Raw genomic sequence first — 125432 nt, forward strand, 5'->3', positions numbered from 1 at the left:
TCATAATTTGATCACAGTGGATATTACTGAAAGATACCCAAGAGCGTGACCTTTAGTCTATTTACAGTATTGTTTGTTCCTCTCCACAGTTGCTATGTCTTGTTAAGATACCGCAGAAAAGTACACTACCTTTTGGATGAAATTATGTCAACACTTCAGGATGATCTTATAAACTTTACCAAAGCTTTCTACTTTTCAGGTGATCAGGTATTAGTTGCTGCCCACACTTCACAATAGACATGTGATTCTGAAGCGCAGCTCATTTATGCTTTGATGCTGTGGCAAAATTCACAAACAGTTGTAGTAGCAGACTAGTAGTTGTAAAGTAGCTCACAAAAGAGCAAGTGAGCTTTTGTCCTGGATTGGTAATTGGTTGGAAATTAGGAGAGTAGAGGTAATTGGAGTGTTCTCTGATTGGTGGGATGTGGCCAGTGGTTCCCCTTAGATCCTTACTGGGGCCTCAGTTTTTTGCCATGTATATCAGTTACTTAGACAACTCTTTTCTCGTCAAAGTTTGCAGATGACACTAAGTTAGGAGGCACAGTGAGCTGTGTAGATGGGAGCAAGAAGTTGCAAGGGACATTTAAGTGAGTGGGTAAAACTATGGCAGATGGAGTCCAATGTGGGCAAGTTTGAGATCATGCACTTTAAATCCAAAAAAGACAAATCAGAATAATTCTTTAATGGCAAGAGAATAGAAATTAGGAATAAGAGAAGTTGGGTGTCCATGTACATAATAGTGCACAGGTACAAAAAATAATCAAAAAAGCGAATGAAATGTTGCCCCTTTATCTCAAGAAGCTGGAAGTAATGCTTCAGTTCTACAGAACATTGGTTCGATCCCATCTGGAGTACTGTGATCACTTTTGCGAACTGCACCTCAGGAAGAATATATTGTCCTTGGAAGGGGGTACAGTCCCGATTCACCAGAATGATGCCAGGGCTTAAAGGTTTAAATTGAGAACAGGTTGCATAAACCTGGCTTGTATTCCCATGTATTTTGAAGGTTGATCTAATTGAGGTGTTAAAATGATAGGAGGTTGATGCAAAGAAACTATTTCCTCTGGTGTGAATCAAGGACAAAGGGGTGCAATCTGAAAATTGGAGTGAAGCCATTTAGGAGTGAAGTTGGAAGCACTTTTTCACACAAAGGGTAGTTAAATCTGGAACTCTTCCCCAAAAGGCTTTGCATTATTTGAAATTTTCAAGATATATAGATAGATTTTTGTCAGGTAAAGTTTTTCTTTTAGACATTCATTCTTGTTGGGTGTTGGTGGCCTGTCTGTAGTTGCTGTTTTTTGATACAACTGAGTGGCTTCCTAATCCACCCCAGAGGGCAGTTAAAAATCATCCATGTTGGTGTGAGACTAGAGTCACAAATAAGCCAGCATAGGTAAGTGTGACAGATTTCCTTCCCCAAAAATTAGTGAACCAGTTGGATTTTTACAACAAAAGAATTGACAGGGCCCTTGGGCTCTATTCAGCCACCAAAAAGCAAATGGTGACTGCATACTTTAATGAAGTTCCCGAGTACACTTGAAATCCACCAACAGCTAACTACTGGAGGTAGCATCACAACCTCCCTATGAATTGTTTGGCGTGACCAACGGTTTGGGTGGATGTTTATATGGAGGCTGAGATTGAGAGAGGATAGGAGAGCAGTGAAATCAGAGGAAAGGGGCTGGGGGAATTGAACTTGAGGTTGAAATCAAGGCTGCGGAGTCCCTAGGTACAAGCATTCAGGAAAGAGAAGAGAGGATATATCTAAGAAAGCTAGCATTGGATTTCGAAGGATAATAAACAGGATTTTAAATCAAGGGCTTGCAGAATGGAAAAGTGAGTTTTTAAAAGGAGAAAATGGTGCTGGGGAAATGTACGGTGTGACATGGAAATGAGGGCAGGGCAAATGGTGGAAACTATCCAGGCAGGTATTGTATGAGCAAAGTTCCATTCAATGTAAGGGTATCAATGGAGTCAACCACAATGAGATCACGAATGGCAAGGACATGCGGGAGGAAAATACGGAGAGGGGCAGGGATTGTTAATCCTGTGGCAAGATCAGGGAGTGGTAGCAGTGGAGGTGATGAGTGGAATAGAGAGGGTAATGGACGAATTAATATCCCCTACCCTGAGAAACATTGGGGGAGACAGTCCAAAAAGAAAAGCTGAGGATCCCAAACTTTTATCTGTAAACCGTATCATCTGACTCAGTTTCTCTGCTTCCCCCACATTCACCTCCAAGCTTATGGTTATTTTGTCTTGAGGATTGAAACTTTCTGCTTGGCTGCCTTAACCTCCTCTATCTCCCTGACCCCATCACTGCAGCTTGTGTCTCATTTCTCCTACCCCCAAAATCAGGTTCATCTTCTCCACAAGAACCACTTCTTGCATTTAAATGTCCTCCCGATTTTGCTCATTCAGATTTCACTACCTATCCTTGGATCAATGTTCACTGATATTATCAGTGGTTGCATTTGTGCTTCATCAGGCAAATTATTGTGGAGCTCACTTTGGGTTTGGAGAGATGATCTATGCTGACTCTTCCACAATGTGAATTTATTTCCTGGATTTCAAATTGATTTGAAGCCTGTTGATATGTTTTCCACAATGATATGATGCACACATGCTTACATGATGGTTGTAAACTTTACGGTCAATAAAAATGTTTAATGTTTTTTTCCCTTCAAGGGGCATTAAAATGGAAATTTGCAATTTTATTTGCTTCACTGGCAAAGTTTCAGATATCCCCTCTCACCCCTGCACACTGTGAACCCAGAATGCAAAGTCTGGGATCTGACAAAGGGCCGTAAGACCCCCATCTTCCTCTCTCCACTGATGTTGCCTGACATGCTGAGTGTTTCCAGCACTTTATATTTTTATTTCTGGGATCTGTAGTTTGAGTATTAAAGTGGGGGGGGGGGGGTAATTTCAGTATATGTAGTGTGGGTCCAGGTACCTCTCTCCCTGCCGGTGTAATAAACCGTTTTGATGTATGGACCGACTCTGAGTGATGAGTGATTCTTGGAAGGGTACATTCGCGCTAACAATGGCGTCACGAACAGGATATTGCAAAAGTCGATAGGACACCCTGGAGAGTCAGGGTGAGTATAAGTCCAAGCATAAATAAAACAGTGGGGTGCAGAAGGTTAATGCACAGGTTGATCGACACGGATGGATGGTCCAGTATCTCACACACCTAGCCTGAGCCTGAATTAAGAGGACTTAGTCCCACGTGACGGCCAGGATCAAGTAGGCGTAGAGAACCTCCCTGAGACCGTAGGATCATGAAACCAAGCAACACTTCCCGGACCCAGTAAAAAAAAGAGGGTGGGCAACAAATCCTGGGAGGAAGGGACCAGTTGGTGTCCGGAGGCTGATGCAATATCCAACCTGTAAGGAGAGAGGTACCTGGACCCACCAGTTGCTTCATCTCTCCACCGGCGTAATAAACCGTTTTGATGTATGGACCAACTCTGAGTGACGAGTGATTCTTGGAAGGGTACATTCGCGCTAACACTGCCATCATTTGGTTCCACTCCTATCCATTACCACAGACAAAATATCTTTTGCAATGGCTTCTCCTCCCATCCCTGCACAGTCACATCTGAAGTGTTCTAAGGCTCCATCTTTGCTACCCGACCTGTCTTAACCCTGCCCCTTAGTTGCATGATCTATAGGCATGGAGTCAGCTTCCATTGAGGATCCTGTCTCTACCACTCCAGAATTACCACCATTGCGCTATCTGACTGCTTGTCTGACATCAAATCATAGCAAGCAAGCTCTTTCTCTTACTTAACATTAGCAAGACTGACACTATCCTGTTCACTTCACACCAAAATGTCCCTACTTTCTAACTCCTTTCACCTCCTGGCTTCTTGGTCAGGCTGAGCCCAATTTTGCAGACCTTGATGCCTTGTTTAACCCTGAGAGAGCTTCAAACATTTAAGCCATCACCAAGACTACATATTTCCATCACTGCAACATCACCCACCTCTTCCCTTGCCTAACCCCCACTTGCAGTAATTGAAAGCCCACGAGCATCTGCTTCCGAGTGTACTGAAACAGAAGTGACCCAATAGCAGCCCCAGAAAGAGTAAGCGAGTGCCTGTGCATCCATCAATGACTGTTCCCTTCCATAGTGGACTGAAGGATGTAAAGCTATTCTACAAATATGCAAAACTATATCGTCAGTGTACCATCTGTAATTGCCATGTTAAAAAAAATGTACAAGTATGCCAATATATTAACCAATATTTTTCTTTTCAAAAATGTTTTAAGTGGCTCTTCTGTAGCATTGGTCATAGTTAGTCTAGGATCTGCAGCATGGTGTGCTGTTTAACTACTAACCAGGCCTGGCCCTTTAAGGCCCCTGCTTAAATGTGTCTTGCAATCCAGACAATTGTAGCTGCTTGCAAATTCCTACAGTCAGTAAATTGCTGAAGATTTTGCCACTAGAGTGGAGGGTGGAAATTTAAAGGAGGCAAAAGAGTTAGAAGAGCAGAGGGCATGCATTGACACGTAGGGTTAGAGAAGATTGCAGAGGGGAGGAGGGGCCAGAAGGTTGGAATTAAATGCATTGGGAGATGGGGAGCCAAAGGAAATTAGCAAGGACTGGAGTGATAAAATGGGATATAGTGCAGGATAAGAGGTAAATGGGAGAAGTTTGGATGAGTTACAGTTTATGTAAGACGGAACTCAGGAACCCAGAACGGGAGGTTGAAGAAATTGACCCTGGAGGTAATGAAAGCTATCTCTCCTTCACTGTGCACAGATTTGTGATGGGGTTGGTGGGAAATGGAGAGAGAACTATTTTCAGGAATGGGGTACAAATTACTTGGTTACTTCCTAGTTCTAGACAAAGGCCATATGTTGTCATGTTTGTAACCGTCACACAACAGTAACCTTTATGTAACAACACTGTACACTGTATACACCTGAGTAATGCACACCTTGACCACAGGGGGTGAACTTGTGGGACACACACATGCCTCATGTGACTCTATAGCAGGGTGCAAGGACATCACATTTGGCGACGAGAAACAGGAATCAACGACCCACGAGGATGGCCACCGGCAGCACAGAGGAACGGTACTGTCGGTGAGGACTGGGACGACTTCGTTGAGAGGCTCCAGTAGAGCTTTGTCACAAAGGACTGGCTGGGAGAGCAAGCGGCTGGCAAGTGGTGGGCGCATCTACTGACCAGCTGTGGATCCAAGACGAATGCGCTGATGAAAGATCTGCTCGCAGCCGGGAAGCTGGAGGACAAGTCCTTTGAAGAGCTCAACACTTTGATCGGTGAGCACCTCAAACCGGCGAGCAGTATACACATGGCCTGGCACCGGATCTATACACACCGGCGTCGGGAGGGACGAAGCATATCGGACTTCGTTGCGGACCTTCGGCGTTTGGCCAGCCTCTGTAAGTTCACAGACGCCTGCGGGGGGTGGGGGGAGATGTTACGGGATTTCTTCATTGAGGGCATTGGTCATGCCGGGATTTTCAGGAAGCTTATTGAGACTAAGGACTTGACTTTGGAAAGGGCAATGTTGATAGCCCAGACCTTCATGGCAGGGGAAGAGGAGACCAAGATAATTTACACGCGCATCCCTGGTTCCAACGTGTCGATGGACCAGGGACTCAAAACCCCGCAGGCAGGCAAGGGCAATTCGACACCGCCCAGTCAGCAACAGACTCTAAGGTGGGCCAGCAACAGAGACAATGGCAGGGGGATCGGCAATTCACGCCATCACAAGGGACAATGCGTCCCGGGATGGGACCATTGACACGCAGCAACAGAGTGCTCAGGAGTAATCAAAGAGACAATCAGAGCGGAATGCCTGCTAACAGTTCCTTTGTTCACAACAATCTCAGCTCATGCTGGAGGTGCGGTGGCAGACATACTGCGAAAACCTGTAAGTTTCAACAATTTATCTGTAGAAACTGTAACTTCAAGGGACATCTGGCAAGAATGTGCAGAAAGCCCGCAGCGAGGCTAGTTTACGAGGCAGAGGAACCAGACGAGGGATCTGCAAGGCAGGGTGATGCTTGGGGCCAAGCTATGGAAGCTGAAGTCCAGAGGGTTCATGTGGCAGATGTCCACAGCTCGTATACCAAAACGCCACCTATGATGATGAAAGTTCTATTAAATGGCATTCCGGTATGCATGGAGCTGGACACAGGAGCCAGCCAGTCAATTATGAGTGCCCAACAATTTGAAAAACTATGGCCACACAAAGCTAACAGGCCCAAATTGGAACGCATTGACACACAGTTACGGATGTACACCAGAGAGATCATCCCAATATTAGGCAGTGCAAACTTGGTGGTCACACATAATGGATCGGAGAACCGGCTGCCACTCTGGATTGTCCCGGGGAATGGTCCCGCGCTCTTGGGGAGGAGCTGGTTAGCCGAGATGAACTGGAAATGGGGGGATGTACACGCCATTTCATCTGTGGAGCGAAGTTCATGCTCACAGGTCCTACAGAAATTCAGGCCACTTTTTCAACCAGGTGTCAGGTCTTTTAAGGGCACCAAAGTAGTGATACGCATCACCCCGGACGCCAGACCAGTGCACCACAAAGCCAGAGCCATGCCGTATGTGATGCGTGAGAGAATTGAGAGTGAGTTGGACAGGCTACTAAGAGAGGGCATAATTTCGCCTATTGAATTCAGTGACTGGGCAAGCCCCATCGTTCCTGTCCTTAAAGCGATGGCTCGGTCAGGATTTGTGGCAACTACAAGGCCACCATCAACCGAGTGTCACTACAGGACCAATACCCGCTTCCGAGAGCGGAGGATCTTTTTGCCACGCTGGCAGATGGCAAGCTGTTCACCAAGTTGGACCTCACCTCAGCCTACATGACTCAGGAACTGGCTGATGAATCCAAGCTTCTGACCACCATCACTACGCACAAGGGGCTATTTGTTTACAACAGGTGTCCGTTTGGCATTCGTTCAGCGACTGCTATCTTCCAGAGGAACATGGAAAGCTTGCTCAAATCCATCCCTGGAACAATCGTATTCCAAGATGACGTCCTAATCATGGGTCAAGACACCGAGGAACACCTCCGCAACCTGGAGGAGGTGCTACGCCGACTGGTCCGGGTAAGCTTGCGATTAAAGAAGTCCAAGTGTGTGTTTTTGGCCCCAGAGGTCGAGTTTTTGAGCAGGAGGGTTGCTGCAGATGGGATGCAGCCTACCGAATCCAAAACAGAGGCGATCCGTCATGCGCCCAGGCCCTGCAACACATCAGAGTTACGTTAATTTCTGGGACTACTGAACTATTTCAGGAACTTTCTGCCGAACTTAAGTACATTGCTGGAGCTGCCACACGTGCTCCTGCATAAAGGTTGTGATTGGTTTTGGGGGGACTGCCAGGAATGGGCTTTCAATCGGGCGTGGAACCTGCTTTGTTCTAATAAGTTATTGACCCTGTACGACCCCTGTAAGAAATTGGTTTTGACATGCGATGCATTACCTATGGGGTTGGGTGCGTGTTGCAGCAGAGCAATGGTGAGGGCCAACTCCAACCTGTGGCTTATGCCTCCAGGTCGCTCTCCCAAGCAGAAAGGGGATACGGGATGGTCGAAAAGGAAGCACTCGCATGTGTCTATGGGGTGAAAAAGATGCACCAGTACCTTTTTGGCAGAAGGTTCGAGTTAGAAACGGACCACAAGCCGTTAACATTCCTTTTGTCCGACAGCAAGGCTGTCAATGCCAATGCGTCAGCTCGCATACAGCGATGGGCTCTCACGGTGGCTGCGTATGACTACACCATACGGCACCGGCCTGGCACTAAAAGTTGCGCTGACGCGCTCAGCAGGCTCCCACTGGTGACCACCGAGGGGGTGTCGGAGCAAAGCGCGGAGATGGTCATGGCCGTTGAGGCTTTCCTATCACAGCCCGCCAGATCAAAATCTGGACCAACTGAGACTCTCTCCTATCCCTGATAAAGAAATGTGTCCTGACTGGGGATTGGGTGCCCGCACACGGAGCATGCCCTGAGGAGGTCAGGCCGTTCCACAGACGGATGGATGAGCTCTCCATCCAAGCTGACTGCCTGCTATGGGGCAGCCGAGTAGTCATGCCCCAGAAGGGCAGGGAGGCATTCATCAGGGAACTCCACAGCAAGCACCCAGGCATTGTGCTGATGAAGGCAATTGACGGTCACATGTATGGTGGCCGGGAATTGACTCAGACCTGGAACACTGGGGTTCGCAGTGCACGACGTGTGCTCAGCAGAGTAATGCCCCCAGGGAGGCCCCACTCAGCCCGTGGCCTTGGCCCACCAGGCCATGGTCACGTATTCACGTAGACTACGTGGGCCCGTTCATGGGAAAAATGTTCCGATTGTTGTCGATGCATACTCGAAATGGATCGAGTGCATCATATTGAATTCGTGCACGACATCCACCACCGTGGAGAGTCTGCGTACGGTCTTTGCGACCCACGGCTTGCCGGACATCCTGGTTAGCTGTAACGACCCATGTTTCACTAGCTATGAATTCCAGGAATTTATGTCGGGTAACGGTATCAAACATGTCAGGACAGCACCGTTCAAGCCGGCTTCCAATGGGCAGGTGGAACGTGCAGTTCAAATCATAAAACAGGGCATGCTCCGGATTCAAGGACCTTCCCTTCAGTACCGCCTATCGTGTCTCCTGCTGGCCTATAAGTCCCGCCCGCATTCGCTCACGGGAGTCCCGCCCGCGGAACTACCCATGAAACGCACGCTTAAAATGCGGCTGTCCCTCATTCATCCAGCCCTGTCAGACATTGTTGAGGGCAGGTGCCAGTCCCAAACCGAGTGCCATGATCGCAACGCAGTGGGGAGATGCATAGAAATTGATGACCCTGAATTTGTTCTCAATCATGCTTTGGGACCCAAGTGGCTTGAGGGTACTGTAATTGGCAAAGAGGGGAATAGGGTCATAGTGGTCAGACTTAACAATGGGCAGATATGCCGCAAACATCTGGACCAAGTAAAGAAAAGGTTCAGCATGGTCACTGAGGAACCTGAGGAAGGTCACGAGATGCTACCCACAGCACTGCCAGAGAACAAGCAACAAGGACATTCACCAGCATGCACAGTCCCTGCGGCCAGGCCGGAATCACCTCAGGCGACAGAGATGCATGCCAAGGCCCAACCACCAGAACCCCAACTGTGGCACTCCAGAGAGAGCGTCGACCGCCTGAAAGACTCAATCTTTGACCCAAAGACGTTGGGGGAGGTGATGTCATGTTTGTAACCTTCACACAACTGTAACCTTTATGTAACAATACTGTACACTGTATACACCTGAGTAATGCACACCTTGACCACAGGGGGTGAACTTGTGGGACACACTCGTCACCTGGTCATCCAGGTATATAAAGGGAGGCCCCACGGAGGGTCATCACTTCTTGATCCTGGGAATAAAGGTTCAGGTCACACAGTGACCTTGTCTGCAGTACATACCTCGTGTGACTCTATAGCTGGGTGCAAGGACACCACATATGTCATGCGCTTCAAACTGGATTTGTTCCCGTAGATGCTTAATCCACGCGTTTGTGGCGGAGGGGGTGGGGAACACCTTCATCATAGTGGGGAAATGCATTTTTTTGCACTAGCAGTGTGAGTTGTGCGGCTAAATGCAACTCAGGTGGCCCTTGCACCACTTGGGACAGAGCCAGCAGACAGGGGAGTAGGTCTGCAGGGAGCTGATTGTTGAGCACAGTCTTTGCAGTATCTTGGATTGCTGCCCAGAGTGGTTGGGTCAGGGAGCATGATCAGAGGTTGTGTAGAATCATGCCACACTGATCATATCGTTTCCAGCATTCATTCAACAGGGAGAGATGAAATCTGTGAATCTTTTGTAAGGTGCTGTTCATCCAGTGTATAAGTTGGCTTTCATGCATTCTTCTGCAACTGGTTGTTGTGAGGGAAATTTTTTTGTAAAAAAACACTAGTATTTCATTATACCAAAAAGATATGGAGCAGTGGTTGTGGCTTTAATCCTGCATTTCCCAATGTGCTGGACCATCAGGAAGAAAGGCAGAAAATTCAAATTACCAAATTTGTATGATTTTTTTCATTTAAACTCTGATTAGGTTCATAAAAGGAATTCATAAGATGAATGGTCCTTAATTATGTCAACTACATTTTGCTGTTATCAGCAAACAGTATGAGACTCTTGTTGAAACTGGATGCTCCAATAATCACGTTTGCCATTGTATATCTGTGCAAACAATACACCATCACTTTCCCTCCGTTTTCATTTTTCTGTCTTCTAGTCTTTACTGGAAAAGATTTGATTCGGATGGTGGCAGCTGATAACATCATCCAAACTACTGTCTCGTAAGTATTACAATGTGATTCCGAGAAACTTCGTTCTGATCACAATATAGGACAGAAAGCTAAAACTTGTCTAATACTTGTTCTGATGAAAAGTTTCTCTCTCCACAGATGCTGCCTGCCCTGCTGAGTATTTTGCAGCATCTTCGGTTTTTATTTCAGATTTCCAGCATCCACAGTATTTTGCTTTTGTCCTAAACTTGTAAGTCTAGCTGAATCCACGCATATGTTAGTCTTGATATAAGCAAATTTCTAGCTGTGTCTTGACATGAAAGTGAGCAGGTCCCAGGTTTGCTCCTCAGACATTAAATAATAATGTAGTCAACTGTGTTATATACAAATCTGGTTATGAGTTTCCTTGTTCATCCCACTCTTTCAGTGTAACAGGATTCCACTGCAAGTAATGTTGAGCATAAAAAGGAATGTTGTTCCAGAGCTTTTTGGCACATTTGCCATTGTATGATATCCGCGAAAGAAAATACAAGGTCTGCTTTTGTTCTAAAAATATCTGCTAAACACTCCTTCTCCAGCTTTAACCTAACACAATCAACAAGGCTTATCTCTACAAAGACAAAGCCAACTTTTGCACTACATTCCTTCAGTCTTCAACAAAGCCAGATCAATCATGGAAGCTGTTTCGATTTTTGTGGTTTCTCACTTATTCATTTTACTAATTTGCGCGCTTCCTGTAGAACAGAACATCAGGAAGGAATATGAAAATGTGGAAGAATCAGCCATCAGCCAGCCAAATGATTTTCCTGATCGCAATTCTGCTGAAGCACGAGAAAACTGCTCTGCCGACAGTGAATCTGTGCATGACGGAAAATTACTTTCTGCACAAGGAACAGGAGCAAAACTGTTGCAACCATCAAATGAAGGTGATAAGATTGCCATGAGCATGTCCTTCCCGAAGGAGGCACAAGGAGAACCTCCAATTGCAAACAGAAGTCAAGAATTGGACACAATCTCTAATCAGAAAAATCCGCGTGCTTTTAAAGAACCGATCTGTAGGCTACAAGGTGATGAACAGAGCATGAATTATCTGGAGGTGATTGGTGCTATTACTGGATATGAACGCAGTTTCATTGAAAATGTGATTTTGTACAGTGACAGCCATATGGCCAAGTTTGGGATTTGTTCTGGTTCAAAAAAAAAACACAATGCATTGCTTTTTCTCAGAAACTTGGCACTTCATATAAAAGCTGGTGCCAAAATGGTAAAACTGATGGTGTTGCATCTTTCTGAAGGTAAGAAGAAAAGATAACTTTTTTATTAGTAGAAGATATGCGAACAAATGCTAGTTTAATTGGGCTTTATAATCAATACTAATATTAGTTAATGGACAAATATTCCCTTCAAAAAATTCTGAGTATAAAGGTCACAAAAGAAGATGTATGAATTTGATTTATAATTCAAGATCATTTGCATTTCATTAATACCAAATGTAAAAGAAAATTAGGTCAAAAGGTAAAAAAGGATGAGTTTAATGATTTATTCATTGTGAACTGATGCCAGTGCAGCTGGAAGCATCTCTCGTGTGAATTAGACTGTTGCATGATTTAATTTGAAGTGAGAACTTCCTGTTCAAATAAGTTTTTCTTTAAAAAAAACACCTTATAGATTCTATAATTAAAATCCATCTCTGAAAAATTGCTGGCGATGAGTTCTCATATATCGTATCACTTATTCCCAGCCATACCTCATTTGAATAACGTGATACACTGCAAGGTATTGGTACGTGGTTATGTTATCAGTGTGGGAGCATTGTCCCCTCCAGATTATATTTCCTTTCTTCTCAGAGTGCCATGAATTGGAATCGATAGCGCCTGTCTGTGTGCGTCTGTATATACATATAGGTGTGTGTAATATATATGTGTATATATAGGCAGGCAGTTAAAATCATCCGCGAGATTTACCCACTGACTTCCCGCCTAGTTGCCACTGTCTTCTATGTTAACTTGCTCTCCTGAGCAAGCAGCGAGGAGAAGCACCTGAAGCCGGCATGGTCTTTCTTTAAATATGTAGATTGGGATCTGATGATGTCCTTGGGCCCTGACTGCTACCTCAGCAGGTAGCCTGAGTAGGGAAAATAGGAGGAAGATGATCTGGGGCCAGAAGAGTCTCAAACAGGTAAGTTTTAAAAACAAATTCCTTGTGGGGCCCGGATTGCTCCACCGGGCCCCACACGGAAAGTTTGGGCTTCCCCTGTCCTGGGCTTCCCCTCACCCTACATCCTGAGTTCAAGAATCTCCTAAACCCCTCTTCCTGCAACTTATCTGAGTGCCGGAGACCGTTCCTATGGTTCTGGCCAACGACTTCCTGCCACCCAGCTGATGCCTGCTGGCCGTTTTCCGGTGGGCCATTGACTGAGGACCTGCAGCTGAGGCCTAGGAGGCTTCATGCTGCTGACTCCAGGGAGATTTGGCGATTGGCTTGCCCCTTCCTGCCTGATTCCCACTCTGGACTCAAATTGGGCCTTAGTTCTATTATTTTGTCAAATGATATGGTCAAAATTAGGATGCCTGTTAAAAATTAGACCATAACAAAGAATTACTATTAACAGCCATTTGTTTTGCTCTGTCCATTTTGTTGGGTTACATTAGCAGAAGGATAGTATAAATGGGTTCAAGAGACAATTAGTTGTGTTTGTGGAGTAGAAGGGAATAAGGGTTATAGGGAGAAATGGGTGGGTCAGTTGAGATCTATCAGAAGTATATGTTTACTGGACCTAATGACCCGTAACTTTTTCATACAGCTATAATTTTTTTTAGACATTCCTCTTTCAAATAATTATGAGCAAGAATGTCGGCATAAGTAAAAAGTCTGATACAGGTATTTACTTTTCAGCCTTGCTGAAGGTCACTAATGAAGAATTTGTGCAGCATTCCTTAACTGCATTTTAAAAGTGAAAAGAGAATATTTTATTCAAGTCCAGATCTTAATCTTGAAGTATCAGCACAACAGTGACAGAAGTAAATGGTAAAAATGAATTTTCTCTTCAAGCACATGGGTGTAGTAATATGTCCTTACTATACAGTACAAATACACACGCGGCCCATACTTGAGAGAAGGTCACTCTGTGACCAGTAACCTTTATTAGCCAGCACTGAGTGAAGAAGGTGGGTGGAGCTACCCCTTTTATACCTGAAAGTCCAGGTTAGGAGTGTCTCCCAGAAGTTCACCACCGAGTGGTCAGTGTTCTCACGGTGTACATTTTAGGTCAGTTTATACATGGGTTACAGTGACAGTTGAATACATGACATCACCTCCCCCCAAAGTCTTATTGGGATCACAGGTTAAGTCTCTCTGGTGGTTTACGCTCCCTTGTAGAGTGCCTGAGTTGGGGCTCCGGTTGTTAGGCACTGGCCTGAGTGTCTGCTGTTTGCAGTGCCTCAGGCCTGTCCCGACTGCTCACAGTGACTGGGCTCTCCTCCCTTTGGTTCCGGTGTTCAGTCACCTGTGGTGGAGTGAACTCTACATCATGTTCTTCCTCTGCTTCTTCTATGGGGTTGCTGGACCTCCTTTTTGTTTGAGCCACATGTTTGCGACAGATTTGTCCATTGGTAAGTTTAACTACCAGAATCCTATTCCCCTCTTTGGCAATCACAGTGCCTGTGAGCCATTTGGGCCCTGCAGCGTAGTTGAGGACAAAGACAGTGTCATTGACATCAATACATCGCGCCCTCGCATTCCCGTCATGGTAGTCACATTGTGACCGGCGCCTGCTCTCAACAATTTCTTTCATGGTGGAGTGTATAAGGGATAACCTGGTTTTGAACGTCCTTTTCATTAGCAGCTCTGCGGGTGGAACCCCTGTGAGTGAGTGTGGTCGGGATCTATTGGCCAACAGGAGGCATGATAAGCGGCTTTGTAGGGAACCCCCTTGGATTCTGAGCATCCCCTGTTTGATTATCTGCACTGCTCGTTCCGCCTGGCCGTTTGAGGCCGGCTTGAACAGTGCCGTTCTGACATGGTTGATACCATTTCCTGCCATGAAGTCCTGGAATTCAATGCTTGTAAAGCACGGGCCATTGTCGCTGACCAAGACGTCCGGTAGACTATGGGCGGCGAACATTGCCCGTAGACATTCTACGTGGCAGAGGATGTGCTTGAATTGAGAATGTCACATTCAATCCATTTGGAGTAGGCGTCTACTACAACCAAAAACATTTCTCCCATGAAAGGACATGCGTAGTCCACATGGATGCGTGACCATGGCTTGGTGGGCCAGGACCAGTGGCTCAGGGGGGCTCCCCTGGGCACACGTGTTTCACCTGCGAACGCAAAGTTCCAGGTCTGCATCTATCCCTGGCCACAAAACGTGTGACCTGGCAATTGCCTTCATCATGACAATGCCCGGGTGCTCATTGTGGAGTTCTCGGATGAACACCTCTCTGCCCATCTGGGGCATGACTACTCGGTTTCCCCATAGTAGGCAATCGGCCTGAATCGAGAGTTCATCCTTGCGCCTGTGAAATGGTTTAAATTCCTCAGGGCATGCCCCGTACGTGGCTGCCCAATCCTCATTCAGGACACATTTCTTGACTAAAGACAGTAGCGGGTCTCTATTTCTCCAGACTTTGATCTGACGGGCTGTCACGGGTGAGCCTTCGCTTTCGAAAGCCCTCTCGGTGGTGGCTAGTGGGAGCCTGCTGAGTGCATCGGCGCAGTTTTCAGTGCCCAGTCTGTGCGGAATTATGTAGTCATAGGCGGCTAACATGAGTGCCCACCTTTGTATGCGGGCCGACGCATTTGCATTTATGGCCTTGTTGTCGGCCAAAAGGGACGTTAGGGGTTTATGATCTGTCTCCAGCTCAAATTTCCTGCCAAACAGGTACTGCATATACACATGCAAGCACTTCCTTTTCTACCATCCCGTAGCCCCTTTCTGCCTGGGACAGACTTCTGGAAGCATAAGCTACCGGCTGTAACTGACCATTGGCATTCACATGCTGCAACACACACCCGACCCCATAGGACGACACATCGCATGTTAAACAAGTTTCTTACATGGGTCATATAGCATTAACAGATTGTTGGAGCATAACAAATTGCGTGCTCTATCAAAAGCCCTTTCCCCCCAGACCCATTTGCGACCTTTGCGCAGGAGCACGTGTAGCGGCTCTAACAGCGTGCTCAATTTGGGAAGAAGGTTACCAAAATAGTTCAGGAGCCCCAGGAACGAACGCAGCTCCATCGTGTTACGGGGTCTGGGTGCTCTCTGGATCACTTCTGTTTTGGACGCAGTAGGTCTGATTCCCGTCTGCTGCTACCCTCATCCCCAGGAATTCTACCTCTGGAGCTAGGAAGATGCACTTCGCCTTTTTCAGTCGCAGACCTACCCGGTCCAGACAGCGTAGCACCTCCTCCAGGTTGTGGAGGTGTTCTTCAGTGTCGCGACCCGTGATGAGGATGTCGTCTTGAAAAACCATCGTCCTTGGAATTGACTTGAGGAGACTTTCCATGTTTCGTTGAAAGATCGCGGCGGCTGAGCGAATCCCGAACGGACATCTGTTGTACTCAAACAACCCCTTGTGTGTTGTGATGGTGGTCAGCTTCTTTGACTCATTTGCCAGCTCTGGTCATGTAAGCTGAGATCAGGTCCAATTTTGAAAAAAGTTTGCCACCGGATAGCTTCGCAAAGAGATCCTCCGCTCTCGGTAGCGGGTACTGGTCTTGGAGTGACACCCGATTGATGGTGGCCTTGTAATCAACACATATCCTGACCGACCCATCCACCTTGAGCACCAGCACAATCGGGCTTGCCCAGTCACTGAATTCGACTGGCGAGATAATGCCTTCCTTCAGCAGGCGGTCCAATTCGCATTCTATCTTTTCCCGCATCACGTACGGCACCGCTCTGGCCTTGTGGTGTACTGGCCTGGCATCCGGGTTTATGTGAATCACTACCTTGGTCCCCATGAATGTGCCAATGCCGGGTTGAAATATTGAGTCAAATTTGTCCAGGATTTGTGAGCATGATATTCGCTCCACAGAAGAAATTGCATTTACATCGCCCCATTTCCAGTTCATGACAGCAAGCCAACTCCTCCCCAGCAATGCGGGACCGTCCCCCGGGACAATCCAGAATGGCAACCTGTTCTCCGAATCTTTGTGGTTCATGACTACCGTGGCCCTGCCTAGCACCGGAATGATCTCCTTTTATATGTCCGTAGCGGTGCATCAATCGGCAATAATTTTGGCCTCCTGGGCTTGGATGCCCACAACTTATCGAACTGTTTGATACTCATCAGGGACTGGCTGGCCCCATGTCTAGCTCCATCGATACTGGGATGCCATTGAGGAGCACTTTCATCATTATCGGTGGCGTTCTGGTGTATGAACTGTATATGTGCTCCACATGAACTCGCTGAACTTCAGCTTCCAGCGATTTCCCCCAGTGTCCATTTGGCCTCGTAGGGCTTACATCGGGCCCGTCCTCCTCGTACATCAACCTTGCTGCAGGCTTCCTGCACATATGCGCCAATGACCGCTGACGTTGCAGTTTCTGCAGGTATATTGCTGATACCTGAAAGCTCTGGCTGTGTGTTTGCCTCCACAGCTCCAACATGAGCCGTTGTTGGAAACAAAAGGTCCATTACCAGTCGATCATCTCTGACTGTCTCTGTAACTGTCCTTAAGCGCACCATTGACCGGTGTTGATGATCCCATTACTGGCCGCATTGTCCCTTGCGATGGCATGAATCGCCGTTCAGCTAGCCATTGTCTCTGTTGAATTCCCCTTTGGGTTCGACTACATGCTCGGGCATGTCCGCCTGGAGAACTATGTGCCGCGTTAACAATGTTGACTCCCTGTCCATTTACTGCATTTAAACCAAGATTTTTGTCAAACATCATTCTGGTCTCTTCCTCCCCTGAGATAAATGTCTGGGCCATCAAAGCCGCCATTTCCAGGGTCAAGTCTTTGGTCTCAATCAGTTTCCTGAAAACCCCAGTGTGCCCAATGCCCTCAATAAAAAAGTCTCGCAGCATCTCTGCTCTGCATTCATCTGTGAACTTACATAGGCTCGCCAGTCGCCGGAGGTCTGCCATGAAGTCTGGAATGCTTTGCCCTTCTCGCTGCCGGTGCATGCAAAACCGGTGTCTCGCCATGTGCATGCTGCTCGCCGGTTTAAGGTGTTCCCCGATCAACTTACAGAGCTCTTCAAAAGTCTTGTCCGCCGGCTTCTCTGGTGCTAGAAGGTCCTTCATCAGGGAGTACATTCTGGATCCACAAACCTTCAGGAGATGAGCCCTGTGTTTGTCGGCCGAATCCTGTCCCAGCCATTCCTTAGTGACGAAACGTTGCTGTAGTCTCTCAATAAAATCGTGCCAATCATCACCAACACAGTACCTCTCGTCTGTGCTGTTGGTGGCCATGCTCGCGTGGTTTAAATCCCAGTTTCTCGTCGCCAATAATATGTCCTTACTATACAATACAAATGCACACGAGGCCCATATTTAAGAGAAGGTCACTCTGTGACCAGCAACCTTTATTCCAGCACTGTAGTGAAGAAGGTGGGTGGAGCTACCCCTTTTATACCTGAAAGTCCAGGTTAGGAGTGTCTCCCACAAGTTCACCACCTAGTGGTCAGTGTTCTCACGGTGTACATCTTAGGTCAGTCATGGGTTACAGTGACAGTTGAATACATGACATGTAGTATGGCTACAGGTGGGTACATAACCGTGGAGGAGGAGGAAAGGGAGGATCAGGAGCACAGAGGGTGAGGAAGGCACATGACTTGCAATAGGTGCTACTTCAGAAGTGTATCACACCAGAGGCAACAACCTGGTCAAGATGGAGAAGCAACACGGGACGAGGGTCAGGCTGATCTGAGAGGCTGAAACTGAACTCGGGCATCTGTTTCGCAAAGGCTTGCAGGGATAGTCTGCCATTGGCCACGCCCTGCCAGTCATAGTGAAGGTCACCTCAATTTCTATCTCCAAAGATTGGTTGGGCATCCACGGGAATCACCCACTTTGTTTGGTGTTGAACACTGTGTTTTATTATCCTCTCCTTCTGATCCCCGGCCTGCTCTGATGGTGCTCGCAGGCTGGCGGCCGCACAGACTGCTGGGTCAGGCTGCCACGCTGTTCCTTCATTGAAACATCTGTGAACGTTTTGGCGTGGAAGCAAGTCATCCTCAACTCGAGGGACTGTCTATGATGATGATGATTTATTATCTGCACAATGAAAAGAATGAAAAGTAAATTAAATTTTTAGCTGTGCAGTAGTAGTAACTACACGCTTGAGGTGTTTCGCTGCTGTGTTTGCACCATGTATTTTGACCTCCGTGTGTATTATCTGTCGCCACACTACTAAATACACCTCTAATGAAAAGGAATAGTACTTATGGATGTCTGTATAGCCAAATGGCGAGTTGCAGAGAACATAGAAAGCCCTGGCTCCACCTTTTTCTGCACTGACCCTGACAGACCCATATCAGTTGTTGTGGACTTATTGCTTTCAAAGGCACCACCTCGCATCACTGTCACTGGGAAGAGTGCTAATCAGCTGCTGCTATACAACATGCTGAAAAGCATCTCCTCATGATACCCACATATCTTTGAGCTTAGCACAGTGGAAATCTATTAGGGTGTGGAATTCCTCCATGTTGATTGCTTGCACGCAATTTCTAAGTGAGTTGAAGATAGCCATGACAGCATCTTGAAATTTGGAGCCCAAAGTAGAAATGGAGCATTCTTGAGAGATGTTCTTACTAAACTTATAATCTGGAAAACTAAGGACTCCATGCAGATGCCATTGGGATTATTATGTGATCAGTTGAAGATTGCAGTACATATAGCCCATGCTCAATTTACATCAGTCATCTTGGAGATGGTAATGCATATCTGGATGGCCTACTCCCCCATACTACACAGGCCACTTTCTGAAACAGTGTACACGGAAGCAAGTGATTTCACAATATAATGCTGCTGCTATAATAGCCTTTGTTTGAGAGAAGGTCTATTAAAGTCTGTAGCCGCCACACAGCTTAGCTGGGGTACTCAATATACTGGACCGTTACCTAGTACTAGCTGGCCATCCATTAACCGCCACCATTGCTATCACTTGCTCACTAAAACTCAGTGCTTCATGCTGTGCTTTCTCATCAGCATCACTATGATTTGCTCTATTAACACATCCATCCTGTTGTCCGCTAAAGTAATAGTGACAGCGGTTGGCTTGCAGTTGTGTGACGCCCTTTGGGGCAGTTAATGGTCGACTGAGTAATTAATAGCGCCAGTATCCTTTTAATAATGTGATAATTGTTAATCACTGCCAATCAACCTCTCTGGCCCAGAAAGTGAACAACTAAAAGGTGCGGAGTCTCAATCATTCAGGTAGCGACTTGTTGCTGGAGATTTTTTTAAATGTCTTTCTTTGCATTTCTGTCTCTTTTTTTTCTCTCTCTCTCTTAATCCAATCTTTCTTTCCCTCTCTTTATTTTTCTTTGTGTACCTGATTTGACATTGAATTCACCCACTAATTAACCCTTCTTCTGAGTCTATTTAGCAATCTTCAAATCTCATTGGTTAAGGAGATACACTGTTGATCCCGTCGTTCACTAAGGACCCAATAGCCCTGTTGCCCTCACCACACCGTTATTAGCTCACACCTCCAGCAACCTACAGGGCAAAAATAATTTGAGCTGAAGGGTGCAGAAAAAATCTACCTAACTGATCATACTGTGAGATGGCCTGCTCCAGCCAATTCCGGCCCATTGTGCATTTCATGTTAGACTGCTCCTGCCTTTATAAAACAAGGTATCATCTGACTTAGTGAGCAATGCCACACTAAAACTGCTAGTATGATACATGTCCATAGTTCTGCACACTTTTACATTATCCACAATCACAATGCCCCCAAAACTCTCTCATCCACATATATCAATGAATGCTTTCTCATACTGAGTGATTTGCCAAGATGTCTGCTATCTGTTTCACACTGTGTCCTTCTGCTGTGTATGAGTCTTGCTTTTAAACTTAAGAGCAGTGAAGATTGGGACATGGTGATTTGATCCACAGACATTCCTTCCTATAATTGTAATGTCTTTTCCATCATGCCATGTATAATGTAATGTGCATAAACCTGCTATTTTCATTTACTCTTACACTCTTGCTGACAACTCTGTGTCAGCACACCATTCTTTTGCATTTACTATATCTTCCACAACTACTTATTTCCATATATGTCCTGTGCTGCTACTTGACACTAATATTCACGTGCCTGCGCTTTTTAAATCAAGTATCTTCTTCAGCTAGGTCCTCCAAGCAGCTGACACAAAGTTCATTCTGTCAAAGACATATTGCACCTATTTTGCATATCTGGGAGTTATATTCCCTCACCAAAAATGTACAGATGTTACCAAGATTGCAGGGGCCTTGTTGTTAAATCAGGATTTTCCTGCTTGTTGTCTGCCATTTGCACCTGAAGAAATGTGCACATCAACTCAATGACAGACACCCTTTGGTCTGCCTGAAATTTGCTGGTCTACCAGAGCAAGGAGCTGTCCAAGATCGAGTGTTGCAAACTGTTACATGCACTGGTCTAAGTCAATGTGTTGAGGGATCCACTGGAGCGTGTTGCAATTGTTGAGGGATCCACTGGAGCGTGTTGCAATTGTTGAGGGATCCACTGGAGCGTGTTGCGATTGCCGCAAAGCCCAAATGGGGAATGGCCCCAATCTAAGGCCGTCCCGTCATTGTTTTTCTCCCCTGTGCACTGAGAGGCTGAAACCTGCTTAACACCCTCTGAGTCCTTCTAATGTTTACAAAAGAACTGAATGTATTGAGGGAACACATACATTCCTGTGTACCTCAAATGTACGTGCTGTGGATGTAGTCGTAACAATACCAATGGAAACAGTACAACTCATTATAAATACAACTTTCTTTTTGAGTGTAATGAAACCAGTGGCAACCAATGTTCCCTGTAAGCTGCGCTTTGTTCTGCGTGGCCTGCTCCTTTTAAAGCAGACATTTGTCCTGTTTTTCATTCAAAGAGGAGCATAGTGACATGGTTGCCATTAAACCGTACAATGTACCATTAAATGTCTGCGCATGCGCAGTATTTACAGTGTAAAAGCTGGTGAGCTTACTGCACGGCTGCGCGTGGCACCTTAGCAGGAACATTAGTGGCAAAGCTAAAGGTATAACACAGTGTAAAATGGAAATGTAGCATCCTTTGAAGTGCAATAATCAAATGCAACAGTACCAACACTACCCGAATTGATGCCCTTGAAGTGTGTTTATGACCTGTAACGAATGTTCTCTTGCATTGCATTTATACATATTTTGCATGGATTAGGAATAATGTTTATTCAGGGGAAATAAAACTGCACCCTCTACAACTCAATTAATAATCATTTTGACATTTATTTATGTCAAATAATGGGACTCATTATTTGATTGGCTGCTAGTATTTTTTATATTAACAAAATCACATTCTCGGAAATCAGTTTTCAAAACAATGTGTTCATACATTTCAATCCAATTGTTAATTATGCTGAAAAGCAGACATTTGTCCTGTTTTTCATTCAAAGAGGAGCATAGTGACATGGTTGCCATTACCGTACAATGTACTGTGTGGTGTAATGTATTGTGCAGTATAAATATACGGTGAATATATCATTTTGCTGAAACACTAATACACATTTGGCTGATGTACTCAGAAATATGGTGGTAGGTTTTCCCAATAACACAGTGGTCGATCACTTAGAAAGAACGACCCACAAGGCATTAGTTATGCAATAAATGTTGTAGTTTGTTTTTGAAAACAAACCAATTCTGTTTGAGCTGTAAGAGTTATATATTGTGTCCAGTCTTTTTTTTAATTACTCCACCGTGATTATTGAGTTTTTCAGTGACAACACAGAAAAAGACACAATATAGTTTTCATTGTTTTGAATGACATAATGTATCAGTGGTCCTCTCTAAGCCTTTGTCACACCTGTTATATATTTCCTTTTCTAAACAGTGAACTGGAAAGCGTACAACCTGCAACTTCAATTTAAGATGGCATATGAAAGGGATTTGCATCAGCTGATGGAGGATTCCGAGATGTTTTTGCTGGTGTTTTATCTTGGACAGAGCCACAGCTATTTCTTTGAAAATGAAGGAAGATTCAGATTCAATGAACTTCAATTGGAGGAACATCAGGTGATCTTTTTAATTATTCAAATAATTAGTAGAAATGTAAGTAATAAAAACCACTAAAAGCTTACTTAACCCACAAATGATGAGTATTCATTTTATGGTGTAATTTCTTTATTTCTGTATAATGTGATTTACCGTACGTTCATATTGACCTAATTACATTATTTGGGAGAAGGAGTGACACCAATAAAAGCCTTAATGGAGTCTGTTACGGGCCTTCCATAAGCACAAGTGAAAATAGTCACTTTCAGCCAACCGTTACTGACCCCCTTTAAGTCTGGATCTTTTTAGCCTCTCACTTTTCTTTAAGATATTTATATCAATTGCTCCCGCTATCTTCTCCCCATCCACTGTAACATGAGGAAGCAGCTGCCTCAGATTTATTTTTAGCTCATATCTAGGTTACTAGGCAGCCTGCATTTGGAGTGCAGTTCTCCCTCATGATTTTATTTTTAAATCTCATTCAGTTCATTTGCACTTGATCCAAATTTAAATACCCTTTTGTTGCAGGGGTAATGAAGTCCCAAATCCTATGGGCTTTATCATACTAAGCTGTGAAGCTGAATCTTTGATCAGAAATAAACCATGTGTCTCAAATCTCTATTCATTTTCAACAGAGCGAGAAAGAGAGAGAGCGAGAGACCCACATTTTGTGCCATCCCAAATCATGTTGTCTCTCTTTTCTCTCAAGTTAACCTTTTTGAGGGCTACAGTGTAATTTCTCTACTACATAATGAAACTACAGTTCAATACAGAGAACACTATAAATGGTGTATGGCACAAATCAGCCCACTAATTGAATGAATAGTTGGTTCTGATTGAAAAAAAATATTTTGCAATCAAGCTTTCCCTTTGTTTCAATTCTCAGCAGTTTGTGTGGTGTTTTATTGTCTATTTCATCTCTGTGAACAATTGTCTGAATAGCCAGTTTGAGTCACACCTCCAGCTGGCACAGGACATTTGGAAAAGCAAAATTTGGTCAGGCAAAGTCAGCATGGAATTATGAAGGCGAAGTCATGTTTGAAAAATTTGCTGGAATTCTTTGAGGATGTAACCTACAGGATGGATAAAGGGGAACCAGTGGATGTGGTGTATTTGGCCTTCCAGAAGGCATTTGACAAGGTGCCACACAAAAGATTACTGCACAAGTTAAAAGTTCATGAGGTTGGGGGTAATATATTAACATGGATAGAAGATTGGCTGACAAACAGAAAGTTGGGATAAATGGTTCATTCTTTGGTTGGCAATCAGTAATGAGTGGGGTGCCACAGGGATCAGTACTGGGACCCCAACTATTTACAATCTATATTAACGACTTGGAAGAAGGGACTGAGTGTAACGTAGCCAAGTTTGCTGACAATACAAAGATGGGAGGAAGGGCAATGTGTGAGGAGCACATAAAGAGGCTGCAGGAGGACATAGACAGGCTAAGTGAGTGGGCAAGAATTTGGCAGATGGAATATAATGTTGGAAAATGTGAGATCATGCACTTTGGCAGAAAAAAATCAAAGAGCAAGTTATTATTTAAATGGAGAAAGATTGCAAAGTGCTGCAGTACAGCGGGACCTGGGGGTACTTGTGCATGAAACGTAAAAGGATAGTATACAGGTACAGCAAGTGATCAGGAAGGCCAATAGCATCTTGGCCTTTATTGCAAAGGGGATGGAGTATAAAAGCAGGGAAGTCTTGTTACAGTTGTACAGGGTATTGGTGAGGCCACACCTGGAATACTGCGTACAGTTTTGGTTTCCATATTTACGAAAGGATATACTTGTTGTAGAGGCAGTTCAGAGAAGGTTCACTACGTTGATCCCGGGGATGTGTAGGTTAACTTATGAGGAAAGGTTGAGTAGGTTAGGCCTCTACTCATTGGAATTCAGAAGAATGAGAGGTGATCTTATAGAAACGTATAAGATTATGAGGAGGCTTGACAAAGTGGATGCAGAGAGGATGTTTCCACTGATGGGAGAGACCAGGACTAGAGGGCATGATCTTAGGATAATGGGCCGCCCATTTAAAACTGAGATGAGGAGAAATTTCTTCTCTCAGAAGGTTGTAAATCTGTGGAATTCGCTGCCTCAGAGAGCTGTGGAAACTGGGACATTAAATAAATTTAAGACAGAAATAGATAGTTTCTTGAATGATAAGGGGATGAGGGATTATGGGGAGTGGGCGGGGAAGTCGAGCTGAGTCCATGATCAGATCAGTCATGATCAGGCTTGAGGGGCCGTGGCCTACTGCTGGTTCTATTTCTTATGTTCTTATGTTATGATGGATTGGCTTTGATACCAATCATTCAGGCTCTTACCATCCTGACAAGGGGGACAAAATGCATTATATTGTCTACTGCTACTATATAAATTTCAGCTTTATATAGTAGGCATTTACAGCAAAATATTTGGACAACCATTATGTGACAGAAATGTACGTGTTTGATGGCTGAAGCAATATTTACAATAATTTAATGGTGCAACCTTATTCTGCATGCTCTTCCTCTTCTTCCTGCTAACTCTTTTCCTTCATTATAAAAACATACTGTATATGGAATGCCCTTTACAGACCTCATTGTTAGGGCTCCAAGACAGAAGGGAGGAATTCAAAAGATTCCCCCACCTGAAATGGCTGAAAGGCAGAATCCTTTCAGTATTAATCAGCTAAGCAAAGATTTTTCTAGTCGCTGGGTCAAAATCCTGAAACTCCCTACCTAACAGCACTGTGGGAGTACCTTCACCACACGGACTGCAGTGGTTCAAGAAGCTGACCAGCACTGCGGGCAACTAGGGATGGGCAATAAATGCTGGATGCCCACATCCCATGAATGAATTTTTTTTTAATTCAGTCATCTCTGGTTTAGATAAAGTTGGTGGACTCAACCACTTACTGGTTTGACAAGTGATGGAGGCAACTTACCTTTCTTTTCTACCGGCTTAACTTAAACCATTTTGGTGTAAATGGTGGAATTTCTGGGTTTTGGCCTTTGCTCTCTTAGTCTGTCATTTGTATACATGCCTCACTTTGGGGGCCAGATGTATATTTTAGAATGGGTGTAACTTTGGTGTAGTTGATTTATGCCCCGAACTCTGGTACTCTACACTATCTTTGCATCCGAAAAATCTCGGAACTTCAGACCCTATATATCTTTATCATATATTTGGGAAAACTTAAGTATATTCATGAGACAAAATAGGTAATTATTTAGTAAAATTATCCCTTCCTGCCAGGAGAACAGAACCAGTTAAAATTTTAAATCTTGTAACCTTCCTCTTTCTCTGTTGCATAATACAAAGGCACATGGCAAAATTTGATGCTGTAAGTTTGATGGTGGTACCTGATAAAGGAAATTATTAATTTGAACAGTACAATTTGAACATAAAACTTCAGGTATAATAAAAACAGAAAATATGGATAAAAATAATGATTTATTATCATATGTTATAATGCCATCTTATTCCCACACATGTGTTAAAGTCTATGCTCTATATAACATGTAGCAATTGAAAAATTTTCCATTGGTTGCAGAGAGAATATTTCCACTCATAGGGGAAACTAAAACTAGGGGACGTAGGGCTAGATTTTACACTTTTGTGCATATCGTCCAAAAATGGCCGTTGTTTCCGGCGTGGGTGCTAAAAATGGATTTTCAGATCGCTGGCTTCTCGCCCATTCTCAAAGTACCTAGTCTCCATTTTTTAAATTGGGCGTTACCACGAGCGATATGAAATGGGTGGTAGCGTTAAATCTCGCTGACCTTCTGCCGTAAAATGTTACCGTTCTTAGCAACGGCATGGCAACGCTCGATTCTCGTGATTCTGGAAGTCAAGGTTCATCATGACATGCGCAGAAGAGGAGACAGAGAGAGAGGGAGCTGAGGGGGACTGAAAACGTGTGTGGCTGTGGTGTGTGCTTGTTTGGCTGTTGCGAGAGACATGAAAGAGATTCACCAGCAGCAAAAAGCATACAAAGCACCAAGAACATAGTTGGTACCAAGTTTTTGTCAAACAAATAATATATAACATGGAAGGGATGGTAGAGGCCCTGGAGCTGGTAGCCAGGAACACTGGTGGCAGAGGTGGGGAGGAGAATCGGCCGGGGGGGTTGGGGGGAGGGGGAAAGGTTGGCTTTTGCAGAAATACTAATGATTTCAGGCAATTGTTCGGTTTAAATGTTTTTTATGTAACAAAAAGTTGTTGCGCATTGGCTCAGATAGCTGCACCGTTACACGCTGGTGATTCCTTAATATCAAAGGGTATAACGACACTTAACTTCATCACCAAGGTAGTGCCCATCATTGATGTATGACCTGCACACCCAGCAGTGTGTCAACTTTAGTAAATAACACCAACGTTCTTTCAGGCAAAGCGATCATTGATGAGCTCCTGACGTGAGGCTCTTGCAGCTATCATGCCACCACGGGCCCTTTCATGCAGTCTACAGTGGGGCAGGGGCATGGCTTCAGCATCAGCTTGATTGTCTAGGCCGATGTCAGCATCCGCCTCCTCGTTCTCCTCTCTCTGGTGAGGTGGACTGTCAGACTCATCAGGTAATTCTTGTCCCCTTCTGATAGCCAAGTTGTGCAACATGGAGCACACCACCACGAATTGAGCTACCTGCTCAGGGTGGTATTGGAGCTAGCCCCCTGAGTGGTCCAGGCATCTAAAGTGCTGCTTAAGCACTCCAATGGTTTTCTCCACAATATTGCAAGTAGCTCTGTGGCTCTCGTTGTATCGCCTCTCGGCTTCGGTGTGGGTGTCACGCAGGGTGGTCATCAGCCAGGTGTCGAGACCATGTCCTTTGTCACCAAGCATCCAGCATTGACCTTGTGGCTGATTGTTAAACAAGTCAGATACAGTGCTCTCACGCAGGATGTGAGCATCATGGATGCTGCCCGGAAATTTAGCATTCACTGCCATTATAATTTGCTGGTGGTCGACAACCAGTTGGACATTCAGGGAGTGGAAATCCTTGCGGTTCCTGAAAACCTCAGCATCCTGAAAAGGTGCCCGTATCGCGTACAGTCTGTTGCTCCCTGCACCTTGGGGAAGTTTGCAATTGGGGAGAATCCTAGAGCCCTCTCACTCTGTGCCTCCCTGGTCATAGGGAAGCTGATCCAGTCCCTCCTGCATGCGAGCAGGGCTTCAGTGACCTGTCTAATGCAGCGATGTATGGCATGCTGAGAAAGTCCGCAAATGTTGCCAGCTGTGGCCCGAAAAGAACCCGATGCATAGAACAACAGTGCCGCGGTGACTTTGACCTCAACAGACAGTGCAGTACTGATGGTGCTGGCAGGCTGCAGATCTGCCCTTATGAGCTGGCATACCTCAGTGATAACCTGTTTGTGGAAGCGCAGTCTCCGAACGCAGGTGGTGTTGGGCAAGCCGAGGTAAGACTGCTTCTCCCTGTACTTGCGGGGGGGGTGTAACGTCTGGTCCTCCTCATCAGTCTGGCATGCCTTACATTGGGCACATAATGCTGTGGAGCGTACTTTCGACCATCTCGAGTCTGCTGCATGTAATTGGTCATCAAAAGAGGGTGAGGAAGGACAGGGCCCATTGCAATAGCTCTCTGTTTTCCACTGATTGGTCACAAACAATGAATGTCCCGACGAAGACAATTCCAATTGGTCACAGTATGGTCAAGATGTTTGTACAGATGTTCACAGCAACTCCAACGATTTCCACAGTACACCCGAACTCCCCCGAGGTTGAAGCACAGTAGCCTTTTAAAGGATGCGACATGTGATGTAGAACATGGCGTCCATAACGCTGTGATTAGTTCCAGTTGGTTCCACTTTTTCTGGGCGTTTTTTTGAGTGAGCGATATTGTGGGCGATATGTGTGCGAGGTGGTGAAAGTGACACTGGACGATTTCATGGCCGCTAGTTTCGGTAAATATGCTCTTTACGACAAAAAAAAGTGGGCGGGCGGTATTATTAAATCTCGGCGTTAATGCGGAAAGTAACGCTGGGCGATAATATGGGCGTTGATTTTGCCCATTCTGATGATTCCGCCCTAAAAAATGTGGGCGGGTCATATTATTTTTTCCCGGCGTTAAGCACATGGGGAAAGTAACGGTTGCCGATAAGTTTCTGAAAAATGCCCATCAGTTTCCATTTTGTGCCAAAATATGGGCGTTATACGCCATTTCAGTGGTAAAATGGACGTTAAGTGGGCATTATGCATGGTAAAATAATGGAGGTTCTAGCTCTTAGGCTTAGAATAAGGGGCTGCCCATTTAAAACTGAGATGAAGAGGAATTTCTTCTATCAGAGGGTTGTAAATCTATGGAATTCTCTGCACCAAAGAGCTGTGGAGGCTGGGTCATTGAATATATTTAAGGCAGAGATGGACAGATTTTTGAGCGATAAGGGAGTCAAGGGTTATGGGGAGCGGGCAGGGAAGTGGAACTGAGTCCATCATCAGATCTTATTGAATGGCGGAGCAGGCTCAAGGCCTACTCCTGCTCCTATTTCTTATGTTCTTATGTTCTTATGTAACAGCAGCACTAATTTTCCTGTATCGCCAGTCTTTTCAGCTACGTTATGTGATAGACCTAGAGATTAACTGCCATTGTAGCTTTTAGCCTTTTACTGGAAACCTTCTGTTCCCATCATCAGAAGATTGTAATGGCAAACAGCAGCAGAGTTCAGCCCTGAATCATACACTTTAGATTGTAAAAGCAACAGCCTTACAATATGTGCAAGTACACCAGTTGTGTTCGAGTGAGTTAGCAGCTGTGACACAATTTCTGGTTTCAGATGGAGTTTGGAAAGTACTCAGGTTTGCTCTCCCAGTGATTGTGACCTGAACCTCTTGACTGGCAGCTTTGTCACACACTCCAACCCCACTGATATTTAATGTGAACTATGTTTTATTCTTAAACCATCTATAATAGCTCATAATAAAGATAGAAACATAGAAACATAGAAAATAGGTGCAGGACTAGGCCATTCGGCCCTTCTAGCCTGCACCGCCATTCAATGAGTTCATGGCTGAACATGCAACTTCAGTACCTCATTCCTGCTTTCTCGCCATACCCCTTGATCCCCCTAGTAGTAAGGACTTCATCTAAATTCTTTTTGAATATATTTAGTGAATTGGCCTCAACAACTTTCTGTGGTAGAGAATTCCACAGGTTCACCACTCTCTGGGTGAAGAAGTTTATCCTCATCTCGGTCCTAAATGGCTTACCCCTTATCCTTAGACTGTGACCCCTGGTTCTGGACTTCCCCAACATTGGGAACATTCTTCCTGCATCTGACCTGTCTGAACCCATCAGAATTTTAAACGTTTCTATGAGGTCCCCTCTCATTCTTCTGAACTCCAGTGAATACAAGCCCAGTTGATCCAGTCTTTCTTGATAGGTCAGTCCCGCCATCCCGGAAATCAGTCTGGTGAACCTTCGCTGCACTCCCTCAATATCAAGAATGTCCTTCCTCAAGTTAGGAGACCAAAACTCCAGGTGTGGCCTCACCAAGGTCCTGTACAACTGTAGCAACACCTCCCTGCCCCTGTACTCAAACCCCCTCGCTATGAAGGCCAATATGCCATTTGCTTTCTTAACCGCCTGCTGTACCTGCATGCCAACCTTCAATGACTGATGTACCATGACACCCAGGTCTCATTGCACCTCCCCTTTTCCTAATCTGTCTCTCTGTTTTTACCACCAAAGTGGATAACCTCACATTTATCCACATTATACTTCATCTGCCATGCATTTGCCCACTCACCTAACCTATCCAAAGTCACTCTGCAGCCTCATAGCATCCTCCTCGCAGCTCACACTGCCACCCAACTTAGTGTCATCCGCAAATTTGGAGATACTACATTTAATCCTAAAGATTTCAGCATAATCTCCGTTACCACTGGACAAACCACTGAACAACGATGAACACTTACAGGATAGTTTTACTTGTTTATTTTGTCTTCTTTCTGAAGGTTTCTTTCAGCTTTATTTTACTCCTTTGATACCTCCATTGTTTCCAATGGCTGTACGGAGTAAATACAACCATTTAAAACAGTGAAAGTCGGGGAGGATATTTTATGAAATTTTCCAATGTTTTCTGTTAAGTCATAATATTGAATTCTTCTGTTTAGACTGTTTGCTTTAATGAAGAGACAAAGTATGTTATTCTGAGTATTCAAGGAATCCCTGGAAAGTGTGCAGATGGGCAGCTGTGCATTGATGCATCTTTAAAAATCAGGCGACTTTCCAATGGTGAGTCATTTGCTACTACTTACTAAATTATAATTTTTTAATGCTGCTATTGACAGAATAAAACTAGTCAAACATTTTGGGCTAGAAATTTGTCTCGGGCGCTGGAGAAAACGGCGGTATGGGATTGGCCGCCCGTTATACGCAGTGCCTGATATTCAGTTCCATTGGCACTGCCTGAGACAAATTTCTAGCCCTTGAAGTATTAAAAACATGCCAATTATATGAATGATCATCTTCAAACGTCACGAGAAACTCCTAACCCATTCCATCCCCCTTCCCCAGTCTCAGGCTGAGCCAGGCTGTTTGTTACATTGGCATCCTTTTTGATCCTGAAATTAATTTCTGACCGCATATTCGCTTATTGACCCCTTACATCCACCTCCGTAATATCGCCTGCCTTTGCCTCTGCCTCTGCCTCAGCCTCAGCTCTGCCATTCTGCTGCTGAAACCCTCATCCATGCCTTTATCACTTCCAGATTCAATTATTCCAATGCTCTCCTGGCTGGCTCTGCCCTCCATAAACTTCAGCTCATCCAATACTCTGTTGCCCACAGCCTATATAAGTCCAACTCGCCCATTACCCCTAACCTACATTGACTCCTGGTCTCCCAATGGCTTAATTAAAATTCTTGTCCTTGTGTTTAAATTCCATCATGGCCTCATCCCCATCTATCTCTGTGACCTCCTCCAGCCCTTTGTTCTAGCCAGGACTATATCCACATCCACTTTGAAACTTACAAATTTAGGTTAATGGGGGATCTCAAGTGTTATCAGCAGATGTGGCATACATGGAGGTGGTCTGAAGCATTTGTTCTTGGTATTAATAGAAAATGAGCTGATGTGATATTGTTCTTGATATGTTTTGAAAGCAATCCATCTAGCATGCAATTATCTTTGAAAACTGATGCGACACTTATCAGTTGTTTGTGTTCAGTTATGAGAAAGCCTTCTGCTTCCATACTTTAAAATAATTTTTTCAGACAAAACAACAGATGTGCAGTGAGATCTATTGCATTAGCTTGCCAGAATTATGTATACCATGGAGCCTGAAATTCAAGTTCGGCGGAGGCACAGAAGCGAGCGTTAGCGGATCGATCACCCGTTATATACCCCGCCTGATTTCCGTTGGGCGGGCTGTATAGCTGGTGGCCGATCCACTACCGTGCGTTTTGCATCACCTAGCAAAATTGAACTTTCCCCCCAATGTTTTTTTGTACAGGGAAGGAGTTGGTTGTATGCATGTAAAGCTAATGGATGATGGCACCAGACCAACAGGTTTTCCCCCCTCACTTATCATAGTATCAAGAACATTCAGGACAGATTTAGTACAAAGATCATAAGGTAAAAATAAGAAGGTCTTTCATCCCATTCAGCTCACCCCATTATTTGAGTCTGTGTTGAGGATTTGCACATTCTGCATATAGCTCTCTTTTCTCTTAAGTTAGGAATCTGTTAATTTCCTTTCTTCGTCCATTTCCTTTTTTTGTTATTTTCTTTCTTTGTCCATTGTCCCCACAATCTTCTACCCTTTTTTGTCCTCGTGGAGGTAGCAATTAATATTGCAGGACAGTTATCAAAGGGAACTGGCAACTCTTCAGTATCTCGATTAAGTGACTTTTTCACTTTGTGCCTAGACAGTGAGCATCTATAGGCTATTTGATTTTGAGGAGCATCACAGCTCCATGCAATTTGTTCCCCATCAATATCGGGAGCCGGCTAGGAAGTGTACAGGTCTCTTCCAAGATTGTGGGCATTGAGCTCAAATGTAACAGCTCACTACTGTTCCACTCAAATCAAGTAACTCAACATGGATTGGGGATTTAAGCTAAAACAGCCCTAATCTATCGATACAGTACCACACCATAAGGTGCACATACCCATTCAACATTTGGACCATGATATCCATTTCCTTTTTGAATATTAAGTCAGTATTCACTGCACTAGGTGGCAGTCTAGTCCAAAAATTGACAAGTTTAAAAAAGTGACTCATTTAGTTTGTGTTTTCCTTAATGTATATTCACGTCTACTAGTTCTTTTCTCCTGGTCCAGACAAAGAACTATATCACATTCGGCTTATTGATTTCCTTTATCATTTTAAAAACTAAGATTATATCATAGGAACATAGGAACAGGAGTAGGCCATTTTAGCCCCTGGAGCCTGTTCTGCCATTCAATGAGATCATGGCTGATCTGTGACCTAACTCCATATACTCACCTTTGTCCCATATCCCGGAATACCCCTGCTTAACATAAATCTATCAAACTGAGATTTAAAATGAACAATTTTAATCCAACATCAACGGCCATTTGCGGAAGAGAGTTCCAAAATTTTACCACCCTTCGCAAGTGTTTCCTAACTTCACTCTTGAAAGACCTGGCTCTAATTTTTCGGCTATGTACTTTAGTCCTAGATTCCCCAACCTGTGGAAATAGTTTTTCTCTATCTGCCCTACCAGTTCCCCTTAATATCTTGAAAACTTTAATCTTCTAAATTCCAAGGACTACAACCCTAGTTTGTGTAATCTCGCCTCGTAATTTAACCTTTGGAGTCCAGGTATCATTCTAGTAAATCTACACTGCTCTCCTTCCAAGGCCAATATATCCTTCCTAAGATGTGGTGCCCAGAACTGAACACAGTACTCCAGGTATGGTCTAACTAGGACATTGTATAGATGTAACATGACTTCAAACCTTTGTATTCTAGTCCTCTGGATATAAAAGCCAGCATTCCATTAGCCTTTTTGATTATTTCTGTCTCTTTGGACCTCCACTGCTTCTAATTTTTCACCACTTAGAAAGTATTCTGGTGCATCTTTTTTGGTCCAAAGTGGATGACCTCACACTTGCCTACATTGAAATCTATTTGCCACAGTTTTGCCCATTCACTTAATCTATTAATATCTCTTTGTATTTATATGCTTCCATCTACACTGCTTACAATGCTGCCTATCTTTGTGTGATCAGCAAACTTGGATGTGTTGCTCTCTATCCCATTATCTAAGTCATTGAATAGTTCAGGTTCCAAAACAGATCCCTGTGGGATGCCACTAGTCAGATCCTGCCAATTCGAGTACCTGCCCATTATCCTTACTCTCTGTCTCCTGCTGCTCAGCCAATTTCCTAACCAGGTCAATAATTTGCCCGCAATTCCTTGAGCTTCAACTTTAGTTAACAGTGTCTTTTGAGGGGCTTTATCGGATGCCTTTTGGAAGTCCATATAAATAACATGACTAGACATTCCCCTGTCCACGACTTTGGTTACCTCTTCAAAAAAATCCAATCAGGCATGACCTACCTTTCACAAATCCATGCTGGCTCTCTCTGATCAGCTGAAAATATTCACTCCATCGTTAATTATAGAGACTATTATTTTCTGGACAACAGATGTTAGCCTAATTATAGGTCTATAATTCCCTGTTTCCCTCTCTCAACTTAAATAGTGGAGTAACGTATGCAATTTTCCAATCTAAAAGAACGGTTCCTGAATTGAGAGAACTTTGGAAGATCATAGCTAGGGCATCGGCGATGTTCTCACCAACGTCCTTTAAAATCCTGGGATGAAAACCATCTGGTCCTGGGGATTTGTTACTCTTTAGTGCCATTATTTTCTTCATTACTGTTAATTTTCTTACGTTCATTTTGATGAGTCCCCATCCCTGACTCAGTATTAGTTTCCTTGGGATGTCCGGCATGCTATCCACTTCTTCTACTGTAAATACTACAAATAAAGACTGCAGAAATACTTTGGGAAATAGTTTGGCAATGCTAACTCATGGCATATTTATCTGGCAGGGCATTATCCACAGCACCAGATCTAAATTTCATAAACTGTGCATACACGGACCTGCTTTGGTGTGCAACTAATACTCTCAGTTGGATGGCATCTACTTTTGCAACCAATGAATACATTTTACTCGTGAGGCATGTTGTTAAGCTGTTGATGTAATAATAGGCTACTCTGATTGCTATGTCAATGTTATACCTCTGATGAACAGGCAAGGCACTATTAAGTGTGATTAATCCTTGAATTAAAAAAACAAATTGCTTCAAAGATTTGCATTCTCTAGCATCTATGTTTCTCCAGTTTTCGTTTCTCCTGTCATGAAGGTACAAAGTTCCACCGAGCCATCTGGTATCTCACCCTAGTGGGCAATTCTCATGTGAGCATGGATGGCGACCATCACCAGGGTGTTCAACAGCGGAGAGTATTACTGCTGAACCTGGTCGTGTTCTCGCCTGATGTCCAATAGGCCTTTAGAGAAGTGGGTTTCGATTCATGGGGCACTGGCACCAATATTCGGGAAAGAGAGAGCTGTTCCGTGGGGACGGACTACATCTGAACTATGCTGGGACCAGAGTTCTAGCGAACCGAATAACTAGGGAGATAGACAGGACAGAGAGAAATCTAGAATGCTAAAGAGAAAAGACAAGGAAGCAATGCAGGAAAGTGATTGTGGTAAGGATAATCATATTATGTCAGGAAGGGATGGAGCATACAAACAAAGGAGTGCACTAACAAATAAGGTCCAGGTAAGAAAAAATAGCGATAAGACAAATAGGGCTATAGTACAAAATAATGTTAAGATGTCTAATAATGTTAAAATTATATCTGAATGCACGAAACATCTGTAATAAGGTAGACGAATTAACAGCGCAAATAGATGTAAACGGATACGATATAGTTGCAATTACGGAGACATGGTTGCAGGGTGACCAAGATTGGGAACTGAATATCCAAGGATATTCGATATTTAGGATGGACAGGCAAAAAAGAAAAGGGGGGTGGTGTGGTGTTGTTAGTAAAGGATGAAATCAGAGCAATAGTGAGAAGGGATATTGGCTCAGAAACTCAAGATATAGAATCAGTCTGGGTGGAGCTAAGGAACACCAAGTGGCAGAAAAAATTGGTGGGAGTTGTTTATAGGCCTCCAAACAGTCGTGGTAGTGTAGGGGACGGTATCAAATAGGAAATTAGAGGTGCATGTAATAAGGATACTACAGTAATTGTAGATGACTTTAATCTACATATAAACTGGTCAAACCAAATTAGTAATAATACTGTGGAAGATGAATTCCTGCTGTGTGTACGAGATGGTTTTTTAGACCAGTATGTTGAGGAGCCTACTAGGGAACAGGCTATCCTAGATTGGGTATTGTGTAAAGAGAAGGGGTTAATTAACAGTCTTATTGTGCGGGGTCCTTTAGGGAAGAGTGGCCATAACATGATTGAATTCTTTATTAAGATGGAAAGTGAAGTAATCCAATGCGAAACTAGGATCCTAAATCTAAACAAAGGAAACTATGAAGGTATGAGGAATGAATTGGCTATGATAGATTGGGAAGCTTCATTAAAAGGCATTATGGTGGATAGACAATGGCTAACATTTAAGGAATGAATACATGACTTGCAACAATTATACATTCCTTTCTGGCGTAAAAACACAAAAGGAATAGTGGCCCAACCATGGCTAACAAAAGAAATTAAGGATAGTATTAGATTCAAAGAGGAGTTATACAAAGTTGCCAGGAAAAGTAGCAAGCCTGAGGATTGGGAGCAGTTTAGAATTCAGCAAAAAAGGATCAAGAGATTGATTAAGAGGGGAAAAATAGAGTATGAGAGTAAACTTGCAAGGAACATAAAAACCGACTGCAAAAGTTTCTACAAGTATGTAAAAAGAAAAGGATTAGTGAAGACAAATGTAGGTCCTTTACAGACAGAAACGGGAGAATTTATAATGAGGAACAAGAAAATGGCAGAACAATTAAATAAATACTTCGGTTCTGTCTTCACGGAAGAGGACACAAATAACATCCCAGAAATGCTAGGGAACCAAGGGTCAAGTGAGCAAGAGGAATTAAAGGAAGTGATTATTAGTAAGAAAATAGTGCTGGAGAAACTAATGGGACTGAAGGCCGATAAATCCCCAGGGTCTGATGATCTGCATCCCAGAGTACTAAAAGAGGTAGCCATGGAAATAGTGGATGCATTGGTTGCATCTTCCCAAATACTATAGATTATGGAACAGTTCCTGCAGATTGTAGGGTGCCAAATGTAACCCTACTATTTAAAAAAGGAGGTAGAGAGAAAACAGGGAACTACAGACTGGTTAGCCTGACATCAGTAGTAGAGAAAATGCTAGAGTCTATTATAAAGGATGTGATAACGGCACACTTAGATAATATCAACGGGATTAGACAAAGCCAACATGGATTTATGAAAGGAAAATCATGTTTGACAAACCTACTGGAGTTTTTTGAAGATGTAACTGATCGAATAGATAATGGAGAACCAGTGGATGTAGTGTATTTGAATTTTCAGAAGGCCTTTGATAAAGTCCCACATAAGAGGTTAGTGTGCAAAATTAGAGCACATAGGATTGGGGGTAATGTGCTGGCATGGATTGAAAATTGGTTAACTGACAGGAAACAGAGTAGGAATAAACGGGTTTTTTTCGGGGTGGCGGGCAGTGACTAGTGGGATACCACAGGGATCAGTGCTTGGGCCCCAACTATTCACAATATATATAAATGATTTAGATGAGGGAACCAAATGTAATATTTCCAAGTTTGCTGACGATACAAAACTAGGTGGGATTGTGAGTTGTGAGGAGGATGCAAAGACGCTGCAAGGTGATTTAGATAGGTTGAATGAGTGGGCAAACACATGGCAGATGCAATATATCATGGATAAATGTGAAGTTATCCACTTTGGTAGGAAAAACATAAAGGCAAAGTATTATTTAAATGGTGATGGCTTGGGAAATGTCGATGTACAGAGGGACCTGGGTGTCCTGTACACCAGTAATTGAAAGCAAACATGCAGGTGCAGCAAGCAGTTAGAAAGGCAACTGGTATGTTGGCCTTCATTGCAAGAGGATTTGAGTACAGGAACAAGGATGTCTTACTGCAGTTATACAGTGCCTTGGTGAGACCGCACCTGGAGTATTGTGTGGAGTTTTGGTCTCCTTACCTAAGAAAGGATATACTTGCCATAGAGGGAGTGCAGCGAAGGTTCACCAGAGTGATTCCTGGGATGGTAGGACTGTCGTATGAGGAGAGATTGGTTTGACTAGGCCTGTATTCACTAGAGTTTAGAAGAATGAGAGGGGATCTCATTGAAACATATAAAATTCTGACTGGGTTGGATAGACTGGATGCGGGGAAGATGTTTCCCCTGGCTGGGAACTCAAGAACAAGGGGTCACAGTCTCAGGATATGGGGTAGGAAATTTAGGACCAAGATGAAGAGAATTTTTTTCACGCAGAGGGTGGTGAACCTGTGGAATTCTCTACCACAGAAGGCTGTGGAGGCCAAGCCATTGAATATATTTAAGAAGGAGATAGATAGATTTCTAGACACAAAAGGCATCAAGGGGTATGGGGAAAAAGCGGGAATATGGTGTTAAGATAGAAGATCAGCCATGATCATATTGAATGGCGGTGCAGGCTCGAAGGGTTGAATGGCCTACTCCTGCTCCTATTTTCTACGTTTATTGATCCAGCCGGGTGATGAAAATTGGAATTAGAAAAGTTAGCTGATTTTTTTCCTCTTCTTAGCTTAGAAGCGAGACCAATTACAGAACCACAACCACTACAATAGCCGAGCCCTTTAGTGCAATACAGACTTGGAATCAAACCTTGAACCTTGCTGGTTTATATGGGCAGCGCACTAAGCCATGGGAGGAGTTTCACAATTCTGCGAATTTGAACTGTAGTTTTTGTTTCATTTGCATATCAGGTCATCAAGTACTCTCCATGTGGATAATATACTATGGCTGTCTTGTTCTAATCATACACACACAGACAGAAATACAAAATCACATTAGTGCAACCTACATCGTGCAGTTTCCACAAGTCAGACAACTGCTTTTAGCTCTGTATTTTTCCCATGTAGGTAGCCAAAGGTTTGGTTTAGAATGTTTTACATACTGGCTTGCTCGTTTAGACTTGTGTTCAGTAATAATTATTCATGCTGATATTCAAATCTATTTGCTCTCATTTAATGAGTTAAACAGGTGCTCCAATGGAGAAGGAAGAGCTCCAGCAGTTGCTGTTTGGCTTTGATGAAAAACGCTTCACAAGGATGACTCCAGTCTTGTTTTTTCTCATCAAGGAGTTGAAGAACAAACTGATGCAGCCATCGTGCAGCACTGTCCAGGACCCACAGCCTCCGCCACCCATGTATGAGTAAGCATTGCCAGGGAACTCTAGACAGTGAGGCAGTTAGAGGGCTGAAGGTGTAGCCTAAGTAAGCCGAATTGAAAGCTGTGTTAGACATATTCATTGGCAAGTAAGAATTTGAGACAACTATACTTTCCAAATGATCATTCTTTTTCAAATACAAAATCCAACAGGATGATTAAGTTCTAGTCTCAGATCACGGCATCTCTGAGATTGGTACAGCATTAATTTTATTTGTAGCAGCAGTACTGTTCAATGCTGATAGTTGCTGGTGGCGTAGACCTTAAAAGTATATGACATTGTTCACAATATTGCAGATACACAATTAAATAAGTTTTATAAGTACATTTAAAAAAATCTACAAACTTTATCAGATTAGGGAATGTAATCTCAGGCAAGTATAATTATGTTTTCCTGAGAAGGGTAAACAGAGTAAAAGTGCAACTTGTGCATAAACTAATTTGATCGTTTAGTAACAGAATCTGCTCATGTGATGAGTAGAACTACCTATGTCCTATATCAGGTCCACAGGTTATATCACTGTGGTTAGCCATATAGTAAACTTTGTAATGCCTGAGAAATAAGGAAAACTGAAAATTGGATGCATTGACCTCTGCCTAACTAGTCTAAACTGCATTGGGGAAGCTCACACCGAGAGGCCCCGAACTTGGTGGACTTATCGCCCGCTGCCGCTGAGTTTTCTGGGCGGTCTCTCCTCCGAGCAAGTTTGGTGGCGGCCTCCTGCCGGCGGGGAGGGAAGAACGCTGGGGACCATCTGCTGACGTCCGCTGGCGTGCAACGCGCATAAGTGTCCTCCCGCCCGCCGAGCTGCCAGTTTGGTCCGGGCGGTCCTCCGCTGCAGCAGGGGGAAGGACCGCCGCATGGAGGCAGGTCTAACCTCAACGGTAAGTATGAAGACCTGCAAAAAAAGATTAATACACTTCTTTTCTTTATTTTTTTTCCAGCAATTCAGATGGATGGGGTCCCCTGAAGGTTTTCCAGTGCTTTTTTGAAATTTTAAATTTTATCTTTTCCCCCCCTACCTGGGTCCGATTCAATCCTCGATGGTACTTTGCCAAGGATTGTATTTGCTGCTAAGATCGGGAGCTCCCGCCCGCTGCCGCCCAGATTCAGGGTGTAAGCCGCTTTTTTGCCGCCGGGCGGTCTTTCCAGGACTTTCTCAAGAAACTTCCACCCAAAGTACCGTCAGGATCTCAGCGGTCCTTTGGGCAGCACCTGGGCTGAACTTAGCTTCCACCAAGTTCGGGGCCAGCGAGTATAGTGGAGCAGACAATTCAAACTATTAAAATGTAATTGTACAAATTTATTGAATGTCAGACAGGCTCGGTTGATGGCATTCTTGCCTCAGAGTCACATTGTGAGTTCAAACTCCATTCCAGGATCTGTGCACATCAAAATTGATACTTCAGGGCAGTGTTGCCAGAGATGCTAGCCTTTGCATGATATGTTAAACCATGGCTTTGTCTGCTGGTTCTGCTGTTAAAAATCCCATGGCATTATTTGGAAAAGAGCAGAGAGAACACCTAGTGCCTTAGCTGCCAACCATCTTCTCAACCAAAATCAACAAAATATTTCCGTTCATAAGCTCTTGTGTTGCACAAATTAGCTGCTGCATATCAAACTGCACATCTAAACTATTCTCCGAGTTGAAATAAGGTGCTATATAAGTACAAGTATTTGATTAGGCCAGTCTTGATGTGGCCTTGCATTGCTTGAGACAGATACTTGATCAGATTTGATACACATCATTGCTGTGTTGCATTGCGAAGACCTTTGTGGTCCTTTGATCTATAAGTCTAGAAGATGCTGAGGAAGAGTGGCAGAAAAACCTAGTGCGACTTAGTACCCATTTTTTAATTGGCCTACACTCCATCCCATTTTGCTCCCAACAAGAGGAGGCTTTTGTCTGATAAGGTGCACAGTGTGGGTGGAACTTCAAGTAAGGCTGTTAATATCAATATAATTTGTGGTTAACAGGGTTCAGGGGGAGGGGAAGCAACACAAATGATATGTAGGAGGTTGCACATTGCACATGTTTTTTCTACGCATATAATTCAGGAAATGAAGCGGAGCCGGTCTGTCTTGCAATGGAGATTCCCTGGAACACAGTTGATTTTGTGGCAACATTTTGTACACACAGTAATAACATAAGAAATAGGAGCAGGAGTAGGCCATTTGGCCCCTCGAGCCTGCTCCGCCATTCAATATCATGGCCGATCTGATCATGGGCTCAGCTCCACTTCCCTGCCCGCTCCCCATAACCCTTTATATTCCCTTATCGCTCAAAAATCTGTCTATCTCCACCTTAAATATGGCCAATGACCTAGCCTCCACAGCTCTCTGGGGCAGACAATTCTATAGAGTTACATTTTTTTGGGAGAAGAAATTTCTCCTCATCTCAGTTTTAAATGGGTGGCCACTTATTCTGAGACTATGTCCCCTAGTTTTAGTTTCCTCTATGAATAGAAATATCCTCTCTGCATCCACCTGGTCGCGCCCCCTCATTATGTTTCGATAAGATCAGCTCTCATTCTTCTGAACTCCAATGAGTATAGGCCCAACCTAGTCAACCTATCTTCATAAGTTAACCCCTTCATCTCTAGAATCAATCAAGTGAATGTGCAATGTGCTCAAATTGGCTAAGGAGGAACATGGGCAGGAATGTACTGACAGAAATTTAAGAAGTCATCAAAGGTATATAATTAAATCCACCATACACTATCCATCGGGTGTATTCATCCCAGACATAGCCACCTGGGGTTAGTCATATCCAACATGAAGATGTACAGACAGCTGCAATCTGCTGCCTTTGCCAATGGCTGTCAAAAACCACCATGGTCCTAAATTCCAGGTGAATGATGGGGTCATTTGACTTAGTTTGTTCCCCATTCATTCATTTTTCTAAGGGAGATTTTCAACAAGTATTACTTCGTAAAATTATGTGTGAAATTCAGCAAACCAACAGGATATTACATTTATCCTATTTTCTCTGCCTAGGAAGTTCTGTACATCCAATCAGTTTCTACATTCCTAAAAGCAATGGTGTTGGATATAGATTACTAGGGGTTACCTCACGCACTGTCCATTGTCCCTTTTCCATATTATTGTGTAATGGTAGCACATTACATCAGAGGTGTGGTATCCTGAATATAGTAACAAGCATGAGAGGCAGTGTTGTAAGAGGAAGAGTGAAGCTATGATTAGTGACACCTACCTGATCCCAATCCCAGCAATAAGCATTGATTATATAATTTTGTAGAATGTAAGATTTATCTGTAGTAAACACCTGTTAATCCAGTTTATCAGATGGCAAAATAAACTCCCCATGATTATAAGGAAAATATCCAGCACTTAGATCAGACAAAGTAACATTTGTGGAAATATGCAGCTAATCGCTGAAAAAAGTCATAACGGTGGCTATAACAACTCTAATGCGATCACAGCCAGGTTGTGAATATTTATTTTAAAAGGATTTTTTTTTTTAATCAGAGTGAGAAAGAATAAGAGTCAGAAACAAACTGAAATTGGAAAGTGTGAGAGCCATATAGAGAAAAAAAAGAGGGAGACAAAAAGAATGGAAGACAAACAGAAAGAGAGACAGAAAGAATTTGAGAGTGCGAGACATTGGGAAACTTTTTTTTACCTTTGTTTATGAGCAATGCAAAGGAGATCAACTAATATGTATATAAATGTGATTTTGAATACATAAAGCCTAATCCAGTCAATTCTACTTTTAGAGAAGATTCCAAAGCAGTTAAAAGAGCAGAGAGTGATTATTTGGAAACATTGGACACTCCCTTTCATACACCGTCCTCAGGACATGGGTCTCCACGCGAGTTCCTACGGCATCTCAGTAGATTTTTGAACATGGTGTTAGATTACTCCACTGACCAAAATTCCAGATCTGTGCTTCACCTCGATAAGGAAACCATTGAGAGTCTTCCTCACCAGTCACTGAATATTTCAAATGCCTATGTCTTAGAACTGTTGGTGCAGTCAGATGAGCCCTTGGTATTTTTATTGCCAGAGAACGCGGAGAACTTTTTGGAGCAGATAACAGAAGACGAAGATATTGGGGAAATGGAGGAAAAGATGCAGCAGCTTTTCCTCACTAAGCTGCAGAACACAATCAGAAGAGTACTGGAAATTCCTATTTTACAGAAGGAGAAGGTTTTAAAAAATCTGATCCATCTACTGAATGAATGTAACTATCCCTTTCCACTCCCCGAGTTCCCTCAGGTCAGTGTCTCACCACAGGACAGCCAAAGGAAAAGAAATCGCAGACAAAAGACATATTATACATTTTTGTTACTGAAGACATTACAAACGGTGAAGACATTTTGGGATAAGAGACAAAAACTTTTTAGGCAGAACAGGAGTGCAACCAACCGGTCAATCTGCAAACTGGAAGAGCTCAGCATTGACTTTGAGCGTTTGTCATATGACTGGATTTTGGTTCCAAAATTGTACAATATACATAATTGTGTTGGGTCCTGCAGGATTCCCTTAATGGGAAATGTATCTAATCATGTTGTCTTACTGATTAAAATGCAGGAGCAGGGGCTTCCCACAAAACGAGAGCCATGTTGTGTACCAGTGGAGTATTCCGAACTGCTCCTGGCTGTTGTCAATGATCATAGCAGCATGATTACTGTGTACAAGAATATGGTGGCAGAGGAATGTAAGTGTAGATGACCCAGGCATCTTGGCACATTTCATGAGTCAAATATTGACTGAAAAGACCAACATATGACTTGATAATGAGCATCTATGGTGACACGTTCTCAACCAAATTGAGTATATTTTTTACAGTACTTCATATATTAATTCTGGAACCCAGGTCATGTTTTGTATCAATCCAGTTTGGATCATGATTTGCTCATCACTTTTCAAATGGGTCGGAAATGGAAAATCCAAACATTTCTCTCATCCTCATTGATGTAAATTGTTGACACTGATTTTGAAATGAGAATAGCTGTCTCTCAATTGACATTTAAAAAAAATTATACCTATATTCTCCTTAGGCAATGGGCCACAATTACTTGCTATATGTAACAAACCAGTGGAAATGAATTCAGTTATTCACAATCATGCTAACTCAATGCTAATCTGAATCTCATGACAGGTCCTCAAAACTAATGAGAATCAGTCTATCCATTCATGTTTGCTGAAAGACAGAACAGTAAATGACCAGTGGCAGCTTGAAAATCTCAATTCTGTGGAAAGTTTGCTGGAGATCTGTGGGTATGCATATATAAATGTGTTTAAATTACACACAATAGCTCTTAATAAAATGCCCACCTCTGACATAATATGATGACTGCTATGTTGGAAACCCTCAAATGTGTAAGGAGATCTTTGCTTGTGTCTGTGGTGGATTGTAAATCAAAGTGACAAAAGGAGATTTCTGTGCAGTTGAACTGAACTCACTTGTTTGCTTTAGTGCATTTGAAGCTGCAATGGACACAGTCCTGCGTGCACTCCATGAAAATGCAACACAAGATGCTATAACTGAACACAAAGATTAACATTAAGCCGTGGGCTATCCCATTTTATTTATCTGTCTATTGTGTAACCTCTATGAAATTTCTTGGCTGAGATGGAAGTTCTGTGGCATCCTTAAAGGATTTTCTTTAAATTAAGCATTAATCTTAATTGGTTTTATTTTCCAATATACACCCGTGTATCCTATTTTAATAAACTCTTATGCATGAATACGCTTTTTATTCTGTGCTTTGCTGTTGGACATGATGATGGTATGCGTGGTGGAGTTAAGGTGGAAAATTCTAAAGCATGTTCCTAATCTTGTCAGTGTCTTTAAGGGAAGATGGCAAGCAGATACTGGCTGCTTCCCATCAAGAGGAAACGTTGGTAAGTTCATGTTGCTCGTTCATACCTCCCAATAATTATCTTAGGACCAGTAATGGGAGCAGGTCAAGGTATCACTCAAGGGAGGAAGACAATAATAGTTTAAAATGGGGAAAGGTTTTTTTTAAAGATTCCATGGAAAAAATATAAATACTGCTATTTTTTCTAATTAAACTGGAAAGTCACTGGTTTTCTATTATATCTCTGTTTTGTATTTTACATTATTATCCAACGTTTAACAATAAAACATTACATATATATATATATATATATGGCAATGGTCTTTGGAGTCATTTGCAGTGTGGATGCCAGGTAAATATAGTCAGTCCTATTGACTGTAATGAACGATTAATAAGCAAACATTCCTGTTAAAATTAACATAAACATGGCACAGTAACACATTTTAAACTCTTAAATTATTGTTACTTTAATATCTTCAACTTTTAATATGATGAAATTATTGCTTTATCCTTAATCAGTACATATCCCACCATGTTTTCAGCATGTCAAAAAGTCCACGATACTGCGCAGCATTACCATACAAAATATCTTGCTCCTTATCAATAAAATGCAGCAACTTTAAGTTAAGACAGCACAGTGGCCTCAAGTCAGGTAATAATAGCAATTTATATCAGGAGTCTAGAGCATGACTCAGGTTGCCATGGTGTAATGCTCCTGCTGCCTTGGCTTTACAATATATGCTTGTGACAGTCTTAATAGTAAGTTGCAGCAGGGGGGCTATTTCACATGAATACATGGACAGAAAACCTAACAATAAGCCTGACAAAAACATCAGTTCATTTCCACGTCAGTAACTGACTCATCAGTTTCAGTTGTACGAATTATGTACCAATTGTTGGTCCATTTTGGAATTGATCCAAATGGAGTTGATTCTCACTTGCTTGGATTGAGATACTTTAGAATTCAAACCGTTCAGATCAATTCAGATTTAGGTGATGATGAGGTGATAGTGATATAGGACCACATAGAAGAAAGTGGAAATCATTGTAGGCGAATGTTATTATACAGCGCTTTGTATTCTCTTACTCAATTCCTCTACTTTAACAGAAGTATTAGCACCTTTATGTGTTCATATTTTATCATTGCAGACAGTACATAACATAAGAATTAGGAGCCGGAGTAAGCCATTTGGCCCTTCAAGCCTGCTCCGCCATTCAATAAGATCATGGCTGGTCTTTTACCTCAATTCCACTTCCCTGCACTATCCCCATATCCCTTGATTCATCTTATTTGATTTTGATTCAATTCAGTATAATAATATAGAATAAGAAGCTAAACTTGTAACAAGTTACAAACATGACAATATGCATTACTATAAAGAAAAAAACATGGAGACAACAGGGAAAGAGAAAAACAGAGGCGGTAAGGGAGGGAAAATGTGAAACATGGAAATAGCAATGGACAGGGCAGAGAACGGGACTGAAACAGTGAGATGGGCAGAACTGGCAACACTTGGAGTATCCATCAGCATTCTCAGATAGGTGTCAGATCACTGAGACCTGATTTCTAAATTATTTATAAAGATTAAAAGGTGTTTGAAGGTAAAGCATTTTTATATACATTAGTCTTTTTTGAAAGTCTTATAACATGCAGCAGCAATTGATTTCTAGTTTTCCTCTAGCAGTAACAGTCTGATGACTCAGTTATCGCCCTGAATTCAGGCAGCACATTTGCAGAAAAGTCTACACCAAAGAAGACAAAGAGAACAGAGAGAGATGAAGTTATGTAATCCATGAAGAGAGAATATCAGAACACACAATGGATTCAGCTGCAGCAGATTCAAACGCATCAATAGTCAACAAACAAACCCTCACATTTATTACCCCTATTCATCCCTGTGGTGTAAAACATGCACTAAGTAGAAAGACACAACGTGTATATATAATGCTACCAAAAAAAGATTCAAGATCAGGACTGGGATTCTGACTCCGAACCTTTGGCTGGATGTACAATGCTTTAGCAACATAGAAAATAGGTGCAGGAGTAGGCCATTCGGCCCTTCTAGCCTGCACCGCCATTCAATGAGTTCATGGCTGAACATGCAACTTCAGTACCCCCTTCCTGCTTTCTCGCCATACCCCTTTAATATTTGAACAGAAGAACATAAGAAATAGGAGCAGGAGTAGGTCATTTGGCCCCTCGAGCCTGCTCCATCATTCAATAAGATCATGGCTACCAGGCTGCCCAGTCAGGTTATTCTATGAGAGACCTACTCATAGGGGAAAAGGAATAGAGACAGTTTTACCCAATTATTTACTATAGTAAAATGCACAGACAGAATATTAGAACACAAAAACATATAATATATAATATAATATATGACGAGTGTGTGATTTAGCAAACAGGGATCTGAAACTGAACAAAGCAATCTATTTCCTTTATTCCTCATTCCCTACTCCAGTGTGGAGATTACTGAGCCACACGTTGTTGCCTCAAAATTCAATTGTATTTGCTTCAAATAATTAAAATGCCGCCAAAGCAGCAGATTTATTAAAAATTGTTAACTTCACATACCAGTAAATAACTTTATTTGACACGAGGAGATTTTTATTTGGTGCAATAACTGTACTTTTATTTAGAAACATTACACTTCACTGATATAAACTAGCATTTCTGTTTAGATTTCTCATGGTGGAAGTATTTTCTAGTCACTGTGGCTAATAGTGAAAGCGCATAACTGGGAACTTGAACCGAATTAGTCGTGTTTTCTATTTTCTTTGAATTTATTTTTACCAAGATGCTTTCCCATGCCACCCTTCTTATAAATTTTTTCACCTCCATAATGTTTACTGCGTTTGACCACTCTGTACTTATTATATTCTTTATGCACTTTGTAATCATGTTTTTTGTCGTCATCTTGCTTAATGAAAAACTTATGCTTCTCAAAGTCTTTATGATGGCCTTGATGTTTGCTGTATGTTTCTTGTTTAGCATTTTTTTCATGTCTTCTTGGAAAGTTGTGCTGATTAAATTTACTCCCCTTATCACATCCCTCTTCTTTGCCCTTGGAAAGCTTCTTGCCGTCTCCTTCTTTGAAGTGCTTCTCTTGGTAGCCTTGGTGGCCCCTGTGTTTTTCCTCCTTGTGCTCCTTTTTGAAGTACTTATCATCTTTCTTTTCAAATTCGGTCTTGTGATCTTTCTTGTCTTTACTGGACCTGGGTTCTGAGTTTTTATCTCTTGGCTTATGAGCACTTTTAATGCTTTTGATCTCTTTAATATGTGCAGAGATCTGTTTTCTTTCAGCTGCCTCAACCTTGCAGCCTCCTGGCTTTCCCTTCTGCGTGATACACGTCTTTTTCAAATCTGTTCTGACAGGAGTTTGAGGAGGAAGCTTCTTCTCAAGTTCAGTAATGGCTTCCTCAGTTTCTGAAATCAATACCTGATCCTCTAGCATACTCTTTTCTGCCTGGTGAAAAAAATATATATATTATATGCTCTTAAAGAAATTGTGTTTACCATCCAGTGTGAATATTTATCTCTCAGTCGACATCACTAAAACAGCTTACCTAGTTAGCTGGAGAGTTATCTTTGGTGTCCTGGCCAATATTTATCTCTCAATCCGCATCACTAAATCGGATTATCTGGTCATTATCACATTGCTGTTGTGTGGGAGCTTGCTTGTGCGCAAATTGGCTGCTGCATTTGCTACATTACAATAGTGACAACACTTCAAAAAGTACCTCATTGGCTGTAAAGCACTTTGGGAAACCCGGTGGTCGTGAAAGGCACTGTATAAATGCAAGCCTTTCTTTGTTCTTTCGATTACAGGTAGGCTGAAGGGATAAAGCACTAACTGGAGGAGAATAATTGTAAAACCATTGATAAATCCACAGTTTCACTTTGACTCAGATCATCTCCCATAATTGAATCATTCAGTTTACTCTAAATGCTGCAGTTATTTTGCAGAAATACTTTGGAAAATGGTTCTGCAGTGCTAACTCCTGCCTTTTTTTTTATCTGGCAAGGCATTATCCACAGCACCAGATCTAAATTTCATAAACTGTGCACACACGAACCTGCTTTGATTTGAAGCTAATATTCAAGTTGGAAAAGTGGGATAGGTGGGCCTGAATTGCAGCGTTGCTCCTTAGTCTTCAGTGAATAGTTGGCAAAGAGACATGTGCATAAGAATCAATTTTGTAAAATCACACTCACAATGGGTAGCCTCACCTGCTGGAAGTGCATATCAGGAAATTGCAGACATCCTCTGCACAATTCTCCATATTTTGAATCAAATGCTACATTATATACTGACTAGTACATCAAAAAGGGCAGACCTTCCTTACTAACTGCCTTGATATTTTTGAGGAACTAACACCCCCAGTGTTGTGTTCATACTCTATTTATTTGCTACAGCTCACAGGATGGGCATTAGGACCCTGCGGGAGCTATTCACAGTTACTGTATTCATTCTGGTTTGGGACACCATTTTGGGTTGTATAAAAGCACAGTTAAGTTAAGTTACTTTATCCCTGGCTCAGTTTGTCAGTTACTTATGCCTACACAACACCGAGTGGACACCGGAATCCCTATGATATAGTATACCTAAACTTCTAGAAAGCATTTGATAAATTTCCACATGAAAGCTCTGCAAGCTTAAAGCAGTGAAAATCTTAGGATCTAATTAGGGGAGTGATATTGGGTTGTGGAGATGCACTTTAGGAAGGAAGGAAGGAACATAGGAACAGGTGTAGGTCATTCAGCCCCTTGAGCCTGTTCCGCCATTCAATTAGATCATGGCTGATATACATTTCTTCCAGGCAAAGCTCCCTGCTGGGAGTATGATTTCAAAGAATCAGCTCTATAAATCTTTTCATAAATGCGCTCCGTTTTAACCTCCTTGTGATCAACCCTTCACTAAATTCAGTTAATGTAGAACTCCATGACCAGAGTCCTTTCCTGTACTGGGTGCAGTAGAAATACAAAGGAGATACTGAGTGACTAATCTCTGTTTAAGGAAACTTGATTTGAAATTAAAGTAAATTGTCAAGAAAGGTAACACATAATGGAAATTTGTTTTCTTGCTTTTTTTAAATAGCAAATGAAGTTGTTGTTAATCATAGATCTTGTCTTGGTGAACACATATTCCAATATGTGTAGATTTCAGAGAATACAGTCATAAAGATTAAATAAATAAATAAATAAATAAATAAATAAAGACTTGCATTTATATAGCACCTTTCATGACCACTGGACATCCCAAAGCGCTTTACAGCCAATGAAGTATGATATGGTATACCTAGACATCTAGAAAACATTTAATAAAGTTCCACTTGAAAGGCTGCTCCATGATCTTAAGGCAGTGGGAATCTGAGGTTCTAGTTAGGGGAGTGATACTGGGTTGTGGCAATGTACTGAATGGAGTGTCCCAGGGATCAGTACTGGAGCCCCTAACATTTTGGATCTATATAAATGATCTGGAGTCAAAAATGCAACGTACATTGTGCAAGAGGAATTTCCCAGATTTTTTTCCTTCCCAAATTAGCCTGGGTTTTTTATCTTTTCCCAGGAGATCACATGGTTTCGGGTGTGGTGGACACAGTGTATCGCAATTGTGTGGGATAGGCTCAATGGACCAAATGGTCTTTACCTGTCCGTCACTGTTCGTGTGTTCGTAACTTCACAAATGATACTAAACTGAGGGTGGGGGTGGGGGCATTGGAAAGTATTGAAGTAGTTAAGGAATTACTAAAGCACCTGGGCAATATTTGCAAGTAGGCAGAACTAGAAAGGTGAAATTCAATACAGATAAGTGTATGAAATAATCACAGTAGATCTTCGAAGGTTTACTTATTAATAACACGCTAATCTCAAAATAATATATTGCATATTGGTCTATTTAAGGCTGTGTTTTTTTTTTACAAATTCACACTGTGACATGGAAGTTCAGAATACATATATTAATAAAAATTATCTACCTCACTTGGATGTGACATCTACCTTTGAGAAAAGTATAATGCGCAGGCACTTGTAAGCACTATATTACTACATTTTAAATTGAAAACAATCATTTCGAACTTTTGCCTGGAGTAACAGTCCCTTGGTCATTATCATCTTATAGTAATGCATGGATTACTGCAGCAGCTGGAGACCAACATTTCCAGAATTTAAAAATAACGAGTGAGAAAATCCGTTATATTATGTCAGCGTGCACTTCCTGTCTACAAAATCTTACTTCCTGTTGTCACGTTTTGTCACATTTTTGTGTCAACTCTTTGCCATTATTAATCGCTATGTCCACATTCATAATGGTAACAATGTAAACTTATTACACTGTAATTACACCCTCCGGTGGTGGCGCTGCTGCGCTTCTGTTTTGCGTTTCCCAGCTTGTACAGTACAGAAATTCCTTTGCACCAGTCAACTCTACTTTCTCTGCTTCCCACACTGTGGTAAGTTTTGCTACTTAACTACAAATAATAATATAAAATCAAATTTCACCTAAAACTAAGGACAGAATATATGAAAGCAAAGTACTGGGGATGCTGGAAATCTGAAATAAGAACTGAAAATGCTGAAAATACTCTGCATCAGGCAGCATCTGTGGAGAGAGAAACAGAGTTAATGTTTCAGGTCGCGCTGAAACATTAACTTTGTTTCTCTCTCCACAGGTGCTGCCTGACCTGCTGAGTATTTCCAGTATTTTCTGACAGAATATATGACTTTGAAATGGAGATTGAATTCTGTCTGTGTGTCATTTTCCAATTATCCCCCACCCTCTCACTCCCTTTCACCTGCAGATTATTCTTCATCTTGACCCCCTCAGCTTCCTCAACTGGAAGAGTTTCCACTCCCTGAATGTATACATTGTGTGTGACAATGTGTAAAAGATATGCTGAAAGTTGTCATAGAAATTTTATAGCACGGAAGGAGGCCATTTCGGCCCATCGTGTCCGCGCCGGCCGACCAAGAGCTATCCAGCCTAATCCCACTTTCCAGCTCTTGGTCCGTAGCCCTGTAGGTTACAGCACTTTAAGTGCACATCCAAGTATCTTTTAAATGTGGTGAGGGTTCCTGCCTCTACCACCCTTTCAGGCAGTGAGTTCCACACCTCCACCACCCTCTGGGTGAAGAAATTTCCCCTCATATCTCCTTTAAACCTCCCCTCAATTACTTTAAATCTATGTCCCCTGATTGTTAACTCCTCTGTCAAGGGAAACAGGTCCTTCCTATCTACTCTTATAATTTTATACACCTCAATCAGGTCTCCCCTTAGCCTCCTCTGTTCCAAAGAAAACAGACCCAGCATCTCCAATCTTTTCTCATCGTCAAAATTCTCCAGTCCAGGCAACATTCTTGTAAATCTCCTCTGCACCCTTTCCAGTGCAATCACGTTCTTCCTGTAATGCGGTGACCAGAACTGCACACAATACTTCAGTTGTGGCCTAACCAATGTTTTTTACAGTTCAAGCATAGCCTCCTTGCTCTTGTATTCTATGCTTCGACTAATAAAGGCAAGTATTCCATATGCTTTCTTAACCACCTTATCTACCTGGCCTGCTATCTTCAGGGATCTGTGGCCCTGCACTCCAAGGTCCCTTTGTTCCTCTACATTTTTCAGTGTCATACCATTTAATGTGTATTCTCTTGCCTTGCATTACCTCACATTTATCCGGATTGAATTCTATTTGCCACTGTTCTGTTCACCTGACCAGTACATTGATATCTTCCTGCAATCTGCAGCTTTCTTCTTCATCATCAACTACACAGCCTATTTTAGTGTCATCTGCAAACTTCTTAATCATACCCCCAGCATTTAAGTCCAAGTCATTGATATATACCACAAAAAGCAAGGGACCCCAGCACTGAGCCCTGCGGAACCCCACTGGATACAGCCTTCCAGTCACAAAAACATCCAGTCACATCAACTATTACCCTTTGCTTCCTGCCTCTCAGCCAATTTTGGATCCAACTTGCCACTATGTCCTGGATCCCATGGGCTATTACTTTCGTGACCAGTCTGCCATGTGGGACCTTATCAAAAGCTTTGCTAAAATCCATATACATTACATCATATGCACTGCCCTCGTCGACCCTCCTGGTTACCTCCTCAAAAAATTCAATCAAGTTAGTCAGACACGACCTTCTCTTGACAAATCCATGCTGACTGTCCTTGATTAATCCATGTCTTTCCAAATGAAGATTTATCCTGTCCCTTAGGATTTTTCCCAATAATTTTTCCACCATCGAGGTTAGGATGACTGGCCTGAAATTACTTGGTCTATACCTTTCTCCCTTTTTAAACAAAGGTACAACATTAGCAGTCCTCCAGTCCTCTGGCACCACACCTGTAATGATGGTCGGAGCTCTGCTATTTCCTCTTTTGCTTTTGCAAAGTGGACACTGCACCAGCAGCGGGACACACTGTTGCAGCCGTGACACACATTGGTGCCCGGGATGGCCTCATAATGGCACAATTTAGTTAAGTTAACCACCGCACCCCCCTCCGCCCCCTCCCCACAACCTACCAAACCACAAAGCGGTCCTAAAACGACCAAACCATTCCTGTCACACACACACCATGCTCGAGGTTGGGTAATGTCTTACCATTCACTCTAACTGACAAGGCCAATTCCCATATACCGGGAAAAATGGGCAAGACGGGAAAGTGGTGCAAATAAATAATTTTATGTGGCTCACAACTTCTGCAGATATTTAACCTCAAGCATTTTATTATACACCCATGTGCATCTACAATTGTGTCCTTTTTTTCCTGTTACTCCTATGACGTGCAACTCCTGTGGCTTCAGCAGAGGTCAAGGCAGGCTGCTCACTTCCCTACTCTGACTGCTTAGACACTTTTGGCGGATGTCCTCTGGGTTTTGGAGCCTGTGAGGGCTCCGCCAAAGACTGCTCCTCCTGCACCTGTGCAGGGATAGACTTGGCCATCAGGATATGAGGCAGCATGTGGGGCTCTGACTGAGAGGGGGGCAATGATGCGTTCATACTTTGAAGTTCTGCCCGCCCTGACCACTTTTGATGGCATGTGGATGACAAAGTCTACCTTCTGCCCCCATGGATGGTGACCTCACTAAGACTGATCCGAATAGCAGCAGAGGATTACTACAAGGCACATGTCTCCACAAGAGCGGTCATTGAGAGGACCATCAGGGACATAAAATGTCACTTTTGCTGCTGAGATAGGATGGGAGGAGTTTTGCAGTATGCTCCTGCTCTTGCATCATGCATGGTTGTAGCCTGCTGTGTATAGCACAGCCTTGACATGCAAAACAGCATCTTCACCACCCTGCCCACCGCATGCCCCCCCCCCCCCCATTGACTGCACTGTTCCCGCCAGGCAAATGGGGTTTAAATCAGCCCTTTTATTGTTCCTTGCAGACTTACTGCTCTACCTGTTCAATCTTTTCTCCCCACCAGCATCAAAGAAGGAAAGACAGACTTGCATTTATATAGCGCCTTTCACAACAAGATGAGGTAAAAAAAGCACTTTACAACCAATGAAGTATTTTTTGAAGTGTATTCACTGTTGTAATGTAGGAAACATGGCAGCCAATTTGCACACAGCAAGTTCCCACAAACAGCAATGTGATAATGACCAGATAATCTGTTTTTAGTGATGTTGATTGAGGGATAAATATTGGCCAGGACACTGGGGATAACTCTCCTGCTCTTCTTTAAAATAGTGACATGGGATCGTTTACATCCACCTGAGAGGGCAGGTGGGGACCTCCGTTTAACTCCTCATCCGAAAGACGGCACCTCCGACAGTGCAGTGCTCCCTCTGCACTGCACTGGTGTGTCAGCTTAGATTTATATGCTCAAGTCTCTGGAGTGGGACTTGAACCCACAACCTTCTGACTCAGACAATTGGGCCCAAAATTGGCCAGGAGTTGCTATTTTTTTTGGAGAAACTTGATTTTTCTGGAGTATCTTAAAAATCCCTATTTTGCACATTCAGTTTGCGCCAGTGTAAGTGAGTTAATTAGGATTTTTTTTTTAGTTTAGTTTAGTTTTTTCAAAAGGAGGCGTTACCAGCCACCTACGCCAGTTTTAGTCATTTAAGCCACTTTGGACAGCTAATAGTTGCTCCAAACTAACTTAGGCCAGGGTATGTGACCACTTGTGGCTGCACAGAAAGCCCTTGTGGAGAGTTAAGAAATCAACGCAGATAGCCAGAGATGGGGCGGGAAGGGAAGGGAAGAGAACCTTACAAAGCACTAAACAAAGCACAACAACATTCAAGAAACATAAAAACCATCAAGAAGAAATAAAAAATAAAACTTAAGTCCTACCTTCCTAACTCGGGCCCAGGAAGTCAGTGGGCCAGCCGTTGCGAGAGGCCACTCGGCCGGGGATAGATGCGGGCGGGACGACCAGGTGGGAGAGCACAGGGAACTGACGCTCCCTCTGACTGACTCTCTCTGACTATTCCATCGATCTGACTCTCGCTCTCTGACTATTCCAGCGATCTGTGTCTCTCTCTCTCTGACAGACACTCTCTCTCTCTGACAGACACTCTCTCTCTCTGACTCTGACTCTCTCTCTCTGACTATTCCATCGATCTGACACTCTCTCTCTCTGACACTCTCTCTCTCTCTGACACTCTCTCATTCTCTCTGACACTCTCTCACTCTCTCTGACACTCTCTCACTCTCTCTGACACTCTCTCTGACACTCTCACTCTCTCTGACACTCTCTCACTCTCTCTGACACTCTCTCACTCTCTCTGACTCTCTCTCTCACTCTGACTCTCTCTCTCTGACTCTGACTCTCTCTCTCTGACTCTGACTCTCTCTCTCTCTCTGACTCTGACTCTCTCTCTGACTCTGACTCTCTCTCTCTGACTCTGACTCTCTCTGACTCTGACTCTCTGACTCTCTCTCTGAACTCTCTGACTATTCCAGCGATCTGACTCTCTCTCTGAACTCTCTGTCTCTCTCTCTGACACTCTCTCTCTCTGACTATCTCTCTCTCTCTGATTATTCCAGCGATCTGACACTCTCTCTCTCTGACACTCTCTCTCTCTCTCTGACTCTGACTTTCTCTCTCTGACTCTGACTCTGACTCTCTCTGACTCTGACTCTGACTCTGACTCTCTCTGACTCTGACTCTCTGACTCTCTCTCTGAACTCTCTGACTATTCCAGCGATCTGACTCTCTCTCTCTCTCTCTGACACTCTCTCTCTCTGACTCTCTCTCTGACTCTCTCTCTCTCTCTGACTATTCCAGCGATCTGACTCTCTCTCTGACACTCTCACTCTCTGACACTCTCACTCTCTGACACTCTCACTCTCTCTCTCTGACTCTCTGACGAACTCTCTGACTATTCCAGTGATCTGACTCTCTCTCTGACTATTCCAGCAGCCAGCCTGGCGCGCGTTGTGAGGTCACTCGGCCGGGGATAGGGGGCGGGACACATCGGGTCCCACGCTGCAGCACGGCTGAGGGCAGGAGCTACTACGCATGCGTGAAACCTCCAGTGCGCATGCATTGAGCTGCCGGCACTGTTTTTCGCGCATGCGCAGTAGCTCCCGCCCCCTAATGGACAGACCACGCTGCGCTAAGCCATGGGAGAGGCCACAGAGCGGTCAGAATCCGGGGAGATCTTTTTGGTGCCATTTTCACCCTAAGAAGTTGCCGCATCTCTGGTGAGTGCGCTGAAAAAACATTTGGGCCCAAGGGTGGTACCCACTAAGCCACAGCTGAGCATTAGTACTGTCTAAAGGAACCTTCTTACTTATTCCTCCCGTCTTAATAAGTAAACAGCACTGGATTTGCTCTTTGGCCAGCTACAAATTTGATCCTCTACCTATTCCAATGTTATTTAATATTTTGCCACCTGGTTTGCCCACCTATAGCCCTTGCCTTTCGCTCTAACAGTCTCAATCTTTGTCCTTACCAGTATGTGTTTTTCACCTCAACCTTGTGTCTTCTCTTCTTACTCAACTCTTCTTGTTCCTTATCCATCCTAATTTCATATTTTGCCAGCTGATTAATAAATCATAGTGTGGATTTCACTTCCTGACCCCAATTCAACTTATTAAGCAGTGGATTCACATCTTTAAGTCCATAAATCACAACATGCAGGCATTATTGCAAGAAATCATTGGTGGTGACAAAGTTGATACATTAATGATTAGTTCACTCGATTATGCGATGGTAGTGGAAGGTTTTATTCTCTGCATTATCACCAAGATTAGGGAATTTGGCAGTAAATTCAGAAAACTTATCAAAAAAAGAATTAACAGATTTTGTTTCTGTTAGTAACGGAGGTGAATGATTATGATTTCTGGCTTCATTAACAGATATCAAAAAATTCCAGGATTAATCAATATTCTGAAATTTAGTTACAGATGCTGGCAAACCTTTTAATCATATGTAAATAGGCTGACATTATTGATGGTTACAATTTAATGCCTAGATTCAAAGAAGTTGACAGTGAAACTGTAATCAACTTCATATGAAAAGAGTTACTATGCTTTTCATATAATCAGGACTTTCTATTAAAAATACAGCCAAATATAATATATCAATCAATAAAAATATTAGAGTGTCTGGTGGGCTTATCTATTAACGAGCTCAAAACAATTAAAGCTGAGCTTCTGTCTTTTTAGGAAAACTGTAGAGTGTTATAGGGGGTGGTTGAAGTGAATAGTACAGATGCATTTAAGGGGAGGCTAGACAAGCATATGAGGGAGAAGGGAATAGAGGGTTATGCTGATAGAGTTAGATGAGGAAAGATGGGAGGAGGCTCGAGTGGAGCTGGTTGGGCCGAATTTTTTTTCTCTGACGTATATCCTATGTAATCCTATGAATGTAATTATTCTAAAAAGAGTATAGAAACTTTTTAAAGGAACCTTCTTACCAATTTCAAATCTTCATCATCAAGTAGGCCACCATCAGAAAACACCAACATAGGTTCATCATCTACTTCAAAAATACCTGTAAAAATAGTCTGTTTCAGACAACCGTGCTAAATGCAAACTGTATACATAGTACTGAGGTCTAACTGCAACGTTCAGCCCACAGAATGGTCGTCTCCACCATTTTATCCATTATTTTTTCTTTAAAGATTCTACTTGTACGTGTTTTTTCATGACATTGTTACATCACAGCCCTCGCTGAATTCTTTCAAGCGAGAGCTGTAGCTGTTTCTGGTTTGGGTGGATATCACCTCTTATAAAAGGAGGTACTTTAGGGAATTCAGAGCCAGAGTGCTCTCCTGGACTAGTTTCGATCGCCTAGATGGGTCAAAGAGGAATTTCCCAGTTTTTTCCCCCCAAATTGGTCTGGGTTTTTAATCTGTTTTTTTCGTCTCTCCCTGGTCGGTGATCACATGATTTTGGAGAGGGTGGTGTGAAGGGTATGTTGTATATCTGGTGATACACAAGGGATTGCAATGGTATGGGTGAGGCTGGATGGACCAGAGAATCTTCACCTGTCTGACATTGTTTGTATGTTCGTATAGCTTTTGTTAAAGGAGGCTTTTCAGCCCATTTGATTAAATCCTTCCAGAATAGCAACTATTACAGGATCCCACTATTTCTTAAACAAAGAAGTGTCCTGGCCTAAACCACCAATCTTGCAACATGTCCAAGCTGTTGATCACCCTCTGTGTAAAGAAATACTTTGTGACAACTATCCGAAATTTACCTTTTACAGCCCTGAACCTGTTATTTCTGGCCCTGTTGCTCCAGCATATTGGAAATTACTTTTCCAATGTTACTTGTGATATCCCTTTCATACCGTTGTATCCATGTCAATGTAACCCTGTGTTTAGTGGGAAGAGGTTGAACTAGCTACATCTACTGGCAGGCTTCAAAGTTCTAAGAGCATCATCCAGTGACAGTGCTTACCGACAATCAGCTGGACACCCATGCTGAAGACCACGATCACTGCAGCAACAATAATGCATCTATTTAAAGTGATTCGTGCCCAAGGGTCCTCTTCAGCAACATGCTTTGCTTGAATTTTTTCAACAGCCACTTTTTGCAACTTCACTGACAAAGAAAAGACAGAAAAAAATTGTTTTTTCCCCCATTACTTTTGCGTTTTCTTATTATTTTAGTTGAGAGATCGTGGCAGCAGAAGTAAAATGATTCCTTCGAGTGAACAGAAAAAAACAGTTGTATATATATCTATGGAGAATTATAACACAATTCAGTGCTCCAGAAGTGTCTTTTAACTTTCCAAGGTAGATTTTCCCATCAGTTATGCCCAATTAACATGTGGTTAGAAAATTGGGCGCACAATTTGTTACACATGATTTCCACTCATTTAGTGGCCCATTCAATTTTCTGACTGTTTTGCACTGGCATGGGAAGCACTCACCAACTTGTAGTTAATTATATTAAACTTCAACTTATGAATGATAGAGTAATATCTTCAAAGTAATGTCAATTTATAGTAAAGAACATTAATAACGTTAAAGCCCAATGTTCACAACCTACAGACCCAATTGCAAGATGCCGACAAATCTTTTAATCATATGTAAATGGTCTGACATTATTGATGGTTACAATTTAATGTCTAGGTTCAAAGAAGTTGACAGAGAAACTATAATCAACTTTATATAAAAAGAGTTGCTATGCTTTTCATACAGTCAGGATTTTCTATTAAAAATACAGCCAAATATAATAGGCTTCTACATATTTAGATGCCATTGCAAATTCCCAGTGTCTACATTGGTACGGTGCTCAAACATATACCTGTCCAGATGAAATGGGCGTTCAGAGCTAGAACAGTGTGCTTTTTAATGGAAGTGGATTTAAAGTGTTCTATAGTAAGATTGGTAGCGGCATTTGGTGGTTATTTCTGAACTTGCTTTTTTTGTTTTCTTTCCTATTTCCGCTTGATTGGTTATGAGGTTTTATGCCAAGAGTTCTGGCACGGCCATTTTTTGGTATGTCCGTGATATTTTGGCAATGTGCTTATTAGTGAGGATTCTGCTTTACTTGTGCTTTTTGGAGGAAGGAAGAGAAAGGGACGGATGGCAGGTAGTTAAGCTGCACCAGGCGCAGACTGCATTCACCTGTCGGTACTCTCCTACCACATTTATGGGTATACGTAGCTCCCCGGCGATAACCAAGTAGAACTAGCTGCATAGACTCCAGATCAGTAGCAGACAGATGCCGAGCTCTGCCATCTACTGCAAAGACACCTCCAGCAAACACACACCATTGAGCTGGCATTGTCAGAGGAGCAATGGTCAGCTGTACCCTTAAATCCTCTTCCCTTGTCTCTATTCAGGTAGTGATTACAAGATGGCGTCTAATTGAGAAGTTCAAATTATGTTATAATCTACAAAAGGGAAGTTTTTATTACTGTCAGCTGAACTGTGAGAAGAGATCACTGGCCAGAACATACTCCAGGTTATGTCATAATTATAGATAGTACACTGTTCACTTTGCTATTTTGAATTTATTTGTGAGCCAAAAGCACTGTAAGGGCAGCTGCTCAATTATCCGTGTGCTTCAAATCATTAAGCTCAGAGGGCTTTCACACTGAAGGAGTTACAATTAAGAAATTATCATCAGGCGACAAGGAAATAATTTGCGACTGGTTGCCTGAGAATTCTATAAAAAGTACTTAATTAAAAAGCCTTTCCATTTGTGCAATGTATGCACTGCATAAATGCATTATGGTATCAGGAATTTCAGGCTTGCAAACCAGAAATGTATACTTACAAACTCAAAGATGTCAACAGATAAATTACTGTTGCACTATTAAACTTAGTTTCAAGTGTCATAAGCAAAATAATGATGTAAATGTTTAATTTAGAAGATGTATCCTCTCTGGCTGATTCATATTATGCATGATGTAACAATTGTGATAGTCTTAATCTGTTTGTTGCCATCTTTGCTATAAATCTGGCTACTGAGTCAGTAAAACCATCATGCAGTCGAGATAAGCACTGAGATTTTAGCAAGGTTCAGGGCACATGTGTCTTGTTGTCTCTGATTACCAAAGAATGGTTTGTTTTGAAAGGGAGCAAGCTGATCCACATTAGCTCCCAACTGGATATTACCTGGCACAATTCAGGTCATTTCAAACTTGGAGTTAAAATTGTGCTTAAATTTAGTATGTAATCATTTTTTAATGCAATAATCTTTCACTTCTATCTTTAACTGTGAATCACGTGATAGATTTTCTTTGCATTACCTTCTTCGGTCTTCTTACTGTTCAGTTTCTTATCCTTTGGTACTTCTGTACTTGATTTCTGCTGTGCCATTTGTCTATCACTTGCATCTGTAGATTTTTCTGCTTTTACTTCCTCAATTTGTAACTCATCTTTCTCCTTCTCTGTGTCCTGCAAAAAGTATGTAAATATACCTCTATCATGAAACCTCAATGGGCAAGACCCATAGAGTAATTTCTTATGAGCACAAACAATTTCTTACGTGTAAAAGTAGTCATTTGCTCTTATGTGAGAGCAGTTTAGCACCAGCATGATGTTGAGGGAGAGCAGATGAGCGATGCCAGTTTGACTTGAGCTGGAGGTAGCAGTCTTGGCTCAATGGGAGCACTCTCATCTCGGAGGCAGGAAGTTGTAGGTTCAAGCCCCGCTCCAGGAACTTGAACATGTAATCTGGGCTGACACTTCAATGTTACCAGATTTGAAAAATGCTGCTTTCACTACACATGCACAGTTCTCCCTTGATAATCTAGGAGGTATGGGATATTAACTCATTTTCTGTCTCATTTCCCCCCAAAAGATGAAAATATGAGCTATTAGGGACATAATAAAAGAGAAATTACAATCCTCTGAGATATCTGAGCTCCTCCAATTCTGGTTTCTTGCACATCCCTGATTCTAATCGCTCCATCATTGGTGTCCATGCCTTCAGCTGCCTAGGCCCCAGGCTCTGGAATTCCCTCCCTAAACCTGTCCGCCTCTCTACCTTTCTTTCCTCATTTAAGACATTCCTTAAAACCTACCTCTTTGCCCGAGCTTTTGGCCACCTACCCTAATATCTCCTTATGTGGCTCGGTGCCAAATTTTGTTTGATAATTGCTCCTATGAAGCACCTTGGGACATTTTACTACATTAAAGTCGCTATATAAATGCTGTTGTTGTTGAAATGGCTTTTGACTCAACAAGTTTGTTCTTCTACTGCCACTACATCATTGTAATGAATGTACATACAGGTCCATTCCAGTTTAATGTTTGTCCCATATTTAATTGTTATTATTGGTGTCAGCTCACCCTTCCAAAAGACAGAGAGGGACAGTTTACCTCACCGTCAGCAGGGGTGGGCACCCACTTTGCACCAAGCCCGGGAGATCGGGGTGGGGGAGGGGGGGCGGTGAAGGGCGATGGGGAGATCGGGGGGGGGGGAGGGGTGATGGGGGAAATCGACGTGGGGATGGAGGGAGATTGGAGGGAATGGGGAGATGGAGGGGGGCAATGGGGAGAATGGGGGAAATGGAGGGGGTTTGAGGGGTTTGGGGGAGGTGGAGGGGGAGAGATGGAGGGGGGGGGTGGGAGAGATGGAGGGGGGGGATGGGAGAGATGGAGGGGGGATGGGAGAGATGGAGGGGGGGATGGGAGAGATGGAGGGGGGGATGGGAGAGATGGAGGGGGGGATGGGAGAGATGGAGGGGGGGATGGGAGAGATGGAGGGGGGGATGGGAGAGATGGAGAGGGGGAATGGGGAGATGGAGGGGGGATGGGGAGATGGAGGGGGGATGGGGAGATGGAGGGGGGATGGGGAGATGGAGGGGGGATGGGGAGATGGAGGGGGGATGGGGAGATGGAGGGGGGATGGGGAGATGGAGGGGGGATGGGGAGATGGAGGGGGGATGGGGAGATGGAGGGGGGATGGGGAGATGGAGGGGGGATGGGGAGATGGAGGGGGGATGGGGAGATGGAGGGGGGATGGGGAGATGGAGGGGGGATGGGGAGATGGGGGAAATGGGAGGGGGGATGGGGGTTAATGGGGAGATGGAGGGGGGAATGGGGAGATGGAGGGGGGAATGGGGAGATGGAGGGGGGATGGGGAGATGGAGGGGGGATGGGGAGATGGAGGGGGGATGGGGAGATGGGGGAAATGGGAGGGGGGATGGGGGTTAATGGGGAGATGGAGGGGGGAATGGGGAGATGGAGGGGGGAATGGGGAGATGGAGGGGGGAATGGGGAGATGGAGGGGGGAATGGGGAGATGGAGGGGGGAATGGGGAGATGGAGGGGGGGAATGGGGAGATGGAGGGGGGAATGGGGAGATGGAGGGGGGAATGGGGAGATGGAGGGGGGAATGGGGAGATGGAGGGGGGAATGGGGAGATGGAGGGGGGAATGGGGAGATGGAGGGGGGAATGGGGAGATGGAGGGGGGAATGGGGAGATGGAGGGGGGAATAGGGAGATGGAGGGGGGAATGGGGAGATGGAGGGGGGAATGGGGAGATGGAGGGGGGAATGGGGAGATGGAGGGGGGAATGGGGAGATGGGGAGGTCGAGGGGGGATGGGATGATCGAGGGGGGGGATGGGGTCGAGGAGGTGATGGGGAGATGGGGGGATGGGCAGATCGAGCGGGTGGGTGGGGAGATTGTGGGGGGATGGGCAGATGGAGGGGGTGGGGTGGGGAGATGGAGGGGAAATGTGGAGATGGGGGGGTTGGAGATCTGGGGGGGGGTTGGGGGAGATGGAGGGGGAGGGATGGCGAGATCGGGGGTTGGGGGAGTTCGGGGGATGATGGGGAGATCGGGAGATCAGGGGATGGGGATGGTAGTTGAGGAGAGATCATGGAGGTAAGTTCCTTTAGCAACAGAAATTTAATGTACATCCTTATATCCATTTTGATCACGTGCCATTGGTATAATTCAATGTAGCAAATAATATTCTTAAATGCAAAAAAAGGTCACTTACATCTGATTTTTCACTGATCTTTTTACTTTTCTTCAAAATAGGAACATCTGTAGTGAAAGAATGAACTGTTACATAACTTTGTGCTGAGCCTTTCCTTTGTGAGAATCTACACTTCACTAAGTGTTGCAGTGATTCACTTGCACTATAGTACAGTTCTGAGTATATGTAGAAAAGGAAAATGTAAGAAGTTAACGTGAAAAAAAGATAAAGAGTCAATAAGTGGCAATGTAGTGAAAAAATGGAAAGGTAAGACAATTTGAGGGTGAAATCAAAGAAGGGATCAAAATAAAACCTATCATATATTAAAAATCTTCCATCTACACACACTTCCTGTCAATAACCCTTACTTCCTGTTGTTACATTTTTGTCACACGTTTGTGTCAGGTTTTGCTATTATAAATTCCTATGCCCACATTTATTGGGCTCAATATTCCCCAAGCCCGTTTTCTGGCGTATTGCCAGAGTTATGTCCTTTTTTCTAGGCCAGAAATGCGGCAGAAATAATTTGCCAAAGTTTCCCGATGTATAATTCGAATTTGGCGCCATGCAGCGAGTCCAGTCTCCTCGGGGGGGTGGAGTCTGCTGTCTGCACCGAAAAACAAAGCCGCACCTTCTGTGCATGCGTGGGGAAAAAAAGTTACGTTTTTGACGTCGTTCCAATGGTCATTTGGAATGCTCAATATAGCTCGGATTTGAACATTGACCATTTTTAAAGAGCCAGTTGTGTGTGTGAACACATTGAGTGCTGTGTGAGAGCATTGGAAAAATTGCAGCTGCAGCAATACAAGGTGCAACACGGTGCAAGGACCAAGTATTTCTTACAGGAAGAAGTGGAGGCACTAGTTATTGTGGTTGAGAGCAGATGCCAGGAGCTGGACACCAGCAGAGGTCACATAAAAGTTCCATCCAAAGAAATGAAAAAACGCTGGAACCAAGTTGCAGAAGATTACTGTGCAGTGGTGACCACTGTGAGATCTGGAGGCCAGTGTAAAAAGAAATGGCAGGACCTTGGTCAAATAGTTAGTGTAAGTAATATTTTCATTTATTCAATGCAATTGCAATTATAAATGTGACCAGCTGTATGTCCCACCCAGCAGAAAGACACCTTCTCTAAAAAGTTGCATTTTCATCTTTGCAGAGGAAGGTGGCACATAATAAAAGGGAAAGAACTCGAACAGAAGGAGGCCTGGCAAATCTTCACTCACTGACACCCTTGGAAGAGAGGGTCGTTGCTTTGATGGCTCCTGCCTGGAAAAAAGCAACCACCACTGCACAAACTGAGGCCACAGTCAAGGGAGAGGGTAAGTCCTGCAAATTCATCATGGTCCCTCAAATCAGCCTGCTGCCTGGCCTGCGATGTGTGAGCCTACCCACCTTGCCCCCTCCTCTGCTGTTAACCATTTGACTGTTCTGTTATATTTTGCAGAACTTGATGTCAACTCTGACGATGCAGAAGATTCAGACGCGGACGAGCCTGAAGAGGAGAACATCTTCCAATCCAACCTTCTGACACAGTGTGCATCACTCAGGTGGAGGTATGAACGCCTGTCTCGATATACCCGAGTAGCACCATGATGCATAAGGCTCGCACAAGGCATGGCATTGTCAGTATTGCCCCCAAACTTAAATTTAACTTTTGAAAGAAGCTCAAAATGGCAGGAAAGCAAGCAGACAGGACAGGTTTGCCGTTCTCTCTCTCTCCTCAAGGTCTGTATGGATGGACCACACCCAAAGGTCTTGTGACTTATCCTCTCTCCTCCCCACCCCCCCCCCCCTTTACTAATTGGTGTGTTGTGAATTCTCCCCTTCTCTCTCTCCTTCCCCCCCCACCCTGCCCACTCATTGCAGTCTTCAGTGCAGAAGACACTTCGCTCCCCGGGCTCCAAGCCTTCCGATTGGCACCTCGCTCTCTCTCTCTCTCATTCCCCCCCCACGGCTTGTTTTGTAGCCGAGCCCCAAACCGCTGTGTCCGATTCTGTTGGCCAAATCTTCGACCCTCCAGCCCTGCTTCAAGATATTCGGTGGTGGCGTGTGAGTGAGTAAAAAACTCTCAGTGTAAATCCAACAAATTTACACTTCTACGTTGACAGGCAAAAAAAAGTTGAACTTTATTATTGATTTTGACAGTGTTCTTGACTCCCTCCAAAATCTTCGATTTAAAAACAATGGCGTCTTTCAGCGCCGATTTGTGAATGTTCGCTGGTTTTCTTAAGTGCGCAGAAGGTTTTTTGGGAGTGGCCAGATATACCGACCTAAGAGGGAAAAATGTTGGCCAAACTGCGAACAATTGAAAAAAACCAGCGCAGACATGAGGGAACGCCAATGATGTAAAAAAAAATTGTCCTAGTAAAATTGTAATGAAGTCAGTTATGCCGACGCAGATTGCAGAGGGAAGCTTGCAAAAAATAAATACACCGAAAAAAAAAACAGCGCAAGTGACCGGGGAAAATTAAGCCCATAATATGTAAACTTGTCACACTGCAATTACATTCTTTTGCCAAAGATGGCGGTATAGTGCTTCCATTGTTTTGTACCTATCAGCTTCTCAGCTTGTACTGCAGAGAAACATGTATGCTCCAACCAATTCTATTTCCTAGCCTCCCAAATTGCTTTATTTTGGTACTTAACTCTAAATAACAATATCAAATCAAACATTATATAAAGATAATTTCATTGAATTATGTTTGTGCGCCCAGTTTAATTGTTCTACTGCCCTCCAATTCTTCTTCATCTGACGACTATGCTTGATCTTGGCTCTCAGTGTTCAATGCTATGGGAGTTTGACTAGTAACTATAAGTGACTAGTAAATATAGAAGAATGTTGAAGGAGAACATGGAAGGGCATGAATGTGAACAGAAGGAACAAGAAAAATGCTATGGTGAAGCTCCCCAATGCACCAACAAATGGAAGAACACAGCTTCACATATACAATTACTCACACAGCAAGTGTTCAATCTCAAATATGTCAACAGTGGGAGGTGCGAAGTGAAGGCAGGTGCTTCTCCGCAGAAAGGGAGGGAATCATTGGTGGGTAAGTTACTCCCAGCCACCACCCTCACACCTCTCAGTGCCTGAATCAAGAGTAGCACAGATACAAATGTAGGTCTAAGCTCTGGGATAGAAAATGGTGTGGTCATTACTAAAAGAGATGAAACTAAGTTGATAAAGTGTCTTCCGATCACTGCTGCATTGAAATGGATACCTGCTCATGATTCTAAATTACTTCCCACTCAGGGAAACAGAACCCCTTTGCTGCAAAGTGGGACTATACAGTGTTTTGACTTTAATATACCTTGAATTAACAACGGCTCTTCTTGAGGTGGTATTTCTTGTATTGCTTCTGCGAGATCTTCCTCGACTGACTTAAAGATGTCTTCTTCCATGTCAGATCTTTGAAAAGATAAAAAAATGATTGAATTAAAGATTACAAGTCAATTAAGCAAGCAGTTTTGCTGTAAAATGTCATCATGCCGTGTCTCACAACGTTTGATATATGGTATGGTACATGTTAACTGTTTATGTAGTGAGATACATTTCTTTTTTGAGTTTTATGAAATAGCACAGATCAAGAGAGAATGTGATTGCCACAGAAACACGATGTTATATCTTTATTTCATATGTTTTTTAAATATCAAAAGATAAAATACAGATTATCACTACATTTCTAAAATGGCAGTCAGCAGGAAAACAGATTTTGATAAAAGTTCCTTTTGATCTCCTAGATGGCTGGGGAACAAGTCTGCAGACCTGCAGCTTAACACGAATTGACAGAGCCAACTCTGATTACCGAGCCAGTAGGAAAATCGATTTCAAGGTGCAAAACACAGTCTGGAGGGAAAGAAAGAAAGGAACTTACAATTTCTTGGCATTAATACCGTAGCTCCCAACAGGTAATGACTGTTAACATCTCTGTTCAAGTAAAGTGGTTGTAATATAAAAGTAGCCCAATGGCATAAAACTACAACTCTCAGGGGTCAATTCATATCATCCACGTACAAGATCTTCTCTTTAACATCTATTTCATCCAAAGGATCTGTTGCTTGTCAGAGATTGTAAAAAAAATCGCGCTGAAAATGATAAGTTAACTGATTCTAAATGATTTGCTGTTTTAGTAACTTGTTGTGTCCTTTTCTTTCTGTGTATTATTTCACCTGTAAATACATTTGGCAACATTATTTTAGCTTGTATCACCATTGAAGGTGATAGGAGAATGAGATAGGCATGAGATAGGCGACATGAGGAAAAACTTCCTCACGCAGCGAGTGGTTAGGATCTGGAATGCGTTGCCTGAAAGGGCAGTGGAGGCTGATTCAATCGTGGCTTTCAAAGGGGAATTGGATAAAAATGTTACAGGGCTAAGGGAAAAGGGCAGGGGAGTGGGACTAGCTGAAGTGCTCTTGCAGAGAGCCAGCACGGGCTCGATGGGCCAAATGGCCTCCTTCTGTGGTGTACCCATTCTATGATTCTATCATTCCACGTATTCTCCACTGTATGATATACAACTATTCGGGGTTAATTGTTAAACACGGACATGCTAATCTGCACACAATGGAAAATAAAGTCCTAGGTTTTGGTTGATCTGCTTATGGAAATTGCCATGGTCACAATTATTTTGTTTATTGTGCAAGAGTTTTGTCTTTCAAAAGTCAGAATAGTTTTAATCAAACGTTGGTATGAACACTGTAATACAGAGGAACTCTTATTTTGACATTTCTTTATGTGCTGCCTATGAAGTATGAAAGTCCTTAACTAGAAACAGAAAGAGAAGGGAAATGTAAATCAATATATGCAGAATAAAGGCAACCGACTTCTCAAGGCAGATTAAAGCTGACAGGCTCTGCAAACGCCACTCTGACATATTTAAAACAAGTTAAAATTCCATGTGAAATGTTATGGTTATGGTGTGGCAATAGCAGCATCTGTTGATGTTGATAATTTGACTGTGTTTAAGAGAATCAATTTCTTTATGACTTAATTTAGAATGCAGAAACTACAGTCACATGAAAATTGCAAGGAGACACAAAAATACAGAACCTTCAGAGTTAAGCCTCATATTTTCTGGTGCCCATTTCTCTCGCAACCCCATATTCAAATCCCCCTAGCCCAGTTTCCATCTGTGTTGTAATACCAAATCCATTCAGGCCTCTGTGATAGTGATGATAGAGCATTTCCCTCCTTAGTGTCTCTGCAGTGTTTGACCCGGTTGATCATGCCTTCCTTCTCCATCAACTATCCTTCACTGCCCAGGTCTGCAAAATTGCCCTTGTGTGATTCCATTCTATTTTTCTGGACAAAGTCAATGCATCTCCAGCAATGCTTCTCTCCCTTCCCTGATACTGTTACCTCTAGAGTCACCCAAGGAACTATCCTTGGCCGCCTCCTCTTCCTTATCTACATGCTGCCCCTTGGCAGCAGCACCCACCAGCAATAGGTTAACTTCCATCATCATCATCATAGGCAGTACCTCGAAATCGAGGAAGACTTGCTTCCACTCTAAAAGTGAGTTCTCAGATGACTGTACCGTCCAATACGAGAATTACAGTCTCTGTCACAGGTGGGGCAGACAGTGGTTGAAGGAAAGGGTGGGTGGGGAGTCTGGTTTGCCGCACGCTCCTTCCGCTGCCTGCGCTTGTTTTCTGCATGCTCCCGACGACAAGACTCGAGGTGCTCAGCGCCCTCCCGTATGCTTTTCCTCCACTTAGGGCAGTCTTGGGCCAGGGATTCCCAGGTGTTGGTGGGGATGTTTCACTTTATCAAGGAGGCTTTGAGGGTGTCCTTGAAAGTTTCCATTTGCCGCATAAGAGTTCTGAGTAGAGCGCTTGCTTTGGGAGTCTTGTGTGTGGCCCGTCCAATGGAGCTAGTTAACTTCCACATGTATGCTGATGACATGTGCTTCCATCTCTCCAGCACTTCTCTTGAGCCCATAACCACCTCCATGCTGTTGGACTGTCTGTCAAACATCAAATCTTGAATAAGTCGTAACTTCCTTCAGCTGAAGGTCGGAAAGACTGATGCCACCATTTCCGGTTCCTGCTGTAAACTTCACAACCTTGCAATAATTCTATCTTTTTGGCCCAGTGTTTACTCACTGCCTCTACCTTCTCTTCTTTGGCTCAGTGTCTGATCACCTAATTATTTTTTGTAAAGCACCTTGTATCGCTTTATTGTTATTGTTAGTGCCCGACTATTATGATTCACAACATCTGTAAAAAGAATGTCGCCATTTATTTTTACTCCCATGTTTACCAAAGGAAGTGACACACATGATCCTATGAGTGGCAGCAGCCACCTCAAGCCATCCTGAAGTGGGCACTCTTCGTGCACAGGCCTAGACAATATCAACCATTGTCAGTATTGTCCAATCTTGTCCTTACTCACCAGAAACTGTTCAGGAGTAGGAGACCTAGCTGAATGTGTCCTCTGTAGCCCAAGAATTCTGACACCCATTGCAGTGATCCCACCATCATCATCATAGGCAGTCCCTCGGAATCGAGGAAGAATTGCTTCCACTCTTAGCATGAGTTCTTAGGTGGCTGAACAGTCCAATACGAGAACCACAGACTCTGTCACAGGTGGGACAGATAATCATCGAGGGAAAGGATGGGCAAGGAGCCTGGTTTTCCGTGCGCTCCTTCCGCTGCCTGCGCTTGATTTCTGCATGCTCTCGGCGACAATACTCGAGGAGCTCAGCGCCCTCCTGGAGGGCGGTCTATGGCCAGGGACTCCCAGGTGTCAGTGGGGATGTCGCACTTTCCCATTACCAGCACCCAGATGAATACAGCAGCGCAGGCTAGGGATCAAAACTGGTACCTTTCTGGTCAGTATAACACTCATCAAAAACACCTTCTAAACCCAGCAGCAACAACAACAACTTGTATTTGTGTAGCGCCTTTAACTGAGTAAAATGGCTCAAGGTGCTTCACAGGAGTATAATGAGATTAAAAAATTGACACTGAGCAGCAAGAGTAGAAATTAGCGCAGGTGACCGAAAGCTTGGTTAAAGAGATAGGTTTTAAGGAGCGTCTTGAAGGAGGAAAGAGAGGTAGAGAGATAAAGAGGTTTAGGCAGGGAGTTCCAGTGCGGGACCTACAGTCTGTGTCACAGGTCGGGCAGACAGTGGTTGAAGGAAAGGGTGGGTGGGGAGCCTGGGTTGATGCACGCTCCTTCCGCTGTCTATGCTTGGTTTCTGCATGCTCTCGGCTACAAGACTCGAGGTGCTTAGCGCCCTCCCAGATGCTCTTCCTCCACTTAAGGTTGTCTTGGGCCAGGGATTCCCGGGAATCGGTGGGAATGTTGCAGTTTATCAAGGAGGCTTTGAGGGTGTCGTTGAAGCGTTTTCTCTGCCCACCCGGGCTCCCTTGCCATGTCGAAGTCCCATGAAGAGCGCTTGCTTTGGGAGTCTTGTGTTGGGCATGGGGACGATGTGGCCCACCCAACGGAGCTGATCGAGCGTGGTCAATGCTTCGATGCTGGGGATTTTGGGCTGAGCGAGAACACTGATGTTGGTGCGTCTATCCTCCCAGGGGATTTTGCGGAGGCAGCGCTGGTGGTATTTCTCCAGCGTGTTGAGGTGTCTGCTGTATATAGTCCACATCTCAGCCATATAGGAGGGCGGGTATCACTACCGCCCTGTGGACCATAACCGTTGTTCTGGATTTGAACATTCTCTTCCTCAGGTGACAATGTCTGCTATTACAGACAGTAGGCACCTGAGGTATGGAAAATAGTCCACGTTGTCCAAGGCCTCGTCATGGATTTTGATAACCGGGGGGGGTGGGGGGCAGTGCTATGTGGCGGGGTCAGGTTGGTAGAGGACCTTTGTCTTACGGATGTTTAGCTAAAGGCCCATGCTCTCGTATGCCTCGGTGAAGGTGTTGATGATGGCTTGGAGTTCGGCCTCCGAGTGTGCGCAGATGCAAGCGTCATCTGCGTACTGTGTACGGTGATGGGACAACCTTGGATCTGGCCTGGAGGCGGCGGAGGTTGAACAGATTCCCATTTGCTGAGGGTGAGATGAAGAATTGCAGCAGGAAGATCGAAAAGAGCGTTGGTGCGATGATACAGCCTTGCTTGACCCCGGTCCGGACGTGGATTGGGTCTGTGGTGGATCCATTGGTCAGGATCACGACTTGCATGTCATCGTGGAGCAAACGGAGGATGGTGACAAACTTTTGGGGGGCAGCCGAAATGGAGGAGGACGCTCCATAATCCCTCATGGTTGACAGTGTCAAAGGCATTTGTGAGGTCAAAAAAGGCCATGTACAAGGGTTGGTGCTGTTCCCTGCATTTCTCTTGTAGTTGTTGCGCGGTGAAGATTATGTCCGTTGTACCCCTTAGTGGACATAATTCGCATTGCGACTCTTGGGAGGAGCTCTTCAGCCACAGGTAAAAGACAATTGAGGAGGATTCTTGTGATGACTTTCCCTGTGGCCGACAGCAGGGAGATTCTTCTGTAGTTACCGCAGTCGGACTTGTCCCCCTTTTTGAAGATGGTCACGATTACAGCGTCCCTGAGATCTCCCGGCATGCTCTCCTCTTTCCAGATAAGAGAAATGAGGTCATGTATTTGTGCCAATAGTGCTCCGCCATGCTTTAGTGCTTCGGCGGAACTTCCATCGGCTCCTGTTACCTTGTTATTCTTCAGCTGACTGATGGCCTTTTCTACCTCATGCTGGGCTGGGGTTGTGCTGAGATGGTGGCGGGTAACGTGCTGCAGGATGGAGTCGAAGACAGAGTCTCAGTTGAGGAGATCTTCAAAATGCTCCTTCCAACGGGCACTGACTGCCTCTCTGTCCTTGATAACTACAGTAATACACAGAGGTAAAGTAACTTTCTTAATTTCATAGTACTTGAAATAAATTTAGCAACTTTAATCTTCAAATAAATTCAGCCTTTCAGTTTGGAAGATGTAAAATTTGGGATCCCCAAATGCACTAGATTATAAGAAATACACATTCATAACTTCCTCTTCAAAACTGGAATCAAAAAAAAATTCCGATTGTTTTATATGTGGCTCTTTATGTTTCTATGGCTTCAGCCAAAGGCGTTATTCTCAAGAAGGTAAGCTGTTCACCATGGATGTACAGATAGACCTTTTCTCTTGCAAGTTTGGATAGTGCAGTTCTTTCCAAAGTACTGTAACGTGTATCTGCAGACATTTTATTTAAAGAGACGGGTCTTAAATTAATTTGAAGAGTCCCATTTTAACCAATTTATTTTCATATTTAATTTGTCTTTTCTAATCTTGCTTCACTTTAGCTGCAACAATGGGGCCAAGTTTCGGCCTGAGTTGCTCCTGTTTTTTTGGAGCATCTGGTTTAGAATGGAGTATCTTGGAAATTGCAATTCTTGGCATTTAGTTTGCTCCAGTTCTAGTCAGTTGGAACAGTTTCAGTTTGGAACAGATTTTTTTTTCCAAAAGGGGGCGTGTCCGGCCACTTACGCCCATTTTGAAAGTTTAGGCAGTGAAATCTTACTCCAAACTAACTTAGAATGGAGTAAGTGTAGATTTTTGTACGCTCAGAAAAACCTTGTCTACACTTAGAAAATCAGGCGTAGGTTACAAATCAGACATAGGGAATGGGGGGGTGGTGTTTAAAGGGAAGTTTACAAACATTAAACACTTCAGTTTTACAAATAAAGAGCCATCATCAATAATAAATGATAAATACATCAATAAATCAATCAAAAAAAAATTAATAAGAAATATAAAAAATGTAAAAATCAATAAATAAAACATTTTCTACTTACCGACTGCAGCACCGGAAGTCCTCCAACAGCATGCTGGGATGCCCCCCCGCCCCCCCCCCCCAAAGTGTGTCTCTGTCAGTGTCTCTATCTCTCTGTGTATGTCTCTCTCACAGCGAGGGGAGGGGGAGGAGGAGGGAGGGGGGGAGAGGGAGAGGGAGAGGGAGGCTGAACGGGCTGGGCCCAGCCGGGCCCAGCACCGGATTTACAGGTAGGTGGCCGGGGTTCGGGTCGGGGGTGGGGGGTGGGGGGGAGCGGGAGCGGGACCGGGAGTCGGGTCCGGTCCGGGGGCGGGGGGGTGAGGTTGGGTCCGGGAGCAGGGAGAGGTGCGGGGGTTGGATCAGGTCCGAGGGCGGTGGGGGGTCGGGTCCGGGAGCAGAGGTGGGAGTGGGAGTGGGGTCCAGTCCGGGGGCGGCGGGGGGGGGGGCGGGGAGGAGTGGGAGCAGGAGTCGAGTCAGGTCGGGTCCGGGGGGGGGGGGGGGGGTTGCGGGGGGTGGAGGTCGGGTCCGGGCGGGTTGGGGGGAGCGGGAGTCGAGTCGGGTCGGGTCCGGGGGGGCGGATCGGGTCGGGATGAAGCAAAAGCTGGGCGTGGGAGGTGCAGCCTGATCCACGCCGCCCCAGTAAGGCCATTCGGCCAGGGCTAGGGGCTGCATGCTTCGGGCCCCTCCCACACAGTTTTGGGCACCTGGAGCTACTGCACATGCGCGTCCACTGTAGCGCGCCTGTGCAGAGGTCTCGGCACTGTTTTCAGTGCAGGGACCTGGCTCCGCCCCCCCACAGCTCGTGCTGCACCGCGCCCAGCTCCAGAGGACCTGCAGGGAGCCGGAGAATTGGTAAGTATTTTTTAGGCGCACTTTCTGGCGCGAAAAACGGGCGTCCAGGTCGAGGCTGTGGCGTTCTAGGCGTGGCCCGAAACTTGGGCCCAATGTTTGGTCCTCAAAAATGTAAATTTTTATCACTTTTTTTTCTTCTACGGGTCACTTGTCAACATGCAGCAAGTGCAGTTGCATTTAGGGACAATTTAGGTCAAAGTCACGATGAATGTCACTTTGTCCAGGATTAGATATTGCTCTCAGCCCCTTGAAGTGACAAGTTGGAGCTGGTAACCATAATCATGTGTTTCAAAGACAGTCTGCATGGCTTACAGGGTCACTCTGACAAAGAAATCACATACTAATGAAAAGGTGTACATTTCAAACTCTACCTGCCTCAAAGCAGTTAAAACTTGCTGGTACAGAAAGTGCTTTGCAGTAGAAAGACAAAATGGTAAACTGGTTAAGTGATTTGGTTTTGGCAATAGTTCTGATACTTGTACATATATTAATTCATGCCATAACGTTAGTTCATGTCACAATGGTATAATCCCCTATGGTACTGAACATGAGGAGTCAAGACCAGGTGAAGCTGCGTGAGAGAATGGATAATTAAACCAAAGCATGTCGAAGTAATTCAGTCCAAGTTATACATTCTGGGCTGAATCTTTTAACTCCCAAAATTGGGTTGGTTGGGGTCGTGTCACAGGTTGAAATGCAAACTATTGTGTATGTACTTTAGTAATGACTCCACGAGGCAGGGTATGATACTTAAACTGTGCAGACCTGTAGTCCTTTATTTGCAGCCCCTGAGTGAGGACAACAAGCTGTGAGTTCCTTTTTATATTGGGTTACCTGCAATGTACAGGCAACCCTTAGGTCTCCAGCAGCAGCACCCTCTGGTGTACTGGCAAGGTGTGTACAGTGTAAGGGTACATTCAGTGTTGCATAACAGTGTTACAGACATCACACAGTGAACAGGCATGCATACACAACAATACTCCCCCCTGAGCATTTTTCATACCCTAGTTGTCATGACCGGGGGAGGTGATCAGTGGTGGGCTATGGGAGGTTGTGGTGAGGGTTGTGTGGTTGCCAGGTGTGACCCCTGTGCTTGAGGCTGGCCTCGTACGTTTCCCCTCCCTCACACACAGACCCAGTGGGTGTCACTGTTGTGGGATCCCTCGGGGAGGTAGCCACGGCAGCAGTGGGTGGTGTGTATACACTGTGATGTGCGTAGTTGTGGGGTGGTGGGCAGGGCCACAAGATTGGGTGGGCTCCTTGTCCACCAATAGGGATGAGGGTCAGGTCATCCCAGGGTTTGCCAGGGAAGTTGAAGGGTATTGGCCTCATGCTCCTGGTGTTGGCCCTGATGGCCATGGGCTGTAGGGCTGGTCTGGTGCAGGTTGCCATTGGTGGTGGCTGGACTGCCCATTGATCACTGTGTGTGTTTGTGTGTGTGTCCTGCAAGGGGCATCACATTCGTTCCAAAGGTCCAGGCTACATGGTCAGATAGCCTGCTGGACCTGGGGGTCTCCCACAGGAGGATTCCATTAGCATCAGCATGGTCCTTGTAGTACCCAATGTCCTTTGGCAGTGTCCGACCGGTATACATGACACCTTGGCTCTGATCACACATAGTCGAGCCTGCATTATACATTCTAGCATTTGCATCACTTTTGGGTGTCCTGGTTTCAACAGACATGGTAACATTAGGCATTTCACAATCTCTATCATTACTGTTAAGCATAATAAACTTGTTCTTAACCTTACTGACACCTGCATTCATATCATTAGTCACGTTAGTTAAACCAGCATCATAATTCATTGTTACATTGTATACATTTTCATACTTGCACCCTTTAATCGCATCTTTAGCTTTAAAGTCCGTGTACTCAAATAGTTGATACTTCCCCTTTAAATTTCTTTGGTTACCGGTCTCCTTTAAGGGAGCCTTCAAATCCGATTGGCCGCTCGGTGTCATATGATGTTCCTCCATGTTCACTGGTGGCATGGCGGCGAACATTTTGATTACAAGTGTTTCTCCTTGTGCTGCAGCCATTTCCTGGCTTTCCTGCAGGAGGGCTGTGGTGATCTTTTCTTCCACAGGGCCACTTCGTCCAATGTGGACCCGGTTCATCCAATTCCTGCCCAGCAGCGTGGGACCGTCGCCGGCTAAAATCCACAGGCGGAGTTTGTTCAACACACCGCCCTGGGAGACCTGGACGTCTACACTGCCAACGATTTGGATTTTACCTTTGGTATAGGTGAGCAGCTTTGCCTGGACAGGAGACAGTTTTGGTCAAGTGGCAGGATTCATCCAAATTTTTTCAAAGGTCATTTGGCTCATCACAGACTGGCTCGCCCCTGTGTCGCTCTCCATGGAGACTGGGACCCCATCGATGTCCACTTCCATCATCCACGGAGAACTTCCGGTGGAGCAGGCAAAGATTCCATACTCTTCTTCCAGGGTTTGAGCAGCTTCATCTTCATCTGTGTCGGAGCCCTGGTGATCAGCCAACTCATCAAAGACATGGGGAGTACAGCCTTTTCTGCACATTCTCTGAAGGTGCCCTTTCTCTTTGCAGCCTTTGCATGCATAGTCTTTGTAGCGGCACTGGTGGGCCCTGTGGTTTCCTCCACAGCGCCAGCACGGGGCCAACCGGCTTGCCCCATGTGGCGGACTCAGGGTTGCGGGACTCGGGGCAGCATTTCTGCCTTTAGAAGTATCCATGCGGTGCACTGCGCTCGCCGGTTTAGAGTCCTGGGTCAGTATTCACCTAGAGTCGCTGGCCGGAACCATGTCGGCCTGGCTCACTTGAATTGCTTTCTGCAGGGTGACCGTGATGTCAGCCGAGAGCAATTTGTGTAGGAGGCCTTCGTGGCCGATTCCGATGACAAATATGTCCCTTAGTGCTTCATTAAGGTGGTCATCAAAAATCACACGGTGCAGCTAGTCTTCTTAAGTGTGCAGCATACTTGGCAATTTCTTGGCCCTCAGGTCGCCGGTAAGTGTAGAACCGGTGCCTGGCTGTGAGGATGCTTTCTTTCGGTTTTAGTTGTTCCTGTATGATTGTTACGAGTTGCTCATAGCTCTTGGTGGTTGTCTTCTCCAGGGCTAGTAAGTCCCTGACGAGACCGTAGATGGTGGGCCCACAGCTGCTAAGCAGGATGGCCCTGCGTTTGTTCGGTAGTGTGGCCGGTGTGTCCCCATCCAGGTCGTTGGCTATAGAGAAGTGTTCCAATCTTTCCACAAAAGCGTCCCAATCTTCCCCCTCTGTAAATTGTTGAAAGTTGCTGAGGTTAGGCATGTTGAGCGTGTAGTTCGTGACCTCGTATTCCCGTCGCCAGTTATTGTGTATGTAGGCACCTTTAGTAATGACTCCACGAGGCAGGGTATGATACTTAAACTGTGTAGACCTGTAGTCCTTTATTTGCAGCTCCTGAGTGACGACAACAAGCTGGGAGTTCCCTTTTATACCGGGTTACCTGCCGTGTGCAGGCAACCCTTAGGTCTCCAGCAGCAGCACTCTCTGCTGTACAGGCAAGGTGCGTACAGTGTAAGGGTACATTCAGTTTTGCATAACAGTATTACAGACATCACACAATAAACAGGCATGCATATACAACACAAACAATCTGGAACAGGAACCGAATCCACCCACTTCCGGTATTAATAGAGGTGGGATGAGGAGCGGGTGACCAATCCACTGGTGGGAAGTGGGTTGGTCATTTAAATATTACAACGAGGCTGCGTGTCTTCATTTTTAGTCATTCTATTTTTGACCACAGACGGCCAGCTTTCCTGGGCCTCGGGGAACTCGGCAGCTGAAAGCAGGCGAGATGGGCTGAATCCATGAGGTAAATGCCTTTACAGCACTGCTTGTGGGCCAGGAGGAGCAGGAGGAGTGTTTCCTCCAGGCTCAACAAGCGATCCAGTAAATGCCTCCCTCACACGCGATCTGTCTTCTACTCGCAAACCCCTCCCCCACCCCCGCAATCGGGAACCTCAAAACCACCGTCCATCCCCCGCCCCCTGCAATCGAGCCCTGCCCCCCCCCCCCCCACAAGCGAGCCCCCCCCAAACCACCATTGAACCCCGCCGAGATCTGGACATCCCGCTATCCGGCCCCCTCCCCCTTTCCCCCGCAATTCGGACCCCACCCCCCCCATGATCTCCCTCACTCCCCCAATACACCTACCTGCTAGAATGGAATCATAGAATGGTTACAGCATAGAAGGAAGCCATCTCTGCAAGAGCACTTCAGCTAGTCCCACTCCCCTGCCCTTCCTCCATGGCCGTGCAAATTTATTTCCTTCAGGTACTTATCCAATTCCCTTTTGAAAGACATGATTGAATCTGCCTCCACCACCCTTTCAGGTAGTGCATTCCAGATCCTAACCACTCGCTGCGTAAAAAAGATTTTGGTTCTTCTGCCAATCACCTTAAATCTGTGTCCTGTAGTTCTCGATCCCTCCGCCAATGGGAACAGTTTCTCTCTACTCTATCTCGGCCCCTCATGATTTTGAGCACCGCTATCAAATCTCCTCTCAACCTTCCATGCTCCAAGGAGAACAACCCCAGCTTCTCCAGTCTATCCATCTAATTGAAGTCTCTCAGTCCTGAAACCATTCTTGTAAATCTTTTCTGTATCCTCTCTAAGGCCTTCACATCCTTCCTAAAGTGCGGTGCCCAGAATTGGACACAGTACTCCAGTTGAGGCCAAACCAGTGTTTTATAACTTCCTTGCTTTTGTACTCAATGCATTTTGTAATCTATACATTTATGAAGGCCAGGATCCCATATGCCTTTTTAACCACATTCTAAACCTGCCTTGCCACCTTCAATAATTTGTGCACATATACTCCCAGGTCTCTATGTTCATGCACCCACCTTAGGATTGTCCCCTTTAATTTATATTGCCTCTCCTTCCTACCAAAATGTATCACTTTACACTTTTCTGCATTAAATTTCACCTGCCTCGTGTCTGCCCATTCCACCAACCTGTCTTATGTCCTCTTGAAGTCTATCACTATCCTCCTCACTGTTCACAATACTTCCACATTTTGTATCATCTGCAAATTTTGAAATTGTGTCCTGTACACCCAAGTCTAAGTCGTTAATATATATCAAGAAACCCCTCTCGCAGGCTTCAGCCTTGTGAAGCAGGCTTTCTACCCAAAAGGCCTCCAGCATGTTAACCAGGCTGCCTGTGGGCAGAAACTCCACTTACAGGAGCCCTGCTGTTAAATTCTGCAGGACATTTAGCAAACCTATACTTCCGGGTTTCGCCTCCAATATAAAATCCAAGCCTTATTTTTGTATTACCATTTTAAATTCCTATGTTCATATTTGTAATGTAAATAGCCAATGCAAACTTGTCATGCTGTAGCTACACCCTGCTGCTAGTACTGACATGATAGCTTAATTATAGGGTAACATGTTTTAAAACTCTGCCAAGCTATCTAAATGGTACTGATCTAGCCTGGGAAATTAGTCACACTGTACTTGTTCAAACTGCACAATCAAATTCATTTCACATCACAGCTCTGGGAAAAGACATTGGCATATAAATTTGTTTCCGCCCATAAACGGGAGTGCAGGGAGCTACCTGTGCCTGAATGAATAGGCCCGCATCCACCCAATATTGGGCCTCCAGCCTCGTTATCATTGAACCAGCTACCAACAGACATTCAATGGGTGTCGGGAAGGAAGGTGGCGGTGGCCGGGACTGGGATCGGGATCGGGATTGGGACTGGGTGCGGTAGCAGTGGCCGGGATCAGGGGGTGGTGGCAGCGATCAAAGTCACATGCAAAGTCTTGTGGCGGGGGGGGGGGGGGGGGCAGGGTTGGCCGAGTGATGGCCGGCAGTAGCCTGCGGTTTCAATGTGGATAGTCTGCTGCTTCAGGCTCCACCTTCTGGTAAGTATTTTTTTTAACCAAACTTACCCTATTTGGCAGCAGCCTGCAACAATCCCTGTAAGGACTGCTGGTTAGGCCACATGTAGACCTGGTTTTCCTGAATGCATCCGGCACTAATGTGACTGCCTTAGGGCAAACCAATATTGCAGAGGGATTCTCATACAGGCTCTTATTTGTATATGCAAAGGGTCTAACGCCTGTTTCAGGTACGGGTGTGAACGCCTATTTTTTTGCGTATACCAATATGGCGGCTGGTGCATGTCTGGCTCGTAAGAAGTGCAGGCTTCCTGTCTGTTATATTGGAGGCTGATGATATCAGCACCATCAAATTTCTGGGTCACTAGCTCAAAGCTCAGGCTTTTGGAAAGGCACTAAAGGACATAAAAGACAATTCAATGGATACATTTAATAATGTTACTGTGAAACGAAAATTGCTACGCTTTCTTTAGTTAAACCATTATTTTACCTATTAGAAATTTTAGTTACTGAGAGAAAAAAAATGGCAAATAAAAACATTTCAGAAAAGTATTTTGATAATTGTGGAATTTCAGTGGCCATATTGCACAGTGATGAATTTACATAATAAATGAGAAAATTATTTATAAATGGAGAGTTGGCCCAAAACATATGACAAGAACATGGCAATAGGGAGTGGCACAGACAAAAAATGCATCCAGACATATTTTTAATATATTGTGGATATGGGTTGTACTGGGTACACACCATCATAACCCCCAGCAACCAAATTTTAATTTGATTCACTAAGTCTAAAGTTTTATTGTTAATTTGTGGGTTCTAGTATCCCTTTAATAAGGAGCACTCGACTTTATCGTTTAATTCAAAATAGCTGTAATAGGTACACATTCTCAGTACATGATTTCTGTTCTTTATTACATCATTTATATATTTCAGTATATAGTGAATATATTTCAATGGCATAGACACTTAAATAATGAATGTAATTACATTACATGATGGATGTGTCCTCAGATTTTGATCTATAGAAGCTTTTCATGAACCTTCATAATCTTTCAATTGGCAGTCAATATATGATTTTGAAGTGATAATTAATATGTACAGTGTTGTATTTTCATTCTATACTGTACAAATTCAGGTTTGTTGTAGATACCTTCTCAGCTGCAGTGGCAGAAGCTGCTCCTTTAAGCGGTCTGTGTGTCTCACTTTTATGGGAATTGCCACAAGACTACAATATCTACTTGTATAATAACATAACCTGAGGATGTAATAATATCACTCTTTTGCAATCTGGACTCAAAATACATGTCTTTCACATGTGTATCTCTTTAATCTCTCTGGCTACCGAGTTAACACTAGATGAGCAAAGTGTGGCTCCTTCTGCAGTAATGTAAAAGATACTGAAACACTGGTATGATGAGAGTTTCTTATTTCAATCTGTACAACTCATATTTGCGTCATGATACAAAATAAAGAACACGCAACACTACCCCACTTCAGTGAGTCGTCTTACTTAGCTTAAAGAAAGACTTGCATTTATATAGTGCCTTTCACAATCACCGGATGTCCCAAAGTGCTTTACAGCCAATTATGTACTTTTGAGGTGTAGTCACTGTTGTAATGTAGGAAACACAGCAGCCAATTTGCACACAGCAAGCTCCCACAAACAGCAATGTGATAATGACCAGATAATCTGATTTAGTGATGCTGATTGAAGGATAAATATTGGCCAGGACCCCAAGAATAACTCCCCTGCTTTTCGAAATAGTGTTATGGGATTTTTTTTACGTCCACCCGAGAGAGCAGACTCTTGGTTTAACATCCCATCCAAAAAATGGCACCTCCAACAGTGCAGCACCCCCTCAGCACTGGAGTGTCAGCCTAGATTTTTGTGCTCAAGTCTCTGGAGTGGGACTGGAACCCACAACTTTCTGACTCAGAGGCGAGTGTGCTATCCACTAAGTCACAGCTGACGTTCTTAAAAAGAATAATCCCTCAGCATCTTCTCCTACAGCCCAAGGCATAACCACTGTCCCTCCAGTCTTCTGTCTTTTGCAACTTGTTGCTGCATGCCTGTGCAGAATCCTGTTTCTGAAAGCCTGACTGCCTTCCTTGTTTCGCTGTTCTATTTTTAAAAGTTCTCACTTTGTGTCAAAAATTCTGTTGCTCCCACAGATTGACAGAGATTGAAATGCTTTTCAACACAATAGTGAGATATGTCTTTCCAAATAACTAGGCAAATTAACAAATTGCTTATTGTTTAGTCTCTGGGAGAAACAATTTTCCATGACAACAACAACAACTTGTATTTATATAGCACCTTCAACGTAGTAAAATGTCCCAAGGCGTTTCACAGGAGTGCTATAAGACAAAAATTTGGCACTGAGCCGCATAAGAAGAAATTATGGCAGATTGGTCAAAGAGGTATGTTTTAAGGAGCGTCTTGAAGGAGGAAAGAGAGGTAGAGAGGTGCAGAGGTTTAGGGAGGGAGATCCGGAGCTTAGAGCCCAGGCAGCTGAAAGCACGGCCACCGCTGGTTAAAATCAGAGATGCTCAAGAGGGCAGAATTTGAGAAGCGCAGATATCTCGGGGATTGTGAGGCTGAGGGACTTGACAGAGATAGGGAGGAGCGAGGCCATAGAGGGATTGGTAAATAAGGATGAGAATTTTGAAATCGAGGCATTGCTTAACTGGGAGCCAACGTAGGTTGGCGAGCACAGGGGTGATGGGTGAACGGGACTTGGTGCGAGTTAGGACACATTAGTCTTTTGTCTAGGTGCCCCTTTTTAAAAAAACTCGAATACGTAGTGCTTTTAAAAACGCAGTATTAAAAGTATGGAGCTGAATTTCTACAGGCGTTCTCCTGCTTATCCACCATTTTTCCAGGATTTCCACAGCTCTTCTAGTGATGTTACAGTGAATCAGAGGGAGAACCCATGTGGGTTTTACTTCCCACCCCCCCAACCCCTGTCCATGGAAAAATGTCAAAATAGCCTGCAACATGACATGAAAATATTTATTGCAATGCTGCACATGATTCTATGAAATCTTGTGACATTAAACAAACATTACATCACATTGGTAAGAATCCTGTGGCCGTGTTTGTAAAGAGTTGTGACTCTACAAGGATGTTTGCAATTTCTAAAATTTCGGCCAATATCATTTGCATTAAAATATAACTCAGTGCTTTCAGTCATAAGTTTCAGAAAGAAAAATTCTTTGCCAATCCCCCCCCCCCCCCCCCACCAAATCTGGAGTGTTTAGTTATTAATTATTTATATCTTTCTTCCCATGTGCTCGTTTCAGATTTATTCTCTTCAACACCTTCAGCTAAAATGGCTTGCAATTGTTTCACTTCTAAATCATCTATAAAGGATCATAAAATTTACAGCACAGAAGGAGGCCTTTCGGCCCATTGTGTCTGTAGCGGCCGAAAAAGAGCTACCCAGCCTAGTCCCACTTTCCAGCTCTTGGTCCGTAGCCTTACTGCTCTTCAAGTGCATGTCCAAGTACTTTTTAAATGTGATGAGTGTTTCTGTCTCTATCACCCTTTCAGCAGTGAGTTCCAGAACCCCACCACCCTCTGGGTGAAAAGATTTCTCCTCACATCCCCTCTAATCCTTCTACCAATTACTTTAAGTCTATAGCCCCTGGTTATTGAGCTCTTTACTAAGGGAAATATCCAGGCCCCTCATAATTTTATACACCTCAATTAAATCTCACCTTAGCCTCCTGTATATCAGCTGAAATTTAGAGACTATTTTGAAGATTCATTGGGGGCTTTATAATTCAAAGTCGGAGGACACATGCATCACAGAATGAAATCACATAGACTATTTAAGTGTCTATGCTACTGAAATACATTCACTGTATGGTGACAGATACACATTATATGGTGAAACACAGACTTTTATATACTGAGTGTGGACTTAATACTGCAGGAGGTTATATATTTAAAATATAGTGAGAAATATTATCCTGATAATAATGGTGGAAGTAAGGGAAAAAAATCTTTAAATCCCAACATCCCAAAGCATTTATATTCTACATTTCAAATAATGGGTTCTCCTTATTGGGAATCACATAGAACTTGGGATAAAACCACAAAGGAAGAGGCCTATATCATAGTTGCCAAGGTGACTCAGTAAGTTAAATGATTATTATAAGTAATCTGAGTTCTGAGCACAGTACTGAAAGCTCAGCTCCCGTTAGATAGCTCATTTACTTTATCAAAAGCAGTTTTGTAAGAATTAAGATTTGATTTCCATTCACAGATTGAAATTTTGTTTTGCATGTAGTTTATGTATAATCAAAAGTAAATGATGGAAACGTATGTATGTTATTGTATCCTGTGCTATACGATATAAAACATGTATTCGAATGACAGTTGTCCCTTCTACATCCACCTTTTTGGAGCTAAAAATATCTGAATAATCACTGGTTGACTGTGTGATGCACAATACTGAGTCATAGGCGAAATGTACCTCCACAACACTGGTTATGTACTGCCTTGTACAGTCAGTCCTCGGAGATCATTACTATATAAATAAATGTGGACACGGATGATTCATTCTGCATATCTATTTTGGTAACCAGAGAGGAAAAAATGCGTTTCTTATGAGATACATTTTTTTAGGGGCTTGGGGTGGAATTATTGACAAAATACATAAAATCTCACTGAGTGATTAAAATGTCATCCTTCTCAAAAAAAAGTGCTGGATGTGGTGATATTCCCCATCATGGGGATGGGGGATAATTGGACCAGAGCACACAGATGTAATTCAGTCCCCATTTTAAAGTCATACCTTCTGTACTTATTTTTATAAACTACTTTTATTGTATATTAGGACAGCATGACAACACATTTCATTATGCAGTGCAAATGTAATCTCTCCAGTTAATACATGCAAATTTTCAATATATTGGTCGATCTTCTGCGGTGTTGCACAAAGGAAGTCAAGACCAAGTGTAGTATTCAGGTAAAGTGGAGTTAAGGGGGATAATTGGACTAGAGCACACAGATGTAATTCAGTCCCCATTTTAAAGTCATACCTTCTGTACTTAGTTTTATAAACTACTTTGATTTGATGCTGTTATTTATAGTTTAAAAAAACTATGGCAATTGCAAAGCAGTAAAGTACAGTTGGTTGGAACATAGAGGGGGTTAAATTGGCTAACCCCCGAAAACTGGGGATCACGGTACACTATTAACCTGCACCCGTTCATTGCTTTGCAGGCAGCACATTAAATTTATGCTTCCTGCTGTTTAAATAATTGCTGCATGCAGCCAGTGCTCCTGCACTGATCATTGGCTCCACGATATTGCAAGTGGCTACTACTACTTAACCTGCATCTCTTAAAGGAGAGGTGCATTGTGGCTGCAAGAAGTGTGGGAGGTTTTCGAAAAGTGAATATGGGCTCTGATCAATGTCCCTGTTCGTTTTCTTTTGGGTGCGTGGCCCATTTAAAATACTGCCCGTTGCGTGGTTCTGCACATTAAAGTGCCGGCAAGCCAGCTGCGCCAGAGTTCCAGAGAACTACATGGCCGTTATAGGGAACAGTGGCTGTGATACCATGAAGAATGGCTGAATATGCGAGCGAGCGTGCACCAAGGTTTTCTGACAATGCACTGGAGGTTTTGGTGCAAGAAACGGAGAGAAGGAGACACATCCTGCATCCGCAAGGGGCAGGAGGCCCTCCAGACATATGCTCAGGAAGCATTGGGAAGAAGTAACAGCGGAGGTCAATGCCAGGAGTGTTACTTCAAGAGCATGGATGCAGTGCAGGAAGACGTTTAATGATCTGACAGAATTGTCAAGGTGAGTGAGTTCATCTTTAAATGGTATATCTTACCAACTGCACTACCAGCATCATCCACTGCTCAGGCACTACTCTCCCATCACCCAAATATCAACAATCTCTATCAATGAGTATTCAATCCTTCAAGTCATGTGCTTTACTTCACCCTCACACACTTAGAACACTTTTGCAAGCCTTGCACCCACAACCCACAGCTTACACACACTGGCAGCTATTTAACCATGACAGCCACATCAACCAAATATATTGCAGGGCACTCATTGACATACTTTGCTCTTTCTTGTAGGATATGGTGGCATATAGCAGGAGGCAGCAGGAAAGAACTGGAGGAGGACAAGCGAGTCTGCAAGGTTTAGCCCACGTGGAGGAGACAGCGCTGGACATCATGGGAAGGGGCTTCAATTAGGTTGTGGCCACTGGCAGGGCTGGAGGATTGATGATAAGGCTGAAGTAGCAGTAAGAGAGTTGCTCCCTATAGACCCTCAGCGGGTATAGCCTCCTGCTGAGAGCCCTTCTCCACCCCCCCCCCCCCATCTTCTAACAGCTTGTCAAGCTCTGCGTGGCCTCTCTTCATTCTCCCAGTCATGCCCAATTCCCAGAGGAAGCCCTACCAGGCCACCCATGTCTGGAAGCAACTAGTTTCAGCACAAGCCAGATCACTCCCTATAGACTAATAAAACCTTAGCCAAGTATAGGAAAGCTCCAAAAACACATACAATTGCACCAGCAGCCAGAAGAAATAATCCAGCAACTACCCTGTAAGTAGTTCATGATCCCTTTAAATAGTGCTTGTGAAGAGTCCTACATTCCATTTAACGTTATGTTCAGGTGTGCGAGGTTCAAACAACTCTTTTAGGGAGTACAAAACAAACATTAGATTGAGTGCCCCCCGATCTGGGGGACACTCCAGACACTTATAACTGCCCTCTTTTTTCCTTTTTTTTTGTTTTTTTGGGGCACTAAAATCAATTTTTTTTTTGCGAGGTTCAAACAAGGCATTGGCTGGAGTGCACAGCTGGAAAATGGCAGCACTAGCATCAAATCAGCATTGTGCTCTGATTTGCATCATGATCTGCCTGCTCTACATGCTGCCAGCAGTTATTACATGCTCGCGCACAGACTCCTTTACCAAGATGGCGTCCTGTGCATTTTGTGTTGTAACATCTTGGAACCCATTTTCAATGGGTGCTACACAGCTCAATTTAGTCCCCAGAGTTTCTCTATAGTGTTGGCTTGAAAAATTAGGAAATGTAAAACTGAGGCACTACAATGTCACCACTGGTGGGAGGAGGTAATTTTAGTGCAGCAAGGTACACGGGCAGTGCAATTATAAATGTGGACATAGGCATTTATAATGGGGAAAAATTGACACAAAAATGTGAAAAAAACATAACAATAGGAAGTAATGCTTTGTTGACAAGTAAGTATATTATGGATATAAAAACAGAGAATGCTGTAAATCTCAGTGCATTAGCAGCAGCTGTGGAGAGATAAACAATGTTAACATTTCAGATCGACTACCCTTCGTCAGAACTGTTGAATGTTTGAAAAGAGCACTTTCTTAAGCACTGAAAGGGGGAGGGGAAGACAGAACAAAAGGGAAGGTCTGTGATAGGATGGAAGGCAGGAGAGATTAGAGAGACAAAGGGATGATGGGCCGAATTGAAATGGTAATGACAGAAGTTAGAAAAAGGTTCATCTGAATAGGGTGTGTATGGTGGAGTAATGAACAGCTGCTATTAGAGAAAAAGAGAAGAAAAAAAACATAAAACATAAGATGTGGGTGGGGGCGGGGGGGAGGGGGGTGGAAAAGGAGCCAAAGATAGCCAGAGGTTATGCTCTGAAATTGTTGAACTCGATGTTGAGTTCAGAAGGCTGTAAAGTGCCGAAACAAAAGATGAGGTGCTGTTCCTCGAGCTTGCATTGAGCTTCATTGGAACAATGGAGGAGTCAGAGGACGGAGCTATCAGAGTGGGAGTAGAGTGGAGAATTAAAGTGACAGGCGACCGGAAGCTCTGAATCACACTTACAAACTGAGCGGAGGTATTCAGCAAAGTGGTCACCCAATCTACGCTTGGTCTCCCCAATGTAGAGGCGATATATTGTATAATATAGATATGACTCATTGTTAAATACATACATGTCATTGTGTCCCTTTGACCACTACTCATAGCAAAATTATAAACATGCTCCATCAACATGCATTTAAGATTTTACTACAAATCGCACAGAGGGAATTTTCTCATATAGCACATGCATTTCAGTGTATTTCACTCTAAATAATCAACTATAAGGATCCCCCAGTGAGTTTCAATGAAAGGCACATCAACAATCTCAAACAGTACATTGATTGTACCTTTCCTGATGTCACAAGTGAGATTCTTTTCAAGTCTGTCACGACGTTTATACAAAATGTTTGCCAATAACAAAATAAACTCAGGAATTTCCACTAACTAATGCTGATGAAGGAGATAACCCAAGGTTGTATGACATCATTACTCTTATTTATAGCTTTAAAAGTGTCCGTTGAAACTAACCCATTGATTTTGATAGATGTGTGGTATGAATTTAATTGTTCTATGTGTTTGGGGACCATGTCCATCAAATAGCGTTTTCTTCCTTAGAGAAGCTGACCGCTTACTGGCATGGAAACATCCTTCTGACATTTGCTATCTTCCAAATCTGTTGCAATCACTTATAGTTGGCTTGTTTCCATGTCTTAAAATACCAGACATGTGAATATCACAATGGGAGATCTGTCAAATTGCAACAACAACAAAAAATCTGCAACTTTAAAAATCAGATTCTAGCCCAATTCTTGAAGTTGAAAACAAAACGAACCAGTCCAACTGATTGAACTGTTACAAAGCAAAAGACAGAAGATGTTGTACTACTGTGCTTTAACAAGTGTAAAACTGCAACTCACAGTGAGAGTTGTGAGTGAATTATGAAGATTATCTGTGGGGATGACAGAACACTAGGAATATTCTCTTGCTAATTCTATTTTCTGAGCATTATGTTCCAGTTTCAATTAATTTGAGAATGCAAGCACTCAGAACGGGCAGATAAGCGATTCCAAACTTAGAATGTAGCTATGAAGCAGGCAGTGACTTACGTGTTTTATTATGTATAATGAAGATTAGTATTCTACCATGCCAGATCTTGCTATTTTTACAATCTACCGTGATGATCATGATTTTGCTCTCTGATAGTGGCATTTATAAAAAAAAGTCATGCTACTTCTACACAAAATCTGCAGGGTAAGAACTTCTACACAAAATCTGCAGGGCAAGAACATTGAGCTTGTAAGGCAGGATTTTTAAGTGGATTGGCAAATTGGTGATTCATTGCCACTGATCCTGTTGGATGGGTTTTTTGCAATGAGATGAATTACAAGCTACTCTATTTCAGTGGCATTGGTTAAGGGACAAATGTTGGTTAGGATATTGGGTGAAGCTCTTCAAAAAAAATGTCACAGTATCTTTAATGTCCACCCGAACAGGCACATAGGGTCTTGGTTTAACATCTCATCCAAATAACAACAAAGCTATATTTCCTCAATATGGCACCGAAGTGTCAATTTAGATTATGCACTGAAGTCCTGGAGTTTTGTAAATGAGGATCAGGAAACATCTTCTCCATTTTAAACTTTATACATAAACATTCAAGCAATAGATCACCAATTGAACTACTAAAGGGCAGAACTCTCTAAAGTAATCCTGCCAATAATTTTGCAGTATTTGTTCTTCTATTTAAATGTGCAATTAAAGAATATTTAAATTAGGATTTAATAACTCATCTTTCTAAGATAAATACTTTTTCACAAAGTTGTCATATATTCTGCTACTTGTAAAAGTGATGTGATTTTAAAATTAATGGAATTCATACCATTGATTACAATGTAATCATAGAAGACCTGTGGGAATGGTAAACAATTTCTAACATTTACAAACGAGCAAAAATGGTGAACGGTACTGTGACTCAGGATGTTGGGCTTTCTCTGAATGTCCCCAATCCTTCATTAATGCCATTCTCCAATTATTACAACAGCATTCAGGATGACTTGGCCCTTACCCGATTTTCTAATCATTCCAGTGTCAAAATGCCTGGGCTCAGTTCAACTTCTCCCCATTGATTTATAGTTCTCATCATTTAGGGAATTGCTGGTGTAAACCCATATTTTGTGAATCTGCAGCACAGAGTTCCAGTGTGCATTGACATTTTGCCATTCTTCTCTATCCCATTCAAGATATGCTTCCCACCATTTTAATCTCTATATATCTTGTACACTAACAGACTACACTATTGGCTGAGCAAGATGAAAGAAAAAAGAAAGATGTGCATTTATATAATGCCTTTTACGATCTCAGGACATCCCAAAGCACTATACAGCCAATGAAGTACTTTTGAAGCGTAGTCATTATTGTAATGTAGGAAACATGGCAGCCAATTTGCGCATAGCAAGCTTCCACAAACAGCAATGTGTAGGATCTGTTCCTCCACCACAACGGTAAAAATTGGACGATTGAATATAAAAACTCAGAACTGCATCACAGCTTGCAAAAAGAGCTGGGCAAGAAATGGTTAATTCTTATATTGCAGCCAAACCATCAGACATCATGAAGGACTATGATACAAGATATCTGTCAATGACCTAAATCACCAGACAATGGCAGTGGAAGAGAGACATTCACATCTTCAATGATTTCCTGTCTGAAAAGATACAGGAACATTCATATATTTATTTACCTTAAGGGGTTACATGGTTTAAAAAATGTACCCTGGACTGTGGCTCCAGAAAAGCTGGTATCAGGGTGGGCCTAGACAATGGACCAGACCCTGAGCCATTTGGATATGAATGCTACTAGAAACCAACAATTAATTCACCTTGGGAAGGTTATTTTGTAAAGGACCTCACCCTAGACAGGCAGGGGCCAAGGTAATCATGGACAATGACTCTAGATGAGGAACAATTAGACATCAAGAGTTCACATTTGATGCAGCCATTGTGTTAAACCTGTTTCAAGATTGCAAGCTGGTTTTTGGTATAAAGAAGACCCATTTTCGAAGCCAAAGGACTCAGCAGTACAAAAGTAGTACAGGAACAGCAACAGAAGCCAGCCAGTCTTCAGGACACAAACTGCACCAAGGAAAGGGCCGACAGTCAACCTCAGAAGACAGCCGAGAAATTGGTGATTGTATGTTGTTCCAGCCAAATCATAGAAGGGTTTTGTGTTTGGGTCTGGGTAACTTTATATGTAGCAGTCAAATCGCGAACGAGTGGAACTTTGTCAAGGTGTGCCAATGCAAATGATCTTTTCGTAGGGGTTTGTATTCTGGGTTTGTTAGTCCCACATAAATCGTAGTGAATTATACTAAGGAGGTAGTTGTGTGTATGTTCAATAAAACCAATGAATCTTGGTTGAGCCAAAACCCTGTGCCGTGTGTAATTTTGTTCTTATAAATCCTGATGTCAAAAAACCATGTAACGGGGGACTAGGCATTTAGTGGTCAGATAATCTGTATTTGTGATGTTGATTGACGGATAAATATTGGCCAGGATGCTGGGGATAACTCCCCTGCTCTTCTTCAAAATAGTGGCTGTGGGATCTTTTACATTCACTTGAGATGGGGCTTCAGTTTAACGTCTCATCCGAAAGACGGCATTCAAGTGACATGCCCCAAGGGCCTTTCACTGCTGAACTAAATCTGGTTACGGGGATGTGGTGTACAGCATGCTGAAATATCTCACCCTCCAATATTTATCTCCCTTCCAGCAGCAAAGCTCTGTGCAATCCAAGACAAAGAGCCACCTCATGAATTGTGGATACAGACAAAGAACCATCATTGTGTGGCACAGTGCTCTGGTGTATCAGTATATTGTGCCACCTGATATTGAATTAAACTATCAGGCGACAGCTATACAATGAACTACAGTTAACTTTTACATTCTAGCAACTCATAAATCACTATTAATTCCAGAATAACTACTTGTGAGATTTTGACGTCACGTCTGTTTGTTATAGCAGAATACATTCTCTACTTACTTTGATCTAGTTCACTCAGTCTGCAACTAAGAGTCTCCTCATATTAGATTGTGCCAACACTGATCAGATTACATCTTTGGGGAATCTTACATATCTGCAGTATCAACATCTTCATCAGAAGATTACAGTAAAAACAATTATTTTAATGTAATACTATTTTATATTTCCCACTAATTACATGATTTAGACACCAGCACATGCTATTCATTTTTCATTCTGATCAGTATTTATTAAGCAATTGTCACTTCCCAACACAGGCATCCTCCAAGACCAACGCAAAAAGAACGAACTTGCATTTACATAGTACTTTTCACGGCCTCAGGACACCTCATGAATTGTGGATAACCAGGCACTTCACAGCCAATGAAGTACTTTTGAAATGCAGGCACTGTTGTAATGTAGGACATCAGCTTCTTTATGCTTGATCTTCCCTCCCTTTCTCTCTCCTCTCTTGCTCTGTATTATTCCACATTCTTTCCTCACACGCATGCTGTTATATGAATTTGCCATTTATTATATTTTACTGACTTGTGAGTTACAATTATACTGTGTTATACCATCATTACTACATAACAGACATTAATTCTGAGAATTTGCAGCATACAGCTGAATGGTTACCAATGAAACAGTAAATTGAACTGAAGAATATGGAAACATTAATAACAAATAAATATCTTTTAAGTATTTAATTCATAGTTCAATACTGACCACAGCCACTAAAGAACAGAGCAAATAAACTACAAGGTAATTGTAGCAATTAATATACGATCACTTCTGATATTAGAATTGTGCTTCTGACCTCTGATTTTCATTCTTTCTCTCTGTTGGTTGAAGCCTGATCTCAGCTTGTATCCAGTGCTGAGATCAAGAACATACTGCTGGTGGCACTTTGGAAAACACATCTAACCTCGCCTGGTAAAGCATGCTGGCATAGCAACCTGCCAGGTCACTGTGACATGACGATATACAATTTGAAATGTTGTTCGTTGAAGGAATATTTACAAGAATACATTTTGGAAACTTTAAACTAAAGATAAAATTAGCAATTAACGATTAATAACAACTTGCATTTAAATGGCATCTTTAACGTAGGAACAAGTCCCAAGGCGCTTCAAAGGAGCATAATCAAACAAATATGAGGCCAAGCCAAAGAAGGAGCTATTAGGATGGGTGACCAAAAGCTTGGTCAGGGAGCTAGGTTTTAAGGAAGGTCTTTAAGCAAAGAGAGAGGTGGAGAAATGGAGAGATTTGGGGAAGGAAATCTAGAGTTAATGGCCTAGATGGCTGAAGGCATGGCTGCCAATGGTAGTGCGAAGTGAGTAGAGGATGTACAAAAGACCAAAGTTGAAAAAAAGCACAGTTATTGGAGTGTTGTAGGGCTGGAAAAGGTTACAGAGATAGGGAGGGCCAGCGCCATGGAGGGATTTGAACACAAGGACTGGAAGCCAATGCAGGTCAGCGAGCACAGCAGTGATGGATGAGCAGGACTTATGGGCAGCAGAGATTTAGATGAGCTCAAATTTATGGAGGGTGGAAGATGGGAGGCCGTCCATTGGAATAGTCGAGTTTGAAGGTAACAAAACCATGGATGAGGGTTTCAGCAGCAGATATGCTGATGCAGGGGTGAAGATGGATGACATTACGAAGGTTGCCTTTGTGATGGAGAAGATATGGAGTCAGAAGCTCATCTCAGGGTTTAATAGGATGGTCAGGTTGCAAAACAGGCTGATTCAGTCTGAGATTGTGGCCAGGGAGGGAGATGGAATCAGTGGCAAGGGAACAGAATTTGTGCAGGGGATGAAGACAATGTCTTCCATCTTGTTTAATTATGGCAACTGTGGCTCATCCAGGACTGGATGTCGGGCAAGCAGTCTGACAACACAGAGGCCGTGTAGGGGTCAAGAGGGGTTGTGGTGAGGTAGAGTTGGGTGTTGCCAGCGTACATATGGAACCTGATGTTGTGCATTTGGATGATGTTGCCAAGGGGCAGCATGTAGATGAGAAATAGGAAGGGGCCAAGAATAGATCCTTGGGGGACTCCAGAAGTAACAGTGCAGGGGTGGGAAGGGAAGCCATTGCAGGAGATTTTATGGCTATGACTGGATAGGAAAGAGTGGAACCAGGCAAGGGCAGTCCCATTCGGCTGGACAATGAGGAGAAACGTTGGGGGATAATGGCATGATCAACTGTGTCAAAGGCTGCAAAGAGGTCGAGATGCCTGAGGCGGGATAGTCACAATGAGTATTTTAAAGGAGAGGTGAGAGGAGTAGAAGAAGGTATGGTGCTCAAAGAAGGAGAAGGTGCCAGAGTAGAGGGACAGACCAAGGTGAGGTTTGATGATAAGGGTTGCACCACCATCATGGCAGTGGTTTTGGTGGGGCAGATGGTGTAAAGTATAACTAGCTAGGGAGGCTTCAATAAGAGGCAAGGTGTCATCACCTGTGAGCCAAGTTCCTGTCAAGGCCATGATGTCAATGCAATCATCCACAATAAGATTGTGGATGGCACAGGCCTTGTTCGCAAGTATAAGAACATTCTGGACTGAGATGTGGAGAGGGGCAGTGATTATTGATCTGCTGGCAGAGTCCATGGGATCAGCGGTGGGGGGGGTGAGTAGGACAGACGGAGATTGGCAAGATTAGTCCTCAGCAAGTGTGCTGGGTGGGAATGTTGGGCGAGAGAGGAGGATGGGGCACTTGGGTTGTTGCACGTAAGGAGGTTGCGATGAGTGCCTTGAAGGGCCCTTAGGAGAATGCAGAATAAGGCACAGAGGGAAGTGGGCTTATCAAGGAGGGAGTGAAGCCTGGGACAGCAGCACAAGAGTAGAAAGGTAGAGGAATAGTGAAGGGTTGGAGTAGGGATTTGGGTTTGGCAAATAATCCGAGGGTAGAAATGAAAGGAGACAGGACTGGGAACCGGGAAGGAGAGGAGACAGACATGCAAGGCCCAAGAGGAATGAAGAGAAGAGAAAGACATGGAAGATATAAATATTAGGCTCAGGTCCAGAGAGGCAGCCAAAATGTACACATGAATGGACACAGGGAAAATTCAGTTATATAGGCATTGCAAAGATTTGAATAGATACGTCCTGGTTGCAAACGGAGAATAGGAAGGCAACAAGTAAGGCCCCCCCCCAAAAGATCACCGTAACATAATCAGTTAGCTTTAAAAAGGCCAACAGCAAAGCTATATGGTGATGTTGACCTATATAATCCATACGTTTCCTAGATTGACACAATTCGCTGAAGCACATTTTGCTGACTTGAGACCACTACCAACAGGACTTTGGATCTTGCGGAGGTCAGTTGCCTACAAAACTGACCAGATTGGGTATCTTGTTTGATTATACAACTGATGACGACATTCAAGCATTCAGGAAAAACATTTAAAACAAATGTCTGCTAGTTATAGAGATTTTTTCAACAGTCACTTTCCCAGTTTAAATTTGGTAAGATAATCATACTTCCTTGAGAAAGAGTAAGTTTATGATAGTTACAGTCCCCGCCTTCTCTACACACACACACACACACGCGGAAAATGTTATTCTCTATGTGAAATAGAACAAATTTGCACAAAGACACAAAAAAATAAGTAATTTCCTTTACTCTAACTGCCTTGTCCCTTTGACAAAATTGTTTTAAGTCAGCAATAATTTGCTGGATTTGCAGACTCCAGTTTCACATCGCAACACTTCCAGAAATAGTAACAGACTCCAGGGGCAATAAAAATTTAAAAAGAGTAATAAGCCTGTTAACCAATAAATTAATACACCAAAGGCAACTAAAGACATCATCGAAAGAGACTCACATACTGTCTGAAGTAAGGCTGTTGTGTATAAAAGTCCCAATTTTGTGCAGTGCTGAGATCTCTGGCTGCCCCTCTTGTCTTCTCTGTCTCTGTCTGAGATTGATAAGACGCAACAGGTGCCAGCTCTGGTGGAATCAAAATATCAGCCAATCACGTGTGATAATGATCTACAGCATAGTCACAAATGAAAGCAACTCTAGAATTGGCTGATGGGACTTGAATGGCCTGGGATTGAAGTACGTATTACTGGCAGCAAGACCTCCAATCCTATCATCTCTTCAAACAATTCACAATAAAAACTACTAATTGTACTGTACTTATATATAGATATTTCCCATTTTAGTTCTCGCTTTCCTCTTCAAGGCCTAATCTGATGGGTTTATCTTCAAATTGAAGCAAAACGTTACAACAGGAATTTCAGCAGCTCAGTCAGAACTGTTGTGATGCCATCATTCCAGCCATCATTATATGGGAGTAATTGTGAGAGATAGTTCTATTTTAATAGTGTTACACAATGAGATTTTGAATCTATTTACAGTTTCTGTTTGCAATTTTCTTAAAATGGAAATCAGATTGCAAATTCTGGATAATGCCTCCATGGTACATTTTTAAAGCAATAAATTTCCATTGAGATCAAAATTTCTGGCTTAGCTAATGCTAGTGAAAAAGTGAAATACCATTTTTTAACTCATTGTGACTTTTTCACTGAAATTAGCAAAGACAGGAGTTTTGACTCCATTGTAACACAGGACTTGGCCAGCTCATTGAAGTCTCCCACCCAGAGTACATTGTGTGCCTTGGTATTTCCTCCAAGTGATGTTCAAGATGGAGGAGTACTGATTTATCAATTGAGTGGAGATTATTTTCTCTTGAATATGTTTTACTTTTGAAATTGTTTTCATAGTGTGATCCCACTCAGAATTTTGACACATGATCTATTTATATAAAGGTCTTGAAAGCATCCATCATACCCCAGGTGTCCCACTTCAGACTTTGCACTCCATGGGCTACAACCTCCACTTTGTGCGATATTTCTGTTGTGGGCAGTAAAAAAGGGTTTTCCGATTGCCGGCTTCTCGCCCATTCTCAAAGCATCTAGTCTCCATTTTTTAAAATGGGCGTTACCGCGAGCGATATGAAATGGGCGTTAGCGTTAAATTTTTTTGACCTTCTGCCGTAAAATGTCGCCATCCTTAGAAATGGCATGGCAATGCTCGATTCCCGCGATTCAGGAGGTCAAGGGTCATCATGACATGCGCAGAAGAGGAAACAGAGAGAGAGGGAGCTCAGAGGCACTGAAAGCATGTGTGGCTGTGGTGTGTGCTTGTTTGGCTGTTGAGCAAGGCATGAGGGAGATTCACCAGCAGCAAAAAGCCTACTGAGCACCAAGAATATAGTTGGCACCGAGTTTTTGTCCAACAAATAATATATAACATAGAAGGGATGGAGGAGGCCCTGGAATTGTTAGCCAGGAACACTGGTGACAGGAGGATCCCAGTGGTCCAGGAGTGCAGCACTGCTCCCCAAGGTGCCACACCTCCATTGCCAACCACACATGAGAGCCAGCAGCAACATCTTGCTTCTGGCTCGGAGCACGTTCTCACCTCGGGACCGTCCTCTCCCGTATCCGTCCAAGCAGCAGTTTGGCCATCACCCGCTCCCCCACCCAGTCAGGAGTCAGGAGGGGCTGGGGAAGGGGTAGAGGTGGGGAGGAGAAGTGGGGGGGGGGGGGGGGAAGGGTTGGTTTGTACAGAAATACTGATGATTTTGGACTAATGTTCAGTTTAAATGTTTTTTATTTAACAAAACCTTGCAGCGCGTTGGCTCAGATTGCTGCACCATTACACGCTGGTGATACCCTTCAAAGGGTATAATGACACTTGACTTCAATCAACTTAAACTTTAACTGTTATCAAGGTGATGCCCACCATTGATGTATCTATCACCTGCACACCCAGCAGTGTGTCAGCCTTGTAAATAACACCAACGTTCTTTCAGGCAAAGCGATCATTGATGAGCTCCTGATGTAAGGCTCTTACAGCTATCATGCCACCACGGGCCCTTTCATGTGGTCTACAGGGGGGTGGGGGCATGGCTTCAACGTCAGCATGATTGTCTAGGCCAATGTCAGTATCTGCCTCCTCGTCCTCCTCTTCCTCTCTCTGGTGAGGTGGACTGTCAAACTCATCAGGCAATTCTTGTCCCCTCCTGATAGCCAAGTTATGCAGCATAGAGCACACCACCATGAATTGAGCTACCTGCTCAGGGTAGTATTGGAGCTCGCTTCCTGAATGGTCCAGGCATCTAAAGCACTGCTTCAGCACTCCAATGGTTTTTTCCACGATATTGCAAGTTGATCTGTGGCTCTTATTGTATCGCCTCTCAGCTTCGGTGTGGGTGTCACGCAGAGGGGTCATCATCCAGGTGGCGAGGCCATATCCTTTGTCCAGCATCCAGCATTGACCCTGTGGCTGATTGTTAAACAAGTCAGATACAGTGCTCTCCCGCAGGATGTGAGCATCATGGATGCTGCTCGAAAATTGAGCATTCACTGCCAGTATAATTTGCTGCTGGTCGACAACCAGTTGGACATTCAGGGAATGGAATCCCTTGCCGTTCCTGAAAACCTCAGCATCCTGAAAAGGTGCCCGCATCGCAATGTGTGTACAGTCTATTGCTCACTGCACCTTGGGAAAGTTTGCAATTCTGGAGAATCCTAGAGCCCTCCCACTCTGTGCCTCCCTGGTCATACGGAAGCTGATCAAGTCCCTCCTGCATGTGTACAGGGCTTCAGTGACCTGTCTAATGCAGCGATGTATGACATGCTGAGAAAGTCTGCAAATCTCTCCATCCGTGGCCTGAAAAGAACCCAAGGCATAAAACGACAGTGCTGCAGTGACTTTGACCTCGACGGACAGTGCAGTACTGATGGTGCTGGCAGGCTGCAGATCTGCCCTTATGAGCTGGCATACCTCAGTGATAACCTTTTTGTGGAAGCGCAGTCACCAAAGGCAGGTGGTGTTGGGCAAGTCGAGGTAAGAATGCTTCTCCTTGTACTTGTGGGGGGTGTAATGTCTGGTCCTCCTCACCCATCTGTCACATCTTACATTGGGCACATAATGCACTGGAGCGTACCTTCGGCGATCTCGAGTCTGCTGCATGTAATTGGTCACCAAGAGAGGGTGAGAAAGGACAGGCCCATTCCAGTAGCTCTCTATTTTCCACCGATTCATCACAAACAAGGAATGTCCCGATGAAGACACCGATTCAATTCTAATCGATTTACAGTATGGTCAAGATGTTTGTATAGATTTTCACATCAACTCTAACAACCTGCAGAGTACATCCGAACTCCGCCGAGGTTGAAGCACAGCAGCCTTTTAAAGAACGCCACATGTGATCTAGAACATGGCGTCTATAACGCTGTGATTAATTCCGGTTAGTTCCACTTTTTCTGGCCGTTTTTTTGGGCGATCGATATTGTGGCGATATGTGTGTGAGGTGGTGAAATTGACGCTGGCCAATCTCATGGCCACTAGTTTTGGTAAGTATGCTCTTCACGACAACGAAAAGTGGGCAGATTATATTATTGAATCTCGGCGTTAAATCAGCGCGGAAATTAATGCTGGGTGAAATTATGGGCGTTGATTTTGCCCATTCTGATGATTCCGCCCAAAAAAAGTGGGTGGGCGGTAATATTTATTCCTGCCGTTAAGCACATGGTGAAAGTAACGCTCGCTGCTAAGTTTCCTAAAAATGCCCGACAGTTTCCATTTTGTCCCAAAATGGGCGATATGTGGGCGTTATACATAATTTCAACGATAAAATGGGCTTTAAGCATGCAAAAAAAGTGGAGGTTCTAGCCCCTAATAACACTTCAACAAAGCAATGTTCAACAGAGCGAAGTGACGGCGCTCTAGGCTGACCTCGAAGAAAGCTTCCCACAAAGTTTTAGCAAGACTTGTCGATTTCCCTTTTTCCGACATGACTTTCCATCTGCCGCCATCTAGAGGGAATCTGTGTCGTTGTGCAAGTGATGTCATCAAGTAGGCTGAGCAGTCAATAACATTGAAGAATTCTCACAGACAGCAAACCAGGAAGTAAAAAGCAGGTTTTATCTTTTCACTTTATAATCATTTTACAGAAGGCAAAATAAAGATTGGGACATACACATGGGATTCAGGTAGAAGCTGAAATATCATACATAAACTTTAAGAAATAAAATAAAAAAAATGTTTTATTACTTTAAAAAATCATGAAATTTTTATCATGGAATGGAAGGAATGATACTCCACACTTATAAAATTAGTATTTCAGGGCCGGTGAGGTTGTTCAGCTGTAATTATGACTTAGTACATCATTAGAAACTCAGTTACACCTTATTCAACAAGGCTTAACATTTTTAGTGAGAATAGTGCGTAAAAGATAACGTTGACATCAAATCCGTGATTTCTAATTTTTTCCATCTGCGAAGACTGCAACAGCGCACCTGTGTAGGAGTAGGGTAACACTGACAGCAACTTCTGTATTTCCGCATTTAAATGCACATGTGTGGATGCCAGAAGTTGCTGTCAGTTTTACACAGTAATGATGACGAACGCTGGCAGTTTTGCTGTCATTGCAACTGCAAATTCCGGGCCAATCATTAGTCCTTAACTGATCTCCAGATTTATTTAGAACACTCCCTCACAGGTAGCACCTGAACAGTGACCATACAAGGACAGGCCAGGTCATCAACAAAATCTTACAGCTGTGCTGTAGCACCCTGTAGACTAACGGCAAGCAACATCATTTGAGATCTGCTAATTTCAGGTAAAGTAATTTATTTCATAACTGTATTATCCTGAGAAACAGTGAACTAGTGTTATTGTAAGGTCAGGACAACATTAAAACTGCTTCCTCACACAATGCAAACATCTGCAGGACTAAGTGACTAATGCTTATGTAGTAACACAAATGACAAACTATCTCTGGAATGCTGCTACAATGCTCTTGCATGTTTTTAATTTGTAATTAAAATTGTAGTTGGCTTTCTCGATTGCTAAGCCCAAAACAAATGATGCCAATAATTTCCTCGGGGGGTGGGGGGGGGGAGGTTCTCCGCTCTGGCACTGTAACTTTAGTGGAAACTCCTTTTTACACGCATAAACGTTTCTGTCAAACATATTGCTGGAGTTACGATGGTGGAGAGGAGGCAGCTCTGAGGAAATTCTTGACATCCAAATAGGTCAGTCCCTAGTTGTTCTTATTGTCAGCACTATGTACAGTCACTGGACTCCGCTTATCTTGTCGTACTCCTCAGTTTTGAAGACTGTCTAAAGCGACAGGATCATTTTTAAGTTGATATTTGGCATTGATGTAAAGATAACAATGGTATTATGTTGTTTTTCATCTTAAAATGGAATATGTTGCATAAGTGGTGGAATCTGCTTGAACTATTGCCCTCATCATATTTTTCAACCTGTCTTGAGCAAAGCTGAAACTCCATACAAAACATAGTTATTGTTAAAGCATATATTCTCTGGCTTGAGAATGCAATTTTGAGACTCCTTCTAATGGGCTAGAACAATGGTATCAACAAAGATGTCCCATAGCATGGGAAGGGGGAATAAAGACACAAAATGCCGAAGATTCTTGCAAATAATTGTGAAAAAATTGCTAGACCAATATAATTTCCTGAATTGGTTTAAGCGCCAAGTTATGCCAAAATTTGTGCTGATGTTCCCATAGGCAAGTTACAGTGAAATTTTCTGAGAATACCAGTATCATACACTGGAATGTAAAAACCACATAAATCAAGTAGTAATCAGTATAAATTACACAACATATTAGTTCTTCAAATCCCTCTTTATGCAGGAAAACTAAAGTTTGAAGCCATAAATCCATTATTCATGCATATTAGGCTCAGAATGTAAAATGCAATATGGAAGTTTTAAATCTTTAATGCAAATCATTCTGATGCCAGAACAAATTAAATCTTACAGAAAATACATTTAGGTCTCAGTGAGGAGAATTTTTTTCAAACGCTGAAAAAAGTCATCGGAAAACACCAGAAATATGACCTTGGGTCCTACTGCACCTAACATTTTAGGCATAAATGTATAGTCCTTTGAGAACTGGTGTAAATTTATGTGAGTTGCACTAGGTCAATGAGCTGCAGAGGGTTCCGATGGAGATTTCACACAATTGGCATAAATGATCGAGAAAATTCGGGCGTAAGCCACTTATGCCCAAATTTCCTCATTCTTTTGCACCAAAAATTGACATGGAGTCATTGTTTTGGCATTAGGTTTCAGGAACTTCTGCACTGTTGTGTCTATGCTAGCTCTTCACTAGGATAATCCAAAACTATTCCCAAAGCAGAGAACTATAGAATCTTATAGCACAGAAGGCCATTAAACCTAGAGGTGGCAAATAAGAACTGGTATCACTGGTACCAATGTGCAAGTGGTGGTAGGACAATTTATTGGTCAGAATTGATTCAGGTGCTCTGTTGGATAACCATCTGGCAAGTACCAGAAAGTACAACTGATAGTGTCAAAAATAAAACTTTCTGTCCCAGTTCCTAAAGAAAATAAATCCCCTGCCCGCTGAACTAACATTACCCCTCAATAATTTCTAAATTCACTAGTTTTTTTCCCCCTTATAAAAGTGATTGTTTGGATGTAAAGTGTACCAGCAGTTTAAATTATAAGACTCGTGTGGAGCATAAATACCAGCCGACTAGTTGGGCCGAATAGCCTGTTTCTGTGCAGTATATTCAATGTAATTCCATGTCCCACTGTTCCTGAGTCAAGGTTTGAACATTTCATGAAGAGAACAGCCAACAGCTAAAGGTTGCTGAGTTGCTGAATTTCTTACATCCTTGAAAAGGAATTCTTTGCTGTCACTCAACAGTAACTTTAAGATATTTAGTACCTATTAATTTGAGGATGTGGCTAGTGTATTACCATGAGTAATGATTTCCATAGGGTTAATTTTGACTTTTGGTCAACTGACCGCCATCGAAGAGGTCCCATTGATTTTGAGGCCGTGGCCTCATTTAAATTGACAGGCGAGCTAGGGGGCGCCCAACAGACATCCAATGCAGCTCGGCGGATTGAGACCTCAAGATCGGGCGGCTGCCAGCAAGCTAAGTTGTGGGAGGAGGGGGAAGAGCCCGCAATGGTGGAGGGTGAAGGTCCCGGGCCTGCAGCAGCTCTGATTCTTTTTGTGGGCTCTTGAAGAATAGTCCTGCTCCTCCAGGGTCCAGAAAATTAATTTGACACTTTTAACCTGGCTGGGCCTCTTCAGTTCCATTGCCCGCAGGAAGAGAGTAGGTGAAAGGGCAGGGGTTACATCTCTTCCATTTGCATGGGAAGGTGTTGGGTGGGGGAGGGGAGCAGCTGTTGGGGTTGATGGAATCATCATCATCATAGGCAGTCCCTCAGAATCGAGGAAGACTTGCTTCCACTCTTAGCATGAGTTCTTAAGTGGCTGTACAGTCCAATACGAGAACCACAGTCCCTGTCACAGGTGGAACAGATAGTAGTGGACCAGGGTGTCGCAGAAAGAACAGTCCTTTGGATTGCTGCCAGGGAGGGGAAAATGGGCTTGGTGATGGCATGCCACAGAAAACCCGGGGGCAGGAATCAGTACAAAACCCGCCTCGGGCTGTATTTGTAATTTACTTTTTGTGTACATGGAGCACCATGATCTGTAAACACCTATGTAGTGCCATGTACAATGCAAGGTCTGTTGCGAAATGCATGTTGAAAAGGAAAAATGTAAATGTACCATCTCCCATTCCGTGTACTGTATAGTGACACATGTAATGTAATTTGTTTGAATGTACTACAATGTATCCCGTATTGGACCGAATTGCACTTGAACTGGAAAACAAGGAAATGTAACGAACGGAACTGCCGTCAGCACCCAAATAATAGTGTATGGGATTGCTGACCGCAGCTAAATGTATTGAAATGCCTTTGAATGTACTGTACAGATTTTTTTTATGAATAAAGTATATATTGAAATTAAAAAAATAGATGGCATGAATCTGGAGGTGGTGGAAATATTGCAAATTTAAACTGAATAAAATGAAGTAGGTTTCAGGTGGCTCGTTTTGCCATGTGAGGATGTTGCACAACAAAGTGCAGATGGAAAGACACACAACCAACATTGATGAGGATGAGCATCTGATGTCCAGTTGGAAAGGGACAGCAAAATTGATTTGTAAATAGGGACTTGTAAAAATACAAAAAGCAAAATGCTGGGAATCCGAAATAAAAACAAAAAATGCTGGAAATACTCAGGTCAGGCAGCATCTGTGGAGAGGGAAACAGAGTTACTGGTTCAGGTTGATGAGCTTTCATCAGAACTGGAAAAAGTTAAGAGATACAACAGATTTTAAGCAAGTGCAGAGGCAGGGAAAGGGACGGAAGAAAAGGACAAAAGGGAAGATCTGCAATAGAGTGGAAGGCAGGATAGATTAAACGACAAAAGATATGATTGTACAAAGCAAAAGAAAATGGTAATGGGACAAGTAAAGAAACAAAAAGATGAGTGTAGAAGAGGTGTAAATGGGAATGGCAGAATGATCCAACAGCTGGGGGGGGGGGTTATGGGCTGAAATTGTTGAACTCGATGTCGAGTCCGGAAGGCTGTAACGTGCCTAAATAGAAAGATGAGGTGTAAAAATAGCAGGCCCCCCGCCTGATGCTTTAAATAGCTGAAGGCCATTTTGTGACGGACCCAGGGATCTGTGATCAGAGCGGCCGGGGGTGGCGGCTCAGGGAGTTGCGAGTCCACTTGGGGCGACGGCTGGCTCGCTAACACCCTCCCTTCTTCTTCTCCTCCTCCTCCTCCTCTCCTGCTCAGGCGTTTTACTTCCATTTCCAATCCACTGAAAGCAACAAGGCCGCAGGCTTCGATCACACTTGACTTCCGGTTTGGCGAGACGGCGTCGTTTAAAATGTAAAAAGGAGCAGCCGATGGTGCATAACACACACATCTAAAAGTTTCAAACAATGTTAGCGGGATCTTTAAATCTGAAAAAAAAACCACAGAATTAGGAGCTTAGAAACGGCGCTTCCCACAATCCCCTGCGGGATTGATTTTTTTTTGGGGGGTTTGGCTTATTTTTTAAAAAGTCCTTCAACGGCAGCGACATTTCTCTCAAGCACACCGCGCGAAATAAAAACAAAACGTCGACGGATTTGAATTCATTGAAAGAAAACTGTCAAGAGAAGACAATGGGGGCGGTCGCGAGCGCGATCTCCCGTCAGGCGGCGCGGCGGCCGGTATAAATAGCCCCGCCCCGCCGGCCGCTGCGTCACAGTGAAGCCGGCTGCCGGACGCTGCGTGTTGAGGCGGCGGATCTTTCAGACCAGCGTCGCCGGCCCCCGCAGAGCCTTTCACCTGGTGTCCCGTGGAGGAACCTGAGGCCGGATGGTCAAGATCTCCCTCCAGCGCATTTTGAATAGTCACTGTTTTGCCAGAGAGAAAGAAGGAAACAAAATGCCGTCCATGACGTTTAGTAGTAATACTAGTACCGAAAGGTAGGGGGGAAAAAAAAATCGGCGGCCAATAAAACGCGGCAGGTTCTTTTCTTTTCGTTTCCCCCCCCCCCCCCTCTCTAAGTCTAGGGTAAATAGTCAGGCTTTGTGCTGAGGTTTTTCATACACTTTCTGGGTGCAATAAGGCCAAATACTTGGTTACACGAAGACCGCGGTTTTTAAAAAAAAAAATAATTTTCCGTCGACGAGTCCTCTTTCTGCTCCATTCGGCTGTGCAATGGAGTGTTGGTTTGTATCTGGTTTTATTTCTCTTCCTGCCCGCCCCCAAATAAAAAATAAATAAACGTTGAAATGACCCAGTAAAGGAAAATACACGCTGAAAGGTCCCAGTTAAAGGTTACTTGGTGGCGTCTTGATAAGTATTTTCTTCAATAATTTGGGTAAATTACCGTCCAAGATAATGGGGGCAAGATTCCGAGTCTAAAGTCTATAAAATGGCGACCGCTTTTTTTTTTGGGTTCACTAGAGAGCAGGACCGAGAGGTTTATTTTTTTTCTCTCTCTCTCTGGCCGGATGAATGCGAGGGCTGGGAAATCCCCGGAGGCGGTGTATGTGCCGAGCTGACGTGGTGCTGGAGCTCGGGAATGCAGGCAGCAGGAAGTACACACAACTCGGCGCCCGTCACTGCCTGCTCGCTGGCGGTAGGCGGAGTGGCCCTCGAGTCAGGCTCCAGCTGCTGCATATGCACCGGCTTCATTCCTCTGCATGAGGTTGGCACCATTTTTCATATTTGGGAGAGAATTTCTTTTAAATGGCATTTTTTTTTTATTTTGGAGGGAGAGGGGAAACTGAAGGATAGAAAAGGATTGACTAATGCCATTTTTATATTTTGTTTGAACTTTTTTTTTTATTGGGCTTCCTTCTTTTTTGGAAGGAGGGGGGAAATAAAGGGTAGAAAACTAATATCACTGAAGCATTGCTGGCTCTCCAAGAGTGTTAGTTAGTTCCAATTCCCTGTCCTTTCTCCCTACCCTGCATTTTTTTCCTTTTTGGAAGGCAGGATTGAATCTGCCTTCACTACCTTTTCTGGCTGTGCATTCCAGATCATAACCACTTGTATAAAAATACCTAGTTGAGAGGGATGTACAGGAAGTCATTTTAACTTTGGGTGTTGGTGTAAAATAGGTGGTACCAAATTGGCTACCCATTATACACCTGCCTGATTTTTAAATTGTTTCCCCATCCATTTACTTATAATAGAACAGAAAATTGGTCATGGTGTATAATGGGCATCCATTTGAACTTGCCTGTTTTACACTATGCTGAATAATGTCCCCCTGTGTTTTTGGTGCCCCCCCCCCTCCCCCCTTGTAGTGAGAAAACACAACACCTGTTGATAAAGTTACTCAAGGCAGAAAAAGAAAGTGGAAGGTTATGATTATGCCTAGTTTTATTTTGTTACTAGGTATAGCGGTGGCTGGTTTGAGCTCAGCCTCACCATGATACTGTATGGGGGCAAGTTGGTTAACAGGGTCCCTGTTGAAGTTCCAATTTTCTATCCATTTGAATCTAGATGATAAATCCAGTTTTGCATACTTTTTTCCAGTTCCAGGCTGTCCTCCAATTGCTGTCGTAACCCTGGTCCGGGGCCTCTGTGGTGTTCCTGATGTCCCTCACCCACTCTTGAAGATCCCAGGTGGGCGAGGGAATGGTCAAAGGGATCACAATCTTGCAGCTAACTTACTGTTTTCAGTGAGTATTAAGTTTTCAGGTTGATGCAACATTTGAACCTGAACTTGTTAATAAATTATTTGTGAAAGTAAAGGTGCTGGGATGGATCTTGTGGCATGTTCCTTGGTGAGTGCTGAAATTGTTTCTGTCCTGTGATCTTCTTTGATTTATCATACATAGAACAGTTAAAGAAGAATGGGGGAGTGGGCAGAAAGGTGGCAGATGCAGCTCACTGCAGAGAATAATAGTGGAGTGCTGCAAGAGGAAGGCTTCAGATTTGTGTAAACAGAAGGCTTTTTAAGTGAAAGTGGGATTCTGGATTTTATATATGGGGCATTGAATACAAAATTGAAGTTGAAATATTAGGCTAAATTTGGAGGGAAGTTATTTATGAAGAGCTCACAAATTGTGGCTTTTTTGCAAACTGATGGGCTGTGGTGGATCTAGAGATGTTTAAAATTATGAAGATTGAGACAAATGAATCGCCTCCACTAGTTAGCAAATCAGTAACAAGGAGATGTAACTCGAAGAATGAAAGTAGTGGGGAAACTATCACAACAACAACTTGTATTTATATAGTGCTTTTAACGTCGTGAAATGCCACAAGGTGCTTCACAGGAGCATCGAGAGAAAAAATTGACACTGAGCCACATAAGTAGAAATTAGCGCAGGTGACCAAAAGCTTGGTCAAAGAGGTATCACAGGCCATTGAATGCCTTACCACAATTTCTTTTCCGATATAGTATATATTATTTGAAGGGGAACTCTGTATTTTTTTAAACTCTAGGAAATGGGATTAGAGTAGGTAGCTTAAGCTAGGGAAGCTAGCATGTGGCACAGGTCAATTGTAATTTGTGAAAAGATATAAAATTTGGGAGCTGGTGGATGGTTACATTAACATGAAGACTGGGTTCCTGGACCGCAGGTTAATTAGATGACAACTGCAATCATGCTTGTATAAAAGCTGCTCTTGCACATTTGGCAATTGACTTGGATAGAATTTAATAGGATGCATTGTTTAGAAACACTCCGAATTGCATTATCAAATATTTGATTTCACTCCTTTCTCTTCTCTCCTCCCCCCCCCCCCCCCCCCCCCAGGATAATCGGCTGAGTGTAACAGAAGATTTGAGTGCAAACAGCAGGACTAAAATTCTCCACTTCCAGTCCAAGCTTACTGATGCAAGAATTGTTCACTGGAGAGCAGTACTGAACAACAACAATCTGTATATTGAACTCCCAGGTGGGGCTTTGCCTGAGGGAAGCAAAGAAAGGTATGTGGTGGAGCATGTGATTAGTACATCAGATCATTCGTGCATAAAGTTTTATTTTATTTCTGTAGGGTCACATTTTTTTTAAACAGTTAAACAGTGGAAGGTGAACAATGAGGCTCTGAATGGAGATTTCCATTATAACCTCTTTCCATAATAATAGGGCTGTAGTGATCATTCCTTGAAGCTGAATTGATCAACTAATGTGTTAAGTTAGCCTCTATGTATTGGCTTGGTCGGAGACTTCAATGAGACTTTCTGTTGACTAAAATGCTAGTTTCACTGAATTGAAGCCTTGACCTATTCAAGACCAATGGATGCTTTGCAAGCCAGATTGTACTGTCATTGCCTGCGTCTGCACACATTCTGAGGCTGAACTCCAGGATGATATAGTCAATGTATTCACTGAGGCATATGAAAGCATGGGCCTTACACTTAATATCTAAGACAAAGGTCCTCCACCAACCTGTCCCCGCCGCGCAGCACTGCCCTCCAATCATCAAGATTCACGGCGCAGCCCTCGACAATGTAGATCGTTTCCCATATCTCGGGAGCCTCATCAATAAAGGCAGACATTGATACTGAGATTTAACATTGCCTCCATTGCAGCCTTCGGCAGTCTGAGGAAAAGTGTTTGTTTGAAGACCTGGCCCTCAAATCTACCACCAAGCTCATGGTCTACAGGGCTGTAGTAATACCTGGCCTCCTGTATGGATCAGAGGCATTGACGATGTATAGAAGGCACCTCAAATTGCTGGAGATATATCACCAACAATGTCTCCCAAGATCCTGCAAATCCCCTGGGAGGACAGGTGCACCAACATCAGTGTCCTTGTCCAGGCTAACATCCCCAGTATTGAAGCACTCACCACACTCTGATCAGCTTCACTGGGCAGGCCACATAGTTCGCATGCCAGATACGAGACTCCGTAAGCAAATGCTTTATGCGGAGCTCCTTCATGGTAAACGAGTCAAAGGTGGGCAGTGGAAGCGTTATAAGGACACCCTCAAAACCTCCCTGGTAAAGTGCGACATCACCATTGACACCTGGGAGACCCTGGCCGAAGACCACCCAAGGTGGAGAAAGTGTATACAGGAGGGAGTTGAATTTTTCGAGTCTCAATGCAAAGTGCATCAAGAGGACAAACTCCGACAGCGGAAGGAGCGTGTGGCAAACCAGCCCCACCCTTCCCTTCCCTCGATGAATGTCTATCCTACCTGTGATGGGGTCTGTGGCTCTCTTATTGGACTGTTAAGCTTTGGGAGTGGAAGCAAGTCTTCCTCGATTCCGAGGGATTGCCTATGATGTACTGTCATTAGCACCTTTTTGTTAGCCAGTTTGTGCATTATTGAAGAATAAATCCAGTATTGAACTCTAACATTCTAATCCACTTTTTCAGTTTTACCATCCTGCTTGAATTTGCAGAGGAACATCTTAAAGCTGAACATGTCTTCATTTGCTTCCACAAGAACAGGGATGATCGAGGTGAGTGTTTGGTACTATTAATGTCGTGTTGGCCCTTGTCAAGTGTTATAACCAACAGAAGCAGGTAACTAAAAAAGGGAGGGAGAACAACCAGTTGAAGTGGTGCACATTGGTACCAACGACATAGGTTTAAAAAAAGGGATGAGGTCCTACGAGACGAATTTAAGGAGCTAGGAGCTAAATTTAAAAAGTAGGACCTCAAAAGTAGTAATCTCTGGATTGCTACCAGTGCCAAGTGCTAGTCAGAGTAGGAATTGCAGGATAGCGCAGATGAATACGTGGCTTGAGCAGTGGTGCAGCAGGGAGGGATTCAAATTCCTGGGGCATTGGAACCGGTTCTGGGGGAAGTGGGACCAGTACAAACCGGACGTTCTGCACCTGGGCAGGACCGGAACCAATGTCCTAGGGGGAGTGTTTGCTAGTGCTGTTGGGGAGGAGTTAAACTAATATGGCAGGGGGATGGGAACCACTGCAGGGAGACAGAGAGAAACAAAAAGGAGACAAAAGCAAAAGACAGAAAGGAGATGAGGAAAAGTGGAGGGCAGAGAAACACAAGGCAAAGAACAAAAAGGGCCACTACAGCAAAATTCTAAAAGGACAAAGGGTGTTAAAAAAACAAGCCTAAAGGCATTGTCTTAATGCAAGGAGTACCCGTAATAAGGTTGCTGCAAATAGATGTTAACAAATATGATTTGATTGGGATTACAGAGATGTGGCTCCAGGATGATCAGGGCTGGGATCAACATCCAGGGGTATTCAACATTCAGGAAGGATAGAATAAAAGGAAAAGAAGGTGGGGTAGCATTGCTGGTTAAAGAGGCGATTAATGCAATAGTTAGGAAGGACATTAGCTTGGATGATGTGGAATCTATATGGGTAGAGCTGCAGAACACTAAAGGGCAAAAAACGTTAGTGAGAGTTGTGTACAGACCTCCAAACAGTAGTGATGTTAGGGAGGGCATCAAACAGGAAATTAGGGGTGCATGCATAAAGATGCAGCAGTTATAATGGGTGACTTTAATATGCACATAGATTGGGCTAACCAAACTGGAAGCAATACGGTGGAGGAGGATTTCCTGGAGTGCATAAGGAATGGTTTTCTAGACCAATATGTCGAGGAACCAACTAGAGGGGAGGCCATCTTAGACTGGGTGTTGTGTAATTAGCAATCGTGTGCGAGGCCCCTTGGAAGAGTGACCATGATATGGTGGAATTCTGCATTAGGATGGAGAATGAAAGTTAATTCAGAGACCATGGTCCAGAACTTAAAGAAGGGTAACTTTGAAGGTATGAGGTGTGAATTGGCTAGGATAGATTGGCAAATGATACTTAAGGGGTTGACTGGATGGGCAATGGCAGACATTTAGAGACCGCATGGATGAACTACAACAATTGTACATTCCTGTCTGGCGTAAAAATAAAAAAGGGAAGGTGGCTCAACCGTGACTATCAAGGGAAATCGGGGATAGTATTAAAGCCAAGGAAGTGGCATACAAATTGGCTAGAAATAGCAGCGAACCTGGGGACTGGGAGAAATTTAGAACTCAGCAGAGGAGGACAAAGGGTTTGATTTGGGCAGGGAAAATGGAGTACGAGAAGAAGCTTGCAGGGAACATTAAGACGGATTGCAAAAGTTTCTATAGATATGTAAAGAGAAAAAGGTTAGTAAAGACAAACGTAGGTCCCCTGCAGTCAGAATCCGGGGAAGTCATAATGGGGAACAAAGAAATGGCAGACCAATTGAACAAGTACTTTGGTTCGGTATTCACTAAGGAGGACACAAACAACCTGGATATAAAAGGGGTCAGAAGGTCTAGTAAGGAGGAGGAACTGAGGGAAATCCTTATTATTCGTGAAATTGATGGGATTGAAGGCCGATAAATCCCCAGGGCCTGATGGACTGCATCCCAGAGTACTTAAGGAGGTGGCCTTGGAAATAGCGGATGCATTGACCATCATTTTCCAACATTCCATTGACTCTGGATCATTTCCTATCGAGTGGAGGGTAGCCAATGTCACCCCACTTTTTTTTTAAAAAAAAAAAGAGAAAACAGGGAATTATAGACCGGTCAGCCTGACCTCAGTAGTGGGTAAAATGATGGAATCAATTATTAAGGATGTCATAGCAGCGCATTTGGAAAGAGGTGACTTGATAGGTCCAAGTCAGCATGGATTTGTGAAAGGGAAATCATGCTTAACAAATCTTCTGGAATTTTTTGAGGATGTTTCCAGTAGAGTGGACAAGGGAGAACCAGTTGATATGGTGTATTTGGACTTTCAGAAGGCTTTTGACAAGGTCCCACACGAGATTAATGTGCAAAGTTAAAGCACATGGGATTGGGGGTAGTGTGCTGACATGGATTGAGCACTGGTTGTCAGACAGGAAGCAGAGTAGGAGTAAATGGGTACTTTTCAGAATGGCAGGCAGTGTCTAGTGGGGTACTGCAAGGTTCTGTGCTGGGGCCCCAGCTGTTTACATTGTACATTAATGATTTAGACGAGGGGATTAAATGTAGTATCTCCAAATTTGCGGATGACACTAAGATGGGTGGCAGTGTGAGCTGCGAGGAGGATGCTGAGGCTGCAGAGTGATTTGGATAGGTTAGGTGAGTGGGCAAATGCATGGCAGATGAAGTATAATGTGGATAAATGTGAGGTTATCCACTTTGGTGGTAAAAAGAGAGACAGACTATTATCTGAATGGTGACAGATTAGGAAAAGGGGAGGTGCAACGAGACCTAGGTGTCATGGTACATCAGTAATTGAAGGTTGGTATGCAGGTACAGCAGGCGGTTAAGAAAGCAAATGGCATGTTGGCCTTCATAGCGAGGGGATTTGAGTACGGGGCAGGGGGGTGTTGCTACAGTTGTACAGGGCCTTGGTGAGGCCACACCTGGAGTATTGTGAAGTTTTAGTCTCCTAACTTGAGGAAGGACATTCTTGCTATTGAGGGAGTGCAGCGAAGGTTCACCAGACTGATTCCTGGGATGGTGGGACTGACCTATCAAAGACTGGATCAACTGGGCTTGTATTCACTGGAATTCAGAAGAATGAGAGGGGACCTCATAGAAACGTTTAAAATTATGATGGGTTCAGACAGGTTAGATGCAGGAAGAATGTTCCCAATGTTGGAGAAGTCCAGAACCAGGGGTCACAGTCTAAGGATAAGGGGTAAGCCATTTAGGACCGAGATGAGGAGAAACCTCTTCACCCAGAGTGTGGTGAACCTGTGGAATTCTCTACCACAGAAAGTTGTTGAGGCCAATTCACTAAATATATTCAAAAAGAAGTTAGATGAAGTCCTTACTACTAGGGGGATCAAGGGGTATGGTGAGAAAGCAGAATGGGGTACTGAAGTTGCATGTTCAGCCATGAACTCATTGAATGGCAGTGCAGGCTAGAAGGGCCGAATGGCCTACTCCTGCACCTATTTTCTATGGTTCTATGTTTCTTTGCAATTATACTTGCCAAATCTTCTTTGACTTTGGTTGCTACACTAAAAGTTTAATAGGAACCTGCATTTAATCATTCTGAAGTACACGTGACCATAGTGTGACTGCAGTTAATATCTGCTGCACAAGTGCATTGGTGGTCTATACAAAGCAGCCCATCTCCTTCAGGAATAGTGTGAATCACTGCAACTGTTGCAGCTTTTACCATGGAAAGGTAAGGGTGGCAGTTAGGGATGTATCTAAGCAAACTATAGTCCTTAGTAGGTCTGAACAAAATGTTCCCTTCAGCCAAATATTTCAGTGGCCTAAAGATGCATGCTGGTTGCTGAACTCAAACTGGTTAAAATTCAATCTTTATGATGCTGTAAAATCAAGTGCATTCCTGGGGGCTTGGTGACATTTCTGGATTGTACTAGACTTGAAACCGATTTGGAAATTTGAACTTGTTTTTGATCTTTAAGCTTCTTGCCTTCATACAAAAGCAAAATACTGCAAATGCTGGAATCTGGAACAAACAGAAAATGCTGGAAATCTAAGCAGGTCAGGCAGCATCTGTGGAGAGGGAAGCAGAGTTGACGTTTCGGGTCGATGACCCTTCGTCGCTTTCGTGTAACCAAATACTACTTAACTGATTAAATCCAGCTTATTGGACCAAGGGAAAGCTTCATTTCAGCTGCTAAACTTAAGAATTGAATGCTGCATGATCCACACACTGGTTGGTTGTTTATAAAGTGTACATGGTTCCAAAGGGACACTCTGCAAAACATAACACTGTACTTGCTATGGTGAGCCAAAGCAATGTGGGATATCCTTCTCTCTGGGTCTGGATCTTCTCCAGTCTTGCAGCACTTTTCCCCATAGTCAAGTCTGGCTATGACCCAAGTTATACTTGTGTTGCTACCAAGTGGAAAGTTATTTTATGGCAATACAAGTGCTTCCATGAGTCTTGCAGTAGTTTGGCAAATGTTTCAGTGCTTACCAAGTTTAAAATTTAAACTAGTGGCTTTTCCTGTGGCATTGCTCACTTAGTGTAGAAATACGGATCTGTTTGACAGTGAAATGTATTTGCTTGAATGGCTAATGATCTCTAGTCTAACCAGTTGAATAAATTCTGCAATGCTAAATCTCTAAGCTGGATACATTTTTGCATGTTCAGTGCATAGGGTGCTAATTAGAATTTGACTTAAAAGTGAGTTCAAAATAGGATGTTTCATTAGATCTTGGCCTGGAGTTTGCAGTTGTAATAACGGCAAAACTTCTGGCGTTCGCACGTGCAGTTAATAAACATGGAAGTTGCAGCTAGTGATGCCCTGCTCATCCACAGAATGTACTTTTGCAGTCAGCACAGAATTTGATATAATGTGAACTTTTAACTTTTTATGCACTTTTTTTGCTGTTTTAAAAAAAAATTGAGAAAAATTATGTTTAATGAGATCCACCTGACAAGTCATAACTGCTGAACAATCTCACTGGCCCTGGTAAAATAATTTTAGAACTAGTGTCATGCCCTTCATTCCATAGATTAAAAACATTTTTTAAAGTATATTTCAGCTTCTACCTGAATCCCATGTGTATGTTCTAATCTTTATTTCGCTCTCTGTAAAATGATTAAAATGTGCTTTTTACTTCCTGGTTTGCTGTCTGAATTCTTCAATTGCATTGCCAGAGATCCACTATAGATGGTGCCAGCATGAAATTGATGTAATGGGAGAAATCTGCACCACACAGCCTGCTAAATCTTTGGGCAGCTTTCTTCGAAGTCAGCAGCAAGCGCTGCCCCTTCACTGCTGACCACAAAATTGGACCAATGTGAATTCTATGCTTTTGCTGTCTGCTTTGGAACTATATTTTGAAACTCTTCTAACCCCCAAAATAATCATATGGCAAACTTTCCATTGGATGCAACAATCTGAAAGGGTGGGTCAGTTGTGGCAATATCCATCGACCATTTAAGCACTGCAACCATCATTTAAAAAAAAAATGTAGTTGTATAGATGTCAGCACTCATTGTCCTAAATGGTGTGTGTTGATTGGTTAGATTTTTGACTTGAACAGTCAGACCAGCAAATGAAATTAGTTCTACACTAATGCGAAGTTGAGTATGTTGTGCTGGAACCATTGGTGCTCTGGTGTGACTGCACCTTGAGTGTTGTGCCTGATTTTAGTCACCCCAAGACGAGGTAGACATTCAAACACCGCAACGGAGGTGTGAGGCTGAAGATTAAATCCCGAGGATACCTTTGGCTCTTTGACTTTCAAAGGGATTAACTGAGCTGGGACATTGGATATAGTCTGTTTTGAGAGAAATATTTGGGGAATAAGATATAACAGAATGGCAATGGCCAGATTTAGGGCCTTTGTTCCAAGTTTTTTGTGCAGTTTATATGCAAGTTTCCGAACCAATTTGCTTCCTTTCCCTAAATTGCACTTGGCTTGAGTGGAATTGAGACACTTCCTAGATTTTCTCTTCACAAAGGGAATAGACCCAACAGAGCTATGACTGCATGAAGACCCATGGAATATTTTGTGCTCCGTGCTAACTTAGTTCAACAATTTTTGTCTCATTTTAAACATTTAAATTTCATATTGGCTATATGGTTAACTAGTAAACTGTAAAATAGATGATTTTGTTTTCTGCAACTTTTTAAAAACTTTTCAAGTTGGCAGCTTTTGCTTCATGTTTTTTAACAAGACAACCCCCCTCTTTCCCCCCCCCCCCCCCCCCCCCAAACCATGCAAAAGTTAGGTGGAGAAATGGCTATTTGCATGAAAATGTTAACAATATTTTTAAAATTTCAGCTTCACTGCTTCGTGCATTTAGCTTTCTTGGCTTTGAGATTGTGAAACCTGGACATCCCCTCGTCCCAAAAAGACCAGACGCTTTCTTCATGGTGTATACATTTGAAAGAGACTCATCTGATGAAGAATAAACGTGTGCTTTTATCTTGCGCTTTGATGTTTTGGGGTTTTTTGTTTTGTTTCGTCTCCTCTGTGAAGGTATATTGGTGAAATTCTGTCTTATCTGGCATTACAGCCTTGGGAGCATCTTCAGGTTCAGTGGTTGGTTGGATAATTTCACTTGTACTGTATCTCAAAATATTTGCATGTTATGATTATAGCAAATAAATTGCTTGCCATGAAATAACGCATACTCTTTTTTTAGTTTTAAAGTTGACATGTTGCATTAATCTTAAATAAAATTTATTTTTACTGTTGGAGTGCTTATCTTGGACTGAATACAAATTTGTTGATCTGTCATTGCCTCAGGCCACAGATATGGAAATCATTGAAGTAAAATAAAGAGCAATTTAAATGTGGGGGTCTTCACTTGTTAACGGGTTATTACAGAAGAGCATTCTCAATTTTTTTTTTAAGCACTAGGACTTCAATATTTCAATGGAGAATAGATGTCTTCTCCACACCAGCTGACCTTGCAGCTTTTTCTATTAACTTATTAAAATCTACGCTGGAGAGTTTGACTTCCTCTTCCTCCTTTCTGATTTGTATATCTTGGCCATGTTCTTTACCACATGATCTATTTAAGGCTTTTGAGTTCAGATTTTCCTGCTGTTCTGGTAAACCTAAGCTTGGCCTCTCATTAGCAAGTGTCAAATGCTTGCATTTTTTAATTTGGACTTTTTGTAGGTCTAGGAGAACTCGGGTGTCATGATCCAAGATAATTTTGATTAGCGAATGTGATTCTTTCAGACATATAATTTTGGGTTGTTTGAACTTTGTACATCCAAGCCATGGTGAGTTTTCAGATATTAGTTGGACTGTGTTTTGTTAATTTTTTTTTTTAATATGGGGTGTTTACTGGCTTTAATCCTGTTTCGAAGTAGAAAAGCAATAGCTGATCCTAAAAAAATCCGTCCTGTTTTACCAGCATAAGGCAGTGTTCCAGCTCACTAAATGAGGTCCACTCCCAGGCTAAGTCTTGTGCTGATGGACTTGCATACATTGCTCCTGAAACCATTGTTTTATTTAGACTGGAAGTTCAACAGTTGTCACTTGGCATGTTTGACTGGCCATTTATAAACACATGATTCTGTTGGAACTTTGGTATGTTTGTGTAAATTTGATTCTAGGATGATCTAGGCCCTAATGTGCCAGTTCTGTATTTAATACTGATGCAAATCCAGCTTCATTAATGGGATATTATTACAGTTCCTCCTGCTTTTCATAGTAATCTACTCATCAATTACTTTTGCATGAAAGTTTAACAACTTGCATTTATACAGAGCCTTTAACATTGTAAAATGCCCCCCAAGGTGCTTCATGGGAGCTGAGGACATTCTGACTCATTCCAGACTTCAATTTACTTCCCTGGGTTCTATTCAACCTGTTGCATTGGCTGTAGAGCAAAGAGGCTGGCATCATCCTTGTGAAACTGTTGGACATTGTCCATGTCCTTTTTTTTTTTATATAAGGTGCTCAAAATTATAACAACTCAATTATGAAGCCCCAAATGCTATTGGTCATTTTATCACTTGTCTACCTATTCTTGCACGTTAAAGGATCATATATTTTATTTCCCGTTTACTGAACACCCACCCTTCAATGTCCTAGAGTTTATACTTTATTGCGTGGGTTTCTAAGTTTTTAAACCCAGATTCTAGTGGAATCGTCTGTGGTGTATATACTAGTTTCAATCTGAGTAACATACATTAGCCATAATCCTTTTACAAAAGCAAAATATTGCGGATGCTGGAATCTGAAATAACAGTGTCAGGCAGCATCTTTGGAGAGAGAAACCGTTAACATTTCACGTCGTCGACCCTTCGTCGGAACCTTTGTTTCCTGTCACGATTCCTAATATCTTTTATTTGAATTTTTGTATGAGGTATTATGAATCATCAAACACCTGGAAAAAAAACACTTCATTTCTTTAATCAGACACTTCAAAAAGGTATGAAATTTGTCAAAACACAATTTGGCTTTGACATCTGGTTGCTGTCCCCTAATCTGATCTCAAATTATGGATTCTAAACTTGCCTGTTACTGAAGTTGGACTAATTGGTCTATAGTCACTTGTTTTATACTTCCTTGAATAGTGGCTATCCTCCAGTCATCTGGCATATTTAAGGAGTTAAAAATGGTGGTCGGCCTTTGATCTTTGGCCTCCAACAGTTATCAGTCCATTGGAATACACCTATGAGTTATTTTAAGAGGTAATGTTTCTACTCTTGTCTCTAAACCATCAATCCGCATCCTCTAATACACCTACCTATATTCTCACTTCCAAAACACACCTGGCAGAATATCTCTACCATCCTTCATCCTTGCTTCATTCCAAGTGGTTCTTGCTCTTTCTCTCCCTCCTCTCTCTCTTTCCCCTTCCCCCCCCCCTCCCCCCAAAATTTATTCTTTAACTTTTAATATGCTTATTAAAAACCCTAATGTTCTCAGCTAGTCTTTGTCAGTAACAGTACACGCAGACAATACCAACCAGAACAGCTAAAGAGCCACAGTTTTCCAGTATCACACAACAGCAGGTAGTAATTTAGAGCATAGAGTCCAATCGAAGCATTTGTTGTGACTGGTGTGATATACCTCCTTGAATTCAACCTTATGACACACAACGTTGTCCAGCTGAGTGGGACTTCTCTTACTTCGTTCCATTCTTGCTTATCCAGTCGCAGCCATCTGCCACAGTTTTCACTTGATTTCTCAATGTCCCTTTGCAACACTTCTGCTCCCATTTACATTATTTACTGTGCCACCTAATTTGGTGTCAAGTAGTAGCACTATGTTGAACTTCTTTCAAAAACGTTGGGGTAGAGCTGGGTGTCAGTATGCATATGTCAGCAATACACATCCAATTGATAATGAAATTCAATGTGAGGTGCTGTCTTTCGGATGAGGCGTTAAACTGTGGCCCTGTCCGCTCTTTCAGGTGGATGTAATAGATTGCATGGCACAATTTTGAAGAAGAGGGAGTTATCCCCGGTGTCCTGGCTAATAGTTTTTCCTCAATCATAATCACTATAAACAGATTATCTGGTCCTTATTGCATTTCCTACATTACAATAGTGACCACTTTGAAAATCGCTCTGGGATTTCCGGTGATTGTGAAAGATGCTATATAAATGCAAGTCAGTCTTACAATGGTAGAAGAGAACAGCTTACTGCACTAATATGCAGAAATCAAGCGCAGGCAGCAGAACGAGCATGCGGCAAACCAGTTCCACCCACCCCTTCCCTCAACGACTATCTGTACTATCTGTTCTATCTATGACAAGAGACTGGTTCTCGTATTGGACTGTACAGCCACCTAAGAGCTCATGTTAAGAGTGAAAACAAGTCTTCCTCGATTCTGAGGGACTGTCTATGATGATGAATGTGATTTAACTCCCTTTCTCACAGCAGGCATCCTTTGGCTCTGAGTGAGAATGCCAGATTACTGATGAAACAGGGCTACATTATGTTGTAGGCCCACTGGGAACTGGGTTGAACCTGCTTCAAACTCATTTCACATTGCATGTTTACAACCAGCAGTCACTGGGGTCTTTGATTCCATCAGTCTCAACTAGATTTGAACTCAGATATCAAAGCTGAAAGTACTGACTGCAGGAGCCAGCATACCTAAGACACCATACTTAAAGGGTCAGGAGTGGGTAAGCTGATGGATAAAATGCCCCCTGACAGCTTTTCCCTGGAATAGAGAGAAATCAAATATAAAAACGACTGATCATGGCCTACATAACGAGCTAAATAATTGTACTATATAATATATCCAAAGAACTGTATAATGCTACTGTACCTTGTCAACATTTGGAACATCTAGACAGTAACATGGAAGTTTATGGTAGGCTTTTGCTAAATTACAAGGTAAATAACTTCAGTTAGCAGAGAACCACATCAATCAAACGTCCAACTCAGTAACTTCTCGCAGCAACACTGAATCTCTACTGATGTTAATTAGAACCCCTCACACCATCGGACTTGGAACTGCCAACACCCTGGATTACTGACTATCTTCAGTGATGCTCATCCAATTTTGTAACACAACTGTACCAATTAAATAATCACAAATATTTAATATTTAACATAAAGGGATGGGGGAACCAAAGGAGTTTGAAGTTATGCAAATTCTCCATAAGGATTTGATTTATAACAGGGTTTTGACATTGATAATCCTTTCTTCATTCCCACTTTGGAGTTAGGTTTTATTTTCCCAGATGAACTCTACACAGGAATGCAAATACACCAAGTAAAAGCTTTCTTTATTTGCCAGTCTGCATACAGGAATTGTTCCTGTAAAATACTAGGATTCCTGTAGAAGTGGGAATATTGTAAAAGTCTATACTTTGGAACTTGCCCGAATTACCTAGGATTCCAACATTCAGGTCCTTAAGATCCATGATCTTATTGACTGGCGGTGCAGACACGAGGGGCGTATGGCCTATTCCTGCTCCTATTTCTTATGTTAAGTGCTACCTCGATTGGTCCATAGACCTGGGCCCCAGAAGTAAAATCGACCTCAATGGCTTTGGTTTTCCTTCCTTGTGACTAATCTGAAATTACCCAGAGAGGCACAAGTCATCATCCTATAGCCTGAATAAATCCTAGAATCATTCTATACACAGTCTTATTCAAACAGTTTCTGTTATAAGAGATTTGTGAAAGGTATTATTTCAAAGTAGTCTTCAGTCCAATGCAAGGATGTCTGGTGTTTATTTTCTGTGGGGCAGAGTTGAGAGATGGCGTCAGCTTGTCACCTGTACAGTTTTGCACCAGAAAGACCAATTTTTGAGTGGCCTGTTGTAGAAGTTTTAAAATTTCATTAGGGTAGTTGACACTGTGTTTTAGAAGATATGTCAGCCATCCTCCCTAGAAGTGTCAATGTTTGCAGGGGTCCCTCCTACATGCATAAAAGGTTGAAAAGCACTACGTTGGAGGAATACAGGTGACTGCAGATGGTGTGGTTTTGGCCATCAGCTGCACTTCTAAGTATCGCTGATCAGTCCTGGAGGGATCCAATGTCATTTTGACCTACAGAAACAAGTATCTATAGATTTTCTATTGGGTTAAGACATTCTGTTGGGGAGCCAGTCTTGCAACAACAACTTGTATTTATATAGCACCTTTAACGTAGTGAAACGTTTGACACCGAGCCGCATAAGTAGAATTTAGCAGAGGTGACCAAAAGCTTGGTCAAAGAGGTATGTTTTAAGGAGCGGCTTAAAGGAGGAAAGAGAGGTAGAGAGGCAGGGAGTTCCAGAGCTTGGGGCCTAGGCAACAGAAGGCACGGCCACCAACGGTTAAGCGATTATAATCAGGGATGCTCAAGAGGGCATAATTAGAGGAGCGCAGACATCTCGAGGGGGTGGAGGAGATTACAGAGATAAGGAAGGGTGAGGCCGTGGAGGGATTTGCAATCTCGTTCAACTTGTTTCACAGCAGAGCCCGGCACTAAATGCCAAATGTAAATGAGAGAGGGAGAGGAGCAGCACACAGACATCACTGCTGTGGCAAGAACAATTTAAGGGGAAAGTAAAAATTGGCTTAAGGTACAAGACTTCAGAAAAACCATTGCAATGTAATAGACACGTCCAATCCATGGATTAGATCGGTGTACATAGAACATAATAAATAGGAGCAGGGGCAACCATATGGGCCCTCGAGCCTGCTCTGCCATTCAATAAGTTCACCAACAGCATATCCCAGGAAACTTTTAAAGACATTTAACCAAATCTTCGAGGGCAGGATTTCTCACCCATAACATATTGTCAAACAAGATACATTCATTTATTTAAGACAATATGGGGTGGAAATTCGGTCTTCAGCCACCCCTCTTAGCGCCCCGGAGGGGTGGGCAATGGCGGCAGAAAGCACTTGCGTCCGGGTGACCAGCTTCCAGCGACCTGCCGGGACATTCGGTGCCGGTATCAACGGGGTGGGGAGCATTACCGCTCGAAGTGGCGAGCCGGTGTGCAACGCCTCTGGTTGCGACACCGGCTCAATTTTTAGTTGCCGCCCAACCCGTAGCGCTCTGCAGCGTGCCCTGGTGGGAACGCCTGTGAAAGCCAGCATTTCAAGCTGTAGCGGCTGCAGTGGGGTAAGTAATGCCGATCTCAGGTAAATGTGATTGTTTTAAAAAAAATGTAGTAGGAATGTTTTTGGTGTTTTTTTCAGGATCCCCCCCAGGCCTATGTTATGGCGCTCCGAGGCTGGCTGTTTAGCTTTGGATTTTCGTTTGCTCAGACCTAACGCCCTAGAAGAGGTGTGCAATGCCTCCCTTAGCGCCCCGCTCCAAACTCCAGGCCCAGCTGATGAATTTTGCGGCAACAGAAGCAAACCATTTGCCGGCGCAAAATTTACTGCTCCGCCCGGGACATCGCCATTTCTCCTCCTATGTGTCTAATATGAAATTCTAACTTTCTGGGTTTTTAATAACAGCTCTAATTACATGGCAGCCATTGCCCTTTTAACTGGAAAGGGGTATAAAAGGGGACAAATTAATTTCAAACAATGCAATTGGGCACAATTTAATTCTGACAGCTTAGTTTCCCAACAAAATAGTCATCGGCTAGTAAATTTTTCAGCCCAGCATAATATGTTCATCTCTCTGTGCAATGCCAGCAATCGGCTGCTGCCTGGAAATAGATCAAATTCAAATTCAAATACAATAAAAACAAAAGAAATGGTCTATTCTCTAGCACAAAAGAAGTTAAAATCCCTCGTAAGGCAAATAATTAATTAATTTTTAAAAAATTGACTCGTGTTTCAAAATAGAACCGGAGACAGCTGAGTACTTTTAGCAGACTTGATCTTTTGCCTGAGTAAAGGGTTTTCAAAAGGCCACTGTAATCCGATCTGGAATATCTTAAAGGACTGTTGCTGTTGTCAAAAATGTATAGCTTGCAAGATCAGCATTCATACTATTAGGTTGTTTTTAAAATGGAGCAGGAAAAGGAGAGTGGAGAGCACCAGTTCCAACTGTCAAAGGAGAGAGAGTGGAGAGCACCAGTTCCCACTGTCACAGGAGAGAGAGTGGAGAGCACCAGTTCCCACTGTCACAGGAGAGAGAGTGGAGAGCACCAGTTCCAAGTGTCACAGAAGAGAGAGTGGAGAGCAGCAGTTCCAAGTCACAGGAGAGAGAGAGTGGAGAGCACCAGTTCCAAGTGTCACAGGAGAGAGAGTGGAGAGCACCAGTTCCAAGTGTCACAGGAGAGAGAGTGGAGAGCACCAGTTCCAAGTGTCACAGAAGAGAGAGAGTGGAGAGCACCAGTTCCAACTGTCACAGGACGGGAGAGTGGAGACCACCAGTTCCAACTGTCACAGGAGAGAGAGTGGAGAGCACTAGTTCCAACTGTCACAGGAGAGAGAATGGAGAGCACCAGTTCAAGCTGTCACAGGACGGGAGAGTGGAGAGCACTAGTTCCAACTGTCACAGGAGAGAGAGTGGAGAGCACCAGTTCCAACTGTCACAGGACAGAGAGTGGAGAGCACCAGTTCCCACTGTCACAGGACAGAGAGTGGAGAGCACCAGTTCCAACTGTCACAGGAGAGAGAGAGTGGAGAGCACCAGTTTCAACTGTCACAGGAGAGAGAGTGGAGAGCACCAGTTCCAACTGTCACAGGAGAGAGAGTGGAGAGCACCAGTTCCAACTGTCACAGGACAGAGAGTGGAGAGCACCAGTTCCAACTGTCACAGGAGAGAGAGAGTGGAGAGCACCAGTTCCAACTGTCACAGGACAGAGAGTGGAGAGCACCAGTTCCAACTGTCACAGGAGAGAGAGTGGAGAGCACCAGTTCCCACTGTCACAGGAGAGAGAGTGGAGAGCACCAGTTCCAACTGTCACAGGACAGAGAGTGGAGAGCACCAGTTCCCACTGTCACAGGACAGAGAGTGGAGAGCACCAGTTCCAACTGTCACAGGAGAGAGAGAGTGGAGAGCACTAGTTCCAAGTGTCACAGGACAGAGAGTGGAGAGCACCAGTTCCAACTGTCATAGGAGAGAGAGTGGAGAGCACCAGTTCAAACTGTCACAGGACGAGAGAGTGGAGAGCACCAGTTCAAATTGTCACAGGAGCCTCTAGTCGTGCCCCGGTAACTGCCCCCAAAGGAAGTGGAGTGTGGGAAATTGCACTCCGCTTCCATTGAGGGGCGGTAAGGCCAATTCTGCGGCGGGAGCAGGACTTCCACGCTGGGGGCTAAAATTCGCTGCCCCATAAGGTTACTGCCCCCAAGATGGAAGCCTGTGTGGGGAGGCAGAGGGAAGTTGAGGGGAGACGGGGGCGGGGGTTGGAGGGGAGAGTGGTGGAGGTGGGGGGGGGGCGGAGAAACCCAGGGCAGGGGACAGGAGGGGCCACATTGCAGCGGAGGTCTAGGGGGGGGCGAAGTGTGTTGGAGGGGCAGGCCTGGGGGCTCTGTGCCTCGGTGCGGGGAGTGTTCAGAGTGGGGTGGACGGGTTGACTGTGCAGATGGCGGTTGGTGGATGTGGTGTGGTTGGTGTCGCGGGGGCGTGGCTCCGGGGTGGCCGGGGCTGGGGGCTCGACATCCGGGGATGTTCGGCATTTGGGAAGGATTCTGACGGGGCGGGATGGGTGCGGGGGGAGTGTTCCCGGTGTTGGGTGGGTCCAGTGCTGAGGGCGGGGGGCACGGTCTTGGGATGGGGAGTGGGCTGTTTGGGGTTGGGATTGGGAGAGACTTCTTCACTCGGGGAGTTGTTGGCCTATGGGGTTCCCTGCTGAGGAGAGTTGCTGATGCCAGTTCATTGGATATGTTCGGGAGGGAGTTGGATGTGGTCCTTGCGGCTGGGGGGGTCGGGGGGGGGTGTGGAGGGGGAGGTGCTGGGGTGGGTGATCAGCCATGATCTTGTTGAATGGCAGTGCAGGCACGAAGGGCCGAATGGCCTACTCCTGCACCTATTTTCTATGTTTCTGTTTCTATGAAAAATAATAACGGAGGAAAGCAGAGATGATAGGAGTTTGGTGTAATTTTAAACTTCTTGACCAATTTCAAGGTATACAATGTATGAGTAGAGGTCCAGGTTTAATTTAAGTGGTTGATTAAAAAAAATTAGTCTGGGCGTGCTCTGAATGTAATTCCGCTCCGGACCATCTGATTGGGCACTGGCTTGCAAGGTTTCTGGAGAATTTCAGTTCTAAGTGAAAGGTCTTGTCATCAAGGTTCCTTCACTGAGCCAAGCTAGGTGGTCAATGATCTGCCTGACTCAGGAATTGGATCATCAAGTTTACCACAGAAGATAAATTCAGTTTGAATCTCCCAT

The 125432-nt window shown here is 43.5% G+C and overlaps 3 protein-coding genes across 3 annotated transcripts; 2 read left to right on the top strand and 1 right to left on the bottom strand.

Annotated features, from left to right (window-relative positions):
• The first annotated feature begins 10940 nt into the window (after positions 1-10940).
• Positions 10941-45021, top strand: amh (anti-Mullerian hormone). Its single transcript, XM_070859781.1, has 5 exons — positions 10941-11583; positions 22317-22498; positions 30589-30709; positions 38724-38895; positions 42648-45021. Exons 1-5 carry the CDS (start codon positions 10962-10964, stop codon positions 43603-43605), a joined length of 2055 nt encoding a protein of 684 aa, XP_070715882.1. The 5' UTR covers positions 10941-10961; the 3' UTR covers positions 43606-45021.
• A 2322-nt stretch (positions 45022-47343) lies between these two features.
• LOC139228606 (glutamic acid-rich protein) lies at positions 47344-95867 on the bottom strand. Its single transcript, XM_070859782.1, has 7 exons — positions 95762-95867; positions 66918-67015; positions 63625-63671; positions 60922-61069; positions 58617-58760; positions 57626-57702; positions 47344-48205 (listed from the first exon to the last, which is right to left on the bottom strand). The coding sequence occupies exons 2-7, from the start codon at positions 67006-67008 to the stop codon at positions 47495-47497; spliced, it is 1218 nt and encodes a 405-aa protein (XP_070715883.1). The 5' UTR covers positions 67009-67015; positions 95762-95867; the 3' UTR covers positions 47344-47494.
• A 9196-nt stretch (positions 95868-105063) lies between these two features.
• oaz1a (ornithine decarboxylase antizyme 1a) lies at positions 105064-116409 on the top strand. Its single transcript, XM_070859788.1, is given in 6 exon segments — positions 105064-105296; positions 106861-106918; positions 106920-107006; positions 108087-108259; positions 109657-109742; positions 115994-116409. Coding segments are annotated over 6 exon segments (645 nt in total). The 5' UTR covers positions 105064-105186; the 3' UTR covers positions 116125-116409.
• Positions 116410-125432: the final 9023 nt, after the last annotated feature.

Source organism: Pristiophorus japonicus, chromosome 18 (assembly GCF_044704955.1).
Source record: "Pristiophorus japonicus isolate sPriJap1 chromosome 18, sPriJap1.hap1, whole genome shotgun sequence".
Lineage (NCBI taxonomy): Eukaryota > Metazoa > Chordata > Chondrichthyes > Pristiophoridae > Pristiophorus > Pristiophorus japonicus.

Coding starts and splice junctions, on each gene's coding strand:
- LOC139228606 (XM_070859782.1), bottom strand. CDS start 67,008: ATGGAAGAAGACATCTTTAAGTCAGTCGAGGAAGATCTCGCAGAAGCA. Junction 58,761..60,921: donor CAGTAAGAAGACCGAAGAAG/GTAATGCAAAGA, acceptor TTTCTTTGTCAG/TGAAGTTGCAAAAAGTGGCT. Junction 48,206..57,625: donor ATGATGAAGATTTGAAATTG/GTAAGAAGGTTC, acceptor TTTTTTCACCAG/GCAGAAAAGAGTATGCTAGA.
- amh (XM_070859781.1), top strand. CDS start 10,962: ATGGAAGCTGTTTCGATTTTTGTGGTTTCTCACTTATTCATTTTACTA. Junction 11,584..22,316: donor GGTGTTGCATCTTTCTGAAG/GTAAGAAGAAAA, acceptor TTTTCTAAACAG/TGAACTGGAAAGCGTACAAC. Junction 38,896..42,647: donor CCTCCGCCACCCATGTATGA/GTAAGCATTGCC, acceptor TTCTACTTTTAG/AGAAGATTCCAAAGCAGTTA.